Here is a 144179-nt window from a genome sequence, read left to right on the forward strand (position 1 = left end):
CCTTGAACCTAGCCTTCTTTCCCTCTTGTCAAGCCTTCTGTATAAGCGGCCACAGTTTCTCCCTGGCATTCTGATCCTGCGGTATCAGAGCCTTTTGATGCGGAGCTTCTTCTCGTCCAGAAACGTGTTCCCCTTGGCCATTTTCTAGATGTCCCTGTAGTGGTGCATAGTGAAGTGCAGGATGACATTGCAAGGGGGTCCATCATATGTTTGTTTCCTAAGTTGATGTACCATGTCAATCACGTCTCTTAGCTTGTCTTTGATGCACAGAGTCACCTTTCCCATGATATTGATGACTGCTTCCGTAATGTACTCTACCTCTCTTACACCTTGTATTTTCAGATTCCACCTGTGAGAGTATCGTTGAAGTTCAGCTACATTCTCAAACAGCTCATTATTTTGGGATTGCAGTTTCTTCAGCTCGTTTTCCTTGTTCTCGCTCACAACTGTGTGAAGCTGACGGACAGTCTCTGACAAATGATCAATCTTCTTTGATGTTTCTTCGGTCGCCCGCTCTATGATGGACACTTTGGAAAACGTGGCGTCTTGTTTATTAGTCAGGGTCTGGATTGCAGAGAGAAGTTCAAACATGGAAATGTCCTCTCTCACTTTTTTCTCCGGTGGACATTTTATTGGGATCTGAGGTAGAGGTTGCAAGGATCTCGTCCTGGTCTGTCTTGTTCTTTCTCTTGCTTGAGTTTGCTGCATCTTGTGTATCCATGCGGCTCTGGCTCTTGACGTAGCTAGCTAGTATGCCTGCCGTCTTCTGTGAGGCTCGGATATTCTATCTTCTGTTGTCTTCCTGTTGTTCTTCCCTTTCAACTTGACAAAAACAAACTCTAAACTTGCCATATGTAGCTAAAACAAGTTATAGTTAGTTTCTTGCTGTAATATTAGACTGTTAACCACCTAACCTTCAAAGTTTCTCGGACAAGCAAGAAAACACACCCTCTCACAGCGACGCCATCTTGGCCCCCAACAGGCTGCATTGTTGCTCAATGAAAGAGATGTCCAGTGGCGAAATACACATATTCCATATAAAACACAAGGATAAAAAGAGCTCAGTCTACTGGTGACAGTGACAGAAAGCCCTGACTACGGTGTCTTTGGAGATACTTTTTTGTGTAACGAAATGAAGCATAGCCGTTGCCAAGTTTAAGACATATCTACTTTTTGAACTTCTTAGGGATCAGCCCTATTTTTAAAATTTTTTAGTTGCTGTCTATTACATTTTTCTGCAAGAATATCGTCCAAAATCTGTATACTTGGACTTTGATTTAGCTTTTCCAGTATTAGTAGCCATATTGTAAGTTCAACATTTGCAAAACACTCAGTTTTCATAACTTCATAACTTCTCTAGGGTAGGGGGCAGCATTTGGAATTTTGGATGAAAAGCATGCCCAAATTTAACTGCTTTCTACTCAGGCCCAGAAGATATGATATGCATAGAATTAGTAGTTTGGATAGAAAACACTCTAAAGTTTCCAAAACTGTTAAAATAATGTATGTGAGTATAACAGAACTGATTTGGCAGGCAAAAACCTGAGAAAAATCCATTCAAGGAGAAGCATTTTTTTGTGTGTGTAGTTTTCTATTCAATGCCATTACAGTATCCATTGACTTAGGACTCAAATTGTAGTTCCTATGCCTTCCACTAGATGTCAACAGTCTTTAGAAATTGTTTCAGGCTTGTATTCTGAAAAATGAGGGAGTAAGAGCAGTCTGAATGAGTGGACCCTGCCATGTCACAGAGCTTTTTCATGCGCGCGTGACCAGAGAGAGTGCCTTTCTTGTTTACCTTTTATTTTGACAACGTTATTGTCCAGTTGAAATATTATCGATTATTTAGGCTAAAAACAACCTGAGGATTGAATATAAATATCGTTTGACATGTTTCTATGAACTTTACGGATACAATTAGGATTTTTTGTCTGCGTTTGAGCCTGTGGATTACTGAAGAAAAGGTGCGAACAAAACTAAGGTTTTCAGATATAAAGAGAGACTTTATTGAACAAAAGGAACATTTATTGAATAAATTAATGTCTTCTGTGTGCAAACATATGAAGATCATCAAAGGTAAGGGATTAATTTTATCTCTATTTCTGACTTGTGTAACTCTTCTACTTGGCCGGTTACTGTTTGTAATGATTTGTCTGCTGGCTATGTTCTCAAATAATTGTAAGGTATGCTTTCGCCGTAAAGTATTTTCTTAAATCTGACACCGTGGTTGGATTCACAAGAAGTGAATCTTTAAACCAATGTAAAATAGTTGTATCTTTTCTGAATTTTTATAATTAGTATTTCTGTATTTGAATTTGGCGCTCTGCAATCTCACTGGATGTTGGCCAGGTGGGACGCTAGCGTCCCACATACCTTAGAGAGGATAACTCACAGATATGCGTAACGTGCTTCGCCATATTCTTGCATGAATATCCAAAAAGAAGTAGCCTCCTGGCGCACAAGGTTAGCTGGACGATTGTGTGACGGATACGAGGTTTCCCCCACACTACAAAGCCCAGCTCATTGGCTATCTCGCTAGCTTGGTTTGAACACGATTGGCGCTCATTTGACAAAGTTACAGTCAATCAAGTGAACACTGCCCGTGTCATCGGCGTGCCATGATGATGTCGCTCCCTTACTAAAATTGCTGGCCTATAGGATAACCTACATGCCAAACAACATAGTGAAGTCTGGTTACATTCTAGGGTGTCTGATGAATAAATACTAATGTGATTTGAATGGTTGAAACAACGTTTAGCGTTAGATTTGACAGATATCTTTCTTTGCAAGTTGAACGAGTGGAAATACAAAATCAAAGGGATTTTATCTAACAAAACAAAACTACATATTATCTCTGGGACTGTTAGGATGGCGAATCAGAGCAAGATTTCAGAATGTAAGTACACGTTTCACCTTTAGATGGGAATGTATCAAACCTGTCGCGGTGAAAAGTGTTTTGTTGTTTTGTGCTCTCCTCAAACAATAGCATGGCATTTTTTCGCAGTAATAGTGACTGTAAATTGGACAATGCAGTTCGATTAACAATAATTTAAGGTTTCAGCCGATATAAGACACTTATATGTACCAAGATTTTGTTGTTTCGCTACATGATTTACAACTGTCCCGTTGACGGGACACCGATCCTGAAGAAGTTTTTAAACGGTTACCAAAACATTCATGACTGAGTTGACAACGTTTAATATTTTAGTAGCCATTAGATAGCATTAGCAACTCTGAATATGTTACCTCTCTTTTCAGAAGTCAGGCATCACAACATACCCACATTACCAACCTTGCAGATGCCAAATGACTGAGGTACTTTGTTGACTCGTCTAGTATCCGGAATGATTTGAACGTTCAAAATGCTTCTGTGCAAGAAGAAATTATGACCACAATCATTTTCATGTGGCGCAATGTAGGCCAGCCCACCGCCTCAGCTGAGCTGACTGTGGTTCTGGTTCTGTCAGTAAGTGTATGCCTGATGCCCATTACCATTGTATGAGAAAGCATGAGGTAGCCTACTTTGGGTGGCTGGAATCCTGGAAGTTCTTGCACTCCTGTAGATCTGAAATAATTGGATGGTGGAACTTACTATATCTCCAATCTTAATTGCCGATAGCGATGCATTTCCGTAAGTGGATGAATTGGTCCAATATAATAATAATAGATTACAATTCTAGAGCACAGTCTCAAACTGCTTCAAAGTCTAAAAACAAACAAGGAATACATAATCCTGAGTAGCCTAACTATAGTTAGTTCAACTAATAGAGGCCAAGTCTTTGCGTGCATTCATCCTCCAAAGATGAAAGGGACAGGTTCATGGCTTGATCTGAGGAAGGTGGTCAGGGAGATGGTTGATGAAGAGTCTGGTGACGATCATGTAGAGGGCTACTCTGTTAAACAGCCTGAGTCGTGTAGCTACTGGACTTTTCCTCCTTCACAATGTATGACACCCACTTTGGTGATGCTTCAAAAGCTCTGGGTGCCAGAAAACTCACCACACACGGGGCTCAGAGTAGTAGCCAGTTGTCCTCACTACTAGGCTTGCATTTTTACTGCCTCTCACAGTTTTAGGTGACTCTTCAATTGATGTTTTCAAAAGACCAGGAACCAGCAGCCAGGTGAAACAAAAATACTGGTACAGTGTCCAATCGCATCATTCCAACAAAAACAATTTGCCAGATAGCAAACCAATCCAAAAAGATTTGCCAGGCCATCTGCAAATCGGGACAAAACCACCAGAAATATGTAGTATGGCAAAGCCTGAACACTCGGGAAAAAAGTGAACAATGACCAGTGGCAATTTTAGCATGTAAATCTTGGTAGGGCTAACTCCACCAACATTTTTGTTGATGCCAGCAAAGCCAGTACACAACACAACACTAAACAATACATAAATTGCACTAAAACAGTGACAAACAGTGCTCACAAATTGTTAATGCTTACATAAAGCTGTCCCAGCAGCAGAGCTTTCCTTCACCACCACGGAGTGAATCCTTACCACTGCTACACCTGGCTATCAGCAGAGCCTTGTCTGGCAGTGATAACAGTTCATTCAGCCTCATCTACTGCCTTTTTAAAAAACATGGCTGATATGGCTGACTTGCTTAAACAAATGTTACTTCTACTGACAATTGAGATGTACAAGCTATGGAATAAGGGAAGGACTAGCGGATAAGAGGCAATCCGTAATTTTGATTGAGACATTAATGAGCGAGCTAGGGTGGATGAAGTCAATATAACTATTTGTTCAGCACTTTTGAAATGCACAGCAACAGAATTCAGAACATGGGCCGTTCTTACAGTGTTCTCCTTGTACACCAAGTCAGATCTGTAGGATAAATAAAGGGGGCATATGAGCAGACAATGAAAGCTCTTACAATATTCGAAGATTACATTTCTCTAAAGCAGGACATAGGCCACATGTGCACCACCAAGTCAGAATAGTAGGCTAAATTATGAGGAGGAAAGGGACCAAATTATTAAGGTGAGGCACATGGGCTGCTAACAGCTTACTACGCAACATACACTTAGTATTACTTTCTTAACTACTCTCTCCCTGGCATTTTACATAATTTATGCAGCAGCATACAATACATTTTTGGACTCACCTTGTTGTGATGGGGCCACTTGAACAGGAAGGTGCCGCTGCGATCTTTGTCATGAAAATTTGTCATCAAAGTCTGGCATTCTCTGGATTTATGGTGCTTTCAAGACAACTGGGAACAGAGAAAAACAAGGTTGAATCATGACATCAGTGACCTTCAGATCGGAGCTCTAGAAAGAGGCCAGAGTTCCCGACTTGGAATTCCGAGTTGGATGACCATTCAAAACTTATTTTCCCAGTCGGAGCTCGTTTTTTTCAGAGTTCCCTGTTGCCTTGAACTCACTGAAGTCTGAGATTTCCCAGTTTCCAGTTTCCAGTTGTTTTGAACGCAGCAGAAGTCATGCTGAACTGATAGCATGGCCATGTATTCAACCTTTTCTGGCCCATGGTGTGTTGCGAGTGAATGTTTATCCTTTTAATATTGGAAAATAGACCCTGAAACCCAGACTTGGACCTCTGCTGAATAGCAGGCTAATGGTTGCTTTGCAAAGTTTGCAGTTAGCCACTGATTCCTTCTGAACCACTCATTGTTACATTTGCGATTTCCAACATGCTGTGTAATGTTTATGTCCAATGGCCGTTGAGCACCAGTACATGTTATCTATAACTTCTCTTCATATGACAAGGATTGAAAAGGATTTGCCAGTAGATTGACAACTTGATTCATGATGATGACTGCTCGTCTGACTTGCTAGCTAAGATTTTGAAAGTATGATGTTGACATGATCAGTTCAATCAAAACTACGGTAGATATAACGTGATTTGACATCATTTTATCTGTGACCAATGACCTTGAGCCTTCTTGGATGGGCACCTCAAATGTAAATCTATGGCAGTTGACCAACTGACAAGGCATCCTCTTCTCAAAAGCAGTCAACCTGTCTTCAGTTGTGTCATTATAATTCAAAGCAAAGCATTCAGAAAGAAATCACACGCTTGCCTTCGGTGAGTTTAGGCAAAGCAGCCACTAGAGAATTTGGTCAATATAATGGATCATCTGTGCGTTAGGTTAGGGGTTTAAAAACAGACTGCTGCAACCTGATTGGCTGAATGCAATACGCAACATCCGGGACTAGCATTTAGCCCTTCTAGCATGGTGGTGGAAATTGGTATTTCATAAAGAAAGAATGCTATATTTCCATTGTTTTGCCTTGTATCCATTATATCGAGTTAAGGAAGAAATCGAAGCCTTTGTAACCAGAATGGAGAACGTTTTGATTACAAACCAGTTGCCAGTGGACAGGAGTGTATTACCGGCTGGACATATTAAATGAAAACTCCATCCATCCTTTGGGACAATGTCAATAATTAAACAAATACCAAAAGATAGTTTTTGGGTGGAATTTTCCTTCAAGCCCAGACATTCGGAGATCCATAGCACACACTAGTGGCTGCCCAGGCTAAGTACAGACTATAGTTTTTTTTTTTAAATTAAGCTCCACTGCTTTCGAGTAGCTAGCAGTCGATACTCAATTGAAAAATGTTTTTAAACCTTTACCGTGTACCTATGTTTGTCCTCTGTTGTGGCTAACCTTTCTTTGTTTGCTGAAATCCATACTTTTTATGACCAAATGTCATACTTTTTAATATAAACATTAATCAAATACAACCACTGACTGTTTCCTCATTACTAACCTAATATAGACTCAGCAAAAAAAGAAACGACCTCTCACTATCAACTCCGTTTATTTTCAGCAAACTTAACATGTGTAAATATTTGTATAAACATAACAAAATTCAACAACTGAGACATAAACTTAACAAGTTCCACAGACCTGTGACTAACAAAAATTAAACAATGTGTCCCTGAACAAAGGGGGAGTCAAAATCAAAGGTAACAGTCCGTATCTGGTGTGGCCACCAGCTGCATTAAGTACTGCAGTGCATCTCCTCCTCATGGATTGCACCAGATTTGCCAGTTTTTGCTGTGAGATGTTACCCCACTCTTCCACCAAGGCACCTGCAAGTTCCCGGACATTTCTGGGGGGAATGGCCCTAGCCTTCACCCTCCGATCCAACCGGTCCCAGACGGGCTCATTGGGATTGAGATCCGGGCTCTTCGCTGGCCATGACAGAACACTGACATTCCTGACTTATAGGAAATTACGCACAGAATGAGCAGTATAATTGGTAGCATTGTCATGCTGGAGGGTCATGTCAGCATGAGCCTGCAGGAAGGGTACCATATGAGGGAGGAGGATGTCTTCCCTGTAACGCACAGCGTTGAGATTGCCTGCAATGACAACAAGCTCAGTCTGATGATGCTGTGACACACCGCCCCAGACCATGACGGACCCTCCACCTCTAAATCGTTCCCGCTCCAGAGTACAGGCCTCGGTGTAACGCTCATTCTTTCGACGATAAACATGAATCCGACCATCACCCCTGGTGAGACAAAACCGCAACTCGTCAGTGAAGAGCACTTTTTGCCAGTCCATCCTGGTCCAGCGATGGTGGGTTTGTGCCCATAGGCAATGTTGTTGCCGGCGATGTCTGGTGAGGACCTGTCTTACAACAGGCCTACAAGCCCTCAGTCCAGCCTCTCTCAGCCTATTGCGGACAGTCTGAGCACTGATGGAGGGATTGTGCGTTCCTGGTGTAACTCGGGCAGTTGTTGTTGCCATCCTGTACCTGTCCCGCAGGTGTGATGTTCGGATGTACCAATCATGTGCAGGTGTTGTTACACGTGGATTGCCACTGCGAGGACAATCAGCTGTCCGTCCTGTCTCCCTGTAGCGCTGTCTTAGGTGTCTCACAGTACGGACATTGCAATTTATTGCCCTGGTCACATCTGCAGTCCTCCAGTGCCTCCTTGCAGCATGCCTAAGGCACGTTCATACAGATGAACAGGGACCCTGGGCATCTTTCTTTTGGTGTTTTTCAGAGTCAGTAGAAAGGCCTCTTTAGTGTCCTAAGGTTTCATAACTGTGACCTTAATTGCCTACCGTCTGTAAACTGTTAGTGTTTTAACGCCCGTTCCACAGGTGCATGGTCATTAATTGTTTATGGTTCATTGAACAAGCATGGGAAACAGTGTTTAAACCCTTTACAATGAAGATCTGTGAATTATTTGGATTTTTACTAATTATCTTTGAAAGACAGGGTCCTGAAAAAGGGAAGTTTCTTTTTTTGCTGAGTTTAGCAGGCGTAAAAAGACGTCTGAGGAGGGAGCACGGGATGCCGCGGAGCTGAGCAGATGTTAACAAACCGAGCTCTTCAAAGTTATCCTGTTGTTACCTAAATAACAACGTTGAAACAATATTCTAACATCGGCTGATAAACTCTTAAGTACTTAGCTTCCCAAAGAGCCATGGACCTCCAGCCGAGAGGCAAGAAGGATGACCAGAACTTTGTTGAATCCCAAGATAATGATACAACACAGCTAGCAAGATTAGCATTAGCCCTTAAATCTCAGACAGTTCCAGACTGTTGCTTTCAGCAGCCTCTTTTGAGTCTTCCGGCATGCTTGCTACTCTCCTCCGGGAAATTCAAGATAGTAACAAAGGTCTTACACTGGAAATTGACAAGAAATTGTCTGAACTCCATTCTTCCATTGACGACCTAAAATCCTCCCTGAGTGATCTCTTTTTGAGAACGACTGAGGCTGAGTTGCGCATTAGCACAGTTGAAGATACCATCACTCGACATGACCAGGTTATGAAACAGCTGCAGAATGACAATGCCTACCTCAAAAACAAGGTAGCTCAGATGGAGAACCAGAGCAGACGTAGCAATATCCGTGTGGTGGGATTGAAAGAGGACAGCGAGGGCCGTGACCCGGTCCGTTTCTTCACTCAATGGATCCCTGAGGTCCTAGGCATAACCAACTTCACCAAGCCGCTGGAAATCGAACACACCCACAGAACCTCAACAACGAAACAGTTGCCAGATGAGCCCCCACGGGCCGTGCTGATCAGGTTCTTCCATTTCCAGGACAGGGAGAAGATACTGCAAATCACAAGAGGCTAAGGGGACACCACCATCAATGGAAAGAGGGTCAGCCTTTTCCTGAATCTGAGCGTGGATCTCGCCAGACATCGCAAGCAGTTCAAACCAGTCGTCAAAACACTGAAGGAGAAGAACATCACCGGCTACTTCATTCAGCCTGAGCGGATGAAAGTTCAGTACAAAGGCCAAATTCATCTCTTCGACACACCAGGAAAAGTGTTCACTTGTCTAAATGAACTGAACCGTGTTTGATTCACAAAGGTCTATCCATGAGATATGACTCAGTTTATTGTTGTTTTTTTCTTTGTGCTGTCCTGGGACTGTTATGCTGATGTCTACTTGGAATTTTGATCAGTTTACCCCACGATTTGGTTGCTACAGATGATTTGGACATTTTCAACTAGCAGTTTTTTTTACATTTACAGGAGAGTATATCTTGGTTTGGTCAATATAAACTGGGCGAAGTAAATTAGTAGGCTTATATCCATTGCTTTTTCCCCATTTATGTCTCTTCTCCTCTCCTGAAAAGAGACTCAAGCAGCCCACATCCCTGGGTCGCTCCTCTTTTCAGTTCGCTGCAGCTAGTGACTGGAACGAGCTGCAACAAACACTAACTGGACAGTTTTATCTCAATCTCTTCATTCAAAGACTCAATCATGGACACTCTTACTGACAGTTGTGGCTGCTTTGTGTGATGTATTGTTGTCTCTACCTTCTTGCCCTTTGTGCTGTTGTCTATGCCCAATAATGTTTGTACCATATTGTGCTGCTACCAAGTTGTGTTGCTACCATGCTGTGTTGTCGTGTGTTGATGCCTTGCTATGTTGTTGTCTTAGGTGTCTCTTTATGTAGTGTTGTGTTGTCTCTCTTGTTGTGATGTGTGTTTTGTCCTATATTTATATTGTATTTATTTTTAATCCCAGGCCCCGTGTCCGCAGGAGGCCTTTTGCCTTCTGTTTGGCTGTCATTGTAAATAAGAATTTGTTCTTAACTGACTTGCCTAGTTAAATACATGTTAAATAAAAAGCCCTTCTTGTTGCCAGTAATTATTCAGCAATAAGTGTCTATTCACAATGTTTTCAACATAGAGAGCAAGTAGGTTTTAACTTACGCAAAGGTTTAGCTAGTAAGAGCAAGATTGAAATTGAGCAACAATGTATCTCTACAAGTGTGTTCATTGTTGGGATTGTGGTTTTAGTCCGACAATCAGGGTGGGTGGGTTTTTTCTTCTTCTTTGTTTTCTATGTTTAATGTTGTTTCCTTCCTAAAGAGACACATAGGTCACTTCAGTGTTCAAACTAAAGTTGAAACATTTCCTGACTATTTACATATGAGCGATTACCATTCGGTTACATATTTGAAACCCAACCCATGCTTAATCCACTAAAATATGTCACATTCAACCTAAAATAACTTAATAACAGCCCGATTAAGAGGAAAATAGTCTATACATACCTTAAGAAATTAAAGGCTGACATTGTGTTTTTACAAGAAACATCTAACAGCCAGTGAACACAAATTAAAGAGGGAATGGGAAGGACAAGTTTTTGCGTCCTCTTTTAACTCCAAAGCAAGAGGAACTGCAATTTTGATAAGTAGACACATCCCTTTCTGTGTCAGCAACACCATCTCTGATCCCTCAGGTAGGTTTGTTTTGGTGCAGGGGCATATGTTTTCAGAGTCAACAACACCATCTCTGATCCCTCGGCAGGTTTGTTTTGGTGCAGGGGCATATGTTTTCAGAGTCAACAACACCATCTCTGATCCCTCAGGCAGGTTTGTTTTGGTGCAGGGGCATATGTTTTCAGAGTCAACAACACCATCTCTGATCCCTCGGGCAGGTTTGTTTTGGTGCAGGGGCATATGTTTTCAGTCAACAACACCATCTCTGATCCCTCGGGCAGGTTTGTTTTGGTGCCGGGGCATATGTTTTCAGAGTCAACAACACCATCTCTGATCCCTCAGGCAGGTTTGTTTTGGTGCAGGGGCATATGTTTTCAGTCTTGGACCCTATTGAATATTTATGCTTCTAACTTCGATGACCATATGTTTACTCAGAATGTCTTCCTTCGGGTTGCTCACGCACCACCAGGATCTCTAACTGGCTGGAGGAGATTTACATTTTTGTTTAGATACAGTTCTTGATAAACCTCTGATAAACCCTCCCTTCTTACCAAAGCCACCAAGCTCACCATGTCATTCATGAAGGATCTCAATTTACTAGACATCTGGATGGGACTACTCATTTTATTCACACCCACAGAACACACACATGCATATATCACTTTTTGCTAGCAACCAAACTGTTTCATAGAGTGTTAGACACCGATTATCTCCCCAGATTGCTTAGTTACCATTCTCCTCTGGTATTATCAATCTCCATTCCTACCAAGGTAAATGTAGATGGAGACTAAATTCTACACTCCTGAAGCAACCTGATTTTTATGCATTCATCAAAGAGCAGATCAATATTTTTTACTTTGACAAACAAATCCTCCACTCCAGCAACAGCTGGTGCACGAAATCTAAGGAAGTCTCTAGATTTTGCTCACCTGAAGTAGAGTATATTGTGATAATTTGCAGGATACTACTTGCCTAGAGAGTTCTCAGCTATACTTTTCGTGGCTGTTTATTTACCACCACAAATAGATTATGGCACTAAGACTGCACTCAGTAAGCTGTATAAGGAAATAAGCAAATAGGAAACCACTCACCCAGAGGTGGCGCTCCTAGTGGCCGGAGACTTTAATGCAGGGAAATTTAAATCAGTTCTACCAAATCTCTATCAACATGTTAAATTTGCAACCAGAGGGAAAAACTTTCTAGATCACCTGTACTCCACACACAGAGACGCGTACAAAGCTCTCCCTCGCCCTCCATTTGGTAAATCCGAACACAACCCTATCCTCCTGATTCCTGCTTAAAAGCTCAAATTAAATCAGGAAGCACCAGTGACTCGGTCTATAACAAAGTGGTCAGATGAAGCAGATGCTAAACTACAGGACTGTTTTGCTATCACAGACTGGAACATGTCCTGGGATTCTTACGATGACATTGAGGAATACACCACATCAGTCACTGGCTTTATCAGTAAGTGCATCGAGGACGTCGTCCCCACAGTGACTATACATACATACCCCAACCAGAAGCCATGGATTACAGGCAACATTCGCCCTGAGCTAAAGGGTAGAGCTGTTGCTTTCAAGGTGCGGGACTCAAACCCGGAAGCTTACAAGAAATGCATGAGAGCATCAGCTGTTCCGGACGACTGTATGATCACGCTCTCCGTAGCCGACGTGAGTAAAACCTTTAAACAGGTCAACATACACAAGGCTGCGGGGCCAGACGGATAACCAGGACGTGTGCTCCGGGCATGTGTTGACCAACTGCCAGGTGTCTTCACTGACATTTTCAACATGTCCCTGATTGAGTCTGTAACACCAACATGCTTCAAGCAGACCACCATAGTCCCAGTGCCCAAAAACACAAAGGCAACCTGCCTAAATGACTACAGACCCTTAGCACTCATGTCCATAGCTATGATGTGCTTTGAAAGGCTGGTCATGGCTCACATCAACAGCATTATCCCAGACACCCTAGACCCACTCCAATTTGCATACCGCCCAAACAGATCCACAGATGATACAATCTCTATTGCACTCCACACTGCCCTTTCCCACCTGGACAAAAGGAACACCTATGTGAGAATGCTATTCATTGACTACAGCTCAGCGTTCAACACCATAGTGCCCACAAAGCTCATCACTAAGGTAAGGATCCTGGGACTAAACACCTTCCTCTGCAACTGGATCCTGGACTTGCTGACGGGCCGCTCCCAGGTGATCCTCAACACTGGAGCTCCCCAGGGGTGCGTGCTCAGTCCCCTCCTGTACTCCCTGTTCACCCACGACTGCATCGCCAGGCACGACTCCAACACCATCATTATGTTTGCAGACAACACAACAGTGGTAGGCCTGATCACCGACAACGACGTGACAGCCTATAGGGAGGAGGTCAGAGACCTGGCCGGGTGGTGCCAGAATAACAACCTATCCCTCAATGTAACCAAGACTAAGGAGATGATTGTGGACTACAGGAAAAGGAGCACCGAGCACACCCCCATTCTCATCGACGGGGCTGTAGTGGAGCAGGTTGAGAGCTTCAAGTTCCTTGGTGTCCACATCAACAACAAACTAGAATTGTCCAAACACACCAAGACAGTCATGAAGAGGGCACGACAAAGCCTATTCCCCCTCAGGAAACTAAAAAGATTTTGCATGGGTCCTGAGATCCTCAAAAGGTTCTACAGCTGCAACATTAAGAGCATCCTGACCGGTTGCATCACTGCCTGGTATGGCAATTGCTCGGCCTCCAACCGCAAGGCACTTCAGAGGGTAGTGCGTATGGCCCAGTACATCACTGGGGCAAAGCTGCCTGCCATCCAGGACCTCTACACCAGGCGGTGTCAGAGGAAGGCCCTAAAAATTGTCAATGACCCCAGCCACCCCAGTCATAGACTGTTCTCTCTACTACCGCATGGCAAGCGGTACCGGAGTGCCAAATCTAGGACAAAAATGCTTCTCAACAGTTTTTACCCCCAAGCCATAAGGCTCCTGAACAAGTAACCAAATGGTTACCCGGACTATTTGCATTGTGTGCCACCCCAACCCCTCTTTTACTCTGCTGCTACTCTCTGTTTATCATATATACATAGTCACGTTAACTATACATTCATGTACATACTACATCAATTGGCCCGACCAACCAGTGATCCCGCACTTTGGCTAACCGGGCTATCTGCACTGTGTCCCACCACCCGCCAACCCCTCTTTTTACGCTACTGCTACTCTCTGTTCATCATTTATGCATAGTCACTTTAACCATACCGACATGTACATACTACCTCAATAAGCCTGATTAACCGGTGTCTGTATATAGCCTTGCTACTGTTATTTTCAAATGTCTTTTTACAGGACCCCAGGACCCCAGGACCCCCCCCCCCCCCCCTGAATCTGAAATCTCTGAGCTTGAGAAAACCTACCAAAGAGGCCCAACTAAAGACCTATACAGGATTTTGGTGAATAAAAAACGGAAATATAATACTCTGAACTCGTATCAAGCTGAGAGGGCCATGACTAAATCAAAACAGCGTTACTACGAGCTTGTAGAGAAAGCACACAAAGTATTGGCATGGCAACTGAAAGCAGAGGAAAGTAAAAGGACAATTAACGCTACAGAAACTCTTACTAATGCGAACTCTTTTGACCCCACTGAAATGAATGATACTTTTAAGAAATATTACGAGGCCTTATACTTCTCAATCAAGCGATGATCTATCAGAGATCGACTCTTTTATCTCCTCCCTCAACGTCCCATGCCTTTCAGAGGAAGACAGAGAAGCGCCTCAGTGAACAGTTCTCAATCTCTGAATTGTTGGAGTCCATTAAATCCTTACCATCTAATAAATCTTCTGGGGAGGATGGCTGCCCTCCAGATTTCTGAAAATAATCTAAGGAGCTGTTCGTCCCCTACCTTATGGAGGTACTTAAAAAAGCCCTGGGAGGACAACTGCTTTCCAGAGTCTTTCTCACAAACTGTGAATACAGTAATTCACAGGAAAGGGAAAAATGTTAAAGTGCGCCTCCTATAGACCAATCTCTCTCCTTAATACAGATTGTAAACTGGTCACCGAGATGCTATCTAAGAGACTGGAGTCATGTCCCCCTGTTGGTCTAACCAGATCAGACTGGCTTCATAATTAATAGACTGTCCCCCAATAATCTCAGAAAGTTCTTTGATATAATTCACCTTGCTAACAAAAACAAAATACCTAGTGTCGCAGTCTCCCTCAACGCTGAAAAGGCCTTTGATAGGGTTGAATGGCCATACCTCTTTCGCATCTTGGAAAAGTTTGGTTTAGGCACTGTGTTTGTACATTTGATAAAAATCACTCTACAAATCTCCTAAAGCTAGGATTGCTACCAATGGGATTACTTCCTCCTCTTTTCCAACTCTATAGGGGAACAGAAAAGGTTTCCCAATTAGCCCCCACCTCTTCGTCCTCGCCATCGAACCGCTGGCTGAGACCATTAGAACGTGCCCTGACATACATGGCTTTGAGGTGGGCCCCCATACCCATAAATTATCACTTTTTGCGGACGACCTTCTCTTATTTCTAATGAACCCAGAACATTCCCTCTCTCACTTACATAACCTATTAGAGTAGTATAGTTATTTCTCTGAATATATTGTTGAAGTCGGAAGATCACATACACCACATACACAGTTTTAAACTCAGTTTTTCACAATTCCTTACATTTAATCCAGGTAAAAAATAATCTGTTTTATGTCAGTTAGGATCATCACTTTGTGTGAAATGTCAGAATAATAGTAGAGTGAATGATTTATTTCAGCTTCTATTTCTTTCATCACATTCCCAGTGGGTCAGAAGTTTACATACACTCAATTAGTATTTGGTAGCATTGCCTTTAAATTGTTTCACTTGGGTCAAACATTTCGGGTAGCCTTCCACAGCTTCCCACAATAGGTTGGGTGAATTTTGGCCCAGTCCTCCTGGCAGAGCTGGTGTAACTGAGTCAGGTTTGTAGTCCTCCTTGCTCGCACACGCTTTTTCAGTTCTGCCCACACATTTTTTATAGAAGTGAGGTCAGAGCTTTGTGAAGGCCACTCCAATACCTTGATTTTGATGTCCTTAAGCCAATTTGCCACAACTTTGGAAGTATGCTTGGGGTCATTGTCCATTTGGAAGACCCATTTGCGACCAAGCTTTAACTTCCTTACTGATGTCTTGAGATGTTGCTTCAATATATCCACATAATTTTCCTGCCTCATGATGCCATCTATTTTGTGAAGTGCACCAGTCCCTCCTGCAGCAAAGCACCCCACAACATGATGCTGCCACTGCCGTGCTTCACGGTTGGGATTGTGTTCTTCGGCTTGCAAGCATCCCCCTTTTCCTCTAAACATAACGATGGTCATTATGGTTAAAAAGCTCAATTTTTGTTTCATCAGCCCAGAGGACATTTCTCAGGAAAGTAGAATCTTTGTCCCCATGTGCAAACCTAGTCTGTCTTTTTTATGGCAGTTATGGAGCAGTGACTTCTTCTTTGCTGAGTGGCCTTTCAGGTTATGTTGATATAGGACTCATTTTACTGTGGATATAGATACTTTTGTACCTGTTTCCTCCAGCATCTTCATAAGGTCCTTTGCTGTTGTTCTGGAATTGATTTGCACTTTTCGCACCAAAGTACGTTCATGTCTAGGAGACAGAACGTGTCTCCTTCCTGAGCGGTATGACGTCTGCGTGGTCCCATGGTGTTTATACTTGCGTACTATTGTTTGTACAGTTGAACATGGTACCTTCAGGCATTTGGAAGAAAAATAAACACACACCTATTTAGGCGAGGTGCTGGCTAGCGGAGTAGAAAACTTGAAAATAAAAGAGAGCAGCACACTCTAGGAGCTCAGATGCAAAAATGTAATTACCAACGTCTTGACAGCCAAGCTGTCTTCATCGGGGTAGAATCACAAACACTGCGGAATAACTCATTTATATAGTGTCAAAAGACACAGGTGTCTGTAATCATGGCCAAGAGTGGCCTAATATCATTGGTTAATTCTCAAATATTAAAATGGCATTCAAAGAACAGCATACAAACAACAATTGGATAGCATACGATCATAGATTCATTTTAGACTACACAAGCTTACAAACAATTACAATGGCAAAGTAACAATAATCACAAGAATGGCTTCAGATCTAAGTCTACGTTGAGACCGATGGGAGCAAGGGTCTTTAAGTTAAAGATCCAGACAGCCTCTCATTTTAACAATAAATTATCAAGGTCACCCACCTCTCTTAGGGAGTGTGACATGTTCGATGCCAATATAACGCAGACACTAAATCGAGTGGCCTGCCTCCAAAAAGTGGGCCGCAACTGGGTAAGTCAAGTTTTTGCACCTAATGGTACTACGATGCTCTGAGATACGTACTTTTAATTCGCGCTTTGTTTTACCCACATCATTTTTACCACAAGGACAAGTTATAAGATAAATAACTGCCTTAGTGGAGCACGTGATAACACCTTTTATTGGGATCGATTTCCCTGTTTGTGGGTGTTTGAAGGATCTACATTTATAAGTGCCATTGCATTGAGCACAGCCATTACACTTGTAATTTAAATCCAGTAGGGGGCGCAAATAGACGTGCGAGAATATGACCACATTACCGAGACTATCATCGGATTTTAGAATGTGCCAATGTTTGTGAACGATTCCCTTAATTTGTTCAGAACGCTTTGAATAGCGGGTAGTTAGAACACAAGAATGCGTCTTTTTTTGCGAGACTGACCTTGAAAAAGGCCATGTCTCGTTTTGTTTTGAATTTTCTCAATGGCAATATTAATCGGATCATTCTTGTAGCCCCTCTCCTTAAACTTTCTTTGCGTCTCAGCCATATTTCTGTCAAAATCTGACTGTTTTTTGCTAATTCTTTTGATTCGACAGAATTGGCTGTAGGGCAAACTATTTTTCAAGGGAAGTGGGTGACAACTATCAGCCCTCAACAAACTGTTACGATCAGTAGGTTTCCTGTAAAGATCAGTGTATAGAACATTATCTTCACACAAGATCAGAAGATCAAGAAAGAGTGTGCGGCTGTCTTTTATTTTCAAACCTTCAGGCGTTTGGAAATTGCTCCCAGGGATGAACCAGACTTGTGGAGGTCTACAATTGTTTTTATGAGGTCTTGGCTGATTTCTTTTGATTTTCCCATGATGTCAATTATAGAGGCACTGAGTTTGAAGGTAGGCCTTGAAATACATTCACAGGTACACCTCCAATTGATTCAAATTATGTCAATTAGCCTATCAGAAGCTTCTAAAGCCTTGACATTTCTGGAATTTTCCAAGCTGTTTAAAGGCACAGTCAATTTAGTGTATGTAAACTTCTGTCCCACTGGAATTGTGATACAATTACTGTTCAGCTGTATTCATTGACCTGCACAAGGCTTTTGACTCTGTCAATCACCACTGTTGAGTCGGCAAAAATCTCAAATTATTGCCTCGCCTGGTTCGCCAACTACTTCTCTGATAGAGTTCAGTGTGTCAAATCGGAGGGCCTGTTGTTCGGACCTCTGACCGTCTCTATGGGGGTGCCACAGGGTTCAATTCTCGGGCCGACTCTCTTCTCTGTATACATCAATGATGTCGCTCTTGCTGCTGGTGATTCTCTGATCCACATCTACGCAGATGACACCATTCTGTATACCTCTGGCCCTTCTTTGGACACTGTGTTAACTAACCTCCAGACGAGCTTCAATGTCATACAACTCTCCTTTGGTGGCCTCCAATTGCTCTTAAATGCAAGTAAAACTAAATGCATGCTATTCAACCGATCGCTGCCTGTACCTGCCCGCCCATCCAGCATCACTACTCTGGACGGTTCTGACTTAGAATATGTGGACAACTACAAATACCTAGGTGTCTGGTTAGACTGTAAACTCTCCTTCCAGACTCAAATTAAGCATCTAAAATCGGCTTCCTATTTCGCAACAAAGCATCCTTCACTCATGCTGCCAAACATACCGACCATCCTACCGATCCTCGACTTCGGCGATGTAATTTACAAAATAGCCTCCAACACTCTACTCAAGAAACAGTGCCATCCGTTTTGTCACCAAAGCCCCATATACTACCCACCACTGCGACCTGTACGCTCTCGTTGGCTGGCCCTCGCTTCACACTCGCCACCAAACCCACGGGCTCCAGGTCATCTACAAGTCCTTGCTAGGTAAAGCTCCGCCTTATCGCAGCTCACTGGTCACCATAGCAGCACCCACCCATAGCACGCACTCCAGCAGGTATATCTCACTGGTCACCCCTAAAGCCAATTCTTCCTTTGGCCGCCTTTCCTTCCAGTCCTTTGCTGCCAATGACTGGAACGAACTGCAAAAATTACGGAAGCTGGAGACTCACCTCTCCCTCACTAGCTTTAAGCTGTCAGAGCAGCTCGCAGATCACTGCACCTGTACATAGCCCCTCTGTAAATAGCCCATCAAACTACCTCATCCCCATACTGTATTTATTTATCTTGCTCCTTTGTACCCCAGTATCTCTACTTAAACGTTCATCTTCTGCACATCTACCATTCCAGTGTTTAATTGCTATATTGTAATTACTTCGCCACCATGGCCTATTTATTTGCACACACTGTATATAGACTTGTTCTACTGTATTATCGACTGTATGTGTGTTTATTCCATGTGTAACTCTGTGTTGTTGTATGTGTCAAACAGCTTTGCCTTATCTTGGCCAGGTCGTAGTTGTAAATGAGAACTTGTTCTCAGCTAGCCTACCTGGTTAAATAAAGGTGAAATAAACTAAAAAATAAAAGGGGGCTTAAACCTCCCCAATTTCAGAATGTATTACTGGGCTGCACAGTCTAGATTTCTGGCTCAGAGGTTTGATAATGGTCCTTATCCCTTATTGTTGAACATTGAAAAGTTTGAGATACATGAGGACACTGGGTTAGAATTGTTTTACAAATGGGACCCGAAATCTAGATAAAACTACCACAGACAGCCCTTTAATTATACATTCTGTCCTGGCATGGTGCAGACTGCACAAGCTGTTCAGACAAGAGGGATTTCTAAAAACCCCTCTATGGAACAATAGATTGATTCCTATGTTTTTCCAGAATAGTCACTTTAGAGCATGGTTTGATAAGGGTATCACTCTTCTGGAACATTGTTATGAGGAGGGGATTCTCATGTCTTTCAACAGCTGAAACAGTACCATTTGTCTAACAACTACAAAGTTTTATTAGGATGAATCTCAAGGGACAATGGAACCTACCTAAGATGTCACCTATTGAACAACTCCATGCAGACCAACCGCTGTTCAAGACCATTTCCTGTGTTTACGATGCTCTTATGTCAGGACTACCACTGCCTGAGCTAGATAAACCCTGACTTAGATGGGGAAAATATCTGGGTATTAATCTTGATAAGGGACTATGATCCAGTTTAATTTCTTCCATCAGCATTATATCACCCCTTCTAGATTGCACAAGTTCAACCCTGACATCTCCTCCCTATGTTTTAGATGTGGCTCAGATGAAGGAACATTCCACTTGGCAGTGTTCAAAACTACAAAGTTTCTGGCAAGGGGTAAGCGATACCATATGCTCAGTTCATGGGGCTGCATTCCCTTTAAACCTGTAGGTCTGTCTACTGGGTAACTTTACTAATTCCAATCTTAGGCAAAGCCATACTATAAAGCTAACAGAAATATTGCTAGCGATTGCTAAGAAATGTATTGCCTTGAAATGGAAATCGGATTCCCCCTGCCAGTTGCAGTGTGGCTGTCGGAAGTTAATAGTTGCATCCCACTGGAGAAAATCACTTACTGCTTGAGGAATAAGTTAAAGACATTTTACAGAATTTGGCAACCTTTTATTGATTATATGGAGAATCTCCCCTCACATCACATTGATTGCATCTCTATATAATCCTCACGTAATGTTTCACACTTAATGTATAATATGTAGCCTACCATGTGACCATGTGATCCAATGTCTCATTCATTTTTTATTATTGTAGTTTTTTTTATATACTATATACTGTATTTTTTTTTATTGCATTTACATTATTGTCTGTTGTCTTGTAAGGTTATTTTCACTTTATTATATTGCTGTCTAATTTCTTCTCATTTTTATTTTGAATGTTCTTAATTGGAAAATGCAAAAATAAAATATATATATAGATTTTTTTAAAGGCACCTGAGCAGAGTCCCAACATATGTTTTTCAGGGGAAACGGAAGTTAGGTTGAAAACCGGAAACATCTGCTTTCTTCCGTCCCCGCAGAGAGTGCTTCATTGCTGTGTTGCTCTAAGATGGCAACTCAGTGCGAATGCTCATGTGCCAATTGAATCTCATCAAGGAAACTATCAATGATTGTATTTTGACTAACGTTTCATTAGAAAGCATGGGTCTTAACAAACAAAAAAAGGCATTCAACAACAGAAAACAAACATAGGCACACGGTGAGGGTTTAAGAATTTAAATTTTTGATGTATCGACTGCTAGCGACTTGAAAGAGTCGGTGCTTAAATTCTTGGAGTTGAGATCTTGGCTATATATTCCCCATGATGCATGACAAACACATTGCAACACAATCATTATAAGTGAGTAAAATCTAAAGTCTTTATTGAAATACCAGCCATTTGCGATGCTGTACAGTGGAATTGAGAGAAATGATCAAGTTTGTCATATAGCATAGGCTTTCAACATAGGGACGGCTGGTGGGGTGTAAGAGGTCAAAATATGTGAGATAATTAAAATATTTGAGGAATGTCACAGTTTATTGTAACTGAAAATTCAGAATCCAACTAAATTTTGCAACATAGCCTACTGTAACTCATTCTCTTGGCTTGTTTTCCTGAAAGCAGGGTATCCCAATTCCAACAACGGTCAAATATGCAACTCACACACACTCATAAGAATATCAAGCAAGTCCTACGAACTGAGACAGTGAATGCTTGTGCGAAAGGTGGCAGTTAGCCATGGATGACTAGACTGTAATGAAGGTTTATATAAAACAGGCATTATATTATTAAAGGTCAAATACTCTCATTTTTATCTCAATATCAAATCATTTCTGGGTAACAATTAAGTACCTTTTACTGGGATTATTTTTTACCAAAGAGCAATTTGTCAAGTAAGAATTTTGCTAGGAATGTCTTGGAGTGATCTGAGTGGGGAGGGGAAAACAGAAAACTAGCTGTTATTGGCAGGAAGGTTTGGAACTCTCTTTCTTATTGGTCCATTAACTAATTTACGGCCTGGTGATTTCCCCAGGCAGGCCAAAACTCCATCCCACCAAAACTGGCTGAAATTTCAAATGTTTTTTCCCCCCCAAACAGCTCTTACACTAAGAGGACTATCATCATTTTCACAATTTCACAGTATTATTCCAACCTCATAGTGTGGAATTATATATAAAACACAGGAAGTAACGGTTTTGACTGCACTGGGCCTTTAAAGTCATCCATTGTTAGGTAGAAGTAAAGTTTGAATGTTGCATCTCTGGTTATACTATAAATATATACATTACTGTGGCAGTGGAGACAGGTTTAGGACTATGTTTGAGGATAATATTACCTCTTTAATCTATTACCCAAACTAAACTTGACAATGCTGCATACATACAGTACATCATGTAGGACGTGAACAGTTAATTGATTAGAGTTGATTAGAGAAACCAAAAACTAAATAATTAGGAGAATCATCCATTTTAGAGAAAGGTACATTTTTCAGACAGTATAAAAACAAGTGAATAGCCTAATAATGTACAGATTTGTTTTTCATACATTGTTATCAGGTAAAATAAGTCATATTTATTTTTCTAGTTCTCAAAACTGTAACTAAACCGTAGATGAGAGTGAAAGATAGTCGGAAGAAAAGTGAATAGTTCCGTTCAGTTGAGGAAATTTAATCAACACTTGACTACAATACTGATTCATTCTGTCTTTAAAACCAGACACACTCCAGTGCAACAGTAGAATGTCCTCTGGCTATGCCAAGGCTAAATGATGTGTAAACATTCTCTGTTTTTGGTTGTTCCTGCAGGTCAGTCCTTTGAATAGTCTGTGTGCCCTCATCAGTACTACCCTACTGTACATAAGAGATGCTTGTAGATGTTTGGAGTCCTACTTGCTGAGGTAAAACATTTATGTTTGTTCGATGTCTCTTCTCTGGTCCCATCATGACTTCAACAGAGAAAAGTGATATATTCCAGTTTTTCCAAGCAGCAATTTATGGTATTGATATATAAACTGGATGTTGGACCCACGTGGTACAGTACAATAGCTTTGCACAGAACAGGGTGGGGGCCTTGAGGGTGAGACCTATCGCTCTGACTTGACCTTGTAGCGCAGCACTAGGTAGGTGGCAAATCGGAGAATCACGAAGAAGATCCCCAGAACGATGAAGTCCATGTAGAGCTTGGCGTCCTCCACGTCCAACAGTTGGAGGACCTCCTCAGGCTTCTGGAATTTACACACTTTCCCCGGACAATACAGATAGGTACGGTTCATCCCGTATATGGACAGGATCACCCCCTCAAAGCCGTACCTGGGAGGCAACACAGACTAATTGGTCTAAAATCTAGATTAAACCAGATGACAGGTACCTGCATTGTTATTATTTACAGGTCAATTCAATGCAAAGATGGAAACAACCACAGTGTTCCTGTGCATTGCGACATTTTACCCCCTCTCTCTTTTCATATTTTATTGAGATAAGCAGGCATGAAGTGAGTAGTGGAGACACATAGGTACAGTGGCAAGAAAAAGTATGTGAACCCTTAGGCATTACATGGATATCTGCATAAATTTGACATAACATTTGATCTGATCTTCATCTAAATCACAACAATAGACAAACATAGTGTGATTAAACTAATAACACACAAATTATTGTATTTTTCTTTTCTATATTGAATACATAATTTAAACATTCACAGTTTAGGTTGGGAAAAGCATGTGAACCCCCTAGGCTAATAAGTCAGCTAACCAGGAGTCCAATCAATGATGAGATTGGAGATGTTGGTTAGAGCTGCCTTGCCCTATAAAAAAAAAAGCATTCACACAATTTGAGTTTGCTATTCACAAGAGGCATTGCCTGATGTGAACCATGCCTTGAACAAAATAGATCTCAGAAGACCTAAGATTAAGATTTGTTTGACTTACAGTATATAAAGCTGGAAAGGGTTAGAAAAGTATCTCTAAAGGCCTTGATGTTCATCAGTCCACAGTAAGACAAATTGTCTATAAACGGAGAAAGTTCAGCACTGTTGCTACTCTCCCTAGGAGTGGCTGTCCTGCAAAGATGACTGCAAGAGCACAGCGCAGAATTCTCAAAGGTTAAGAAGAATCGTAGAGTGTCAGTTAAAAACTTACAGACATTTCTGGAAGATGCTAACATCTCTGTTGATGAGTCTACAATACGTAAAACACTAAACAATAATGGTATTCATGGGAGGACACCATGGAAGAAGCCACTGCTGTCCAAAAAAAACATTGCTGCACGTCTGAAGTTCGCAAAAGAGCACCTGGATGTTCCACAGCGCTAAAAATATTCTGTTGACAGATGAAACTAAAGTTGTGTTGTTTGGAAGGAAAACACAACACTATGTGTGGAGAAAAAAAAGGCACAACACACCAACATCAAAACCTCCTCTGTAAACTATGGTGGAGGGAGCATCATGGTTTGGGACTGCTTTGCTGCCTCAGCTTGCTATCATTGACGGAAAAATTAATTCCCAAGTTTATCAAGACAGAGAATGTAAGGCAAGAGAATGTAAGGCTATCTGTCTGCCAATTGAAGCTAAACAGAAGGTAGATAATGCAACAGGACACCAACCCATTAGACAGAAGTCCTGACCTCAACCCGATTGAGATGCTGTGGCACGACCTCAAGAGAGCGGTTCACACCAGACATCCCAAGAATATTGTGGAACTGAAACAGTTTTGTAAAGAGGAATGGTCCAAAATTCCTCCTGACCATTATGCAGGTCTGATCTGCAACTATAGAAAACGTTTGTTTGAGGTTATTGCTGCCAAAGGAGGGTCAACCTGTTATTAAATCCAAGGGTTCACATACTTTTCCCACCCTGCACTGTGGATTTTTACACGGTGTGTTCAATAAAGACATGAAAAATTATAATTCTTTGTGTGTTATTAGTTTAAACAAACTGTGTTTGTCTATTGTTGTGACTTAGACGATGATCAGATCAAATTTGATGATGACCAATTTATGCAGAAATCCAGGTAATTCCAAAAGGGTTCACATACTTTTCCTTCCCACTGTAGAAGACGTAAAGCGTTGGACTCTGGGGGTCAAACCTCCACCGCTAGTGATCATGTTATGTGTAGTTCAAGGTCAGCAGGGTTACCACTAGACCCGGCTACAGCACGAGTGGGACATACCTGACATAGGACACATAGGAGCTCCATTGCAGGTACTTGGGAATGGTGTCAAAGTTGACAAAGAAGCCCGAGAAGAGAAGAACAGGAATGGCAGTGACGGGGCCGACAAAAGTGGCCACCTGTGGAAAGACAGACAGGTAGAGGGGCTAATGGTCTGCACACGTTGCAAGTGACAAGACATTTAAATGGTGCTCCTGGACAAAAGTAGATCTGGTTGTTCATGCAGAGGTTGCGCTAGGGTAGTACAGACTAGGAGACACATACCCATGAAGGCTACATGTGTCAGTGCAAAGTGTTAAGAAAATTAGCTAGATGGTGAAACATTAGCATTAGTTAGCATTTAGTTAGTTCCAGCAGGTACACCTACCTGGAGGTTGGTGGAGGCAGCACCAACCAGGAGCCCTAGTGACTGGGCTACCAGGGCCGTGCAGATGGACAGGGCCAGGAAGAGCAGGAAGCGGGTGGCCTCCGGAGGCTGATCTGTCATCCAGTACACTATACTGCAGTACATGACTGGGCAGAGGACCTGGGGAAGAGCGGGCCGTACTGTACATAAACACTGGGTGGCACTGCTGTATCTATGTTGTATTATGCTGTTGGGGTTCTCTGAGACACAAACGCACACACTTTCTCTTTCCCACTTGCACGCACACACACATTTTGCTGTGTGCCTGCTTTGTTTGGATGACCAACTCACCTGGAATGGAATGTCAGCCATAGTCTTAGCCAGATAGTAAGCCTTCAGGCTGTACCAGTAGTTTAGATGTTCCCTCAGGAAAATTGACATCTCCAGAGGAACTGCAGGTCAGACATTACGAAATGGCAAACAAGAATTAAAACAGCCTGCCTTCTTTAACATACTTACCAATGTCATGGATCCTAGGGGGTCCCTGGGAAACAATGACGTTTGTTGCTGAATGGACTATCCAATGGACTACGCTGACTAAATAAATCAAGGTGAATTGACATTGGTTTTAGTTAGCCTAGCAGAGTTAACAAATGCTTATGTGACCCTTCAGAGTAAGCTAGCTTGTTTAAACCCAGGGTTAACGATATCCCTCGGGCCTAGGCTAAGAACATGCATTGTGAAAAGACTTACAGAGACAGAAAACTTTGGTTGCATCCCAAATGGCTTTATTATATTCTATTCTCTATTTAGTGCACTACTTTTGACCAGGGAATAGGGTGCCATTTAAGGACGAAACCATTGACTGCAAAGTTCCTCCTGGTGAACGAACAAGTCCCCCTCACAATTCGGTCAACTCACATGTGAGCACGGTGGGCATCAGAGCTCCGAACATGAGGAAGAGCATGGAGAAGAAGAGGAAGCCGGTGTTGTTGAAGACCTTGCTGGCGTCGTTGCCAATGTTCAAGTAGAGCAAGCCGATCAGTACTCCTATAGAGATGTGTGACATCAGCCTTAGGTGTGTCAACACCTGAAACAGAAACGCTCACAATGACTCACGGCATGCATGCCCCCCTCTCTTATACAATTCACTCATCCTCATGTCACTGATGGATGTATGGGGCGGGTTTATAAGCATGCTCAATGGAGGATCTCACTTAAAAAGTGACTTGTCCACTAATCCATGGCTTGGCTTAAGACTAGCCCAAAAAAGTTGATGTATACATGCGTGCTATTGCTACCTGTTAACGACCCAGCTACCCGAGGAACGCCTTGTAACTCTACTCACATACCTGGTCTCGACATATTGTCATCAACGTTCTATTGAAGAGAATGCAAAACTGTGTCCAAGTGCTTGTAGCAAATGAATGGCTCTCAATGGCTCCTGAGTCCTGTGAAAAGAGGCAGACAGGGGGCATGTCAAGTCAAAACAGAGTGCGCGCGAGTGGGCGTGCGCATGCGTGTCAGTGAACGGGGCTTTATTCCTTAGCGATTCTCAGTTGTATGTAGCATTAGTACTCACCTTGAGGCACTTTGTTGGACAAACAGCGGATGTGTCATTTTTGTCACATGACTTCTCCTTCTCCTCAATGGCACACATTCCACCCTGGGCCGCCTCAAACAGAACAGGATTCCAGTCTCCATACTCCCCCGATGCCACTTCGATGACTGGGACAGAGAAAATCCTGTTAACACTTTCTATGAATACCCTGTTACGAAAACACATTATGCATAGCTAGTAGGGCAATATAACTGTATTTTTAAGGCATTATGAAGAGGGTATTAACGCAACCCGGCAGAGGTCTGCAATGTGGGGCAAAAGATAAAGATATTTAACGGATATTAAGTGTGTGTGCTCTGTTCTGCTCTGTTCATTGAACTCACTGAAATCTGCCGGGTTGTGGTAGGTGGGGCAGTGGAGCCCCAGGTTCTTCAGATAGGGGATGAGGTATGGGACGGTGCCTTTGTATATGCACTGGCCCTGACTCAGGATGTACAGCTGTGGAAGGACGAGACAACACATCAGGTGGAGAGAAAGACACAGCTGGACCGTGAGTGGGGACCTGGGTTTTTCCTGATCACGTGATGTAAGTCAGGCGCAGGAGAGCAAAACTGGGTAATCAACGGAGCAGTTTTATTCATAAAACCATCGGAAACCAAAACAAACAAATGGGTACAAAACCCGTCGCGCACCAGAGAAAACGTGCATATGCACTTGCAATAAACAATTCCGCACAAAGACATGGGGGGAACAGAGGGTTAAATACACAACATGTAATGAGGGAATTGAGACCAGGTGTGTGGGAAGACAAGACAAAACAAAAGGAAAATGAAGTGGATCGATGATGGCTAGAAGACCGGCGACACCGACCGCCGCCCGAACAAGGAGAGGTCGTGACCCTCCCAGAAAGTCGTGACACGTGACCCTACCAGAAAAAAATGCAGGGCTTTTATACAACTAGGGGGGCCTGGAAATGTTGTGGTCTGGTCAGGTTACAGGGTTAGGAAATACTCCTCCCTACAACCAGGGGACAACTGCCACAGCTCTGTATGGTCTCTCAGTGTTCATGTGTTGTCTAATCATTTGATGGAAGTGGACAGAGAGAGGCCTGTTTGTACCTTATCAAACATCTCAAAGAGTTTGGCGCTGGGCTGGTGGATGGTGCAGATGATGGTGCGTCCCCCCAGGGCTAGAGATTTCATAAGAGAAACCACTTGGTAACAGGAGGCACTGTCCAGTCCACTGGACACAACAGACATAGACAGGGAGAGAGTTAAGGAAGCAGAACCAGCAGGATTACGGTAGTTGACAAACAACCTCTATTTCAAATGAATATGGAATGTACAGTATAACACTACGGGGTTATATGTCCAATTTACTCCGGCCCCAAAACTCAGGCTACTGATGGCTAAATAATTCAATTTAATTCAATTCCAGACAACTTTATTAATCCCTGATGGGGCAGATAGAAAGGCACTTTCAGTGCATGGCTACATTTCACATATTCTGAGGGGAAAGGGAGATTTCATCTGTGGTGGAGGTGGAGGTCATGTTACATCATCAGTAGTGTCATAACTACTCCCGCTGCCCCTCTCCATCGCTCGACATCGCCGGTCTACTAACCAGCGGTCCTGGCGCCATCATTACGCACACCTGGACCCCATCATCGTCTTGATTACTCTCCCTTTATTTAGCCCTCAGTAGCCTCAGTCATTAGGCAGTGCTGGTTTTGTTCACGTTCAGTACCCTTCTCCTGTTTTGTTTATCTCCCTTCTCTTATCATTAAAATGTACTTCTGCACCTGCTTCCTGACTCCAAGCGCATACGTTACAAGTAGAACCAGGAGTTTTTCCTCCAGGCCTTAGATCAAGTAACACTGCCACACTACACCAACAACAAGAATGTACAAGGGCTTATCTTGTCCACCTGATCCATCAATTATGGGACATGGTGACATAGTGAGCCTCTTACCTGGTTGGCTCATCAAAGAACATGACTGGGGGATTGTTGACTAGCTCAAGGGCGATTGCCAGCCGTTTACACTGCCCCCCAGATAGGGAGCTGGTGCGAGTGTGAGCACACTCCTGGAGCCCTAGAGCAGTCAGAATCTCATTCACCTACACACACACACACACACACACACACACAGTCTACCATTAGTAGGTAAACACAAATTACAGTCGTACAGTGGGGAGAACAAGTATTTGATACACTGCTGATTTTGCAGGTTTTCCTACTTACAAAGCATGTAGAGGTCTAATTTTTATCATAGGTACACTTCAACTGTGAGAGACAGAATCTAAAACAAAAATCCAGAAAATCACATTGTATGATTTTTAAGTAATTCATTTGCATTTTATTGCATGACATAAGTATTTGATACATCAGAAAAGCAGAACTTAATATTTGGTACAGAAACCTGTTTGCAATTACAGAGATCATACATTTCCTGTAGTTCTTTACCAGGTTTGCACACACTGCAGCAGGGATTTTGGCCCACTCCTCAATACAGACCTTCTCCAGATCCTTCAGGTTTCGGGGCTGTCGCTGGACAATACGGACTTTCAGCTCCCTCCAAAGATTTTCTATTGGGTTCAGGTCTGGGGACTGGCTAGGCCACTCCAGGACCTTGAGATGCTTCTTACGGAGCCACTCCTTAGTTGCCCTGGCTGTGTGTTTCGGGTCGTTGTCATGCTGGAAGACCCAGCCACGACCCATCTTCAATGCTCTTACTGAGGGAAGGAGGTTGTTGGCCAAGATCTCGCGATACATGGTCCCATCCATCCTCCCCTCAATACGGTGCAGTCGTCCTGTCCCCTTTGTAGAAAAGCATCCCCAAAGAATGATGTTTCCACCTCCATGCTTCACGGTTGGGATGGTGTTATTGGGGTTGTACTCATCCTTCTTCTTCCTCCAAACACGGCAAGTGGAGTTTAGACCAAAAAGCTCTATTTTTGTCTCATCAGACCACATGACCTTCTCCCATTCCTCCTCTGGATCATCCAGATGGTCATTGACAAACTTCAGACGGGCCTGGACATGCGCTGGCTTGAGCAGGGGGACCTTGCGTGCGCTGCAGGATTTTAATCCATGACGGCGTAGAGTGTTACTAATGGTTTTCTTTGAGACTGTGGTCCCAGCTCTCTTCAGGTCATTGACCAGGTCCTGCCGTGTAGTTCTGGGCTGATCCCTCACCTTCCTCATGATCATTGATGCCCCACGAGGTGAGATCTTGCATGGAGCCCCAGACCGAGGGTGATTGACCGTCATCTTGAACTTCTTCGATTTTATAATAATTGCGCCAACAGTTGTTGCCTTCTCACCAAGCTGCTTGCCTATTGTCCTGTAGCCCATCCCAGCCTTGTGCAAGTCTACAATTTATCCCTGATGTCCTTACACAGCTCTCTGGTCTTGGCCATTGTGGAGAGGTTGGAGTCTGTTTGACTGAGTGTGTGGACAGGTGTCTTTTATACAGGTAACGAGTTCAAACAGGTGCAGTTAATACAGGTAATGAGTGGAGAACAGGAGGGCTTCTTAAAGAAAAATGCAAATTAATTACTTAAAAATCATACAATGTGATGTTCTGGATTTTTGTTTTAGATTCCGTCTCTCACAGTTGAAATGTACCTATGATAAAAATTACAGACCTCTACATACTTTGTAAGTAGGAGAACCTGCAAAATCGGCAGTGTATCAAATACTTGTTCTCCCCACTGTATGTATAATTTCACACATCTGCAAGTTGTTCATTTCTGTCCAACTCACCAGTTCCTTTTTCACTTCCATAGTTTCACTGAGCTTCAAGTTGGCCGAAACCTGAAACAACATCAAATCCATAGAATACAGTAATTTAGCTAAGTTTTAGCCATGAAAATGTACGATATCCACCGAAAATGTACGATATCCACTATTCACCCTGCAGTACATCAAGTGGATGGCAACAGTTATCTACACCTCACATTAGTCCATCATTTCTGCATAATAACAAACCACAAACATACAACCTATTCTCCCAATAAGAACATGTGTCTGGGTCATGGTCATTAGGCACCAAACAGAAGAAAACTGACTGAAACAGGGAGATTTGTCCAATAATAATTTTTTTGTTTTAAGGTGCAACACATTTAAAAATCTTTTCAACTGTGTGCCCTAATGAACACGACTCTGTGCTCTCACCATCATGGCTTCCCGGACAGTGAGGTGCAGCAGCAGCATGTCATCCTGCATGATATAACAGGACATCTTACGAAACGTGCGGAGATCTCTGGGTTTCTCATTCACCAAGATCTTCCCTTTCATGCCTGTTTCCCTAAGGAGGAGACACAGGAGTGGAGAATGGACGAATACAAATGTATTAATTTGACTACTCCTGGTGCAGTGACATGATGATTGATAATAAACACACATGGGTTCATTTCCATCAAACCCACATTATCTGTGGCTCTTTTCCCATGGTCAAAACACATCCCACAATTGTTTAAAACACCCCTAAATGGTTTTGGGTACTGTGAAAACCTAATAATAGGTACTAGACCTTCCTCACAGTTACTTTAGATGCTTCCAGTTTTTACAATAATAATGTTATGTGTGCAGGCAGACGTTTGTAAACAAAGACAATGGGTTAACATTCCAATCACAGTGGAATGAAACAGAGCGGGAAGACTTTTGGGGAAATTGAAGTCAGACAAGAGGTGTTCGTTGAAAATGGGGATGAATACTTGAATAAGCAAAAATAAGTGCTTGCAGGTAGTGTAAGCTATGCAAAAGCAGTGCAGAGTCGTTGCTGAGCGGTAACGTTACCCGCTCATATGCACATGTAGGACCCCTAGAGACCAGGATTAAATTCCTGCCTCAACCCTTTACCCTGTTACACCTATCTCCCTCTCGTGTTCTGATATATCTGAATAAAACATACAAATATATATGTATGGTAGACTGGTGTTCCAATCTCCTTTAAAACAAAAAACTATGCAAAAGAATGATAACAGCCCTCTCACCTGTAGCCAGCCAGGATGTTCATCAGAGTGGACTTGCCGGCCCCAGAGGGCCCCATGATTCCGATCAGCTCTCGGCTGCAGAACCTCCCCGACAGGCACTTAAGTAAGGCTTTAAAACCTGGAAAAAGACCAGACACTTAGAAAATCCCTCAGAGAGATTAGTGAGATTGTATTGTGTAAGGAATAGGTCCATCTATGCAGTGGTGTAAAGTACTTAAGTAAAAAATACTTTCAAGTACTACTTAAGTAGTTTTTTGTGGTATCTGTACTTTACTATTTATATTTTTGACAACTTTTACTTTATTACATTCCTAAAGAAAGTTATGTACTTTTTACTCCATACATTTTCCCTTAACACCCAAAAGTACTCATCACATTTTGAATGCTTAGCAGGACATGAAAATGGTGACATTCACACAAGAGAACATCCCTGGCCATCCCTACTGCCTCTGATCTGGTAGACTCACGGACTCACAAAACACAAATGCTTAATTTGTAAATGATGTCTGTGTGTTGGAGTGTGACCCTGGCTATCTGTAAATGAAAAAGATTTGCTTAATATTAAGAATTTGAAATGATTTATAATTTTATTTTTACTTTTGATACTTAAGTATATTTTAGCAATTACATTTACTTTTGATACTTTTTTTCCCAATTTATTGGTATCCAATTGTTGTAGTATACTTTTGATACTTAAGTATATTTCAAACCAAATACTTTTAGACTTTTACTCAAGTAGTATTTTACTGGGTGACTCACTTTTACTTGAGTTATTTTCTATTAATGTATCTTTACTTTGACTCATGTATGACAATTGGGTACTTTTTCCACCACTGTATATATGTCACAAATGGTATGAGTGATTGCACTGACAAGCTGATTAATTTCAGTAATAACTCAAATCAAATTATATTAGTCACATGTGCCGAATACAACAGGTGTAAAACTTACAGAGAAATGCTTGCTTACGATCCCCTAACCAACAATGCAGTTAAAAAAATATATGGATAAGAATAAGATGTAAAAGTAACAGTAATTAAAGAGCAGCAGTGAAATAACAATAGTGAGACTATATACAGGGGGGTACCGGTACATAGTCAATGTGCAGGGGCACCGGTTAGTTGAGGTAATATGTAGGTAGAGTTATTAAAGTGACTATGCATAGATGATAACAACAGAGAATAGCAGCGGTGTAAAATAGGGGGAGAGGGTAATGCAAATAGTCTGGGTAGCCATTTGATTAGAATATCAGGAGTCTTATGGCTTGGGGGTAGAAGATGTTTAGAAGCCTCTTGGACCTAGACTTGGCGCTCCGGTACCGCTTGCCGTGCGGTAGGAGAGAGAACAGTCTATGAATAGGGTGGCTGGAGTCTTTGACAATTTTTATGACCTTCCTCTGACACCGCCTGGTATAGAGGTCCTGGATGGCAGAAAGCTTGGCCCCAGTGATGTACTGGGCCATTCGCAGTACTCTCTGTCGTGCCTTGCGGTCGGAGGCCGAGCACTTGCCATACCAGGCAGTGATGCAAACCCATCAGGATGCTCTTGATGGTGCAGCTGTAGAACCTTTTGAGGATCTGAGGACCTACAGTTGAAGTCGGAAGTTTACATCTTAGCCAAATACATTTGAACTCAGTTTTTCACAATTCCTGACATTCAATCCTCATAAAAATTCCCTGTCTTAGGTCAGTTAGGATCACCACTTTATTTTAAGAATGTGAAATGTCAGAATAATAGTAAAGAGAATGATTTATTTAATATTTTATTTCTTTCATCACATTCCCAGTGGGTCAGAAGTTTACATATACTCAATTAGTATTTGGTAGCATTGCCTTTAAATTGTTTAACTTAGGTCCATCTTTTTGGGTAGCCGTCCACAAGCTTCCCACAATAAATTGGGTGAATTTTGGCCCATTCCTCCTGGCAGAGCTGGTGTAACTGAGTCAGGTTTGTAGGCCTCCTTGCTCGCACATGCCTTTTCAGTTCTGCCCACAAATTTTCTATAGGAGTGAGGTCAGGGCTTTGGGAAGGCCACTCCAGTACCTTGACTTTGTTGTACCTAAGCCATTTTCCAACAACTTCGGAAGTATGCTTGAGGTCATTGTCCATTTGGAAGACTCATTTGCGACCAAGCTTTAACTGATGTCTTGAGATGTTGCCTCAATATATCCACATAATTTTCCTCCCTCATGATGCCATCTGTTTTGTAAAGTGCACCAGTTCCTCCTGCAGCAAAGCACACCCAAAACATGATGCTGCCACCCCCGTGCTTCACGGTTGGGATGGTGTTCTTTGACTTGCAAGCCCCCCCCCCCCCCCCCCCCCCCCCCTTTCCTCCAAACATAACGATGGTCATTATGGCCAAGCAGTTCTATTTTTCTTCCATCAGACCAGAGGACAAAAAACTACGATCTTTGTCCCCATGTGCAGTTGCAAACCATAGTCTGGCTTTTTTATGGTGGTTTTGGAGCAGTGGCTTCTTCCTTTGTCACGAACCGGCTCGAAGTTTGTAACAAAAAGGGAGACCATGTGGAGATAAGGAATAAAAAAATATATTTGTTAACTGAGGTAAACTAAATACAATTAACAATGGTGTGTGTGGTCAGTAATCAGTAGTGTAAGTGAGTGTTTGCGTGCATAAATGTGATAATGAGGGGTGTTGAAAGGTGCCAAAGCAAACAAACGGCCGCAAAAATGCCACAACCAAAATCTATAAGTGTGTCTGCATGGAGAGAGTCTCCTCAATGAATGGGGAAGAGGTGTATTTATCCCGGGACACACCCAGTATATCCCATGTCACTGACGACCCTCCCGGCTCCGCCAACCGGCATCCTATTAAGGAAAACAAGAACAAAGAGAAAGAATATGGCAGACAAAGTGGGAGGGTCGTCACACTTGCTGAGCGTCCTTTCAGGTTATGTCGATATAGGACTCGTTTTACTCTGGATTTAGATACTTTTGTACCTGTTTCGCACCAAAGTACGTTCATCTCTAGGAGACAGAACGCGTCACCTTCCTGAGTGGTATGACGGCTGCGTTGTCCCATGGTGTTTATACTTGCGTACTATTGCTTGTACAGATGAACGTGGTACTTTCAGGCGTTTGAAATTGCTCCCAAGGATGAACCAGACTTGTGGAGGTCTTGGCTGATATATTTTGATTTTCCCATGATGTCAAGCAAAGAGACACTGATTTTGAAGGTAGGCTTTGAAATACATCCACAGGAACACCTCCAATTGACTCAAATGATGTCAATTAGCCTATCATAAGCTTCTAAAGCCATGACATCATTTTCCAGGATTTTCCAAGCTGTTTAAAGGCACAGTCAACTTCTTATCGGCAAACTCAACAGCTTTTCTCAAATGACTGCCTCGCCTGGTTCACCAACTACTTCTCAGACAGAGTTCAGTGTGTCAAATTGGAGGGCCTGTTGTCCGGACCTCTGGGGGTGCCACGGGGTTCAATTCTCAGGCCGACACTTTTCTTTGCATACATTTTTTTTTCTCACCTTTATTTAACCAGGTAGAACAAGTTCTCATTTACAACTGCGACCTGGCCAAGATAAAGCAAAGCAGTTCGACACATATAACAACACAGAGTTACACATGGAGTAAAACAAATATACAATAGAAAAATAAGTCTATGTACAATGTGAACAAATGAGGTGAGTTAAGGGAGGTAATGGCAATAAATAGGCCATGGTGGCGAAGTAAATACAATATAGCAATTAAAACACTGGAATGGTAGATTTGACAGTAGATGAGTGTACTGGGGTACAAAGGAGCAAAATAAATAAATACAGTAGGGGAAGAGGTAGTTGTTTGGGCTATTTATAGATGGGCTATGTACAGGTGCAGTGATCTGTGAGCTGCTCTGACAGCTGGTGCTTAAAGCTAGTGAGGGAGATAAGTGTTTCCAGTTTCAGAGATTTCATTCCAGTCATTGGCAGCAGAGAACTGGAAGGAGAGGCGGCCAAAGGAAGAACTGGCTTTGGGGATGAAAAGTGAGATATACGTGCTGGAACGCGTGCTACGGGTGAGTGCAGCTATGGTGACCAGCGAGCGGAGATAAGGTGGGACTTTACCTAGCAGGGTCTTGTAGATGACCTGGAGCCAGTGGGTTTGGTGACGAATATGAAGCGAGGGCCAGCCAACGAGAGCGTACAGGTCGCTGTGGTGGGTAGTATATGGGGCTTTGGTGACAAAACGGATGGCACTGTGATAGACTGCATCCAATTTTTTGAGTAGGGTGTTGGAGGCTATTTTGTAAATGACATCGCCAAAGTTGAGGATCGGTAAGATGGTCAGTTTTACGAGGGTATGCTTGGCAGCATGAGTGAAGGATGCTTTGTTTGAAAATAGGAAGCCAATTCTACATTTAACTCTGGATTGGAGATGTTTTATGTGAGTCTGAAAGGAAAGTTTACAGACACCTAGGTATTTGTAGTTGTCCACATATTCTAAGTCAGAACCGTCCAGAGTAGTGATGCTGGATGGGCGGGCAGGTGCAGGCAGCGATCGGTTGAAGAGCATGCATTTAGTTTTACTTGTATTTAAGAGCAGTTGGAGGCCAAGGAAGGAGAGTTGTATGGCATTGAAGCTCGTCTGGAGGGTTGTTAACACAGTGTCCAAAGTAGGGCCAGAAGTATACAGAATGGTGTCGTCTGCGTAGTGGTGGATCAGAGACTCACCAGCAGCAAGAGCGACATCATTGATATATACAGAGAAGAGAGTCGGCCCAAGAATTGAACTCTGTGGCACCCTCATAGAGACTGCCAGAGGCCCGGACAACAGGCCCTCAGATTTGACACACTGAGAAATAGTTGGTGAACCAGGCGATCATTTGAGAAAACAAGGCTGTTGAGTCTGCCGATGAGGATGTGGTGATTGACAGAGTCGAAAGCCTTGGCCAGATCAATGAATACGGCTGCACAGTATTTTTTCTTATCGATGGCGGTTAAGATATCGTTTAAAACCTTGAGCGTGGCTGAGGTGCACCGATGACCAGCTCTGAAACCAGATTGCATAGCGGAGAAGGTACGGTGGGATTCGAAATGGTCGGTGATCTGTTTGTTAACTTGGCTTTCGAAGACCTTAGAAAGGCAGGGTAGGATAGATATAGGTCTGTAGCAGTTTGGGTCAAGAGTGTCCTCCCTTTGAAGAGGGGGATGACCACAGCTGCTTTCCAATCTTTGGGAATCTCAGACGACACGAAAGAGAAGTTGAACAGGCGAGTAATAGGGGTTGCAACAATTTTGGCAGATCATTTTAGAAAAAAAGGGTCCAGATTGTCTAGCCCAGGTGATTTGTGGGGGTCCAGATTTTGCAGCACTTTCAGAACATCAGCTGACTGGATTTGGGAGAAGGAGAAATGGGGAAGGCTTGGGCGAGTTGCTGTGGGGGGTGCAGTGCTGTTTGCCGGGGAAAGTGTGGCCAGGTGGAAAGCATGGCCAGTCGTAGGAAAATGCTTATTGAAATTCTCAATTATAGTGGATTTATCTGTGGTGACAGAGTTTCCTATCCTCAGTGCAGTGGGCAGCTGAGAGGAGGTGCTCTTATTCTCCATGGACTTTACAATGTCCCAAAACTTTTTGAGTTTGTGTTGCAGGAAGCAAATTTCTGGTTGAAAAAGCTAGCCTTGGCTTTTCTAACTGCCTGTGTATATTGGTTTCTATCTCCCCTAAAAAGTTGCATTTCACGGGGGCTGTTCAATGCTAATGCAGAATGCCACAGGATGTTTTTGTGTTGGTTAAGGGCAGTCAGGTCTGGAGAGAACCAAGGGATATATCTGTTCCTGGTTCTACATTTCTTGAATGGGGCATGCTTATTTAAGATGGTGAGGAATGTCACGCCCTGACCTTAGAGAGCCGTTTTATTTCTCTATTTGGTTAGGTCAGGGTGTGATGTGGGGTGGGCCTTCTATGTTCCATTTTCTATGTTTTGTATTTCTTTGTTTTGGCCGGGTATGGTTCTCAATCAGGGACAGCTGTCTATCGTTGTCTCTGATTGGGAACCATACTTAGACAGCCCTTTTTCCCACCTGTCTTTGTGGGTTGTTCACTTTGTTTGTGGCACTATAGCCCTTAAGCTTCACGGCCGTTTCGTATGGTTTATTGTTTTGTTGGCGTCAAGGAAAATAAAGGAGAAATGTACGATCACCACGCTGCGCTTTGGTCCAGTTCTTTCGAAGGCCATGACAAGGAAGGCATTTAAAAAAATAACCAGGCATCCTCTACTGACGGGATTAGGTCGATATCCTTCCAGGATACCCGGGCCAAGTCGATTAGAAAGGCCTGCTCGCTGAAGTGTTTCAGGGAGCGTTTGATAGTGATGAGTGGAGGTCGTTTGACCGCTGACCCATTACGGATGCAGGAAATCAAGCTTAGATTGTAGGATGGCCGGGGTGTTAAGCTTGTCACAGTTTAGGTCACCTAGCAGCACGAGCTCTGAAGATAGATGGGAGGCAATCAGTTCACATATGGTATCCAGAGCACAGCTGGGGGCAGAGGGTGGTTTATAGCAGGCGGCAACGGTAAGAGACTTTTTAGAGAGGTGGATTTTTAAAAGTAGAAGTTCAAATTGTTTGGGTACAGACCTGGATAGTAGGACAGAACTCTGCAGGCTAACACCACCCCCTTTGGCCATTCTATCTTGTCTGAAAATGTTGGAGTTAGGGATGGAGATTTCAGAGTTATTGGTGGTCTTCCTAAGCCAGGATTCAGACACGGCTAAGACATCGGGTTGGCAGAGTGTGCTAAAGCAGGGAATAAAAAAAACTTAGGGAGGAGGCTTCTAATGTTAACATGCATGAAATCAAGGCTTTTACGGTTACAGAAGTCATCAAAAGAGAGCGCCTGGGGAATAGGAGTGGAGCCAGGCACTGCAGGGCCTGGATTCACCTCTACATCGCCAGAGGAACAGAGGAGGAGTAGGATAAGGGTACGGCTAAAAGCCATGAGAATTGAACGTCTAGGACATACATACGTGAATATGATCCACCTCTACGCATACGACACCATTCTGTGTACTTCTGGCCCTTCTGTGGACACTGTGTTAACTAACCTCCAGACGAGCTTCAATGCCATACAACTCTCCTTCCGTGTCCTCCAACTGCTCTTAAATGCAAGTAAAACTAAATGCATGCTATTCAACCGATCGCTGCTCGCACCTGCCCGCCCATCCAGCATCACTACTCTGAACGGTTCTGACTTAGAATACGTGGACAACTACAAATACCTAGGTGTCTGGTTAGACTGTAAACCCTCCTTCTAGACTCACATTAAGCATCTCCAATCCAAAATGAAATCTAGAATTGGCTTCCTATTTCGCAACAAAGCATCCTTCACTCATGATGCCACACATGCCCTTGTAAAACTGACTATCCTGCCAATCCTTGACTTCGGCGATGTCATTTACAAAATAGCCTCCAACACTTGTCACGAACCGGCTCAAAGCCCGTAACAAAGGGAGACAACGTGGAGATAAGGCTTAACAAAATATATATTTATTAACTAAAGCAACTAAGGAAAATATACAATGGTGTGTGTAATCAGTAATCAGTAGTGTAAGTGAGTGTTTTGCATGCATGAATGTGATAATGCAGGGTGTTGAAAGGTGCCAAAGCAAACAAACGGCCACCAAGAACCACAACACAATCTAAAAAGGTGTCTGCATGGAGAGAGTCTCCTCCATGAATGTGGAAGAGGTCCATTTATCCTGGGAGACACCTGGCCCAGGTGTTTCCCATGTAGCTGACGACCCTCACAACTCCGCCCACTGGCATCCTAATAAGGAAACAAGAACAAAGACAGAATACGGCAGACAGAGTGGGAGGGTCGTCACACACTCTACTCAGCAAATTGGATGCAGTCTATCACAATGCCATCCATTTTGTCACCAAAGCCCCATATACTACCCACCACTGAGACCTGTATGCTCTCGTTGGCTGGCTCCCGTTGGCTGGCCCTCGCGTCATACTCGTCGCCAAACCCACTGGCTCCAGGTCATCTACAAGTCTTTGCTAGGTAAAGCCCGCCTTATCTCAGCTCACTGGTCACCATAGCAGCACCCACCCGTAGCACGTGCTCCAGCAGGTATATTTCACTGGTCACCACCAAAGCCAATTCCTCCTTTGGCCGCCTTTCCTTCCAGTTCTCTGCTGCCAATGACTGAAACGAATTGCAAAAATCACTGAAGCTGGAGACCCATATCTCACTAACTTTAAACACCAGCTGTCAGAGCAGCTCACAGATCACTGCACCTGTACATAGCCCATCTGTAACAGCCCATCCAACTACCTCATCCCCATACTGTTATTTATTTTTTTGCTCCATTGCACCCCAGTATCTCTACTTGCACGTTCATCTTCTGCACATCTATCACTCCAGTGTTTAATTGCTAAATTGTTATTATTTAACCACAATGGCTTATTTATTGCCTTACCTCCCTTATCTTACCTAATTTGCACACACTGTATATATGCTTTTCTATTGTGTTATTGACTGTATGTTTGTTTATTCCATGTTTAACTCTGTGTTGTTTGTGTCGCACTGCTTTGCTTTATCGCAGTTGTAAATGAGAACTTGTTCTCAACTAGCCTACCTGGTTTTATAAAGGTGAAATCAAAAAAAATCTAAAATAAATGTTTGGCCTGTCATGGCAAGCATTTAGACATGCAAGTAAGTGTCTCTTCATCTTGTACGATTTCTGTATCGTATTAATGTGGTTTCTGAGACTCTAAACACGTTTTCAGACATGTAGTACACACCTTCTTATGTGTTCAGACTTTCAAATTCAGGCGAAAGAGCACGACCTGGGCTATGGGTTCAGCTAAAAGCCCTACGGTACTAGGGGCTCAATTACAGAGCAGCACTGCAAACTCTTAGTGATCTCTCCAAGAGCTTGGACAAAATGTCAAAGGGCTCGGAGCAGCAACCACCAATCACGGGGCGACGTTTCCTTTTCGTTCTGGTCACAGCAAGTGATTCCAGTCCACATCATCATCACCATCAGAATCACCTAGATTTGGTTTTTCTCAGCTTGGAAAGCTGATCCAGAACACAGAGAAGGATTCCCTAGCCTAGAGAAGTATTGCATTTTATTAATGACCAGGAAAAAAATGGTATAAAGGGCTATAGGCACATTGTTTGGAAGTTGATGCGTGGTCAATAATGGTCTTTAAACACGGCTGACATAGCATCCCAAAGCTATCCCAAAGGATAAGGGGAAATTCAAAGGATAAAGTTATTGTTGATGAATTGTGAGGGTAAAATGTGAGTGTTGAGTTGAGCTCATCCTGCAGCGACCAAAGTATTTACTTTCTACATTCAGCTTTCGAGCTGGACGTTTTTTGCCGTTGTTGTTGTTGCATCCAGTCAACTCCCGTACAGACTCGGGAGAGACGAAGGTCGAAAGCCATGCATCCTCCAAAACACAACCCAACCAAGCCGCACTGCTTCTTAACACAGCACGCATCCAGCCCGGAAGCCAGCCGCACCAATGTGTCGGAGGAAATACCGTGCGCCTGGCGACCTGGTTAGCGTGCACTTCGCCCGGCCCGCCACAGGAGTCGCTAGTGCGCGATGAGACAAGGATATCCCTACCGGCCAAACCCTCCCTAACCCGGACGACGCTAGGCCAATTGTGCATCGTCCCATGGACCTCCCGGTCGAGGCCGGCTGTGACAGAGCCTGGGCTCGAACCCAGAGTCTCTGGTGGCACAGCTAGCATTGCGATGCAGTGCCCTAGACCACTGCGCCACCCAAGAGGCTAATAAATCCTTCTACTTAATGAAAAAAATAACACTTGTAAAACAAACTACAGCCCCCAGGAGAAAAACGGTTGTGATCTCAGCAGGCAACTATGGCGGGAATATTTATTCTCCTCCTGTGCAGCAGCCCCACTAGTGACCTCATCAGGTTAATACTCCTTACAGTTGCCATAAGGTGTTCTTAAGGTGTTCATACGGTGTGCGTAAAGGTGTTCTTCTATCCTCAGTGTTAAGAGAAACTCACTCTACATGCCTTAATAGATTGGATGTGGAGGGGAAGTACACTACCTGACCAAAAGTATCCTCGTCGAACATCTCATTCCAAAGTCATGGGCATCTTTGCTGTTATAACAGCCTCCACTCTTCTGGGAAGGCTTTGGAACATTGCTATGAATGACTGGCTTCCATTCAGCCACAAGAGCATTAGTGAGGTTGGGCACTGATGTTGGGCAATTAGGACTGGCTCGTAGTCGGCATTCCAATTCATCCCAAAGGTGTTTGATGGAGTTGAGGTCAGGGCTCTGTGCAGTTCAGTCAAGTTCTTCCACACCGATCTCGAAAAACCATTTCTGTATGGACTTCGCTTTGTGCACGGGGGCATTGTCATGCTGAAACAGGAAAGTGCCTTCCCCAAACTGTTCACACAAAGTTGGAAGCACAGAATCATCTAGAATGTCATTGTATGCTGTAGCGTTAAGATTTCCCTTTACTGGAACTAATGGGCCTAGCCCAAACTATGAAAAACAGCCCCAGACCATTATTTCTCCTCCGCCAAACTTTACAGTTGGCACTATGCATTAGTGCAGGTAGCGTTTTCCTGGCACCCGCCAAACCCAGATTTGTCCGTAGGACTGCCAGGTAATGAAGCCGTTATTCATCACTCCATAGAACGTGTTTCCACTGCTCCAGAGTCCAATGGCGGCAAGCTTTACACCACTCCAGCCGACGCTTGGCATTGCACATCGAGATCTTAGGCTTGTGTGCTGCTGCTCGGCCATGGAAACCCATTTCATAAAGCTCCCGATTAACAGTTTTTGTGCTGACATTGCTTCCAGAGGCACTTTGGAACTCGGTAGTGAGTGTTGCAACCTAAGACAGACGATTTTTACGCGCTGCAATGTACGTGCTTCAGCACTCTTCGGTTCCGTTCTGTAAGCTTGCGTGGCCTACTACTTTGCGGCCCAGCTGTTGTTGCTCCTAGACGTTTCCACTTCACAATAACAGCACTTACAGTTGACAGGACAGCTCTAGCAGGGCAGAAATTTGCCGAACTGACTTGTTGGAAAGGTGGCATCCTATGACAGTGCCACGTTGAAAGTCACTGAGCTCTTTGGTAAGGCCATTCTACTGCCAATGTTTGTCTATGGCAATTGCATGGCTGTGTGCTCGATTTTATACACCCGTCAGCAACGGGTGTGGCTGAAATAGCTGAATCCACTCATTTTAAGGGGTGTCCACATACTTTTGTATATATAGCGTATGTATATTTATAGTGTATTTTCAATTAGCTAGTTCCACCTTGACCTTGATCTCTGTCATGTGAGGTGATGACAGCATGTGATGTCATGTGAAGTGATCACAATACTAGGGCAGGGTCAAAATTAATGAAACACATGCACGCACACACACAGCTATGTTTACGTTACTTGTCAAGACTTTTTTGGTTGAGTAAAAATGTATTCTCATTCAAAATCCTATTTTCCCAAATCCCTAAACATAACCCTAACCGTAAACCTAACCTTAACCCTAAAACTAACCCCTAACCCTAAACCTTAAACCTAACCCTTAAACCTAAAGTAGCATTTTCACTTTTCAGGACATGCAAAATGTCCAGATATTTCATAAATGTTCTTGTTTTCCTATCATGTCAGGACATTCTGGTCCTGACAAGAAAGGACAACAAGTCCACACACACACACACACACACACACACACACACACACACACACACACACACACACACACACACACACACACACACACACACACACACACACACACACACACACACACACACACACACACACACACACACAGAGAGAGAGAGAGAGAAAGAGGCTGGAGGTCTACATCTTAGTATTTGCTTTGGAGAACAGTTTAAAGGAAACTGGAACACTAGCAGTGTAAGACATTGTCGCATGCCAAAATATAATGTTGCTATTATGCAGGAAAACAGGTACTTTTCCTGTCTCAGTTAGCTCCCCACGGCTTAAGACCTCTTTAAATTCCAGGAAGCACACTGTTCTATTAACCCTCCACGTTATATCCTCACACAGCACAGCAGCTTAGCTGTCTATTTTAAGGAACACCTTTGAGGCAGGATTTCAGCTAGATTTCAGTATGCTACTTATTCACATGTCTTTGTTTAGAAAAGGGCTTATCAGCAGCTAGCTGCACCACATCAATCAGTGTCTCACTGAGAGTGCAGTGGATGGATGGATGGATGGATGGTGTGCGTGCGTGTGTGTGTGCACGCGTGCATGCGTGGGTGGGTGTGTGTGCATGTGTGTGCATGTGTCTGTGTGCATGTGAACCAGACTGAAATATGCATTATGTGCTCCGTGGATTTGATCGAATTGGAATCTGCCACTTACTCTCGAGTGCTCTCTCCAAAGTCTGATTCAGACTGCAATGCTAAATAAGGCAATGACATTTTCAAACAACCTTCAACGCAGCTGACATTCCATTATGTGATATCAGACAGCCTGTGTAGAATGAGAGAACCAGCCTATATGACACAGACTGGTCCGGCACTGCATTTATCTAGGCAGTGATGCTGCTGGACCGAGGGTAAATGACAAAACACTGACAATGGAAAGTGTTTTATTCAAGGTTTGCTCGTGGCTTTTGGGAAGGTGCCCAGTTAGTAAGGGGAGTGGAAGAGTATTTTTTTGTGTCAAAGATCAGGGCTTTGCCAGCTCTGAGCTACAGGTCTACTAGTCCCGGAGAGCTAGCGTGAGATTTGATCATGGCTTTGAAATTTCAGATCTTCAGGTCTGCCGTTCATTGTTGTGCAACTAGGGCCAGGTCATCTGGTTAGGTAAAACTCCTGGTAAAACTCCTGGGCCTAATTGTGACTGGGTGATGATGGTCAATCCATGGGTTTCATAACAGATGACTAGTATGTCTGTGTGCTAGCTGGCGTACCTCTGTGTCAGTCATCTGTGTTTACCTTGAACCTAATGCTCCACTAAACCTTCACCGTGTACAGCGGTGCATGCAGTACATAAACACAGTACAACATCTACACTCAGTCAATTAGTGTAATTCTCTGACCCAGGTATCTATTATCAAACGATTAGCTGTACTTAAATTCCGTGGCTGTCACACAGCCAAATTCATGTGACTTGTTGGCCAAGAATCAACTGATTTGTTGCTTTTTCCTTGATGATGGGGGACACAAAACAGTTACTATATTGATCTATCCCTGTCTGCCAGCAATGTACATGCAGCCCCAGAGTGAGATGTGGATTAGGGGGGACATAGCCATTCAAAGCAACTGACAACTGTTTGCAAACCTGTCAAACTCCTAGGCTAGGCCAGGGGATACTTACACACTCAGTGTGTGGCACCATGGCACTCTTAATCACTATGTCGGATTCCCAAATGGCACCCTAATCCCTATATAGTGCACTACTTTTGACCAGAGCCCTGGTCAAAAGTAGTGCACTATATAGGGAATAGGGTGCCATTTGGGATGCAGACCTGTGTATATGGGTGTGTAAAGCCACAAGTCCCTTCCCCCGGTAATGATGATGTCCCCCAAAATTAAACATATAGGAGCTGTGATCTGTGTTCCTGGATTTCAGAGACATCAAAGGCTGAATGAGACAGCTGTGTGTATTAGCATGGGGGCTGGCTGTGCTGGCTGAAGGGGATAGTTTCTCTACCACTATACTGCATGGCTTGTGAATGTGAGGAACAGTGAGAAGGTAGAGAGAGAGAGAGCGATAATGAAAAAGAGAGAGAGAGCCCACTGGGCACAGACTTCAATTGAATGTCTATTCCATGTTGGTTCAACGTAACTTCATTGAAAAAAACGTGGAAATAACGTTGATTCAACCAGTGTGTGCCCAGTGGCGGGGAGAGAGAGAAAGAGAGGGAGAGAGAGAAAGAGAGAGAGAGCGTGCAAGGGAGATAGAGAATAAAAAAAAAGAGGTAAAGAGAGAGTGTGCAGACAGTTCATTTTTAGCTTATCTTGCACACCTGAGATAATGAAGATGTTACCCGCTTTGGATGTGGATTTCTTGCCATGTGAGAGATTTATAGAGAAAATGTCACGTGACTTTTCTAAATCCGAAATCCTGAGTCAATAGTCAATAGTCAATGGTTCATTTTGGCATGACACTTGTGATGGAATATCATTTTCTTGACCATAAAGCATAAACCGCTCAAACACAGCCCATTTCCTGCAGAGCATTCTGAGGGCCCACAGCTTAGTGTAATTGTGGTGAATTATTTACTGCAATTGCTTCGACAGAAGAGCACAGGCAGAACAGGAAAATTCTGCCACTTTTCAACTTCCTATTCATCATCTCCAGCACCACACCAGTGTCTACATGTTTTTAAAGATAAGAAGAAAGTTCCTAAAAAGAAATGATTCTCTGTGACATCACAGGGTAGGATTAAAAGAAGGGAGGAAAAATGCAACAAGTTTCTAGCCAGAGGGAGTGTAATTGGTTTCTCCCCATGTCACCACATATCTCAAAGTGTTTGAAAATCACTGTTTTTGGGTAGAACGTTTGTTCTTTTCTACAAAACATAGAAATGTGCAGTTTTCACCTATGTAGGTGGTATTGTGGAGATATTGAAAATGAGGTAGAAAAGTGGTGGAGTTGCCCTTTTAAGGTCACAGCCCTAGCGCATGAGTTATCCTCTCATTAGTGTCCTCAGAAGGACCACTCCCACTAGTACAGCACACTGGTAAGTGGAGAGCTCATCTGCTCACAGTCATTGCTTTTGTCAACATACATCTATTTAATCATGCAATGCAAATCTAGACACTGAGGTATCTCTAATTCGCACCTATTCTTTTTTTTTTTTTTGAATTTTACTCCTTTTCTCCCCAATTTCGTAGTATCCAATTGTTGTAGTAGCTACTATCTTGTCTCATCGCTACAACTCCCGTACGGGCTCGGGAGAGACGAAGGTTGAAAGTCATGCGTCCTCCGATACACAACCAACCAAGCCGCTGCTTCTTTAACACAGCGCACATCCAACCCGGAAGCCAGCCGCACCAATGCGCCGGAGGAAACACCGTGCACCTGGCCACCTTGGCTAGCGTACACTGCGCCCAGCCCGCCACAGGAGTCGCTGGTGCGCGATGAGACAAGGACACCCCTACCGACCAAGCCCTCCCTAACCCGGGCGACGCTAGGCCAATTTTGCGTCGCCCCACGGACCTCCCGGTCGTTCGTTTGAGGATCGTCGACAGACAATGTGGTGTATGTTACTGTACCTCTCTTTCTCCAGCACGGCCCTTCCCGGATGGTGTAGGAGAGCTCTGTGAATTCCAAGTCCACCGCCGAACGCTTGGGGAGATGGGAGAAACGCTGGGCCTCTGTGATGTGGTTCTCCACCTTCTTCAGATTTGTCAACAGAGAAGGCTCCTGCGTTCCCCCATTACAGATGGTTTCCTCCATCGGGATGCTGACTGATTCAGGTTCAGGAGGCTTGACGGCCGTTCCACTATCAGCCATACCACCGTTCTGCAACGGGGGTGTAGGGGTGTGTTTGAGGCACTACAGGAGGGAGGAAAAAAAAAATCCCATTTTTTCCCATATATCTTTATATATATTTTTATTTGCATTGCCTCTGTTTTGTATTGTGTGTCGTGTATTCATCCTGCCTGCAAACCAAATCTCCATATGGAATAATAAAGATTACCTTTAACCACATGGCGGTGCAATTCCGATAGGATATGGTGATCCAAATGTGCCACTCACACACACTCCGGCAATTGTGCAGCTGGTAAGAACATCATCCGACAAAATGTATTCTTCCTTCCTTCCTATCCATAAAGTACAGGTCTGTAAGGTGGAGCTGGTCTAGATGTTGGTGCTCTGGCAAGAAGCACATACTGTATCTGGTTGCAGTCTAAAGGGGCTGTGCTGATGCATAGACATCACTGAGTAGCAGCAAGTCCCAGGAGGTTGTTTTGAGGAGAGGAAACACCACTGGCTAACTGCAGAGGCAATGAACAAACATGTTTGTCTGTCTGTCTGTCTACCCAATCCTCAGAGTCAAACACCATGGATTCGGTTCTGCTCAAGCTGTCAGGGGGATATGTGCTTGTGATAAGAGCTAGCTGTAGTTTCACTTTGATAAGAATTGTAGGATTGTATAACGTTCCCTGGGAACTTCGGGAATTACATGTAGGGGTAACTGTATTCCTAGGACTTCCACTGTCTCGGGAGATGATGAGCGCCTGAGAAATGCAATATTCTCTGTGATCATAACGTGATGAATCGGTTATTATAAAGATGATGGAAATAGAGATATGTAATCTGGATTTTGTTCCGAGTAGAGTCCACTGTAAAGTTCCCAGACGAAGGTGGTATAGTAATTTGTCCTTTTTTTCTGAAGACAGAAGTCACATTTAATCACTCATGGGTTCCTAATCCGTCGAGGATTAACATTAACTTTCTTTTACCCTTGATCTGGGAGGGCTGGGAGCTGATGCTGGGAGCTAAGGTCTGGAGCCTTGGGAAAGTTGCAGCCGTTACAGGTACGCTGCCAAGCACGGGCATTCCAATAATGTATGGGAATGGTGTGATCCTCGACTTGCCCTTATTACAAATCTCGGCGCACACATTCTACTGACGGAGGGGAGAGAGGAAACCCTATTGGCCTCAAGGGACCCAGATTTGACAAAAGATACAGCCATGTTACGTGGGCCTAATATGTCACGAGTCATGACAGCCAAACTAGAAACTACGATACTCTAGGCTAATCCATGCCTGTCCTCTTCTGAACTGACCTCACTTACCAGGCCTTAGATCATTCAACCCAAACATCCCATAGCAGGCCTACAGTACAGTACATACCTTATGATACCGACATATGGATTACATAACATCTATATCTATTAACGTTCATACATTTTTGTTCAGGAAGATATTAACATTTTACCTGTTATATTTGAATGCCAGGATAATTGTGTCTCATTTCACAAATATTTAAATCAGGACCGTTTTTTTGGGGTCAGATGTGCATTTCCATCTACACTTTAAAAAAAGGTTCTAAATGGTTCTTCAGCTTGTCTCTGTAGAAGACCATGTAATGGTCCCAGGTAGAACCCCTAGAACCTTCTCGGGTGACAAAGGTTTCATGTAGAACCCTTGTCCCTGTGTAGAGAGGAACTGTTGGAGCCTTTTTTTCTAATAGTGCCAGACTGTGTGTAAACGTTGGTTAGTTCAGGAAATCAAGAAGGGTTCAATTAAGTTACTACTTTTACAACATATCCTAAAGACAGAGCTGGCGAACACAATGGGGTGGAGAAATGGATCTACGGGTCTAACCTCTACTGTTATCATATGAACCATATCCTATCACATATCCTTTCACATCACATCAATCTGACTACATTTATGCATTTGTTTGATCACTATGTTATGACAGGAAGGAGAGCAAAAGATGACCATATTTCAACTAAGAGCTGAGGAAGGCAAGCTTTTTGATAAGTAATGTAGAACCTCTGCCTGAAGAATAATGAGATCAACAGGGAAGTGGGCTTGGTCTCTTATGACTTACTGTGTAGTCTTCTAGTAAGACCTAAATTCGTAGAAGAGTCTTTGGAGAAAGGCTCAAATTCTAACTGTCTGTACAGCACAGTCCCCCCCCCCCCCCCCCCCCCCACCACCACCACCACATATAGAACACGCTGATTTGCCACGTTAAAACAGTGGAGTTGAAAGGAGTCGGTTAACCCATGTCATCATGTCCAAATCCATGGAAGTAAAACAAATAATGGCATGACACACCAGGCTAATCAATGCATCCCACTGATGTTATGATATCTTATAAACAGGTCCCTGATTGGCTCCATTTCTCACAATTAGACCCTATCTATATGAATTAACCAGTCAAAATAGCTATATCTACACCGTAAAGGGGTTAGCATGAATCTGACAGTATTTTACAGGCAGCTCGGGGCAAGTAAAAATCTGTATTTAATATTACAGTACACCTACTGTGATATAAAAACAGTATCAAAGCAAGTACTGTGTCATGACACATAGTACAATACCGTAGAATGTACTGTATTTTACTGTAAAAAGTAAACGCTACTGTAATTGGAATTAATTCATGGATGAATGAATGAATGAATGGATAAATTAACTAAATTCAGTGAGGGGAGAGGTTTGTATTTCACAGTATTTTACTTTTTACTGTAATTACAAGGGATTGATGCAAGCAGGTTGGCTGCTAGATAAAGTGTTTACACATTACAGCATATTAATGACTTCTAGACGTCTTAACAAAGGCTTCCAAACTGGCAGCGACTACAGGGCAAAATAGGCCAAAAGGACCAAAATGCTCAACCATTTAAGGTTTAAGACTAGCTGCCACTCCAACCTGTCCCCTATAGATAGATAAAGCTCTGTTTTGTAGGAATGTTCATACTATCATCCCGTGCCCAAGAAAGGGACAGTAACTGAACTGAATGACTACCGACCAGCAGCATTCACATCCGTCATCCTGAAGTGCTTCGAGAGGCTAGTCAAAGACCACATAACCTCCTCCCTCCGCGACACACTCGACCGTCTCCAAATCGCCTACCATCCCGACAGATCCACGAATGACGTAATCGCCATTGCACTGCACACTGCCCTCACCCAACTGGACAAAACCAATGCATATGTGAGGATGCTGTTCGTCGACTACAGCTCGGCCTTAAATACCATAGTGCCTTCTAAGCTCACCACAAAAGCACAAGGCCCTGGGACTGAGCTATCTCCCTATGCAACTGGGTCCTAGACTTTGTGATGGACCGCCCCCAGGTGGGGAAAGTAGGCAACTACCTCTTCCACACGGATCCTCAACACGGGGGGCCCCGCAAGGGTGCGTCCTCAGTCCCCTTCTGTACTCTCTGTATACCCACCACTGCATCTAACTCCATCATAAAGTTTGCTGATGACACGACAGTAGTAGGCCTGATTACCAACAACGACGCTACGGCCTACAGGGAGGAGGTAGGCACTCTGACGTTGTGGAGCAAGGTAAACAACCTCTCCCTCAACATCAGCAAAACAAAGGAACTGATTGTGGACTTCAGGAGGCCATCCTCATCAACGGGGCCGCCGTGGAGACGGTCAAAAACTTTAAGTTCCTCGGTGTACACATCTCCGGAGGAGCTGAAATGGTCAAACTACACAGACACGGTGGTGAAAAAGGCACAACAGTGACTTTTCAACCTCAGGAAGCTGAAAAAATGTGACCTGTCCCTGAGGGACCTCGCAGTGTTCTACAGGGGCACCATAGAGAGCATACTGTTGGGCTGCATCACAGCTTGGTACGGCAACTTGGTATCACTGCCGACCATAAGGCGCTACAGAGGGTGGTACGCTCAGTCGAATGCAACATTGGGTGCACACTGCCTGCCCTCCAGGACACCTACAACACCAGGTGTCGCAGGAAGGCCAGGAAGATCATCAGGGACCCCAGCCATCCGAGCCACGGACTGTTCTCTCTGCTTCCATCACTCAGACGCAGGCAGTATAGGATCATCATGGAAAAAAACCTGAAAGAATGGCCAATAGCTTCTACACCCAGACCATCAGGCTGCCTAATAGCCACCACTAATCAGATACCTGCTCTGCCTGTCCCCCTACTGCACCCCTGGGCTCCTCCTCCCCTGTTGCTCCCCCTGTGGAGATCTCCCCCCAACAGACATTTACCCTGCCCTCACCCCAATGATAATTTACCATGTTACAATTGTAAATATGTATATATTATTTTTTTTATTTTTTTATTGTTAATTTACTTCCCTTTGATCTGCACTGTTGCAGATCAGAGTTTAAGATTTTCTCTGTACCCTGCATTTACATCTGCAACCTTGTGATTGTGATTAATAAACTCTCTAAATCTTTACATTTTAAATTGATGGGGCACTATAATCAGATAGGGTGTTAAATTGGTACACTATTCCTCCCCTCATGGATGCAACAAATATAGCCTTATACAAGGCACACCTCAAAATAAATTAATGAGCCAGAAACAACAATACCATGCAACCACTAGAGGTCAAAATGTTTTTGGTGCTCCAAAGATATGGTACACTACTGTATTCTGTGGAGTGGAATTACAGTACCATTTTAAAAAGAGCAATTTTCTCACAATGCACCATAATATACCATAACTTTTCCCACAAAGCACCATAACGTTTCAGAGTTTTTTTTATTTATTTACTGTTGATAATACCTAAAATTACCATTTCAATGACCGTTTTCTGTTAGTGTATATGTAGTAAATCCATCTGATTAACTTTGATACAATGACAAATGTCATAATACTTCATAATAATAATTGTTTTAAATCGTTATAAAATAACTCACCTGAAGTTAACTCAGGATAAGAGGAATGTATTCTGTTCCTCTATCATGTGAATTAAGACAAGACAGGATTAATTTAACAGCTCTTGTATATATAAAAAAAAAGAAGATTGAATCATACAAAATAACAGAAATGACAGGTGACGTTCGATGTCAAGTAGCACATGCGGATCACAATAACGTCTGGTCCATGTTGATGCGTCTTTACGATTAGGATGTGAAGGTGGCAGTTCGCTCTCTTCTTCTAAATCCTTAGGTGCACTAGAACTGGCAGATCTGTCCTGAAATAGAAAGATCCGCTCTCATTTCCCGAGATGTGACGACTATCCGTCATTCAGAGTCCCATTTCGGAAAGATAGCCCAACCTGGGGTTCTGTGACTAAATGCAACGTTCAACTAAATAAAAAAATGACAACTGATACAATGACAGACCTTACATTCGCGGCTTCCCAATAAGTTTGCTTTTTCTGGCGGTATTCAGCCTATCTTCACACTGCGTACCGCAACATAGGCTGCTAGGCTACACGGTCGGCGGTATTGCCAGCTTCTAGCATTCAGCGCTCTCTGCCTGTGTCGCTAAGGCGTTCCTAGCGGGCGTTCTGGGTGTGGATCAGGGGTCCGTTTTGAGGCGAGATGTTAAAGCGTCAATCAGTAGTTGTAACAATATCAAAGCATCCCCGCCACTGTTTAGCTAAAAAGTTGAGGGATGGGACTGGAGAAATGTAACCACTCTCAAATTCAATTACAGAGATATGGATGCTAGGACTATTTTCACATGGGGAAAAAAAAATCGGGGCCATGCTGCCTGCTACATTGTTCTTGGGAATACAGATCCATTCATCTTAATTCAGGATGACAGGGGAAGTGATGTAAACTGTATACTACATCAATGGATTATCTACAGAATAGTCTTATAGTAATAGTTTCTAATATCTTAGAAATTGATATTTAATGTAGCTATGCAGGGCCTATTTATATATATTTTTTGCCATTTTATAATCTATGTTATGTAGGCCTATGTATAGCCTACATCAGTTGTATCAGACCAGTCTTGTCCCCCAGCTTGCCCCCCTTTCTCTGAAACGTAGGCCCACTGTCTGTTAGCCTACATCTCAAAACTATTGCAAACTATGAGGGCTGACAAGTGCGTGTGTGTATGTGTTTTATATCTTCAAGCAATGTTCATAATATTGTTGTTCCTTTAGGTTGTTGGAGACAACATCGAATTCCACGGATAAATGCAGGGATGTGATGATAATGGCAACGTGCCACAGCTAGTTGACTGGGGGCTGCATTTCTAAGAGACAGTCTCAGCACTCTGAACACTGCATGGCAAGTTGAGGCTTGAACACCTGAAAATGCACAAACGTCCACTGTTGCATTGTTTCGTTGTCATTTCGTGTCCCTCCACAGCTACAGGGCAGGAATTTGTCTGCATTGACTCCTGGCGTGTGGGGTGTGGGGTGTGGGGAAGATGTACGCTATAATTCAATCAATTGCAGATGAAGAAAAACCACACTCCGGGTTCCCTCAGAACATACATGCTTTATTCTGAGGACTTGTTGGTTTATGTCCACATCCAATGCCCCTTTAAGCCGGCACCTGTTCCATTGATGCTGATGCTGCAGAGTCTAGGTTACTTTGGGTGAGGCTTGAGGTTACTAGAGTTCAGATGACTTCTCAAGTGTATACACCAACACACTATCTAACAATAAAGCATGATCAGATCTACTATAGCTTCATAAGTGTGTACATAATGTACTGTAGGTTCATATTGAGATAAGATACAGTGTATTCGGAAAGTATTCAGACCCCTTGACTTTTTCTACATTTTGTTACGTTACAGCCTTATTCTAAAATGGATGAAATCCTTTTTTTACTCATCAATCCACAGTACCCCATGATGACAAAGCAAAAATAGGTTTAACATTTAAAAAAAAAATACTAATAATAAAATTACTGAAATATATTTACATAAGTATTAAGAACCTTTACTCAGTACTTTGTTGATGCACCTTTGGCAGCGATTACAGCCTTGGGTCTTCTTGAGTATGACGCTACAAGCTTGGAACACCTGCATTTGGAGAGTTTCTCCCATTCTTCTCTGCAGATCTCCTCAAGCTCAGTCAGGTTGGATGGGGAGGCGTCGCTGCACAGCTATTTTCAGGTCTTACCAGAGATGTTTGATCGGGTTCAAGTCCGGGCTCTGGCTGGGCCACTCAAGGACATTCAGAGACTTGTCCTGACACCACGCCTGCGTTGTCTTGGCTGTGTGCCAAACTTCTTCCATTTAACAATGATGGAGGCCAATGTGTTCTTGGGGACCTTCAATGCTGCATAAATGTTTTGGTACCCTTCCCCAGATTGGTGCCTCAACACAATCCTGTATCGGAGCTATACAGACAATTCTTTCAACCTTTTCTCTGACATGCACTGTCAGCTGTGGGACCTCATAAAGACAGCTGTGTGCCTTTCCAAATCATGTCCAATCAATTGAATTTACCGCAGGTTGTAGAAACATTTCAAGGATGGTCAATGGAAACAGGATGCGCCTGAGCTCAATTTCGAGTCTCATAGCAAAGGGTCTGAATACTTATGTTAAGGTATTTCTTTTTTCTATTTTTAATAGATTTTCAAACATTTCTAAAAACCTGTTTTTGCTTTGTCATTGTATGGTATGATTGATGAGGGGGAAAAAATATTTTATGAATTTTCGATTAAGGCTGTAACATAACAAAATGTTATGCTTTCAGAATGCACTGTATATTGAAAAAGGCTGTATGGTTGGAAATGATTATTATATCTAACAAATCAACATGCTCAATTTCATCATAAAAAAAATCTTTATTGAGCTAACTTTGAATGATTTGGAAGCATGCCTTTATTCTTTATCGAAATGGTTGTGGCCCTCCATTTAAGTTGTTACATACTGGAATGGTGACCCCTGGTGGAGAAGCAAAGGTAACTTAAAGAGCCCACTATAGATTTATTTACAATAATATTTGATGTAGGTTCATACTTGTAGACGCAATGGTACATTGGGGATTAGGCGCAGGACCAAAACCATTGAATTAGGAATTAGAACTCTGGGGTCCTCATTCTGGAGCATCATAAGATATATTCAAAGGCAGAGCAGAGAGAGAGCAGGATAAAGATTTGCGAGCTGCGGGATGGGGGGGGGGGGGGGGGGGGATTGATCCGCAGAAGAATCAAGAACAATAAACAGCCTGGATAACTTCACATAACAGATAGTTCACGCAAATGAACCTTCTGTATATGAACTCTGTTTCCTTAACCAGAATATTCTGTGTGAGACTTAGATCCCTATACTCCACATAGCCAGAGCTCTAGGAATATAGTAATAGTAAAGTACAATACAATACAGGTACCTCTATGGCCATAGCCAGTAATCACTAACATTAGCTTGTGTACATAACCAGAGACACTATTCAGTTTACATAAAAATGGACCTAAGGTACCATGCTCTTGTTTGGATGGATCAACCACCTCAAAGTATTGATGCTGTTCGATAGAAATGAATTGACTGATTACAGCCCTTACCTCATTAAAAGGAAGTATGCTGGAAGGAGGAGCACTGACACACACGCACGCACACACACACACAGACACGCACAAGGCATGCAAAGGCAAAGTGGTTATTTATTGGTAATTTGTTTAATACGGTCTTAGATTTAGCACTCCTACCACCAGGTCATACATGGTTGGTGGTAGGAGTGCTCCTCTGCTTCCAATGTCAGAATGGAAGGTGTTCTTTGGATGAAAGGCTCTTCTGGGCGTAATGAAGTAAACAAGTTAAATGCCACTGTGTAATTCTAAAAAGCCCTCATTAAATTGGTTCATCTTTATTGAAAAAAGATGCGTGTAGATTCAAGAATTCTGTCACGCCCTGATCTGTTTCACCTGTCCTTGTGCTTGTCTCCAACCCCTCCAGGTGTCGCCCATCTTCCCCATTATCCCCTGTGTATTTGTACCTGTGATTTCTGTCTGTCTGTTGCCAGTTCGTCTTGTTTGTTCAAGCCTACCGGCGGTTTGTCTCAACTCCTGATTTTTCCTTTGCCAAGATAATCCATCCACAGGTGTGGCATATCAAGAAGCTGATTAAACAGCATGATCATTACACAGGTGCACCTAGCTGTATTCCCACTCATGTGAAATCCATAGATTAGGTCCTAATGAATTTATTTGAATTGACTGATTTCCTTACATGAACTAAAAATGTTGCATGTTGAGTTTATATATATTTTTTCAATATGCTTGACCTTAATTGTTGTGGCCCTCATTCTAAGTAATTGCTGAATGGTGACCCCCAGTGGAGAAAGGGAAGCTAAAGCGCCTAGTCTATTGGCATCTAAAAATTGAATATTTGGCATGGTAATGTGTGACAAGGAGTTGGCATGATAGCACTTGTAAACAGATTGGCACTCACGCCACATGCCAGTTCAAAACATACATTACACATACATTGCACGATAGCATCAGACAAAGGGAAGAGGAAGTACATCTTATTATTTTCTGTCCTTGGCATTCTACAGATAAGGAGTGGTTCAACAGAAAAATGTAGTACTGTACACTTCCAACCGGACCTGAATACATGATGAGTATGAGGACCGTTGCACCTGTTCTCTCCACAGCTCTGCTGTTGCTGGTTCCTGGGATCCTGACTGAAAGTAATGTCAAATATACTTACTTACTACTGCTTAGTAAAGTAATCTCTATAACCTATACACTACAGTATAGTTGACTTTGTAAATGACAATTTCAACAGTCTTCCGTTAAACTGGTCGTAGTCAACAGCATCTTAAACACACCCAATGGGACCTACAGTACTGATGTCGCATTCAGAGGGATCCTTAGCGGTGCCATGAGAAGACTAACAGGAGACCAATGCAGGATTCAAGTTAGTAGATTACTAGGTTAGATTGTCTCATTGTTAGATGCTGTATTGTTAGATTCTTAGCAGTTGATGTGTCAGTGATTGCATTGTATGTCAGATGTCATTGGTGAACACAGTTGTTTTTGCAGTTTCACCTACACAGAGGACTGCAACTATGGTCCCTTCTTTTGGGGGGTGGGAGGGGGGGGGGTTGCTTAGGGACAAGTCACCTGATGTAAATAATGGAAAAAGCATGCATGTTATTTACAATGACGGTCATAAAATATAACAACACCTCTGTCACACAAATGCTGCACATACTGGATAACTACTCACACATTGACCTATTTGGACATTATTTCTGCAGGTATTGGCTGTTATATCCCAGAACCAAGTGACCTCATCATCCTGAGATTTACAGTGGTCATCTCGGGCTCTCGCTCTGTGAGTGGCAACCGTTAGAATCCTGGATACCTGGCAGCAAGAAGTCATGTAGAAAATGTAATGTTCTGTAGTGCAAGGTGACATTCGTTGCATTGCATGGCATGGAGTGATACTGCGTTTTGCACGTGTCTTCAATGTCAAAGATAGTTGTGGTATTCTGGCATTTCACAACGTCTCAAATAAAAATGAAACGCGTTGTTTTTGCCGTTTCACTCACACAGAGGACACCAAACTACGGTCCCTTCCTGGTGAGTGTGAATGGTGTGGCTGGGAACAAAACTGAGAAATCTTTCTGGGAGCTCCTTGTTCAGACTTGGGGGGGCTACACTCAGATCTAATGTGGGTGAGTAATGGTGGAATGTTTTTTCGGTCGGTTAATACAATCGGTTGGACCATCTGTCTGTTTGCATCTTTCTCTCTCTGTAAAGCTATACATATACAGTAAGGAAAATACAGTAAGGAAAATACAGTAAGGAAAAAAGCATGGATGACTTATTTTCCAGTCATTCCTCAATCATTCATTAAATATATCAGCTGTCATAAACATTTTGTACATGCTGTATAACTACTCACACCATGACCTTTTGGACATTATTTCTGCAAGTATTGGTTGTTATATCCCAGAACAAAATTACTGCATTGTCCAGAAAATTACAATGTACACCCCGAGCTTGCAATCCGCGAGTGGCAGAAGTACGAATCCGGGCGTGTTGTTGTTTCTGATGTGTTCGTTTTTTTGTTTTCTAATCTAAGCCAAGCCTCAGTCCCTACCATGCATAACACTAAAACACTAACCCCATGCCGGAACCTTAGTCACTACCATACCACACCCTAAGTCACTAACTAACCCCATACTCAACCCTAAGTCACTTACTAACCCCATACTCAACCCTAAGTCACTAACTAACCCCATACTCAACCCTAAGTCACTAACTAACCCCATACTCAACCCTAAGTCACTAACTAACCCCATACTCAACCCTAAGTCACTAACTAACCCCATACTCAACCCTAAGTCACTTACTAACCCCATACTCAACCCTAAGTCACTAACTAACCCCATACTCAACCCTAAGTCACTTACTAACCCCATACTCAACCCTAAGTCACTAACTAACCCCATACTCAACCCTAAGTCACTAACTAACCCCATACTCACCCCTAAGTCACTAACTAACCCCATACTCAACCCTAAGTCACTTACTAACCCCATACTCAACCCTAAGTCACTAACTAACCCCATACTCAACCCTAAGTCACTTACTAACCCCATACTCAACCCTAAGTCACTAACTAACCCCATACTCAACCCTAAGTCACTAACTAACCCCATACTCACCCCTAAGTCACTAACTAACCCTATACTCAACCCTAAGTCACTAACTAACCCCAAGTCACTAACTAACCCCATACTCAACCCTAAGTCACTAACTAACCCCATACTCAACCCTAAGTCACTGACTAACCCCATACTCAACCCTAAGTCACTAACTAACCCCATACTCAACCCTAAGTCACTAACTAACCCCATACTCAACCCTAAGTCACTAACTAACACCTAAATCATTAGCAGGGAGGTTCACTCGCTTAACACATCTTAATCGGCAGATAAATATTGGCTGGTTTCTGTGACAGTGATTTTCAACCCGTGTAAAAGTTATTTTGTGTGATCATGTTGGAACAGACAGTAGCTTCTGATCAATACTGTATTGTGATTTGAAAACGTGCCACAGTTTGTGCTACAATTGATGTAATTTTAAAAAAAAAACATGGTTATGAAATAATTCTCTAATTGTTTGAATTCCATTTAATTTTACGATGAACATTTACCCTGACATCATAGTAAATACGGAGCCAAGGCATGGGTTCCTTGTTCTTTCTTGGTAAAGACCAAGAAGAATGAAGATAGAAGATGAGGACGAAGAAAATGAAAATACCTCTTTGAAGACTGTTAAACAAACGATGAATGAAGAACTATGAATAAAATAAAATATATTTAATTAGACACACAATTAATGAATGTAGATAGCAAAAGCTAAGGTTGCCCAGCTCGGCGGAGATACGATCTTCGGCAAAAATATTATTTGAAGGTGACGTCTGTGTCCGTCAAGGAGTCTCCTTTTCTTTTGGGGATTGGTTCTCCATGCTTACGCTCTGACATGTTTTGGTGTTGTTTGTATTGGTGATATTGGTCGATACATTTCTCTAGCCTCATAATGTGTTTTGTGTTGTTATCCAGATTGAAGGTTATTGCCCACGAGTATGTGGAGTGAAGTGCTAATATTTAGTCAAACTTACAGATATTGAATATTACATTTTTATCTTGAGGCGTTCTGCACCGCTGTCTTCAGTCTGCCATGGGGGTGATGGTGTTGAGTTAGTGTGTTCTTGTGTTGCAGGGGACGTCTTGCAGTCATGCAGCTGCAATACCATGGAAGGTAGCGAGCTAGCTAGCTTTTTGTTTATCATCACTTGCCCTTTCTATAACTGCTAAATTTGTTGTTAGCTAGTTACTTCGCTAATTGTGATGATATCATATCACTGACCAGAACTGACAACGTCAACAATGGCTGGCAAGCAAATAACTAGCTTGCTAGCTAGCTAGCTGCAACTTTTGGCTATTGATTAATGTATCAAGCTGGAAAAAAAAGATGTGGGCCTCAGAGGTGGAATCACAAAAGTTGCAAACACTGGTGCAAAATCTGATCATGGAAATGTGAGAGCGCTTTGATGACCTTTGGTGGCACTCATATCCACATTCCTGCTGGTACTGCTGCCTGGTAAGGCTACAATATAGTCACTATTTTAACATGAATTCCCATTTGAATGTCATCACGATGCTTCAGTATGGTTGGCTACTTGTAGCCCTGTGTGGATCAGTCGGAGCACAGCGCATAATTGCACCGCCATGGATCATGGGCTAGATTCATACTGGGTCCAACAACATGAAAAATGTACCTGTTGCGCACAGATATTGTCTATCGTCGTTGGCAACACTCACTACAGAGTTCCAAAACTGCATCTGGAAGCAACATCGGTACAATAACTATTTGTCGCGAGCTTCATGAAATGGGTATACATGGCCGCACACACGCCTAAGATCACCATGTGCAATGCCAAGCGTCGGCTGGAGTGGTGTAAAGCTCGCTGCCATTGGACTCTGGAGCAGTGGAATCACGTTCTCTGGAGTGATGAATCATGCTTCACCATCTGGCAGTCCGACGGACAAATCTGGGCTTGGAGGATGCCAGGAGAATGCTACCTTCCCCAATGCATAGTGCCAACTGGGGCTGTTGTGTCCGACCTCACTAATGCTCTTTGTAGCTGAATGGAAGCAAGTCCTCGGGGCAATGTTTCAACATCTAGTGGAAAGCCTTCCCAGAAGAGTGGAGGATGTTATATCAGCAAAGGGGGGGGGGGGGGGGGGGGGCTCTGATATAGCTGATTTAGATGTCCCATCAAGCTGATGGTGAGGAACTGCATGTCATATGACCGACATTGCCGCCAGCCTATACGACCGGAAAAAGGGATCTGACAAGGAGCCATGTGGAAACTGCAGGGAGTAACTTAAAGTCAGTAGACAATTAAGCCTTGTTCATACTGCAGGCCCTTAATGCTCAAATCAGTTTTGTTTCTCAAATCCATTTTGGAATACTGACTGTCCAAATAGCAAGTTTCAAGTGACAATATCGGATTTGTGTGTGTTCAGACAGCAGGCAATTGCTTACTTGGCTATGCTAGTTGTTATAGCAACTAAGGGTGTGTGCTCAGTGGTGTAGGCTGATTGGTGGTGGCGCTCGTGCTTCCTATCACTCAGAAGTTATGTTGCAAGCTAATGTGATAACAATGCCTGCCATGGACGTTTACCAGTTGCTTTGAATGTTGAAAAGCATAGTGTAAGAACACTTTGAAAGCCTCAAAGGATAAGATTATCCAAGTTTCAAAACGAGTACTTTTTTGGCTATCCACAGCAGTGAACTAGCTAGCCACAGCAGTCAACTAGCTAGCTGGTTAGCGGTTTAGCTTTCTAGCACATTCACTAATTTGTTTGTAAACAATTAACAAGCTAGTTAGCTACCACATGTTCTTGTCAAACTGTCAACAGATTTGAATCGGACATGCAAGAAAATATGATTTGAGTCACTTCAAACTGCCAATGTGAACAAGGCGTTTCCATTGTCTGATGAACCTGCTGTGGTAGCCCCCACCACTTCTGTTGATTTTTAGCTTCGGTGGCCAAAGTTATCTTAAGTTTGTAGTGGCTATTTAAAGAAAACCTAAACATGGATTAGCTTCTCCTAGGCCAGATCACTTTCAGGGTGAGGAAATTTGTAAAATAGTGAACTTTCCCTTTAAAGCTACAATCAGCAGTTGAAACAATAAAAATGTGTTTTCCCATGCCTGTTTTGGTAAAAAGCTGAGGGATAGGGTTGTAAACCACTCTCAAATTCACAGACAGCGCTATGGATGCAAAGACTGACCATCCATGATATTACAATTATGGTTTTACCCATATTTTGAGGCATATTTGTTTATATTTACTTTGTTAACACAGTTGAACTAAGCTTGTGAGACATTTCTAAGTTATATTCTTCAAGAATCAATGGGTACATTTAATTAACTCAGAAGTCCCAAAATGGTTGAAGCGCTTGCAGATTGCTCCTTTAAGACCCGAGAAGAACGAAGAGGATTAAGAAAATTAAAACGCTTATTTGAAAACTCTGCTGCTCTACCAAACATTGGTTGAATAATAAACTACGAATCAAATGAAATACTTTCAATGTACAAGCTAGAGAGTAACACGTGGCTTTAATTGAGGCTGCCTCCTTTTAATGACACAGAATTAACGAAGGTGGCAAAGCAAAAACATCACCCTTTCAGATTGCAATACATTTCCACATTCTGTCATATCATGATGAATGCTGCATTATTGAATGACTAGATGGTATGGCAAGTATCATTTGACCAGCGTCTCCTTAAAATGTCTGAGCACTACAGCGGAAAGCAGAAAGCTGCAAAAACAGAAATATGGCACAACCACCCTCTCTACGCCTTCCGAGTATCGATAGTCAGACAACATAACGCCACTTAATATAACATGATGCAACATAATTGAATTCTGCAAAAATATAAGTTAGAGGGCTCACAATGGGGCGACACCCAGGAAAACCTGTGCAGGCTCAAGGGGTACAAGGGAAAAGGCCTATTTGTAGTTCGAGGTAATAATGTTGTAAGCAAAGCTGTACACACAGCAGCCATATAGACAGAAACTAAAGTAAGGCACAAAACTATGCTATCTGACAGCATAAGGTTTGTTAACAAATGCCACAACATATGTAAAAGGTAGCCTACAACTATAGTATGTTCAATTAATTTCTCGATGTTCTTCATAACACACACACACACATAGTTACCATATGAGCAATATCTAGTGGGATGGTTATGGAATTCTTGATCAATTCTGAAGTTGTGGAGTGGTAGGCTGGATCAAGTACACACAGTGAACATACCACACCTGATCTAGGATCAGATTTGAACATCATGAATAAGACCACATGGCCGGGGAGTACCTGGTCAGCTCTCCTACTCTGAGACGCTTCATGAATACAGGCCCTGTTTTGAAGAATGCAGAGGACGTTTGTTGGGTGTCCTTTTACGCTGCTTTTACGTTCTTCAAATTGGTATAGCAAATCAAGTAAGCAATAAAAATCCTCCCAGGATCAAAACACATGAAACTTATGTGAACACGCTGAAAGGAAAATGCCACAGGTATCCAACATTTAGTTTTTGTACGGCATCCAGTGTTTAGCGTTTGTTTATAGGCAGCGCTTTCCTAATTGTCTTGACATAGTATTCCATCGATCAAGGGAAATAAAATAAAATATATATATATACACGTAATAATACTAGTGGCGCTGGTGTTGTAGACAGGTGGCCTTGGGCTTGGTCTGATAGTACTCATAAGCTAGAGTTTGTCACTGTAGCTTGCATGTTCTGGGTCTGGTAAACAGACATCACTAATATGTCACACACGTCATTCACCAAACAAGATTATCAGAGCTCTGTTGATGAAAGAGGTAGCATGATCCCAACAACAGTTAGAAATGGAGTCCCTCAACGTGTGTACAGGTAACTGCCAAAATAAAGGAAACACAAAGTGTTTCGAGAGGGCGTTGGGCCACCACGAGCCAGAACAGCTTCAATGCACCTCTATTAGCAGAAGGCGACAACCTTCTTCCACGATAAATTCCATCATTTGGGGTTTTGTTGATGGTGGTGGAAAACACTCTCAGGCGCTGCTTCAGAACCTCCCATGTGTTCAATTGGGTTGAGATCTGGTGACTGAGATAGCCATGGCATACGGCTTACATTGTTTTCATGCTCATCAAACCATTCAGCAACCATTCGTGCCCTGTGGATGAGGGCATTGTGATCCTATGGCCTGCCCAGTATTTTTATACATGACCCCTAAGCATGATGGGATCCTAATTACTTAATTAACTCAGGACACAAACATCTGTGGAAGCACCTGTTTTTAATACTAATATACTTTGTAGCCGTCATTTACTCAAGTGTTCCCATTATTTTGGCAGTCACCTGTACATTCATGTTCTGGCGCAGAAAGCAGGCTAAATCAAACTCTAAATGAAAACACATACTATTCGAACCCAGGTCTAGTGGTGCGATTCTATATCATGAGTCCTCAGTCAGCCATGTGTGAGCTTTAATATTAGTATTGACTACCGGTAAGTGCAGGTTACACCTCCAGACCCAGCTGGGGGCACAGAGTGAGTTTATCGTGCATCGTTGAGCTCCCTGGCCACGGTGAGGATCTCCTTAGCCCCTTTACTCAGCAGTAGATTGGCCAGGTCTAGACCTAGCTTCTCAGAAGCATCCTGTGCCGGGCCTGGCATGTTGTTCGCTGTGACGCCAACTCGCTGGACCCACTCATCCCCTCGCTCTTCCACCTACCACAGAGGAAAGACGGCTTAAATAAACCAAATAAATATGCCCTGAGAAGGGAGCCCCTTGGTGAGGTGACACGTTTAATGAGAAGAGGTTCATTTGTGTTCTGACTGGGAGTGAGAAATCAGTAGTCGGACCTTATTGTCTGAAGCAATGCTGGTCTGCATGGTCTCCTTGAGACTGTCTGAGCCATCCAGGCTGTACACTGCACCCGTCAGGTAGAGCTGGGGTAAATAGAAAACAACAGTTGCAAAAGGCACACACGCAAGAACGCAACCATGGATATGCGATGACACACGCGTACACGTTAGCAAATGTCATAAGCCCTCACCTGAGAGCCCTTGACTTCAGTGTGGACAGCAACTGGTACACTGCAACCCCCCTCCTACAACAAGCGAAAGTGATTACACTGGAGTGTAGACAGTCAAATATAATGGGACATACAAGAAAATATTGACATTTGGTTATAGGGGGTAATCTGCAGTTGCTGCATACATTTTTTTAAATGAAGAAATTAATGAAATAAAATGAAATTGTATTTGTAACATGCTTCGTAAACAATAGGTGTAGACTAACAGTGAAATGCTTGATTATGACCCCTTCCCAGCAACGCAGAGACAAATAAAATAGAGAAATAATAGAAAAGTTACAACAAGTAATAATAAAAGTAATAATAAATACACAATGAGTAATGATAACTTTGCTATCTATATACAACGGGTTACCAGTACCGAGTCGATGTGCAGGGGTATGAGGTAATTGAGCTAGATATGTACATACGGTATAACTAGGAATAAAGTGATTATTCAACGGGACAGATAATAAACAGTAGCATCGGTGTATGTGATTAAACAAAAGAATTGTCAGATCGTTAACCTGGACTAACTATACTGAACATAAATATAAACGTAACATGCAACAATTGCAAAGATTTTACTGAGTTATTATATAAGGAAATCAGTCAATTGAAATAAACTCGTTAGGCCCTAATGTGTGAATTTTACATAACTTGCCCACTGGGGAGCCAGGCCCAGCCAATCAGAAAGAGTTTTCCCCCACAAAAGGGCTTTATATTACAGACAGAAATACACCTCAGTATTTTTGTTCAGTTTATTGAGCAGTCTTATGGCTTGGGGGTAGAAGCTGTTCAGGGTCCTGTTGGTTCCAGACTTGGTGCATCGGTACCATTTGCAGTGTGGTAGCAATGAGAACAGTTTATGACTTGGGTGGCTGGATGCATGAAGTTTTAGGGCCTTCCTCTGACACCGCCTGAATGGCAGGGTGTTCGGCCCAGTGATGTACTGGTATACTGATGCACTGTAATGATTTATACCCATTTATTCTTGAGGAAAATAATTTAGAAATGCCTCATGAGCTTAGTTCAACTGTCGTACCCAATCAGAACACAAAATGTAACCTTGTTCTGCTCCAATGTTTGGAAACATTGTAAATATATATATTTTTTAAAACACTGTATTGCCTCCAAACATGTTTAAAACTATAATTTTTTAAATCTTAGATGGTTAGTCATAGCTCTGTCTAAGAATTTGTGAGTGGTTACATTTCTCCAGACCCCTCAATCAGCTTTTTACCAAAATAGAGGTGGGGTGTACGCGTTGTGATTGTTTCAACTCCGGATTGCCCTTTTAAGTACTGTTTATGTGACATGATTTTAAAGCCTACCATTACTTTATTTTTTTTTTAATGTAAAGACTTCTACTTTCACTTGCAATTGTACCTCAAATGCCGGTTTCCTAAGCAAATATTAAGCCTCGTCCTAGACTAAAAAGCCCTTTCAATGATGATTCTCCGTTGAGCATGCTTTTTAGTCCAGGATTAGGCCGAGGCAAGTCTGAGTCTGGGAAACTGGTCCTATACGAGTATGTACATTAAGTAGCATCAACAATCCACTAGCAGCCAACAATTCACAGATACACTGGACAAACACTATAATAAAACATCAAGGAGACAGAGTGAGACTTGCCAGTCGTCTGAGGAAGGCTCGCTCTGCTATACAGCGCAGAACCGTGTTGGGGTCGTGCAGAACAGACACCATCTCCAAGATGTCCTTGTCTTTGGCCCGCACCTCAATGGCAATAGCCCCCTGGAACACAGCCAAGCAATCAACCCTCAGTCAGTTAAGACCACGCTGAAAATTCTTACAGTTGAAGTCGGAAGTTTACATACACTTTAGCCAAATACATTTAAATTCAGTTTTTCACAATTCCTGACATTTAATCCCAGTAAAAGTTCCCTGTCTGAGGTCAGTTAGGATCACCACTTTATTTTAAGAATGTGAAATGTCAGAATTTCTTTCATCAAATTCCCAGTGGGTCAGAAGTTTACATACACTCAATTAGTATTAGGTAGCATTGCCTTTAAATTGTTTAACTTGGGTCAAACATTTCGCGTAGCCTTCCACAAGCTTCCCACAATAAGTTGGGTGAATATTGGCCCATTCCTCCTGATAGAGCTGGTGTAACTGAGTCAGGTTTGTAGGCCTCCTTGCTCGCACACGCTTTTTTAGTTCTGCCCACACATTTTCTATAGGATTGAGGTCAGAGCTTTGTGATGGCCACTCCAAAACCTTGACTTTGTTGTCCTTAAGCCATTTTGTCACAACTTTGGAAGTATGCTTGGGGTCATTGTCCATTTGGAAGACCCATTTGCAACCAAGCTTTAAATTCCTGACTGATTTCTTGGGATGTTGCTTCAATGTATCTACATAATTTTCTTTCCTCATGATGCCATCTATTTTGTGACATGCACCAATCCCTCCTGCAGCAAAGTACCCCCACAACATGATGCTGCCACCCCCATGCTTCACGGTTGGGATGGTGTTCTTCGACTTGCAAGCCTCCCCCTTTTTCCTCCAAACATAACGATGGCCAAACAGTTCTATTTTTGTTTCATCAGACCAGAGAACATTTCTCCAAAAAGTATGATCTTTATCCCCATGTACATTTGCAAACCGTAGTCTGTCTTTTTTATGGCGGTTTTGGAGCAGTGGCTTTTTTCTGAGCGGGCTTTCAGGTTATGTCGATATTGGACTCGTTTTACTGTGGATAGAGATACTTTTGTACCTGTTTCCTCCAGCATCTTCACAAGGTCCTTTGCTGTTGTTCTGGGATTGATTTGCACTTTTCGTACCAAAGTACGTTCATCTCTATGAGACAGAACGCGTCTCCTTCCTGAGCGGTATGACGGCTGCGTGGTCCCATGGTGTTTATACTTGAGTACTATTGTTTGTACAGATCCCATGATGTCAAGCAAAGATGCACTGAGTTTGAAGGTCGGCCTTGAAATACATCCACAGGTACACCTCCAATTGAGTCAAATTATGTCAATTAGCTTATCAGAAGCTCCTAAAGCCATGACATCATTTTCAAGCTGTTTAAAGGCATAGTCAACTTAGTGTATGTAAACTTCTGACCCCCTGGAATTGTGAGACAGTGAATTATAAGTGAAATCTGTCTGTAAACAATTGTTGGAAAATTGACTTGTGTCATGCACAAAGTAGATGTCCTAACTGACTTGCCAAAACTATAGTTAGTTAAGAAAGACATTTGTGGAGTGGTAGAAAAACGAGTTTTAATGACTCCAACCTAAGTGTATGTAAACTTCCGACTTCAACTGTATACAGTGCCAAAAGGGGTCTCGGACGAAGGCCTGGAGATAATGGGTTAGCAACTATGATATACCCTTTCAAGGTAAAATGTTTAGTTTTAATAACAGTTTAGCGTTTTTTTGTTATTACACAATGGAATAAGGACCACAGGTATAAGAGTTAAAGTTGTACATTTCTCCTTCATAAAATAAATCTACCCACCTGTCCAACAGCGTACATACAGTCCTCAGGGCCCAGGATCTTCAAATGCAAAGACACAAATTAAAGATACAATGAATTCGTAAAGTTTTCAGACCCCTTGACTTTTTCCACATTTTGTTACGTTACAGCCTTATTCTAAAATGGTTTCAATCATTTTTCCCCCCCTCATCAAATCTACAGTGCCTTGCGAAAGTACTCGGCCCCCTTGAACTTTGCGACCTTTTGCCACATTTCAGGCTTCAAACATAAAGATATAAAACTGTATTTTTTTGTGAAGAATCAACAACAAGTGGGACACAATCATGAAGTGGAACGACATTTATTGGATATTTAAAACTTTTTTAACAAATCAAAAACTGAAAAATTGGGCGTGCAAAATTATTCAGCCCCTTTACTTTCAGTGCAGCAAACTCTCTCCAGAAGTTCAGTGAGGATCTCTGAATGATCCAATGTTGACCTAAATGACTAATGATGATAAATACAATCCACCTGTGTGTAATCAAGTCTCCGTATAAATGCACCTGCACTGTGATAGTCTCAGAGGTCCGTTAAAAGCGCAGAGAGCATCATGAAGAACAAGGAACACACCAGGCAGGTCCGAGATACTGTTGTGAAGAAGTTTAAAGCCGGATTTGGATGCAAAAAGATTTCCCAAGCTTTAAACATCCCAAGGAGCACTGTGCAAGCGATAATATTGAAATGGAAGGAGTATCAGACCACTGCAAATCTACCAAGACCTGGCCGTCCCTCTAAACTTTCAGCTCATACAAGGAGAAGACTAATCAGAGATGCAGCCAAGAGGCCCATGATCACTCTGGATGAACTGCAGAGATCTACAGCTGAGGTGGGAGACTCTGTCCATAGGACAACAATCAGTCGTATATTGCACAAATCTGGCCTTTATGGAAGAGTGGCAAGAAGAAAGCCATTTCTTAAAGATATCCATAAAAAGTGTTGTTTAAAGTTTGCCACAAGCCACCTGGGAGACACACCAAACATGTGGAAGAAGGTGCTCTGGTCAGATGAAACCAAAATTGAACTTTTTGGCAACAATGCAAAACGTTATGTTTGGCGTAAAAGCAACACAGCTGAACACACCATCCCCACTGTCAAACATGGTAGTGGCAGCATCATGGTTTGGGCCTGCTTTTCTTCAGCAGGGACAGGGGAGATGGTTAAAATTGATGGGAAGATGGATGGAGCCAAATACAGGACCATTCTGGAAGAAAACCTGATGGAGTCTGCAAAAGACCTGAGACTGGGACGGAGATTTGTCTTCCAACAAGACAATGATCCAAAACATAAAGCAAAATCTACAATGGAATGGTTCAAAAATAAACATATCCAGGTGTTAGAATGGCCAAGTCAAAGTCCAGACCTGAATCCAATCGAGAATCTGTGGAAAGAACTGAAAACTGCTGTTCACAAATGCTCTCCATCCAACCTCACTGAGCTCGAGCTGTTTTGCAAGGAGGAATGGGAAATAATTTCAGTCTCTCGATGTGCAAAACTGATAGAGACATACCCCAAGCGACTTACAGCTGTAATCGCAGCAAAAGGTGGCGCTACAAAGTATTAACTTAAGGGGGCTGAATAATTTTGCACGCCCAATTTTTCAGTTTTTGATTTGTTAAAAAAGTTTGAAATATCCAATAAATGTCGTTCCACTTCATGATCGTGTCCCACTTGTTGTTGATTCTTCACAAAAAAATACAGTTTTATATCTTTATGTTTGAAGCCTGAAATGTGGCAAAAGGTCGCAAAGTTCAAGGGGGCCGAATACTTTCGCAAGGCACTGTACACACAATAACCAAAAATGATGAAGTAAAAACGGTTTTTTATTTTATTTCTGCAAATGTATTAAAACTAAAAAACGGACATATCACATTTACATAAGTATTCAGACCCTTTACTCAGTACTTTGTTAAAGCAGCTTTGGCAGCGAATATAGTCTTGAGTCTTCTTGGGTATGACGCTACAAGCTTGGCACACCTGTATTTGGGGAGTTTCTCCCATTCTTCTCTGCAAATCCTCTCAAGCTCTGTCAGGTTGGATGGGGAGCGTTGCTGCACAGCTATTTTCAGGTCTCTCCAGACATGTTTGATCAGGTTCAAGTCCGGGCTCTGGCGGGGCCACTCAAGGACATTCAGAGACTTGCCCCGAAGCCACTCCTGCATTGTCTTGGCTGTGTGCTTAGGGTTGTTGTCCGGTTGGAAGGCGAACCTTTGCCCTAGTTTGAGGTCCTGAGCACTCTGGGTTAGGTTTTCTTCAAGGATCTCACTGTACTTGGCTCCGTTCATCTTTGCCACGATCCTGACTAGTCTCCCAGTCGCTGCCGCTGAAAAACATCCCCATAGCATGATGCTGCCACCACCACCATGCTTCGAAGTAGGGATGGTGCCAGGTTTCCACCACACATGACGCTTGGCATTCTGGCCAAAGAGATCAATCTTGGTTTCATCAGACAAGATAATCTTTTTTCTCATGGTCTGAGTGTTTAGGTGCCTTTTAGCAAACTCCAAGCAGGCTGTCCGGTGTCTTTTACTGAGGAGTGGCTTACATCTGGTAACTCTACCATAAAGGCCTGATTGGAGTGCTGCAGAGATGGTTGTCCATCTGGAAGGTTCTCCTATCTCCACAGAGGAACTCTCTCTGACTCTGTCAGAGTCACCATCGGGTTCTTGGTCACCTCCCTGACCAAGGCCCTTCTACCCCGGTTACTCAGTTTGGCTGGGTGGCCAGCTCTAGGAAAAATGTTGGTTAATTACAAACTTCTTCCATTTAAGAATGATGGAGGCCACTGTGTTCTTGAGGACCTTCAATGCTTCAGAAATGTTTTGGTACCCTTCCCCAGATCTGTACCTCGACACAATCCTGTCTCGGAGCTCTACGGACAATTCCTTCAACCTCATGGCTTGGTTTTTGCTTTGACATGCACTGTCAACTGTGGAACATTATATAGACAGATGTATGCTTTTCCAAATCATGTTCAATCAATTGAATTTACCACAGGTGGACTCCAACCAAGTTGTAGAAACATCTCAAGGATGATCAATTAAAACAGGATGCACCTGGCCTCCATTTCTGGCCTCATAGCAAAGGGTCTGAATACTTATGTAAATAAGGTTTTTCTGTTTTTATTTTTAATACATTTGCAAACATTTCTGAAAACCAGTTTGCATTTTGTCATTATGGGGTAGTATGTAGATTGGTGAGAAAAAAAATATTTAATCAATAAGGCTGTAACATAACAAAATGTGGAAAAAGTCAAGGGGTCTGAATGCTTTCCGAAGGCACCATATACAGTAGGGCTTACATATTGACTATAAACCACATACAATTGAATCTTTATTAATTAAGATTAATCTTGGTATGGACAAGGTGTTGTGAAGTGGAATGTTGGAAGTAGCTACCTGGCTGACTCGGCTCTCCCAGCCCATGCGACGGAGTCCAGCTGCAGCCAGAATAATGGCAGAGAAGTCGTCCTTTTCATCCAGCTTCTTCAACCTCGTGTTAAGGTTTCCTCGCTGGAAAAAAAACCCACTAAGGAAACAAACTCACAACTATAGATATAGTCATCACTGATATGTGCATCAGATTTGAAATGAAGATCCTGTTTTGACATTTCGCTATACTGTGAGTGGCGATGAGTGAAAGGATACAATATCTTTAAACTCAAGGTGGGGGAATCTTTTCTTTAGCTGAGCAGCCCGTCGCAGGGAACTTGTGCCGATCACACTATAAAAATAAAAATAAATCAAGATCAATGTCAAGCCACTCCTTTAAAACAGATAGGAAAAGAATCTTCAAACAGTGTCCTGAGTAAAATGCAACTGTGTTTCGTACCTCTTGTCGGGCAGGGTGTCGAGGGATTTGCCCGTGTTTTTGGGATGCAAGACCACTGCATCATGGGGGTTCTCCCGCCTTAAAAGAACAGGAAGCAAAACAAATATATGTATTTCAAATATCTTTATTTAACTAGGCAAGTCAGTTAAGAGCAAATTCTTATTTTCAATGACGGCCTAGGAACAGTGGGTTAACTGCCTTTTCAGGGGGCAGAACGACAGATTTATACCTTGTCAGCTCGGGGATTTGATCTTGCAATCTTTCGGTTATTAGTCCAATGCTCTAACCACTGGGCTACGCTGCCACCCCTCAAAACAAATATTTACCATTAAAATATCGGAGGCTACTTCATTCCACAGTTGTGGTGAAGACAATCCTACTTCAATAGTAGATATTCAGAAAGTGATACACTCTAGTGCGCTCGGAGTATTCAAAATAAATGTCTACACACGTAGCTAGGCTAGCTAGATCATGATTTCAAATCTACATTGTCAATGAAATCTATGTGTAGGAACCTGTATACACTTTGAAAGAAAGATCTTTAAATATATTACAATATGTGAGTTAAACTGATAGTGTTTCACACCAAATCAGTGTAAGGTCTGAACACAAACAAAAGAAGCCCAGATGAATTAGGACAGTGTGTTTGATTTCTCTGTGGATCCTTACAGAGGCACTATTGTGTCGACTTACTTTAGCACAGCTCCTATGGTAAAGCCAGGAGGCAGAGCCGTGGGCAAGTCCTTCAAAGAGTGGACCACCAGGTCTACCCTATAGGAGACATAGTACAACAGAGTCATTTATTTTGCAACACTTCAGAGCGAAGTACTTCAACAGTAGTAGCTTTCCAGATTCGGGCTAATAGTAATGTGGCCTACAGTTTGAATGTACAGTGCGTAGTGAATGTCTACACACCCCTTGCACAGTCTCCACATTTTGCTGCCTTTAAATTATATATGAAAATGTATTAAATTATATATTTTTTCCTACAGATGTGCACAACCTACTCCACATTTCCGAAGTGAAAGAAAAATATAGAATATTTTCAAAATGTATGAAAAAAAAAAAAACTAAGATGTCTTGATGGCGTATGTCTTTACACCCCAGAGTTAATACTTGGTGGAAGTACCTTTGGTAGTAATTACAGCTGTGAAAGAATTTAAATCAGATTCTACAAACTTTACACAACTCTTAGGGCAACATGTATCCACAGTTAAAATTGCTCAAGCTCAGTAAATTTGGTTGGGAGTCATTGATGGACAGCAATATTCCAATCTTGTCTCAGATTTTCAAGCAGATTTACGACAGGACTGAGACTGGACCATTCAGGATCACTCAACAACTATTGTAAAGCCATTTTGATGTGTCTTTGGCATGACAATTGATGTAACTGTCCCGCTGAAAAATAAAACTCTATCCCAGGTTTAGGTATTCAGAAGACTAAGGCAAGGTTTCGTGTAACTTTTTATCTGGGCTTTTCTCCTGTTCATATTATATATATATATATATATATATATATATATATATATATATATATATATTTTACCCCCTTTTTTCTCCCCAATTTTAATCTTGTCCCATTGTTTCAACTCCCCAATGAGCTCGGGAGGCGAAGGTTGAGTCATGCGTCCTCCGAAACATGATCCGCCAAACCGTGCTTCTTAACACCCGCCCGTTTAACCCGGAAGCCAGCCGCACCAATGTGTCGGAGAAAACACTATTCACCTGAAGACCGAGGTCAGCCTGTAGGCTCCCGGCCCGCCACAAGGAGTCAGTAGAGCGCGATGAACCAAGTAAAGCCCCCGGCCAAACTCTCCCCTAACCCGGACGACGCTCGGCCAATTGTGCACCGCCCAATCACGGCCGGTTGTGAAGCAGCCCGGGTTCGAACCCAGATCTGTAGTGGCGCCTTAGACCACTGCACCACTCGGGAGGCACCTTTCATATTTTTTTCTCCTGAAAAACTCCCCTGTCCCTGCCGGTGACAAGCATACCCATAACCTGATGCTGCCACCACAATACTCAAACGCATATGATCAACAATATTGTATTCACTCCACATTACTGACCTGTATGACAAAGTGAAAAAAATGAAGCCAATATTAGAAAAGCCACTTCAAATCATCCATTCTGTTTGCAACAAGGATGTGAAGTAATACTGCAAGACAACACTGCAAAGAAATTGACTTTTTGGCCTAAATTAAAAACTACAGGCTTAGGTCAAATCCAATACAAACACAACACAGAGTCAAGCATTGTGGTGGCAGTATCATGTTGTGGGTATGCTTGTCACCGGCAGGGACTGGGGAGTTTGTCAGGATAAAACAAAATATGAAAAGAGCAAAGAGTTAAACCTAACCCTAACCCAGGTAAAACGTTAGAGGAAAACCCCCCTCAGTCTTCTAAAAAGCTAACCCTGTGATAGAGTTTATTTTTCAGTGGGAAAATCACAGAATTTTTGGTCAGACACACCAGACTGGCTTTTCAAAAGGTGTCAAGTGTTCATGAGTGGTCCAGCCTCAGCCCTGACTTGAATTTGCTTGAAAATCAGAGACACGGTTGGAATATTGCTCCATCAATGACTCCCACTCAAATTTACTGAGCTTGAGTCATTTTGACAAAAACAATGAATAAATGTTTCCCTACAAGAGTCATGCAAAGTTGGTAGAATCTTATTCAAAATGATTCACCGCTGTAATGGCTGCCAAAGGTGCTTCGACCAAGTATTAACCCTGGGGTGTGAAGACATACGTTATCAACACATCAACAATTTTCTTATTAATTTTGATTTAACTTTGAAAATGTGGAGTAGGTTGTGTAGCTCGATAGGAAAGAAATCAAATATATTCCCATTTGAGATGAGATTTTAAGGCAGCAAAATGTGAAGACTGTGCAAGAAGTGTGTGGACTTTCCCTAGCGACTGTGTATTACAAGGCTTATTCACACACGCCATTCTTGACAACACCCAAGCCTGACAAGTGGATCCAACTGAAATGCCAGTTCCAAATGACAAAATTAGACTTACTCGTTCCTCTCCAGAGCAGTCTCCAGTTCTTTGGTGAAAAGGCTCTTCTCTCCGATCTGCATTTAGAAAGCAAATAGGTTACTAACTGTTAACCCCATAACATTTTCAGTTCAGACCATAAGTTTATATGTACACGATGGAGAAAACACTGTATATTTTAATGGCAGTGTTTTTTTGCACACTACTGAGTCAAGTAAAATGAACTATTTAGTTCTCATGAGGCACGCTTTAGTATATTAATAGATTTACCTTTGATAACGCTGTGTCAAGGATTTTGTCCCCTGTTGTTGTCATGCCAACTGAAACAGAAAGACAATGACGTCATCAAAGTGATATATTGTACATATCTTATTGGTGATGAATCTCTATAGTCAAATGAAAAGTACCTATTTCTATGTGGACATCGGGGTACAGTCCCTTCAGCTTTTCTGCAACGCTGTCCGTCTGAATACAAGCCAGCTGAGGTCAACAAACGAACAGAAATCAATTCAATTTGGATTACATCATTTGTGTGTCTGCATTTTGGATGGTTGGTTTCTAGCTAGTTCACTTCTTGGATAATATTGAATATCATAGGCTATTCAAGAAGCAAATGTTCAGCCGTGAGTTACCAAATCAGTGGGACATGAGCATAAGAAGCTGTAGTAAAAGGCTAGAAATTACTGGAGCCGTGAACGTTCTATCTCTGATGCAGGAGGTGCAGACGTCCCTGACTGCTGTATCAGAGGGAACAGAGAGGGGAACCTTATCTGATAAGGAGTTGCCATGCTCTCTGCCCCCTCATTCAAAAGCTGTTTCGCCATTCCAAAGTGTAACTCTACAGTAGTTTCACTGACACTGGGAAAATAGTTAAAGTGAGAAATGATATTACCTGAAATCAACAACAACAAAAAATGCAATTTGGTTCCACTCAACCAACAAAGTTATCATACCTGGCTCTTTCGGGTTCCAATTCGTATGACCCGGCTAACTTTCCCATTCCCATCCTGTTGGGAGAACATGAAAGCAATACATTTACAACAGCCATTTTTCCAATAATGGAGTTTTTAAACTTCTACTTGTAGTTGCAGTTCATGGAAGTTATTCCCTTCGTATTGTGTCAACTCCATTCACTATAAACCACATATAACTGCTCCATACAATAACATTTATATAAACTCTGCTTGAATTGCTTTCCTCTTACCCTGATGTACTTATAAGGTCCCTCCATAGTTCTCAGTAAACCTTAGCTACTACAAGCAGAGCAGCACGTTGTGTTGTCTGTAGAGCTGTGAAAGCCTGCTGTGTCTATGTGGGGAACAGTGGCAAGTCATGTAGCCTAGCCCGAGAGATACGGAACAACTATGCATCTTAACTTCCTACACCCCCATTTCCCTGGTCCTAGCTGATAAGTCAAGAGTGCCGATTCATTGTGTCAGTTATTATGAGCAGGGAGGGGTAGTGATGGACTTTAAAAAGATAATTTGTTTTAGGCATTTTCCAAATGGTTATGAAATTGGCATGTACTGTATGTATGTGGAAAGCAACAATATGAAAAGGATAGAGTTTTCTGTTTAAATCTGATCCCGTTCAAAGCTGGCAACCTTTAGGTTTTATAGTAGAAGACAGAAGTTGACACACTGGATATTGCAGGCCTGTAATACAGCAGCTGTAGAAACTCTGACAGGCAGCAACATCATATTATGCTGTTATTTAGAGTTAGTTTAATGAATGAACGCACATAATTTGTACTGCAGGAACTGTCAATCTGCCATTTAGAAAGGGACATTAGCTTCTAATCTACAGGTTGGTGAGGCAGATATTATTTGTAATGAAACCCTTTGATATATGAGATGTATTGTCCAATGGTAGAGCTCCGAGGTGCAGAAAGGCGCGTGAGTGAACCAATCAGAGCGTTCCGGCTTGGTTGTAAAACGGCGCATGCCTCACTGCGCGGAATATTATCAGTGAGGTATGACTGTTATGCAGAGTGCTAGCTAACTAGCCAAGTCTCTCACCTGGGAATTCTCCTCTCTTGACATCTCAGTGTAGCAATAACGATCCGCGAGTATTGTCTTTGTCAGTGACAATTGTTCGCGACATGCAATCCATGAGAATATAGCTAATTCCTTGTAAACAGGGATGAAAATGGCATTTGTAACTAGGGTGATTTATTTTTAAATGTTTGTATTATTCATAATACAAAAATCAATTTACATTGCTACATCAAACATGTCTAACAAATTAAAACACAGGTATTAACAAGAAAACACTAAAACATACATACTAAAAAATATCAATAAAATATTTCATTTTAATGAACAATTCTAGTGCAATTGTATTCATTCTGAAAAAAATCGAATTATAATGATTCAGGAAGATGTTATTATTGTTGTTATTAACTAGGGATAATGTCTTAACAAGATGATTAAATTCAATCAAAAACATGTGTAATTTTGGTATAGAATTCTGTACTTTTTGTTTGTGTATAAAGTATTTGGCAACAAGAATAAGAAAAATCACTATTATTTCAATGGTCTTGTTATCATTGCAAAAGTAACATACTGTATCCTTCGTGTTAAAAACATTGGTAGTGTTCAAAATGATAAATAAGTATTCTGCAAGGTTTTCCCAAAATTCTGACACAAATTTACATTCAAAGAACGAGTCAGATTCTCACCTTTTTCACAGAAAATGCAGATATCAATAGGCACAAATATGGACAACATAGAATTCAATGGATATATCTTATATACAATTTGAAAGTGTACTTCCTTAAATTTGTTTGGTATACAATATTTGCAAGGCCTTAACCAAGCTTTTTTTCCAGACAATGTCAGGAATAAGCATGTTCCAGAAATATTTTCCTCTAGGTGTAAGTTGGTTCTGTCACGTCCTGATCATAGAGTCCTTATTTTCTATGGTAGAGTAGGTCAGGGCGAGACTGGGGGTTAGTCTAGTTTATTATTTCTATGTGGGGTTCTAGGTTTGTTTTTCTATGTTGGTGATTGCGTATGATTCTCAATTAGAGGCAGCTGGTAATCGTTGTCTCTAATTGGGGATCATATTTAAGTAGCTGTTTTTCCCACCTGGGTTTATGGGGATTGTTTTGAGTTAGTGCACGTAGCATCTCTGTCGTCACGGTTCGTTGTTAGTTTATTGTTTATTTGTTTATTTGAACTCAACATCGCTGCGCCTTGGTCCGATATTCATTCCAATGAACGTGACAAGTTCTGTACACCCCATCAATGTGAGGTTTTGTTTGTTTTATTACAAGGTCTACTTGGAGCGCTGTTCATTTCCGTATTAGTCCTCCTGTGTATCGTCGTTTTTGGCCGTCCTCACCAACGACGCCCTTTTGCTTATTCCCTGCCTGTCAGATTTCCTGTCGTATACCTCTTGCCTGCTCTCCAGGACTTCATTAGCCTTTTCCCTGCATGTACTGTTTCCGTTTTGGAGTCCCTGTGTATGATCTTATGTCTGTCCCTGGACCCAGCTACCTGCCTCTTCCTGGAGTCCTTTGCTAATAAACACCTGCTGCGCCTTGCTCTTGAAACCAGCACTCTCTCTCCCATCGTATTCATTACACCCTGTTGTCAAAAACATCAAGAACAACGTCAACATTCCTCTTCCTTACAGTTATGTCCGAATTATTTCACAAAAGAGCTTTATGCTGGGAAAAATTGTGCAGGAAACATATTTTCAAGGCCATTAAAGCTTATTGGTGAAACCTAGCCAATTTAGTGGGTAATCTTTCAGGAATATAATTGCATTTCAGTACAAATTGAAGACCTCCCAATTTATTAAACACATTATTTGGAACTAAATACCATATTGAATCAATATTGATCAAACATCTTTTCAACCAGTTGATCTTGAAAATGTTATTTATGTCAACAAAACCCAACACTTCCAAACTGCCTTCAGCTCTTTTATTAGAGAGGACTGACTTTTTCAGTTTGTGAGACATTTTCCCAGATGAAGTCAAGAAAGGTCTTGTAAAGAGATCAACAAGTAGAGGGATTTACAAATAAAGATGAGGGGTACACAAGGCGAGACAGTCCCTCTGCCTTGGACGGAAGCATTCTCCCATGTACAAAAAGATCCCTTTTGTAGCCAATTCTTAAATATATTAAAGGTTTTCTTAATTTTAGGAGAGAAATTCATATGTTGTCTAAGTGTTTTTTTTTGACAGATGTATTCCTAAATATTTAATACAGTCCTTTACAGGAATATTTTCTATTTCTCATCAGAGTCATATAAACATGTGATTTCCCATTTAGAAACATTCAGTTTTAATCGTGATGCAATAGAGAATGCAGTGATAGCATTAAGGGCATGGGCAACCTGGTCTTGGTCTCTTAACAGTATCATCAGCCAGTTGGGAAATGTTGATTTCTTTTGTTAAAAATGGTTAAGCCATACAGATTTGCAATATTCAGAATATCTAGAGATAGAAGTTCCACAACCAAAATGAATAAAAAATGGCGAAATTGGTCATCCCTGTCAAACACTTCTGTTGATACTGAATCTTTTGGATGTATTAAGGTTAAGTAACGCAGAACTATTTATGTCTTTGTAAAACGTGCAAATGACTTTAATAAAATTTTCACCGAAGCCAAAATGTTTAAGTGACCTGAAGAGAAATGAATGTTCAATTGTGTCAAAGGCTTTACAGAAGTTCAAAAATAAGACAACCGCATCTGAGTCAATTGCATCTGAATAATCTAGAAGGTCCAAGACTAAATGAATGTTAGAGCATATGTGACGGCCCTTCATAAATCCTGTTTGAGTCTCATTTATAATGGTACATATTCCTTTCTTAAATCCTTTGGCATAAACCAGAGCAATTTGTAATCAATATTTAATCATGTAATTGGTCTCCTTGCCATGGCTAGCTAGCATGCCTGCCGTCTTCTGTTGAGGCTTGGATATTCCATCTGCTGCCTACTGTGTTCTAGGGTACTGTGTAACTAGAGTAAATTCTGCCGACTGCCGGTGCCCTTCTGACGTCACACCATGGAACGTCATTTAACTTCTTTGTACTTTGGCTGCGTTCACGAACATCTAAAAATGGTACTTGCTAATGTGTTCTTGGTCACACACTGTAACCATTTGGAAACAGCCCTAAACTCAGCAAAAAAAGAAACCTCCCCTTTTCAGGATCCTGTCTTTCAAAGATAATTCGTAAAAATCCAAATAACTTCACAGATCTTCATTGTAAACGGTTTAAACACGGTTTCCCATGCTTGTTCAATGAACCATAAACAATTAATGAACATGCACCTGTGGAACGGTCGTTAAGACACTAACAGCTTACAGACGGTAGGCATTTAAGGTCAGAGTTATGAAACCTTAGGACACTAAAGATGCCTTTCTACTGACTCTGAAAAACACCAAAAGAAAGATGCCCAGGGTCCCTGCGTGAACGTGCCTTAGGCATGCTGCAAGGAGGCATGAGGACTGCTGATGTGGCCAGGGCAATAAATTGCAATGTCCGTACTGTGAGACGTCTAAGACAACGCTACATGGAGACAGGATGGACAGCTGATCATCCTTACAGTGGCAGACCACGTGTAATAACACCTGCACAGGATCGGTACATCCAAACATCACACCTGTGGTACCGGATGGCAACAACAACAGCCCGAGTTACACCAGGAATGCACAATCCCTCCATCAGTGCTCAGACTGTCCGCAATAGGCTGAGAGAGGCTGGACTGAGGGCTTGTAGGCCTGTTGTAAGGCAGGTCCTCACCAGACATCACCGGCAACAACGTCGCCTATGGGCATAAACCCACCGTCGCTGGACCTGACAGGACTGGCAAAAACTGCTCTTCACTGATGAGTCGCGGTTTTGTCTCAACGGGGGTGATGGTCGGATTCGTGTTTATCGTCGAAGGAATGAGCGTTACACCGAGGCCTGTACTCTGGAGCGGGATCGATTTGGAGGTGGAGGGTCCATCATGGTCTGGGGCGGTGTGTCACAGCATCATTGGCCTGAGCTTGTTGTCATTGCAGGCAATCTCAACGCTGTGTGTTACAGGGAAGACATCCTCCTCCCTCATGTGGTACTCTTCCTGCAGGCTCATCTTGACATGACCCTCCAGCATGACAATTCCACCAGCCATACTGCTTGTTCTGTGCGTGATTTCCTGCAAGACAGGAATGTCAGTGTTCTGCCATGGCCAGCAAAGAGCCCGGATCTCAATCCCATTGAGCATGTCTGGGACCTGTTGGATCAGAGGGTAAGGGCTAGGGCCATTCCCCCCAGAAATGTCAGGGAACTTGCAGGTGCCCTTTGGTGGAAGAGTGGGGTAACATCTCATCTCACAGCAAGAACCGGCAAATCTGGCGCAGTCCATGAGGAGGAGATGCACTGCATAACTTAATGCAGCTGGTGGCCACACCAGATACTGACTCTTACTTTTGATTTTGACCCCCCCCCCCCCCCTTTGTTCAGGGACACATTATTCAATTTCTGTTAGTCACATGTCTGTGGAACTTGTTCAGTTTATGTCTCAGTTGTTGAATCTTGTTGTGTTCATACAAATATTTACACATGTTAAGTTTGCTGAAAATTAACTTCTTTCTTCTACTTGAGACGCAGATGTCTCAAGTAGACACCTGGAAATGCAAATGCGCTACGCTAAATGCTAAATGTACTCGTTAAAACTCAAACGTGCATCAAAATTCACAAGCAGGGTATTGAATTAAAGCTACACTCGTTGTGAACCTAGCCAACAAGTCAGATTTTTAAAATGCTTTTCGGCGAAAGCATGAGAAGCTATTATCTGATAGCATGCAACACCCCAAAATGCCTGAATGCGTAAATGTAAACAAAGATATACACAGATATAGATATAAAAGATATAGCTTAGCCGGCGCTACACAAAACGCAGAAATAAAATATAAAACATTCATTACCTTTGACGAGCTTCTTTCTTGGCACTCCTATATGCCCCATAAACATCACTATTGGGTCTTTTTTTCGTTTAAATCGGTCCATATATACCCAAAAGAGCTTTCTATGGAAGCTGTGTCATTCAGAAAAAAACATCGTTTTTAAACGCTGCGTCATTTTTTAAAATTAAAAAAGTCGACGATAAACTTTCACAAAACACTTCGAAATCCTTTTGTAATCCAACTTTAGGTATTAGTAAACGTTTATAATCTATCAAAATGATTACAGGGCGATGTATATTCAATAGCTCCTCGTCTGCAAATCAATGGCTGCCAATGTCCACATTAAAAACATCCTGGTGGAGGCCGGAAGAAACGGAATCCAGATAGTTGGATTTTCCAACAAAAAATTCCATTGAAAATGACGACAATGGCGACATCGTGTGGAATTTGTATGAATTGCATGCAGGTCGATATTAAATTTTGTCCCCTTTTAACAACCCATGAAAGTGACTTATGGAAATTATTTTTAGCTTTCAGAGAGCAGTTTTTCTTGCGTTTTTCAATGAAACACACGATCTGTTCAAATCAAATCAAATCAAATTTTATTTGTCACATACACATGGTTAGCAGATGTTAATGCGAGTGTAGCGAAATGCTTGTGCTTCTAGTTCCGACAATGCAGTAATAACCAACAAGTAATCTAACTAACAATTCCAAAACTACTGTCTTGTACACAGTGTAAGGGGATAAAGAATATGTACATAAGGATATATGAATGAGTGATGGTACAAAGCAGCATAGGCAAGATACAGTAGATGGTATCGGGTACAGTATGTACAAATGAGATGAGTATGTAAACAAAGTGGCATAGTATAGTATAAAGTGGCTAGTGATACATGTATTACATAAGGATACCGTCGATGATATAGAGTACAGTATATACGTATGCGTATGAGATGAATAATGTAGGGTAAGTAACATTTATATAAGGTAGCATTGTTTAAAGTGGCTAGTGATATATTTACATCATTTCCCATCAATTCCCATTATTAAAGTGGCTGAAAGTGGCTGAAACACACGATCTGTTATAGTCACAGCCGTGATTTAACCAGTTTTAGAAACTTCAGAGTGTTTTCTATCCACACATACTAATCATATGCATATACTATATTCCTGGCATGAGTAGCAGGACGCTGAAAAGTTGCGCGATTTTTAACAGAATGTTCGAAAAAGGAGGGGGTAGAAGTAAGAGGTTTTAACACAGTTGACTGTGAGAGGACGTTTTTTTTTGTTGCTGAGTTCATTTGCTGGTTTTCTTATTAAGGTGTTTTATCGATTTAAAGTACATTTCACTAGCAAAATGAGCCAATTCAGTAAGAATGGACTTTTTTGTGCATTGACAATTTATGATTAAAATGTGTGCAATTGGGGCCTCCCGCGTGGCGCAGTGGTTAAGGGCGCTGTACTGCAGCGCCAGCTGTGCCATCAGAGTCCTGGGTTCGCGCCCAGGCTCTGTCGTAACCGGCCGCGACCGGGAGGTCCGTGGGGCGACGCACAATTGGCCTAGCGTCGCCCGGGTTAGGGAGGGCTTGGTTGGTAGGGGTTTCCTTGTCTCATCGCGCACCAGCGACTCCTGTGGCAGGCTGGGCGCAGTGTACGCTAGCCAAGGTGGCCAGGTGCACGGTGTTTCCTCCGGCGCATTGGTGCGGCTGGCTTCCGGGTTGGATGTGCGCTGTGTTAAAGAAGCAGCGGCTTGGTTGGTTGTGTATCGGAGGACGCATGACTTTCAACCTTCGTCTCTCCCGAGCCCGTACGGGAGTTGTAGCGATGAGACAAGATAGTAGCTACTACAACAATTGGATACTACGAAATTGGGGAGAAAAAGGGGTAAAATTCAAAAAAAAAAAAAAAAAAAATGTGTGCAGTTGACCACTGTCTTCTTCAAGACCAATGTCATTGAGCTATAAAAGAAAGGGACTGGAGAGCTAGCTACTTTCCAAGCCCAATCCTCTTTTCTGAAATGTTGGATTATCTATCTAGCCTATTTCTAGTTTTTTTCTCTGTTCAAAAACGTGTTCAAGCCATAGAGATAGTATTATAAACTGTTTAAGCATGGACATTACCAATGAGGGCTTCCACCATTTAAAGTCATCATGATTCGACCTTGTTTTTTTCCGAGTTCCAAGTTGTCTTGAAAGCACCATAAATCCAGAGCATTCCTGACTTTGATGACAAAATTTGCCCACGATGGACCGCCTCGGCACCTTTCTGATCAAGTAAGCACAGCACAACAACGTGAGTCCAAAAATGTCTTGTATGCAGCTGCATACATTATGTAATACACCAGAGAGATATTTATACTGTAGCTAAGAAAGTAATACTAAGGGTATGTTCTGTAGTAAGCTGTTAGTTGCCCGTGTGCTTCACCCTAGTAATTTTGTGTATTTTCACCTCTTCATTTCACCTACTGTTCTGACTTGGTGGTGCACATGTAGCCTATAACCTGTTTTAGAGAAATGTAATCATCGAATATTGTTAGAGCTTTCATTGTCTGCTTTATGTCCCCTTTATTTATCATACGGTTCTGACTTGGTGTACACGGAGAACACTGTAAGAATGGCCCATGTTCTGAATTCTGTCGCTGTACATTTCAAAAGTGCTGAACAAATAGTTATATTGATTATGTCATCCTAGCTCGCTCATTAGTGTCTTAATCGAAATTATGGATCACCTCTTATCTGCTTGTCATCCCCTTATGCCATAGTTTGTACATCTCAATTGTCAGTAGAAACCACATTTGTTTAAGCAAGTCAGCCATATCAGCCATGTTTCTTTTAAAGGCAGTAAATTAGACTGAATGAACTGTTTCGCTGCCAGACAAGGCTCCGCTGATAGCGAGGTGTATCAGTGGTAAGGTGTTGAGACTGCTGTTTGGACATCTTTATGTACAGTAGGCCCTAACAGTTTGTGGGCATCGTTTGTCACTGTTTTCGTGCAATTAATGTATTGTTTAGTGTTGTGTAGTGGCTTTGCTGGCATGCATCCCACATTTTTGTTTTTGTTTGCCACTGGCGTCATGTGCAAAAAGAGGGATACGTGCCCCAGTTGTTCAGAGACGGAACCTGGCGAAAGTGAGGATGAAGTACCTGCGGTGAGGACTGCCGAGTTCAGTCCTCATCCTGGGGAGAATAAGGATGATTTTGGCTGAGTGCGAGTGAGATTTATAGAGAGAATGAATCCTTGCATTTTGGCTGATCCATATGTGGTGTCAGATTGGGTGGAGAAGAGGTTGGTGAAGGTGACTCGGAGTGGACTCGTGATGATTTATCGTGTTTCCTCCGCCCAGAAGGAGCAGACACTCTGGATTACACGATTTGGGACAATATTTGCAACTTGCTTTGCTCTTCGGAGCAGGGCGCCGTTGAAAGGAGTGATAACGGGGTTGCATTAAGTGTTGAGGAGGAGCAGTTGAAATGGAAAATTCCCGGTGTCTGTAACGCCCGCCGTTTAGTGAGCCGTAGATCCGGTGGAGAGCATGGGGAAACGGAGAAGACATTATCTGTCATGTTGAGTCTATACTAGATTACGTCAAGGTAGGAGGTGTCAATTTCCTGTGAGAGTTTTTGTTTCCGACAACACTACAGTGTTTTAGGTGTCAAGTTGCATGTTGCAGCAGTGTGGAGGGAGATGCCTCGATGTGAGAAGTGTGCCGGTGGGCATGAGATGAAGGATGTGTGGCATCGGTGGAGAAAGTTATATGTCTCAGTTTTGGGGGTGCCCATGGGGCTGGCGTTCGGAGGTGTCCGGTGAGAGAAAGGCAGATTGAGGTAGCCAGAGTTAAAGTAGTACAGAAAGAGTTGTATGCCGAAGCAGTGAAGAAAGTGGTAGAGAAAGATGGGTACAAGGTGAGGGATCCTGAGAGGATTCGTGTGTGTAGGCAAAGACCAAGAGAGAGTGATGGGAAGAATATGTGCCTCAGTAAGGTGGACTTTGTAGCATTTATAGCCATGGCTGTCAATTGTATTGCAGAAGTGGATCGAAAGTCACAGAAAATAGAGTTTGCGGTGGCGAAGAAGTACTTGGGATTGGGGGATTTACTGCAGAACAGTTGTAGGGGGTGTTAGTGTCATGTACTCTCAGACCATCGGTCTGGAGTAAGACTAGATATGGTTAAATAGTGGAATGGGGTGGTGGATTTTTTTAGAGTGCTAATAGTTGGCAGGGCAGCTTTCCTTTTCCCCAACTTGTATTACCACATCAAATAATTGAATGTTGGTAGTTCATGAATTACCTCACGGACCAGTACAGTAGGTGGCAGTGTATGCACCTACAAGTTGGATGCGATCCAAAGAGATTTATAACTAAACCAAGGTAGTCATTTCCAATGGGAACAAGTGCGTCATCGTGGGAAGAACAAGTAAGGAGTTGGGCGGAAACAAGCATGAGCTAGCGAGATCCTATTGGCGGGTTCTAGCATGTATCTGCATATTTCCGTTAGGGAACGCTTACTCTGTGAAGTGCATACGTGCAATAACTCAATTCGTCTTTGCACTCCTTCTAAATAACGCAATTTTAAAAATACATGTTGTAAAGGGTCAAGTATACAAAACTTACTCCACTCTGTTCATAACAGATTTTAGTGTTGGGAACAGAAAACTGTGTTGAGCTCAAATGTTTAATCGATGAGAAAATGTGCAGAATCTCGGCCAAAATCCACCTGGTTCCATCTTCTCCCACTGTTGGCCAGTGGGCTTCCTCTCACTACCATATAAGGCAGTGAGATGAAACACCAAGCGGATGCTTCACAGTTCTACATCCGGTGACATATCTGTCTCGTTGTTCTATCTGTGCTCGATCTCTTTGGTTCAAGCACACATCGCGCAACTTTTGACGTTCTGAAGTTTTCTACGACAAAGCGAACGAGTGGTTTATCAAGGAAGCAACTCCGCTGGTTGGAGACGTGGCTCTGCTTGGCTGCCATATTGAAGTAACTCACAGTGAAGCACTACAAGCAACAAGCAGTTTAGCTAGCTATCCAACTATATTTTCTTTCTAAAGGCGCTTTAGATTTACTGGATCTTGACTGAGCAAACACCATCGGAGATTGAAGATCGTTTTCCTAACCATCTGAGATTAGATATCGTTTTCCTAAAGAGAGACCAACAATGGTGAGCACAGTCACATTTCAAGTCTTTATCTTTTCCGCTTAGCTTAATCATAACAACAAACGTTAGCTTGCTATCATTAGCTAGCCCCTTGGCACAATGAATTGAGAAGCAAACCAAACTTCACTTGACAAACAACCACAAAGGTAGCCACTCAAGGTTATTTGCTAATTTATTAACTATATAATGCTACGATTACTTAGCAGCGTTGTAATGTAACGTATCGATGTTAGTAAGCTAGCTAAGTTAACTAGCTAACGTTACCACAAATGTCAGCTACTAGTGCTTGGTGACAGTTCAGTTAGCTAACGCTAACTGGCTAAGTTTACTAGCTAACTAGGTAACTACCTAGTTACAATTTAACTAAGTTAACTAGATTGATCTTTACATTTCACCGGTCTGCTAACTGTGTTAAGCTATGTTGGCTGGTAACGTTAAATACTTGGCAGGCTAGTTAACTAACTAGCTAACATTAGTTACCATGATATGTCAACCAATGGATCTTGGCTGTATGACATTGTGATTGATTTGCATTGCGTAATCTAGTAAATTAAGTCGTTTGGATCAATGCGTTATCGTGCCTTGGTCCTGGTATTCTGTGATGGTAAGTGATTTTTCACATATAGCAAATTGTAGCCAGCATAGGGTGGGAATATCTTTACACTTGTTTACACACTGAACTTCACTGGGGTCAGAACGCAATCATGGTTACATTAAGACACCATGAAGCTTGTGTGAGATATGGGTCAGAAAACGTACCTCAATGCAGGGATGGGATATGCCACTACTCCAAATTGGACCTTTCCACACTGATAGATCAAGAAAATTGAAATACTTCTTTTTTTCCTCCTGGGAAACTACCCTTTTGTCCTCATGCTACCTAGCCGTAGCATATCCCGTCCCTGTATTGAGGTATGTTTTCCGACCCATATCATACGCTGGCTTCACGGCGTCTTAATGTAACTATGATTGCTTTCTGACTCCAGTGCAGCTCAGTGTGTAAACAAGCTTAACGATAGGGTCGGAATCTGCTTTCTAAGTAAATTGGCACATTTCTTGGCCAACATATTTGTACCACATATGGTTACCCTGTCTATCACTCTGTCATCCGTTAATGGAGACAACCCACTTATGAACGGATGTTTGTGATTCTCTCTGCTGGCTGCAGGTGCTTTTGGCAGCGGCGGTGTGCACCAAGGCAGGCAAAGCCATCGTGTCACGGCAGTTTGTGGAGATGACCCGGACGCGTGTCGAGGGCCTGCTGGCCGCCTTCCCCAAGCTCATGGGCATGGGCAAGCAGCACACGTTTGTGGAGACGGAGAGTGTGCGTTACGTCTACCAGCCGTTGGACAAGCTCTACATGGTGCTGGTCACCACCAAGAACAGCAACATCCTGGAAGACCTGGAGACGCTGCGGCTCTTCTCACGCGTGGTATGATACGATCCGACATATCTTTATTGGTCCATTACACCGAGATTTTGCAGCCATAGTATCCAGGACCCACACACACACAACAGAATGGGAGCAGCACAGGGGATAACCCTACGCTATAGCAGCCCATTGCTGCTTACGAGTTCAGAGTTTATCCATCCCACCAATAACTTCAAATGGGATCATATCCCACTAGAAACTAGAATGGTATTATGACTTTTGGTTTGATATGGACGCATTCAATTGTGTTTTTCTGTTTTCAGATCCCAGAGTACTGCCGTGTGCTGGAGGAAGGGGAAATCTCAGACCACTGTTTTGACCTGATATTCGCCTTCGACGAGATCGTGGCCCTCGGCTACAGGGAGAACGTCAACCTGGCCCAGATCCGCACCTTCACCGAGATGGACTCTCATGAGGAGAAGGTGTTCCGGGCAGTCAGAGAGGTGAGACACTTGTTGCTAAAATGCCCATGTGGCATTAGCTTATAGCAACCCCGATTTAAACGTTCTTCCTCATCTGCTCGGCCCCACAGACCCAGGAGCGAGAGGCCAAAGCAGAGATGCGACGAAAGGCTAAAGAGCTGCAGCAGATCAGGCGAGACGCCGAGCGCTCGGGGAAGAAGGTGCCGGGCTTCGGCGGCTTCGGCAATGCCGGGATGAGCAGCATGTCCTCAGGGTCCATCATCACAGACACCATCATCGAACCCGAGAAACCCAAGATGGCTACTGTCCCAGTCAGGTACGGAAATGATGGAATTTCGGTGTTGAATTTGATTGTGTGTATAATTGTCTTAGACTGTGCTCCAATACACAGTGATTGGCAGTTAGGGCCCAGTTTGTCCTGATAATGTGACCAGGGTGGGAAATTGTATTTTTGGTCCAACAGCCACTGTGGCAGTTAGATGAGAAAATCGATCAGCCAACTCTTTTGTAGTGTTTCTAAAACAAGAAATGTATTAGTAGTAAGAAGTAATGTGGTATATTGCTCCATTCAATTTCATTTTTGTGACCGAAGTCTTTTAACTGATGTATGTTAAAAGCAATCATTTAGTTAAAATAGTGAAACAAACTGTTCTACAACTGAGCATTAAGAATCAACAGTGTCTTCCCTGCCACAAAATGCTGAGTGAAACGGCTTATTTATTGTTATTAGTTCAGAGTTCTGACACTGCCATTTTTTACAAAGAGTACATATGTTGATATTTATGAGAACACAAATAAATTGAGCACAATTAAAATATGTGAGTGTTTTGATAAGACATGACATAAAATGTCTGAATAAAATATTTTTGGAGTGTGTAACCCAGAAAAATGTGAGTCATTAGGTGAGACAAATGTTCAGCTGCCTCTTCAAGGGGGGCCAGTACCATGGTAACGGTTATTGAGAACCTCTGCATCTGCGTTAGCAACAGACAGTTGCAGCAAAATAATGTTGGAAAAACAACTTGGCGTTTGAACAAAAATGATGTAACTAGACAAGAAACACTTTAGTAGCCTTTCGTCAATTCGACCAACTTCTACCAGCCACCAATGTGGCTGGTGAAAGACAATCTTTCCCGCCAATGCCCCAAATTCTGCCCGCATATGGCGGGTGTTCATTTCTCACCCTGAACGTGACCTGACTAGGGCTGTTGCGGTGACCATGTTACAGCCACACCGGAGGTCAACATGTCATGAAGGCAGTCAAATTCCACATGACCATTTAGTCACGGTAATTAGGCTTCTCCAAGCTCTGATGCTGCTGCTGGTCATCAGCGGCCTACCAAACTTGCTAACAGCCTGGTACTCAGCACTCTTTTGTCCCTCTAATCACTCTAACATCAATGCAAATGTATTCAAAAATCTAATCAAACAGTTAATGAAAGCCCATCAGCTCATGTTGTGCAACATTTCTATTTGCATAGCCAATAGGGAGAAAACAGTGTGATGGCTGCTAATAAAAAGAAGAGGATCCCATCAGCTTTCTATAAGCTAGGCCTATTATTGATTTCTCAACTTTCCTAATATTAAGCATATTGCTTATATTTAGATCAGGAGTATGGCCTAGCCATGAAAATAAACCACTGGGAAATGCGTCGTCCATTCGCTATTTAAGCGCAAAGATGACATGTATTTATTCCCCACTGCCCCTGTTTCGATACAGGTGCATGTTAATGGTCCATTCTAAATTCTAACAAATGTCACACACACATTATTATTTAGTATATGTAAAGACGAGATTAAACCAAGAATAGTCTGATTGGTGACAATATTAGCCTATCACTTGTGAATGATATATTATCACTTGTGAATGATGCGCAGCATAAGAAACTATGCCTTTGCCTTTTTTTGAACCATAGACGCACACTTTATGTAGCCTAGCCTAATGTCCTATATGTTTTAATAAGGTTTGTATCACAACTAAAGTGGCCAAATAATGTCTTAAAAATGAAGCACATTAATCCGCTTTACAAGGGGTGTAGAGCCTAACTGGCATATAAGCAGCGCATGAGTTTCAAGTTTGGTGAAGTTAATTTTCACCATAAAAATGCACCTTTATAATAAAAGCATTACATGCATAATTACATTTTTCGGTCACTTTTGATAATGGTGTTTTCCCGGGAAACATTTGCGCTTTTAGCCTACTACCATGTGCACATTGCTGTGCTTATAATGTGAAGAAATAGCCTAATAGTTTATCAACATTTTAAGCTAAACGTTCTGATCTGTTGTGTCAGCCACATTGCTTAAATGTATTTTGAAGCTAGTGGTTGTATTCATTTGGGATCTATCGCATTCCATAACTGTCCCAGACGGTTTGGAATATTTATTTCTCGCACAAAATAGGTTGACGTTTGTACTATGGGGGATAGTAGATTGACTTTGGCTAGTGCTTTTGCTGTTCGTTAGGCCTACTCATCTTGTTAGCTGACGAAAAGTAAATGTGGACAGTTCATCCAATATCTTCTATGCATCTCGGAATTGGATAAAAGTGTGTGCAGTTGTGTCCCCGATGTCTGTCTTCACTTGTAACCTGTGAGAAATACCCGATCACATGACAGCGAGCCATGTGAGTGAGAGACACTTTGGATTGCGCCACACACTCTGGGAGCAGGGCACAACGCACTAGTCCGGGCATTTAAAAGGAATGGATTTTTTGGGGTGCGTTACTGCCATAAAGGGGATGCCTCCGTGAAATTTGGGGCATTATCAAGTGCTGGTGAAATTGTGAATTCGACTTTTGCGCAAAAAAAACAGCAGAGCTCATGCCTTTCAAGCAACTTTTTCAAATCATCATTAGTCTCATCCTGCAGCCTTACAATGTATTCAAAATAAAAACATATAGCCCAACGTTTGTAGAACAACTAAAGTTACATGAATAACTCTAAATTAAGCATAGTACCTATTTCTTTGTTAACCGCTCAACACAGAATAGTCTGCTCGCTCCCTCAAATCGTTTTGGAGAAAATATCATATATTTTATTCAGCTTTGTTCAATTGTATTCTTCATACTATAAAATAATGCCATGGAATTCTAAGCAAATCTTGCCTGCTAAATGAACTAGTGTAGCCCACAGCCATTTGGCTTAGCCACATAAGGACCTTTTCTTCTGAAGTAGACCACATTTTCTTCATATCATGCTTCTTTAGACCTGTCTAATATAATAATGGATTTATTGGGAAAGTGTAGTAGGCAATATTACATGGATTTATTAGACTTTTTTAAAAATGGCTTATTAATAGGTGGAAGCCAGGAGATGTGAAATGTGTTTGTTAATTAACGGTCAATTACTGTGAGACCGATGGTTAATTGCTTGACAATCACCGGCTGACCATTTCGGGAAAGCCCTAGACCTGACCAGCCCTAGACCTGACCTTGAAAAACTCTGAGCCACAGATGCTGGTACAAACAATCGTGTGTCTCCCACAGGCCGACCGGATCCAGCAAAGCCCTCAAGCTGGGCGCCAGGGGGAAAGAGGTGGACAACTTTGTGGACAAGCTCAGGGGGGAGGGGGAAACCATCACATCCAACACAGGGAAAAGGCCTTCGCTTGCGTCCAATGTCCTACCGCCACCAGTTAATGTGGAGAGGTACATTATTCCTCTTAAGTTTTCATCTTTGATAGTAAGCCAAGGTTTATCTTGCATTCAATGTCTGTGCATGTGCTTTACTATTGCCATAATTCCCGTGTGTGATTGCAATGTGTGTGATGATAAAACCTCAATCTTGACACCTGTGTATGTTTTCCTCAGTGTCCACATGAGAGTTGAGGAGAAGATCAGCCTGACCTGTGGACGTGACGGAGGTCTACAGAACATGGAGCTCCTTGGCATGATCACGCTGAGAGTGACCGACGACAAGGTCAGCCGCATCCGCCTGATGGTCAACAACTACGACAAGAAGGGAGTACAACTGCAGGTGAGTTGTTCAGATCCATGACCTTTTGTAAAGACTCCTGGATGGTGTCCAGTAGGGCACAACGTTGTAGAAAAATCCAGTGTTCTTATTTGACTAGTAACCCCAGCACGATTACAAAATGTTTCTCCCCGTGTGCTCCTTCTGAACACGGCCCAATGTATTCAAAGATTTCTGTAACAATTCATCCCATATCAGAGATATGTTCTCTACCGGTCAAGAGTTTTAACACCTACTCATTCAAGGGTTTTTCTACGTTGTTGAATAATAGTGAAGTCGTCAAAACTATGAAATGAAATAACACATGTAATCATGTAATAACCAAAAAGGTGTTAAACAAATCAAGTTAATTTGTGGAATTTATTGCCTTAATGTGTTTAAGCCAATCAGTTGTGTTCTGACAAGGTAGGGGTGGTATACAGAAGATAGCCCTATTTGGTAAAAGACCAAGTCCATGTTATGGCAACTGCTCAAATAATGCTTGGCTATGAAAAGCCAACTGACATTTACTCCTGAGGTGCTGACCTGTTGCACCCTCCACAACCACTGGGATTATTATTATTTGACACTGCTGGTCATCTATGAACGTTTGAACATCTTGGCCATGTACTGTTATAATCTCAATCCGGCACAGCCAGAAGAGGACTGGCCCTATCCTCTCTAGGTTTCTTCCTAGGTTCCGGCCTTTCTAGGGAGTTTTTCCTAGCCACCGTGCTTCTACGTCTGCATTGCTTGCTGTTTGGGGTTTTAGGCTGGGTTTCTGCTGACGTAAGAAGGGCTTTATAAATACATTTGATTGAATAAGCAAAGAGAAATGACAGTCCAGTACTTTAAGATGTGGAACATTTCCAGAACTTTGAAAGTTTCTTCAAGTGCAGTCGCAAAAACCACCAAGCGCTATGATGAAACTGGCTCTCATAAGGACCGCCACAGGACAGGAAGACCCAGAGTTACCTCTGCTGCTGAGGATACATTCATTAGAGTTACCAGCCTCATATTTCAGCCCAAATAAATGCTTCAGAGTTCAAGTAACAGGCACACGTCAACATGAACTGTTCAGAGGAGACTGCATGAATCAGACCTTCATGGTTGAATTGGTTTCTTTGCAGCAAAACGCAAAGGGTGGCTTCTTTATTGTCATTTTTTATTTCACCTTTATTTAACCAGGGAGGCTAGTTGAGAACAAGTTCTCATTTACAACTGTGACCTGGCCAAGATAAAACAAAGCAGTGAGACACAAACAACACAGAGTTACACATGGAATAAACAAACAGTCAATAATACAATAGAAAAAAGTCTATATACAGTATGTGCAAATGAGGTAGGATAAGGGAGGTGAAGAAGAAATCTCAAACACATTTTTTTGTTACTACATGATTCCATATGTGTTGTTTCATAGTTTTGATGTCTTCACTATTCTACAATTTGGAAAATAGTTTTAAAAAATAAAGTAGGTGTTCTAAAACTTTTGCCCTGGTAGTGTATGTCCACTGTGTTGGAATTGATTTTTATCTCCCCTGGTTGTGTATGTCCACTGTGTTGGAATTGATTTTATCTCCCCTGGTTGTGTATGTCCACTGTGTTGGAATTGATTTTATCTCCCCTGGTTGTGTATGTCCACTGTGTTGGAATTGATTTTATCTCCCCTGGTTGTGTATGTCCACTGTGTTGGAATTGATTTTATCTCCCCTGGTAGTGTATGTCCACTGTGTTGGAATTGATTTTATCTCCCCTGGTTGTGTATGTCCACTGTGTTGGAATTTATTTTATCTCCCCTGGTTGTGTATGTCCACTGTGTTGGAATCGATTGCATCTCCCCTGGTATTTAGACACATCCCAACGTAGATAAGAAGCTCTTCACTTCAGACTCTGTGATTGGTCTGAAGAACCCCGAGAAGTCTTTCCCCCTCGACAACGACGTGGGGGTGCTGAAGTGGAGGCTCCAAAGCACAGACGATGCCCTCATACCTCTAACCAGTGAGTCTCATTCCAATGCCTTTCTCCACCTGTCGTCCTGCCGGCACCATCTTCGATCTGCAATTACTGTGGTAGGATTTATTCAGTGTTAACAACAGTCTATTTTTAAATGTCATTGTGCCTCGTTTTGCCTGTAGTAAACTGCTGGCCTTCAGAGAGCGCTACTGGCTGTGACGTGAACATAGAATATGAACTGCAGGAGGAGAGCCTTGAACTGAACGACGTAGTTATTGCTATCCCAATACCGTGAGTACATGGGTGATATAAAAATGACTTTTCTTGTAATGTGTTGACTGTATAACAACCTTGCTGGGTTTTCTTTTGGCCGGTTTCCCAGAGACCGGTTTTTAAGCACAGCCCCGAACTAAGAAGCGTGGGTAATGGAGTTCCTCCATTGAGCTGGTTTTTAGTATAAGACTATGGTTCATTTGTGACCAGGTAAACCAGCCTAAAGTTTGATGGTTGTGTTGTTTACAGTAAATGGTTGTATTTCCTGGTGCAGATCTGGAGTTGGGGCACCCGTGGTTGGAGACGTGGACGGAGAGTATAAGCACGACAACAGACGGAACGTTCTAGAGTGGAGCCTACCCGTCATAGATGCCAAAAACAAAAGCGGCAGCCTGGAGTTCAGTGTCGCCGGGCAACCCAACGACTTTTTCCCTGTCAACGTGTCCTTTGTGTCCAAACGCAATTACTGCGACATACAGGCAAGTTTCATATTTTTTTTTCGTCGAAGCTTACTAACTATGGACATTTAGGCCTACGGTCAATGATGGAACACAATGCTCTTGCGGTCCCTGCATTTCACTCGTCACATTGCTTTTCCCCCCTCCTATTCCCTCAGGTTGCCAAAGTGACTCACGTAGACGGAGACGCACCAGTGAAATTCTCTTTAGAAACTTCGTTCCTCGTCGACAAATACGAGATCCTGTAAAAACAAAATATATAAAGCTCCAGAGAAGACAAAATAAATACTCGCCTGCCTGCCCGCCTGTGGAACATTTTGAGACTGTACACATCAACAGGATCCAGCCCTTCAAAAGCCCTTCCCGCGGTGGAGCGCAGTATTGGTGTATTTATGTTTGTATGATAGCGAAAAAGATCTACAGTGTGTGTAAATATAGAGTTCAATTTAACGGGCAGCAAAACATGCTGTTATTCGCCGAGGAGAGGCGGGAAGTCAAAACACGATGACTAAAGGGTCAGCAGGGAAGGGAGATGGGTGGTGCTCTCGGTTAAGTGGTGGGGTAGGAACCGTACTAGCTACAGACAGGCATCGGGGACGTGTTCACTAGAACACAAAACGGAAAAAGAAAACAAAAAAATATATTTTCTCATTTTGAGGAAAAATAAAATTAGCCTTTCTAATTATATAAGTCCAGGTAGTCCCTCCCTGATTCAGTCAGTTTTCTTCCATTTGGGGCCTAATGAACATGACCCTGTTGTGTTGGCTGAGGAGCTAGTCGGTATTCAGCTGGTTCATCTTCCCTGCTATTGCGGTTGAGTAATTAAAATCATCCCCACCTCCAAAAGAGTCATGCATCCTCTACCAGAGACATTTTGTATTTTATACATTGGACCAGATTTTGAAGAAAGCGGGACTGCCTAGGTGGTCTTTCATGTTTTTGTTTCATAACTGCAGGTTCACCGCAAATCCATTTTAATGGCACCTGTTTACCCACTAAAGGCATTTTTTTTTCATTAGATTGATTAATCTCAATATGTAGCTTTAGGTGTTGGCTGTGGTATTGAGAAACTGTTAAGATGGAAAAGAGTAAGCAGCCAATTCACAAGGCAAACCACTGCGTTTGTTGGCTATAGAAGTTCTCGAAAAGTAATCATTTAAAAGCTCCATAGCAAGCTCACCGTTTACTATTTACAAATGTATCAGTTGTTGAAAAGGAAGAGCCGATCAATATACTGTGGTTCATATCAAACAACCATCAATAGAGGGAATACTTTGGTCCTACTGCGAGGAGGACTCTCCTGCCAGTGACACCACCTCCCTCTGATGACTCCAGTCATTTACTCCCATAATGAACGGATGCTCTTTAAAATCCACTTAATCAAAAGGACAACATGTAGTGGTTTCATATGTTTTGGTTTTGATGTTTTGTTTGTATTCCCAGAATTTCAATGCGGTTGGTTGGATAATGGGGTTTGAAGATGGCTAGATGGGACATTTTATCTGTGAAGAAATACAGATGGGGAATCGTAACATTCCAGTATAAAATGTGAAGCAAAAAATCTTTCATTGATTAAAGTGTATTATTCAACTTTGCGGTCTTGATTTATTTTGGTAGTTAATGCATTGCAATGACGTTAAAGACCGGTTGGTTGTTCAGCAACAAAACTGATGCTTGCGCAACTATGGGGCAAAACGAAGGTTATGTACGTAACCACGGTTATGTGAGCTACATGGATCACTCCAATATATTGGTATCACTCCACAGCTGAGGGATACATCCGAGGTGAGGATTTACAGAGTTACTCCCATCTACCTGTGTCGCGGCTGGGGTCCACCCCTATATATAGACCCCATGGCCGCGACACGTGTTCTCTACATCAATTTTGAGGTGCCTCTAGCACCGTAGAGGATTAGAGTGATCCATATAGCTCACATAATCGTGGTTACATACGTAACCTCCGTTATGTTTCCCTACATTGGAATACCCGTACCAGATTTCATCGGTGCTAGAGGGATCTGGCCAGCCAGCGGCGAAGTCCCAGCGTGGGGCTGTCAGTGTAAGGGGTGTCCAGGCACAGTCCCTGGAAGGGGAGGCAATACCCAGGACCGCTGAACCAACCGCAGAGGGAGGTGCCACATTTACCCGATTAGTACCTAGCAAAGGTGCAAGAGGAAGCGCAGCACAGATATCAGCGAGGGCACTCCTCTCAGTAGAGTCCAGGACGCAGCCACACCTCGTGTTGTGTGCCACCACAGACCCCATCACTGGCCTGCTGTCGTAATTGTGTCATGACCCCGTGAGAGAGCCTCTGCTTTGATAACCAGGCCCCAGGAGACTCACCATAGTAGACAAAGAGCTGGTCTGTTGTTCTCATTGACCGTGTCCGCTCCACATAGGCAGCCAGTGCCCCGCACAGCATGCAGGCGCGAGGCGCTACTGCCCGGGGGTCGTAAGCAGACAGGATAAAAGGGATGTTCACATGCCTGTCTGACAGAACCTTCGAGGGGAATGAACGGTTAATGCTTCAGTATTTTATCCTAAGAAGCTGGCCAGACACAAGAAAGAGTATGCCCATGCTGGTGAGGGACTACTGGACATATAGAGACAAACTCACAATGAAGGAAGAGGTCGACAACAAAGGCGACAGGGTGGTAGTGCTAGAAACTCAACGCCTAATGATTCTCGTATCCATGCAGGACACTCTGGGGGCGAAGCCAGTCTCAGGAAAGCCAGAGACTCAGTATTCTGGCCCAACATGCACCCAAGAAATTAAACATTTTGTGGCTGTGTGCAGTATATGTAAAGCTAATCTACCTAAGCAGCAATAGGAAACGCTGCAGCCACATGACGTACAGTTGAAGTCGGAAGTTTACATACTACTTTGGCTGGAGTCATTATAATTCATTTTTCAACCAATCCACAAATTTCTTCTTAAACTATAGTTTTGGCAAGTCGGTTAGGACATCTACTTTGTGCATGACACAAGTAAGTTTTTCAACAATTGTTTACAGACAGATTATTTCACTTATAATTCACTGTATCACAATTCAAGTGGGTCAGAAGTTTACATACACTAAATTGAGTGTGCCTTTAAACAGCTTGGAAAATTCCAGAAAATTATGTCATGGCTTTAGAAGCCTCTGATAGGCTAATTGACAACATTTGAGTCAATTGGAGGTGTACCTGTGGATGTATTTCAAGGCCTACCTTCAAACTCAGGGCCTCTATAATTGACATCATGGGAAAATCAAAAGAAATCAGCCAAGAAATCAAAAAAATTGTCGACCTCCACAAGTCTGGTTCATCCTTGGGAGCAGTTTCCAAACGCCTGAATGTATCACGTTCATCTGTACAAACAATAGTACGCAAGTATTAACACCATGGGACTACGCAGCCATCATACCGCTCAGGAAGGAGACACGTTCTGTCTCATAGAGATGAATGTACTTTGGTGCGAAAAGTGCAAATCAATCCCAGAACAACAGCAAAGGACCTTGTGAAGATGCTGGAGGAAACAGGTACAAAAGTATCTATATCCACAGTAAAACGAGTCCTATATCGACATAACCTGAAAGGCCGCTCAGCAAGGAAAAAGCCACTGCTCCAAAACCGCCATAAAAAAGCCAGACTGTGTTTTGCAACTGCACATGGGGACAAAGATCATACATTTTGGAGAAATGTCCCCTGGTCTGATGAAACAAAAATAGAACTGTTTGGCCATAATGACCATCGTTATGTTTGGAGGAAAAAGTGGGATGCTTGCAAGCTGAAGAACACCATCCCAACCGTGAAGCACGGTGGTGGCAGCATCATGTTGTGGGGATGCTTTGCTGCAGGAGGGACTGGTGCACTTCACAAAATAGATGGTATCATGAGGCAGGAAAATTATGTAGATATATTGAAGCAACATCTCAAGACATCAGTCAGGAAGTTAAAGCTTGGTCGCAAATGGGTCTTCCAAATGGACAATGACCCCAAGCATACTTCCAAAGTTGTGGCAAAATGGCTTAAGGACAACAAAGTCAAGGTATTGGAGTGGCCATCACAAAGCCCTGATCTCAATCCTATAGAAAATTTGAGGGCAGAACTGAAAAAGCGTGTGCGAGCAAGGAGGCCTACAAACCTGACTCAGTTACACCAGCTCTATCAGGAGGAATGGGCCAATATTCACCCAACTTATTGTGGGAAGCTTGTGGAAGGCTACCCAAAACGTTAAACAATTTAAAGGCAATGCTACCAAATACTAACTGAGTGTATGTAAACTTCTGACACATTGGGAATGTGATGAAAGAAATTAAATCTGAAATAAATCGTTCTCTCTACTATTATTCTGACATCTCACATTCTTAAAATAAACTGGTGATCCTAACTGACCTAAGAGAGGGAATTTTTACTAAGATTAGATATTAGCAACTGTGAAAAACTGAGTTTAAATGTATTCGGCTAAGGTGTATGTAAACTTCCGACATCAACAGTATCAACATGTCCTTGGTCTAAAGTGGGAATGGTTCTGTTCATAGTCGTTCCTTTTCGGGGCCTCCCCAGTGGCGCAGCACTGCATTGCAGTGCTTGAGGCGTCACTACAGACCCGGGTTCGATCCCGGGCTGTGTCGTAGCCGGCCGCGACCGGGAGACCAATGAGGTGGCGCACAATTGGCCCAGCGTTGTCTGGGTTAGGAGAGGTTTTCACCGGCCGGGATGTCCTTGTCCCATCGTGCTCTAGTGATTCCTCTGGCGGGCCGGGCGCATGCACGCTGACACGGTTGCCAGTTGTACAGTGTTTCCTCCGACACATTGGTGCGGCTGGCTTCTGGAAGAAGCAGTGCGGCTTGGTAGGGTCGTGTTTCGGAGGACGCATGGGTCTCGACCTTCACCTCTCCCGAGTCTGTACCGGAGTTGCAGCGACGGGACAAGACTGTAAGTACCAATTGGGGAGAAAAGTGTATGTAAGCTTCTGACACATTGGGAATGTGATGGGTAGCCTTACAACATTTTATTGAACGTTCCTTTTCAGATTATAGTGGACTACTATTCAGATTTTTAGGAGGTGGAGAAAATGATTGACACAACAGCCACTTGCATCATCAACTGTTGTAAACAGAAGTTTAGCAGATATGGCATACCTGACGGTGGTGTAGTTATGGATAATGAATGAGAGTCTGCTATTTTCACTGCTGACTCGCCTAACCATTACTCTGACTGTGATAGGGTGAAGAGGTCACATGATGGAACTCCCAGGCTTTTGAAAAAAAAGCAAAGTCTTGACTCGGATAATGAGCCCCAGTTCAGTCAAGTCAAAACATTGCTTTTTCTTTTGCAAATGCCCATCCATCATGTGACCTCGTCACCCTACCACAGTCAGAGTAATGGTTAGGCCGAGTCAGCAGTGAAACAGCAAAGACTCTCATCACAAAGACTATGCAGGAAGGCACAGATGTGTGGAAAGCCATTTTGCCGTGTATAAACACTCCCACAGAGGGCAGCAGTCCTGTACAGCGCTGACTGTCTCTGTTGCCAAAAACTGCCAAGCTCTTCGCACCAAAGGTCATTAGGGAGGTTCAGGCACACCAACTTGCATGTCAGGACAAGTCAAAACATTACCATGACGATAATGCAAAAAAATCTGCCTGTAATTAAACAAGGCCAAGCTGTCAGAGTGCTTCTGGCACCTCAAGCCAAGTATGTCACATGGATTCTTGGCACATCAGCACAAGGTCATGTGAAGTGGAAGTAAAAGGCCGAAAGTATCGAAGGAACCATGGGAAGAATATCCTCTGGACTGTGTGGGCAGGACACATGAGGAGACGGGGAAGACCCCACCAGGTCAGTTATCTCTGCCGACCGTGCCTCCACAATTTCAGGAGGATGTGGAAGAGGAAGGAGAGGCCCAGAGGCTCCCAGAGGTGCCAGGAGAAGCCCTGAGGATCCAAGAGGTGCCCAACGTACCAGTGCGCCACACCAGGACAAGGGCTAACATAAGACTCTTAAGAGATTTATTTTTATTTTTAATTTCACCTTTATTTATTAACCAGGTAGGCAGGTTTAGAACAAGTTCTCATTTACAATTGCGACCTGGCCAAGATAAAGCAAAGCAGTTCGACACACAACAACACAGAGTTACACATGGAGTAAAACAAACATAAAGTCAATAATACAGTAGAAAAATAAGTCTATATACAATGTGAGCAAGTGAGGTGAGATAAGGGAGGTAAAGGCAAAAAAAGGCCATGGTGGCGAAGTAAATACAATATAGCAAAGTAAAACACTGGAATGGTAGATTTGCAGTGGAAGAATGTGCAAAGTAGAGATAGAAATAATGGGGTGCAAAGGAGCAAAGTAAATATATAAATACAGTAGGGAAAGAGGTAGTTGTTTGGGCTAAATTATAGATGGGCTATGTACAGGTGCAGTAATCTGTGAGCTGCTCTTGACAGCTGGTGCTTAAAGTTAGTGAGGGAGATATGTGTTTCCAGTTTCAAAGGGGGGACTTTACCTAGCAGGGTCTTATAGATGACCTAGAGCCAGTGGGTTTGGCGACGAGTATGAAGCGAGGGCCAGCCAACGAGAGCGTACAGGTCGCAGTGGTGGGTAGTAAATGTGGCTTTGGTGACAAAACGGATGGCACTGTGATAGACTGCATCCAATTTGTTGATTAGGGTATTGAGTAGGTGGGGGGGAAAAGAAAGGAAAAGGGTGTTGATGTAAATAGGTATTTTCAATGTGGTATTAAAATGGTATGAGGTGCTCGAGAATTCTATATGAAAAGGAAGATGTTTAGATAATGGGCATAATGTCAACCCAGAGATGGCGCTAGTGGGGCACCTATCTAGGATAAACAGGTGCATTATGAGTGACTGATTAGTATCTCATTACCTGACTAAATGATTACGTTTGCAGTTTATCTAACTCTCTGACGTGAGCTATTCACGCACATCTTAACACCAATGTTATTGGATTTTTTTGTAAGCCTTAAAAAGCCAAACACATACCATTCTGGTGCATATCCAAATGCTACCCACCCTCGGGTGTTTTTCAAAGCGAGTTTGCTAATCGGCATCTCACAGCCCTGGATGAGCCAATGTTTTAGATGCAGTCATCAGCAAAACAGTGACGCATACACCATCGCACAACAGGTTGAAGTCAAGCGGGGTTCCCAAATACGAATGGGGCAATACAAGGCATCCATATTGTCATAATATCACCATCCCAAAACGAAATCAATTATGTGAACATAAAAGGCTAGGTGGAACGCGCAACAGGTGGCTTATTGGTGAGTGTTGCCTAATCATTTTAAGTAAATTTGCCATGTTGCCTACTCATGTTAACTATATTTGCCATTGCTAAAGCAACTTAAGTTGTCCTAATGGTCCTCTCTTTGTAGATATCTCTGACACTAGCATCTCTTTGTCTTTTTTCGTAGCTTTTTTTGTTTGCGCCTTTGTATGCCATGGTATGGCGTTGTGTATATATGAAATACAAACAGCCAAGGTCGTGCATGAGCACTGAGGCTGAGAAGAATTTGTATGTATCAATGGTTATCTCCTACTGGCGTGCTTATGACGCTCGTAGAATTGTTTGATAAATCACACTTTTTCTATCCGTGCGAACATTGGAAATTCCGTTTAAGTAGTGTTTTAGAGTGGTTTCTATGCTATATTAATAAATGAGGCCCCTTTTCTTTAAAAAGCTTTCGCATTAAAAGGGCATTATCATTTTCACAATTTCATATTGTTATTGAGACCTAATAGTGCGAAATATCACGTTTGACTGCACTCCTTTTTAAATAAATCACTTTTCTGGGGGACTGCTCTACTCAGTGTTACATGTGTAGGCCTAGATGAGACCAGAAGTGCAGTTTGTTTAGATAAATGCCAAGAAAACAGAACAGGCAGCGGCGCTGGACAGTGTCAGTTTTCTCTCACTCCCACCCTCTCTTACGTAACCCTGAATTGGATGCCTATTTACACTCAGCTTGCCTTCCTTAGGACTACGCAATCCTCTTTGGCATTAGTTTTCTGTTCTCAGATCTTAGTGTGGAGTATGGGCTGGACGCTGCTTATCCTTCTGGTTGTTCTGACCGTGGTCCACGGGAACCCGACCATGACGGTCAGAACTGGGTCAGGACCAACAGTGGGGTTCGATCAACACCCAAACAGTGTTCCTCTGGGAGAGGACATACAGACCACTACAGAGGTGAGTGAGCTACAAACCCCTAGAATCCTCTATTCCGAGAGGAAGCACATCAGCATAGACTCGGGAGACTTGCTGTATAGGCCTACATAACATGGAGAATGAGTCTCCAGTTTGTTTTGCTTGAAAATACTGGTTTGACTTAACTTTGTCCAGCTTCTTGCTGTGATGCACATTGGATAGTATTTCACAACCCGAGTTGTGCTTTCCAGTCGAATCCGGATTAGATCAAATTCAGGCAACCTAAAATGAACACCTCAATCAACCACATAACCATCTGCTAAGTAAATGAAGGAACAATGACACCCTGGTGAAATTGTAGTATTAGGTCAATCTTATTTAATCATCATTACAACATATGCTGTACATAGTACAAAACCAGTTAATATACATGCCCAAGTTGAAGTCCAAACTTTGAACTTGCCTCAAGTCTTCATAAAAACTGCTAGGCTGTGGGACAAGGCAGTTTGCTGGAGAGCAAATGCTGAATGGAAATAGTCATAATAAATACTTTAGGACAGTGGGGGGGGAAACAAGGGGGTGAATCAAGGGAATTCACTTGGTCATCTCTGATCATTTGTAGCATTTTGAATGCACATACGATATAATAAATCCACCTTATTTTAATTTCACGTTTATTTAAGTAGGCAAGTTAAGAACAAATTCTTATTTACGATGATGGCCAAACCCTAAACCGGATGACGCTGGGCCAATTGTGCGCCGCCCTATTGGACTCCCAATCGTGGCCGGGTTGTGATACAGCCTGGAATCGAACCAGGGTCTGTAGTGATGCCTTAGACCGCTGCGCCACTCAGGAGCCCTTGGCGAGGCAGAGTATGTTTACAGTTGATTGAGCACTGTGTAGGTTTGTGTGCATCTGTCAAGCATTCCATTGCAGTACTGTAATGTTATTTTTTTTAAGGGGGTAGATGAGCTTTAATACTGCAGATAGATTGTAGCTTTCATCAATGTAATTGTCTGCATCATTTCCAATTCCCCATTTTCTTTATACACACACACATACATACCAGTCAAAAGTATGGACACACCTACTCATTCAATGGTTTCTCTTTATTTTTACTATTTTCTACATTGTAGATAGTGAATAGTGAAGACAAAACTATGAAATAACACATGGAATCATGTAGTAACCAAAAAAAGTGTTAAACAAATACATGTATTTGTTTATCAGATCATTTAAAGTAAGCCACCCTTTGCCTTGATGACTGCTTTGCACACACTAAGCATTCTCTCAACCAGCTTCACCTGGAATGCTTCTCCACCAGTCTTGAAGGAGTTCCCCCATATGCTGAGCACTTGAAGGCTGCTTTTCGTTTACTCTGTGGTCCAACTCATCCCAAACCATCTCAATTGGGTTGAGGTCGGGTGATTGTGGAGGCCAGGTGGATCAGGTGGATCTGATGCAGCACTCCATCACTCTCCTTCTTGGTCAAATAGCCCTTACACTGCCTGGAGGTGTGTTGGGTCATTGTCCTGTTGAAAAACAAATGATAGTCCCACTAAGCGCAAACCAGATGGGATGGCGTATCGCTGCAGAATGCTGTTTTTTTCCTTCATTACTTTCTAACCCTACCACCCCTATCCTAATTGGAGTAAACAACAACGCTTAGGCTTCTACTTCCAGCTTATACATACTATATACATTTTATGGACACAGTCTATTTTTACAATAGTTCTATTTAGTTTGATTTTACTCCTGTCCTTCCTCTACCCTCAACCTCTCCCATCTATTTCTGATGTCCATCCGGTTAGATTTTTATTTGCCATTTCTTTCAAACTGTGGTCTTTCACAAAAGTTCTTAACCTATATATGTTTTATGCACACCGTATGTTTTACATGAGTTATATTGTTATTGGTCCCAACCTTCAGCTCCATTCAAACCCTCTGTAATGTGTTTACAATTCATTGATTGTGTGTGTTGTCCAGCCTCAGTTCTTCCACTTCACCTTCTTGGCAGGCAGCTGTCCTGTTGATGAGCTCCTCCTGAGTGCCAGGCAGACATGGCTGGTATCTGCTATACTCCATGGTGTACTCTCCTTTCCCCTGGACACACCCCACATCAGTTCTCCAGAAAGGATCATAGACTGAGCAATAACTTTAGTCCAAATAAATTAACAGAAAAAATTAGCAAATACAAACTCAATTCAATATCACTGAAAGTGCATGGCTTGATATCTTGGACATTTTTGGACTAATTGACGTCTTGACATCCGACTAGAGGGTCCAGCGCCTTACAGGACTGGAGCTCTGTGGCGTAACCAAACATGTCATTCAGTGGAATCTGGGGAGAGGAAATGGCGATTGACCATCAAATACACAGTGACTGGACAGACGTTTAACCTATCCTGTCTTAGCAGAAAGAAAAGGGCATAGGAAGTATGAGTAGGGCAGAGCTGCACTCACATCAGCATACAAAGTAAAGTAGCCCTCCGCCCCATCCTGCCCACTGATGACGCCATGGCGACGGTTGACCCCGGCGATGACTGTCCCTTGGAACTCATCGGGCGCCACAATTTCTACTGACATGATTGGCTCCAGCACGGCAACGTTGGCCTTCTCCATGGCTACCAAGAGGGGGACATGGATGGAAGGAGAGAGGAGACATTCAGTAGGTTTGTCAAAAAGCTGAGAAGCATGGAAAAGGTATAGAGGGAAAAATATGCGAGAACATAGTATTCTGGTTAGTTGACACCCACCTTGTTTAAGAGCGATCTCATTCGAGTCCACCATGTGATGCGCTCCGTCTTCCAATAGGAACTTGACGCCTGAGATCTTGTGACCAGTCAGAGGGCCTTTCTCATAGGCATCTCTGAATCCCTGCAGGAGAGAAGGGATGTGATGGAGAAAGGGTGACAGTGGTGGGCAAACTACGACCCGCAGGCCCTTTCTATCGGGCCCACGGGAGGTTTGAGTAAATAAACTAGAAATTATAATGGACCTATATATTCAAATGAATGCCCTTTCTGTAGCCCACAAATAGATTTTTGACAATAAATCGGTCAAAATAAAATGTGGCCCTCTTGAATTTTTCAATCCCGATGTGGCCCTCAAGTCAAAAAGTTTGCCCACTCTTGGTGTATGAGATTAGAGGTCTACTAGAATTTCTATCTGAATAAGATACAGGATTTTTACAATCCTAATTACACTTACTGGAGGGCCTATGTGATTCAGACTACAGCCAGGCATGCACAACTTCTCAACAGCCGGCACAAACTGTTTGGGGATGTTGGTTCCAACAGTCTGGTCTTCAAACTCTACTTTTGTGTAGTTTTCTTGGTCCAGAGGTTCAAGAACTCCTATCACTTTACCGTACTGCCCAGAACCACCAGACTGCTTCTAATGGGTGAAGTCAAACCTGCAGAGACAAGCACATAGCCAAAATCAGTAACTAATTTAGAGGATTTTCATTAAAGCATTGGTAGGTAAAGAACTGCCATAGTTGCCAAAACGATCAACTCACATTAACATAGACAAACAAAGTAGCTGTATGGTCATTTGCCATGCTTTTATGTTAGTGAGGAGAAGGGAAATGTGTGGCCTGTCTCTTTTAAAGGGCGTTACTAACTGAATTATTGGCTTGGGAGGAAGCAGGAAATTCTCCCCCTGCATGTGGCTGTTTCTCCAGCTGTCTAACCGCAACAGCCTCAACGGGCAGGGAGTTACAGCCTTTCCAGGCACTCTCTGACACTTCTACCCTCCCCTTACTCACTATAGTTCTCTGTATTCTCCCTCTTTCTCCTTATCTAGAACTAGGGCAGGACACGACTCTCTGCACCAGCACACACAGAGGTCAAAGTCCCATCGTGGCAGACTGACTCTCCCTACCTGTCCTCACCCACCCTCTTTGCTCTCATTCCCCTTCTCTCCGGTGCGGATTAGGGGGAAAGCGAGGTGGTGGAGGAAGTGATGGCGACTGGCGTGCTGAACCCGAGTCACTACCCTGCCCGCCGGGCAGCCACGGTGGTCCAACACTACCTGAACACCCACTACGGCTCACCCTACAGGTGGATCTTTCTCAGCACAGTACACAGCGGCAGCGCAGAGGTAGGAGTGGAGGTGAAGGATCAGCATACCTTGGGGAGTGTGTTGGGCAAGGGGCAGTTAATATTGCAAGGCAAGGCAGGATCCTTGAAGGGGATGGATACGGGAGGTTTGTGCGCATAAAAAGTCAATTCTCAATACCGCATACAGTGGGGGATTTTTATTTATTTTTCTTTTACATTTTGTAACTAGGCAAGTCAGTTAAGAACATGTTCTTATTTTCAATGACGACCTAGGAACAGTGAGGTTAACTGCCTTGTTCAGGTGCAGGATGACAGATTTTTACCTTGTCGGTTCGATCTTCTAACCTTTCGGTTATTAGTCCAACGCTCTAACCACTAGGCTACCTGCCGCCCCACTTGAGGGGGCGACGGCTTTATGGAACATAATTCTGTTTGCTTTCATTTTGTCTTAAGTGGTTAATTTCTGCTCTCTCTCTCCCCGGCTGTCAGGATGTGGCAGAGATGGGGAGGAAGTATCAACTGGAGCTTACCATGCAGGAGATGATCAGTAACGTAAGATCCGATTCACATTCTCAGTGACACACTATTGCACAGAACAGGCGTGTGAATAAATACACGGTGTGTTAAGTAACCTTGTCTACACTGCCATGGTGATAAACACCTGTGTTAGATCAACTTCCCCCCCCCCCCCCTCTCCCATATCTTCCCCCTAAACATGCCGCAACATCATTCCTTTCCCCAACTCTCCTTTCATATTCTCACATTCTCCTCAATTACCTCACCCTTTCCTCTCCCTATAAAAGGTTTCGGGGCAGTGCTCTGCGGAGCTCTTCTTTCCAGGGGCAGAGGGGCAGAGTGCTCCCCAGGTCCAGGCCTCCTGTGAGGGACTGCATCAAAGCAACACCACGGCTCAGGAAGAGGCCTTCTACCAGCAACACAGAGCCAGCAATAACCTAGTGTCAGGAAGCAATATACCAGGTAGATATAGAGCCACAAACACACACAACTGACCCCCCCCATCTCTCTTCTGACTGTGACGTTTGTGGTTTCTTTGACAGACAGCTACGGTCACTTGGAGCACAGCATGAAGCCCTTCTGGCAACTGGGGGGCGTGGCCTCCAGTTTCATCATGCTGAGGGAGTCCAATGAGAGCACGCTTTACAACATGGCCCAGGTGGCCAACTTCACACAGCTGGTGAGCAGCCAAGAGGTCGGTTCGACCGTACGTTACTGTGCAGTCGGGCATCAGATTGCTATATCATATATGGTTAGCTGATATGTTAAACACCTATCCGGGCATGGTATGATCAGGCATGCGTCTGATGTAGTCTTGAGAAGAACCTCAGTGTAACCATGGAGATATCTGCCCAAATTCCAAATGGACACTTAACCCCCCACCCATTCCTTTCCAACCGTCCTTCTCACACACTTGGTTCCCTGGTTCTGTCTGTCCCTCAACAGGAGACTGAGAAGGACCAGCTGAGGTTCAACTACCATGTCCTGCTGCACGAAATGATTTCCCAGGTAACTAAAACGTTCTGCCGTCGGTCTTAACAGAACTCAGACGTCATGTTTGTTAATACAAAAGGTGCATTCGTTGTATGTGTGTGGTTACGCGCAGGAGATCATCCACTGGAAGCTGCTAGTCACCTGGTCCCCAGAACAGGGAGTTCAAGTCCTGCAGACTGAGCTGCAGCCAAAGTGCCACCACTGCGAGGCTCCTCCAAACACCACCAACTGAGATACACGGGAAAAACACTCCAGAGCCTTACTCAAGTACTGCAGGGAAGAGTACAGCACATCTCTTTCTTAGGACTCGGATGAAGGGTAAAAAAGCCACTTTCTACCTGCTTTGAAAAGCTGAGCTTTACACTTCACACTTGTCTTGGCTTCAGTAATTATGTTTACCTTCACCACTACTGCTTCAGAGGAGGTGAGAGGGCACACGTCAATGGCCTTACTGCAGCTATATGCCGAATGCACTGCTTTTACTGGTCAGCTTGTAAGACTCTTGGTAAGCTATAACAATGTGTTTCAACTTGTTGTTAATATACTCCATTGGCCCTCTTTGCTTCGTCAATAAAGCCGTCGCTGTACACAATGTAATGCTTCTGAGAGTGGCTCATTTGGACATTTGTTTGCCGTGTGTTACGAGTGGTACTTACGGTTCCGCACTGGTCACGCTCTCCCTGAAGGCTACCTTGGGCTTTCCCATCGCACAGGGGCAGTTATACAGTGAGAGAAAGTAAGGTCAGCTTGATTTACCGCACCGAAATGCCATTGAAGGTTCGAGATGTGTGGAACTCGTAATGCATTCTATTATCCTTCAGGACAACTTAGGACACTGTGGAAGAAAAAAAATAAGATGAAGCCAAAACGCAAACGTTGCGGACAGAAGGATCTTCAGATCGCCGGAGAGTGGAGCATTAGACTAGTACCTGTGAGTCGATCTCCAGGTGCAGCTCTCCCGTACCAGAGATGATAGTCTCCTTTCTTTCTGTGTCAAAGTGGACCCTGACCCTGGTCTTCTCTGGTGAAGCGGTTGATGCCTTTAGAGAACTTATCCGTGTCATTCTGATCCACAGGAAGAGGGAGGATGAGGTCATACAAGGTCGTATTCGTACTCTACTGAAATAGTATCGAGCCTTAGTGTGGTCATTTTGACTCCTTATACTACATCGAATGTGAGAGGGCCTTGTTGGACGGCTTCATAGACATGGAGATGACAGCCTCTGGTATGTGGATGGACTCCTGTGGGAGAAACGTGTTGAATGAAGCTCAAAGTCATAACATTATGCACACACAGGCAGTGCACAACAGATTGCATGTTTAAATACATGTTAGTGAGTGCTGACTGGTTGTTTATCTAGTTTGGACAATGGCCATAGGGATGTACCATGGAGAGGTTGGCGCTGGTCCGGGAGGTGAAGGTGTCTCCGCTGGCACAGTTGATCCCAAATAGGGCACAGATGTCCCCTACATACTACACCTCCACATCCTGACCAACCAGAGAGGAGGGGGGGTACACAATTTATGACACAAAATTAAGATTGTTTCAGTTAAACAAATGTATAGATAACATCTCATGATTAAACAACTTTATCACTAGGGTACGTCAGGTTGGGGAATCAGGGTCATTGGGCTTCATAGTACAGAAACTGTCAGTTTACTCCATTTACTTCTGGTTTACATTCACTTCCTGGTTCTCACCTCCATCTGGTCGGCATGGAGACGCACTAGCCTCTGCACGTGGACCTTCTTGCCTGTGTATGTATGGACGATGTACTCCGTCTTCTTCAGACAGCCCTGGTGCACACGCACGCACGTCAGCTGACCAAACCGACCTGCCTAGAACAGAGTCAGGGGGAGAGATCCGTCTACAATCCCTATACAGTTTATCACTCAAAAAAGTTTACACAGTAAATGTGCCAGATTACTTGAAGAGAAGATGGTTTGCTAGCTACATAGTGTTTGTGTGCTGTGATGTGCTCACTTCCAGTTTGAAGGCCAGGCCAACAAAGGGCTTTGAGGCATCTCTGGTGGGATCCATCAGGATCTTAGTGCTGTCACTGACACAAAGGAAACAACACAAGGACAGTGGTGAGATCGGCCACTGGCATTTTTCAAAGTTTGTCCCTGAGCCCATACTGTCTTGATTTTGGCATATCAATTAATTCAAAGACGGCTGTGTCATATTGAATAGTGTTCACTGTCTAGGCACAGAGGTCAGACTCATCGTTGAAGAGGGTATAGTTGTTGACCTATGTGGGGTTGGGCAGATAATCCAGCACTGCATTCAATAGAGGCTGAACCCCCTTGTTCTTCAGGGCAGTTCCCACCAGCACGGGGCTGAAGAGGCGCTGCACTGTGGCCCTGCGTATGGCTGCCTGTGGGAGGAGAGACGGGAGAGGTCAGGGCCCTGGGGGGCAGCGTTTGGAGGTCATAGCAGGAAAGATGACTGAGGTGTAAAATGACATCATGTGTTGCGATATCCCAAAACACAATGAACAGTCACACACACCTTAAGTTCTGGCACAGTGGGGATCCTCTCTTCCAGAAACATCTCGCCCAGGGTCACGTCAGCGTTAGCCACACACTCCACCGTCTCCTGTCTGCAGCCTCCACACGGAACTCCGCCGGGATCTCATCCAACCGGATATTCTGTTTGCAGGAAGCACAGAGGACGGAATGTATTTTTTTTTTCCAGTAAAGGGTTTCCATATTTTAAAATATATCAGATATGAGATAGTAATGTAAGTCTTCTCTAAATCCCTGCCACGATCATAATCTCCATTCTCTTACCCGAATGGGCCCTTGAAGTACATGCTACGCTCCTATAGGAGGTCTATGATGTCCTTCGCATCCCCCCCTCCCCCCCAGACTGATGGGGATGTTCACAAAGGCTGCATTTTGGTTCAGCTTGGTCCTGAAAGTGGGAACAGAGGAGTCGTAACACGGAGCTAATGGAAAACCAGACTCGTCTTGTCTACTCCACAGTATCTGTATATCTGCTGACCTCATGGCCTGCAGGGCGTGGCTGGGGTTGCCTCCCATGCGGTCCAGCTTGTTGATGAAGGTGAGGAAGGGAACGTTGTAGCGTTTCATCTGTCTGTTCACGGTCAGGGTCTGCCACTGGACCCCTCCAACCGCACATAGGACCAGGATTGCCCCGTTCAAAACACGCAGGGCTCGCTCCACCTCGATGGTGAAGTCCACATGGCCTGGACAGGACAGAGCAGCAAACTGGGGTTAAAGTTAAAAGCAAAAATACATCCTAACAGCTGTTGGGTACACTGGCATTGATCTGTTACTGTGACTTATGGTATATCTGTCAAAAAGGGAACCTGGTCATAAGATCTGTGTTGCCACTAACACATCGTTCTGCCAGGTACCTCCATACCTGGGATGTTGATGTTGTAATCCCAGCTGACTGGATGGTGATGCCTCTCTGCAACTCCAGCTCCATCGAGTCCATGGTGGCTCCGACTCCATCTTTTCCCTTGACCTGTAGAGTTAGAGGACCAAACATAATAGTTTGTCTGTCTGCCTCCCTCTAAAAAACACACACACACTTCAACTAGCTACTTCAATAAATCAGAGCCAGATCATGATTAACTCACCTCGTGGATCTCTGCTATCCTGCCCGTGTAGAAAAGGACGCGCTCGGTGAGTGTGGTCTTCCCCCGAGACGATGTGCGCCGAGATTCCGATGTTGCGGATTCTTTCATTGGGAACGATGCCAGAGCATGACCGACAACTGTTAATCAACACCTATAAAATTTAAAAAGATACTGCATTCAGATAAGTTTCTCTCCATTTCCATCACTTCTCGTCTGTCCTATTAACATATTGGGGTATTTTTTCGTACCTTTTTTAATGTTAGTGTTCCCGGTTCCTTAAATGTATTTGACCTTTGGTTAGTCCTGCTTTTAAAAGTCACATTTTGTTGGTGGACGGAACCGGTTAAACTCCATTTACACGCTGGTTAAGTGTGCCTTATATTCTATATAAATCAGTGTCACCAGCAAAGCACCCCCACACCATCACACCTCCTCCATGCTTCAAGGTGGGAACCACACATGCGGAGATCATCCGTTCACCTACTCTGTATCTCACAAAGACACAGCAGTTGGAACTAAAAATCTCGAATTTGGACACAGACCAAGGGACAGATTTCCACCGGACTAAGCAAGTCTCTTCTTATTGGTGTATTGGTGTAGGGGTTTCTTTGCAGCATTTCGACCATGAAGGCCTGATTCACACAGTCTCCTCTGAACAGTTGATGTTGACATGTCTGTTACTTGAACTCTGTGAAGCATTTATTTGGATAGCAATTTCTGAGGCTGGTAACTCTAATGAACTTATCCTCTGCAGCAGAGGTAACTCTGGGTCTTCTTTTCCTGTGGGAGTCCTCATGAGAGCCAGTTTCATCATAGCGCTTGATGGTTTTTGCGACTGCACTTGAATACACTTTCAAAGTTCTTGAACTTTTCCGGATTGACTCACCTTCATGTCTTAAAGTAATTATGGACTGTTGTTTCTCTTTGCTTATTTGAGCTGTTCTTACCATAATATGGGCGTGGCCATTTACCAAATAGGGCTATCTTCTGTATACCATCCCTACCTTGTCACAGCACAACTGATTGGCTCAAATGCATTAAGAAGGAAAGAAATTCCACAAATTAGCTTTTATCAAGGCACACCTGTTAATTGAAATGCATTCCAGGTGACTACCTCATGAAGCTGGTTGAGAGAATTCCAAGATTGTGCAAAGCTGTCATCAAGGCAAAGGGTGGCTACTTTGAAGAATCTGAAATATAAAATATATTTAGATTTGTTTACCAATTATTTGGTCACTACATGATTCCATCTGTGTTATTTCATAGTTTTGATTTCTTCACTATGATTCTACAATGAAGAAAATAGTACAAATAAAGAAAAACCCTTGAATGAGTAGGTGTTCCAAACTTTTGACTGGTACTGTACACTGAACAAAAATATAAAAGCAATATGTAAAGTGTTGGTCCCATGTTTCCTGAGCTGAAATAAAAGATCCCAGAAATTCTCCGTACGCGCGAAATGCTTATTTCTCACAGATTGTGGGCACAAATGTGTTTACATCCCTGTTAGTGAGCATTTCCCCCTTGCCTTGATCATCCGTGGACCTGACAGGTGTGGCATGTCAAGAAGCTGATTAAACAGCATGCTCATTACCCAGGTGCACCTGTTTTTGTCACACAACACAATGCCACAGATGTCCAAAGTATGCTGACTGCAGGAATGTCCACCAGAGCTGTTGCCAGAGAATTTAATGTTCACTACTTGGCAGTACGGTGTTGCAATTGTGCTGGAAATCACATTCCCAATTCCCCGGAGTGCCCGGTTAGGGTAAAGGAGTTTAAAGTGGCAAGGATCAGGGCTGTACAACAGGTCTCCTACATGGAGGCACGTTAAATAGTTGAAGGAGCGAGTGGAGCTGAAGATATGGCAGTGGAGACCCTGCAGCCTTTGGAGATTCAGAGTGTCGTTCAAACAGTTGAGGGAAGCTGATATGCTGATCGTAAAGAAGGTGGATTTTGTGGCGTTTATTGCGCATGTGATTAATTGTACCGCCCAACTGAACAAGAAGTCCACGAAACTGGCCATAATTGTATCTGCTGCTGAAAAGTTATTGGGTCTCCAGTACATTGCAAGGAATACTGTCCGAAAATGCTCTTCCTTCTCAGGTCCCATAGCCTGTGTGGATCAGAGTTGACATTTTAACCTGACTAAAGAAGTACATTGATTTTGTTTCTTTGTCTTTTGTTAATTATTTGGAATCAATATTAGTGTCGTCTAAAATCTCGTACACTACCCTGTACAGTGACGGCATGCACCTCTAACGTATGTTTGCGGACCACCATAATACCATAGAAGAGGAAGAACAAGAAAAGCAACTTAAAACACTTCATGCTCAGTGAGCAAGTATTTTGACATGTTCTTCCTCTATCAGTTGAACACACACACACATCAAACCGATAAGCTGCATTCACATCCCCTCCACACCCAGATACAGATAGATATCTCACTAAGACTCTTCTTCCCAGCCTAACAAAAAAGGATAAACAACAGGTTATTTGGCAGACACCTGACTGATGGTAAGTTTTCATTTCAGTTTATGGAGACAAATCTGATACTCTTTGGAGAAGTAGTTGTTTTTTGTGGTGCTTTATAACCCATTTGACATCTTATTGATATCAGGGGTGATAACATCAAATCTAAACTTTGGCTCTCTAATCATCAGTATACTATTTGACCATGGATTTCATGTGTTTCAATTTCTGTAGCCTATATGTATCTAATAACATTTACTGTGATCATCATAGTGTGTATATCTTAGTGTGACATGCGTCACTTAATTGCAATTAGTTCCAGGTGCTGCCTGTGAGTGTGGGGCGGTATTTTGTGTATAAATGCCCGGAGTTAAAGCGTTTTGAGTTTATGCGACATGGCGGCAAATGCAACATACAAGAAACATTTGAACAGTTTGCTACTACAGCAGGTGAAGGAGTTTAAAGAGCATGGAGATATGGACATTATTGGAAAGAGAGGAAGAAGGAAAATATCTCAGGGTAGAGAGAAGCGGTGTGGTGGGGAAGATTGGTGTCTAGTACAAAAGAACATACTCGGTAGCGCAAAAGTTTAACCCGGCGAGAGCGAGGAGGAATTACCAGCAGATGGCAGGTGCGGTGAAGACCAGAGTTCGAGCCTCATCCCAATGATGATAAAGATGATTCTGGCACAGTCGGAGTGAGATTTTTGGAAAATCTGATCCGTATGTGGTATCAGGTTGGGTGATGAAGAGGTTGGGGACTGTTGACTCGGTGAAAGTAACTCAAAGTGGACTCGCGGTGATTCTTTGCATTTATTCACTCCAGAGGGAGCGGGTGCTCCACATCACATGCCTCGGGACAAAAACTGTGACTTGCTTTTCTCTTCGGAGCAGGGCGCAGTTGAAAGGAGGGATAACTGGGGTGGCGTTAAGTGTTAAGGAAGATCAACTGAAATGTAAGATTCCCGGTGTCTGTGATGCCCGCCGCTTGGTGTGATGCAGACCTGGTGGAGAGCGTGGTAAAACAGAGAAGACTGTCTGTCCTGCTGAGTTTTGATGCAGAGTCTACCCGACAAGGTCAAGTTAGGATGTGTCAGTTATCCCATGAGAGCTTTTGTACTGAACCCATTATGGTGTTTTAGGTGCCACGCTTATGGTCCTGTTGTAGCAGTGTGTAAGAGGGAGATTTCTAGATGTGAGAAGTGTGCAAGAGGGCATGAGACAAAAGAAATGTGTAGTATCAATTGAATAAGTTGTGTGTGTTAACCAATGGTGCTGGACATCAGGAGTGTTTGGTGAGAGAAAAGCAGGTTGATGTGGCCATTATCAGAGTATTACAGAAGGTGTCATATGCTGAGGCAGTGAAGAAAGTAGTTAAAGGAGATGGGTGAGGGATTCTATGAGGCTCCCTGTGTGTTCGCTAAGACCAGTAGAGAGTGATAGGAATAACATGTTCTTCAGTAAGGTTGGTTTGTTAGCGTTCATAGCCATGGTTATCAACTGTACCGTAGAAATGGAACATAAATGGCAGAAAATAGATATTGTGGTGGCAGCTGCAGAGAAGACTTGGGTGTAGGAGATTTTACTGAAGAAGAGTTACAATGTGTGTTGAACGATAGTGTCCCGTCCTCCAAGGCTGCTAGGCCTGGTGAAGGATCAGATAGGGCCGAATAGTGATGAGGTTTTAATGGGTGTAGGGTTAGTTGGTAGTGCAATTTTTCTTCACTTTTTACCATACCTTTTCCTTTCCCTTTTTGTGTCACAAAGTGTAGTGAATTCACACTCCAGAACATTAGGCGGAAACCAGTAGCGGTTGCTAAGGGCAGGACGGCTCATAATAATGGCTGGAACGGAGCGAATGGAATGGCATCCAACACATGGAAACCATGTGTTTTCTGTATTTGATACCATTCCACCTACTCCGCTCCAGCCATTACCACGAGCCCATCCTCCCCAATTAAGGTGCCACCAACCTCCTGTGGCAGAAACACATGGCTAGATAAGAGAAATAGATGAATAGGGGGGCTTGTGACCGGCCTCACACCCCAGTTCAGTAGGTGTCGGTATATGCACCTTTCAGTTGGTTGCGATCCGCCAATTTAAATAAAGAAGAATTCAGCTGACCTGTCTACCAGCTACAGGTTTGTGTGCTCTTGGAGGACAAGAGTGGGGACAAGTGTGGCCTAATCCATATCCGGTGTAAGTGCTCTTGCGCCGTGAGTCCCCATATCCCTCCAGATCCGCTCTCCGTCGTCCTGAGAACGCCTTCCTCAACTATGCTCTTTTCTAATTGTTGTTGAAATCTGATATTGAATCTAACTATTGCAAAAGTTATTGCTCAAGCGGTAGCGCAGAGCGCTGCGATTATTGCTTGTTGATTATTAATGGGGATATTGAGAGCATTCTTGCTACTACAGAACAAAAAAAGCTTTCTATTGCAATATGTCTTATCATTTCCATGCCCCACCCCTGATGCGAAGAACCTGTGTTTTGTTCATGTTTAGTAGTATTTAGTATTTATCCGAGGACCTCACCTTGTTAAAAAGGTGGCGTAGCGGCTGCAACCTTCAACCTGTTACATTAGGCTAACTTGTTAATGTGTTCATCATTAATCTTTTTGTATGACCATACTAGGTAGGTTGTTCTGTGGTGTCTGCTTGGTTGCTAAATGTATCTTACCATCAGTAATCTCTGCAATTTCCTCCATGCGCAGCTATATGGATTGACCAGTTTCCCTAAAAGGACATTGTATGTGACCTAACATCCCTATCCGTAAGGGGTGTGTCAACGCAGCACAGTGTTGTCATCATCCTTATCAAATCAAATCTAACTGTATTTGTCACATGCACCAAATACAACAGGTGTAGGTAGACCTTACTGTGAAACACTTACTTTACAAGCCCTTAACCAACAATGCAGTTTTAAGAAAATAAAGTTAAGAAAATATTTACTAAATAAACAAATATAAAAACATATGCAATCTTTCCATTATCTTCCCATCTAATTTCCTGTGCCTAAGCACTCCTTCCTGACTTGACAGGAAGGAGTTTCTACTGTCATGCTGCTCTCGTTCTGTCTGGATATTATAGTCAGACTGCATGATTATGAGTCAGTTTATTGCATTGGCATGATGCATAGATCATGCATAGAGACTATTCAAATCCACATGTGGAAAAACTCAAGCCTCTTGTCTATTGTGGGACCCAGGTTAGCAGGTCACATTGCAACACACAGTTGATCCATTTCTCAAACACCAGCCTGAGAGGCTTGTAGGAAGTCATCAAAAAAGGCAGTGACTTTGTCATCTGCCATAGAATCACAGTGTTCACAAAATGTCATCAACAGTGGAAAATGAGTGTGTCCTTGTACCTCCAGTCTGGTGTCAATCACTATCAACAGATATGAGAATAATCCATAACATTTTAGCATCAAGTCTAGCGACCATCAATCCACACCTTGAGTGTCACAAACAGAACACTGGAAATGGTACATTACAGAAACTCAAAACGTCCTAAACATTGTGTTGATCAATTTCAAATATATACGAACTTTAGTCATATTACATTTCCCCATTACAATGTGTGGTGAAAGACTAAATATCATTAGTCCTGCCTTTTTCTGTTCTGTTCATTTTTCTTGGTGATTGCAACACTGGTGAGTCGTAATGTCAGAGTCATAAACTAGAAACTGAGCTAACCCCAATCCAATGTCTAGATTCTCTCTATTCTGTAGGGCAGGGAGGGACAACTGGCGGCTCGCGGACCAATAAAAAATGGGGGGGGGGGACTCAGTCGGGGTCTCAACTTACTGTTGAGAGTTAGAGTAACAGAATACACAAGGTGCAATTTAGAACATTTGGTTATGCATCAGCAGTCACTTAATTTGCCCATGTCGTCTAAATATTTTTAGATTGGTAAGTTTGCCTAGCAGCCAGCTATCGAAACTCGTAGTAAGCATGGTCGATTTACCGACTGGGGTGGGGCCCATTGATCACCAGTTATCATATTGAAAACGGCGCCACCCTATTGCAAAATGTGTAGAATTGCAGGAAAGTAGCTGTAAAACGGCATGTTTCACTCTGCCCAATGGCAAAACTAACTGCAGATTCGCCCGGACAGCTGATGAAACTGTGAATTTGCACAACCAAAGAATTTCTACACCAACTGTCAGAAACCGTCTCAGGGAATCTCATCTGTGAGCTCGTAGTTCTCACCAGGGTCTTGACCTGACTGCAGTTCGGCATCATAACCCACTTCAGTGGGAAAATGCTTGCCTTCGATGGCCACTGGTACGCTGGAGAAGTGCGCTCTTCACAGATGAATCCCAGTTTCAACAGCACCGGGCAGATGGCAGACAGCGTGTATGGCGTCGTGTGGTCGAGTGTTTTCATTTATATATTTATTTTATTTCACCTTTAATTAACCAGCTAGGCTAGTTGAGAACAAGTTCTCGTTTGCAACTGTGACCTGGCCAAGATAAAGCGTAGCAATTCGACACATACAACAACACAGAGTTACACATGGAATTAACAAAACATACAGTCAATCTTACAGTAGAACAAAAGAAAACAAAAAGTCTATATACAGTGAGTGCAAATAAGGTAAGTTAAGGAAATAAATAGGCCATGGTGGCAAAGTAATTACAATATAGCAATTAAAACATTGGAATGGTAGATCGGCAGAAGATGAATGTGCAGGTAGAGATACTGGGGTGCAAAGGAGCAAGATAAATAAATAAATACCAGTATGGGGATGAGGTAGGTAGATGGGCTGTTTACAGATGGGCTATGTACAGGTGCAGTGATCTGTAAGCTGCTCTGACAGTTGGTGCTTTAAGCTAGTGAGGGAGATGTGAGATGTGAAGTCAACGTTGTGAACAAGTGCCCCATGGTGGCGGTGGGGTTATGGTATGGGCAGGCATAAACTACGGACAATGAACACAATTGCATTTTATTTATGCCAATTTGAATGCACATAGATAATGTGATGAGATCCTGAGGCTCGTTGTCGTGCCCTTCATCCGCCGACATCACCTCATGTTTTCTCATAATAATGCACAGCTCCATGTTGCAATTCCTGGAAGCTGAAAATGTCCCAGTTCTTTCATGGCCTGCATACTCTCCAGACATGTCACCCATTGAGCATGTTTGGGATGCTCTGGATGGACGTGTACGACAGCGCGTTCCAGTTTCTGCCAATATCCAGCAACTTCACACAGCCATTGAAGAGTAGTGGGACAACATTCCACAGGCCACAATCAACAGCCTGATCAACTCTATGTGAAGGAAGTGTGTCACACTACATGAGGCAAATGATGGTCACATCAGATACTAACTGGTTTTCTGATCCACGCCCCTACTTTGTGACCAACAGATTCATATCTGTATTCCCACTCGTGAAATCCATTGATAAGGCCCTAATACATTTATTTAAATTGACTGATTTCCTTATATGAACTATAACTCAGTAAAATCTTTGACATTGTTGCATGTTGCGTTCATATTTTTGTTCAGTGTAGATATAATGACGAGATGCTTGTGCCACCGCCCTAACAATGGGATCCGTTGCCCACAGAGCGGAACGGCAGACTGTCAAGATCCCGCCTATTCCTCTCTTTAGATTGGTAGATACATCTTATTTTAATACTTAAAAAAAATATTTGATGAGGAGTGTTGACGTCAACCACCTGTATTCAGTGGAGAGTGAGATGCATAGATCGTCTAACATTTCAACAGGAACAACTCCGGTATAAAGTTCCCGGGATATGTGTCACACACATCACACTTATATCAGTACACTCGTAACAACCTAAGCATTACAAAACTTCTAATAGATCAAATAAGCCTTAGGTATCAAAATAGCAATATATTTTGTATCTTGACTAAATTCGACACTCATTGCCCCCCCCCATACAAAAACTCCTCACTTGCTTAATAAATAATGATCTGCTTAATGTGGACAGATTTTTGGCGGCGTAAACTCTCTCGCTTCGACTCTTCCTCTCTGCTTTAGGTAGGCCTAGACCAGAGTTGTATACTATGAAGCAAGCTAGATCTACTCAGCGTTTTCTAGTTAGTCAGCTTAAACTAGCTTTACATTTCAGCTCAGGCTTCATCTGTCCTATGATGGAGGATATTGCTCATCCGCCTGGCGCTTACTCTAGCCTCTACAGAATCGGTGAATAAGGTGATTAGCATGACGTTGTAAGTAACAAGAACATTTCCCAGGACATAGACATATCTGATATGGGCAAAACACTTAAATTCTTGTTAATCTAACTGCACTGTCCAATTTACAGTAGCTATTACAGTGAAAGAATACCATGCTATTGTTTGAGAGTGCACAGTTATGAACTTGAAAATGTATCAATAAACCAATTAGGCACATTTGGGCAGACTTGATACAACATTTTTAACAATAATGCAATGGATCATTGAATCAGTCTAAAACGTTGCACGTACACTGCTGCCATCGAGTGGAAAATATTTAAATTGCGCCTAGAGTCCTAAGTCATTTAATGGCTTTGTCTTGCATTTCAATGATGGAACAAAACAAAACACAATTGTCTTTGCATTATCTTTTACCAGATCTAATGTGTTATATTATCCTCCATTAATTTCACATTTCCACAAATTTCAAAGTGTTTCCTTTCAAACAGTATCAAGAAAAAATGCATATCCTTGCTTCAGGTCCTGAGGTACTGGCAGTTAGATTTGGGTATGTCATTTTAGGCGAAAATTGAAAAAAAAGTTTTGTAGGCTTGTAACTGCGCATGCTGAGACAATTCTGAAACATCAATCCATGTGCGAGTCAGTGCCACATTTTCATTTGTGCCCAGATCAAAATGAAAGACAAGTTTAGGTTTTAATTCAGCAATGGTATGAAATTGGCTTTTTGAAGTGCAGTCTTTATTTAATTACTGATAGTCAATGCCGTCTTCGGTGTGCTTATCCCCCACTCCTATCAATAAAATAATATAATTTCCATACAAAAGTGTTACTGTGTGTGGAGGTTCAAATGCATTCTGTCGTATTTAAATGTGTGATAGGTATTTTAACATAAAACAAAGGTTTTACAAACAAAACAACATTTAATTAATAAACTATTGAATCAGTCATCTTCCGCAAACGATGTCGATGACTATGCAATCTTTGCGAGATGGAGGGAATCTGATTTCATTGGTCCTCAACTTGTGGCTCAGACTCTTCATTCAGGATAAATGGAGTTAGCCCGCCCTGAGTCAGGTTAGTTCTGAAGGATTCGTTGCCATCGAAATGTACCTGACTGAAAGGTGAGCCACTTTCGTGGTACTGGTTATCCCGAGTTGAACTCGAGAGTGGACCAAAGTTATCTCGGTCAAATTCTTTGCATGATCAATCAGCCAGCCATCTGCAGTGGCAGTACAGCAGTTACTGCGATGCGGCCTCCACAGATGTCAGAGCAAACATACTTTTTATGCTTCGCAGAGCTGCTGTGAAGGAAGTTGCCAAGGAAGTGAGTTTGTGTTTATACAGGACCTCACGCCCCCACATACCGTCAAAACAATTATGTCAACGCGGAGCTATACAGAGCACTTCGCATTGTTACAACATTTGAGGCACACAGCAATGTTGTATGGGTTGTATGGAGGTAGATTTGGCCTCCGCATGCCGCCAGGGGCTCAGCGAATTGCGTCACGCCCGCCATACGAATCCTCAGACCAAATGTTCAGATCATGCATACATTGGCTTTAACTCTTCAACCCTGATTTGTAGAATAGGGCTCTGAGCTCTGGCATAAACCATCTATCTCAAGCCAAACCAAACAGACTTGAGGCAACAATCCCAAGGCAAGAAACATGAGCAAAGCATTCGCCTCAAAAGGCACAGAAAAACAAAAAAAGCGTTCCTGTTTTACAGCCACATTAATTTTTGTTCACCCTCCACACAGACACAAATGTCACTTATCTCTTTAATGAAAGCAACATTGTGTACCTTATGACATTGTTTGGAGTTGTTTATTGAAATATCACATAGACCAGACCAAATGGAAAGCAGTAGACTAGCCTATGTTGTGTTTTTGCAAAATATTCTAAAACTGTTTTCATCTTTTTTTTCTTGCAGATATGGGACATTCAAACATGTGCCTATAATTGTCATTCATCATTGGCAACAATGAGTGGAGCACGTGACTCATGTGTTACTTTGCTGCACAGTGCGAATTGTTTCAAATTTGATACATCTTGGAAGGTGTGACTTGTGCGCTACTACTACCGTGTACAGAATGGGTCAAACGTGCTGTGGTCTCTCGTACTCCACCGCCGCTCCAGGCAAAGCGAAATGGAAACCAACAGAAACACCCAAACTACTCCCTATCCGCAGATTTACCCGTGAGGAGCGAAGGTGTGACCGGTTTTACAGGAATCGGATGAAAACGAAGCAGTTGCCTTCGCCAGGCACAGGTCAATCAGAGGTAGGGCTGGTAATAGGATCTAGAAATTCGGAAACCCTTCGTGGTAACGGGCGAGGGAAGTTGTTGAGAGGCCAGACTGAGTCGGAGGTAGTGGACCACACCGCCGAATACCCATCTGGAATTCATTATGAAAATATTCAGGCTCTCGACTGTGACGCTGTGAGCAAGGGAGCGGCCGACTCGTCCTTCGATGCGACGGGCTTGGAAACACGGTCCAGAGGATTCGACAGAACTCGCTGCGCAGTTACGCAGCGCAGCGGCCCAGAAACAACGGGAGAAGACCATGTCTGGAATGCCCCGGCTTGGGCCATGGAAAACAAACCATTCGGATTTGATAAACAGGGTGGGGTTGCCTCGGAGGTCAGCGGGGTATCGGGGGCTGTACAACCGGATGGTTCAGTCCATTGGCGCACATCTGGCAATGAGAATTTAAGACGGACCCTGGCATCACTGAGCTTGCGTTTGGACGAACCTCTGACAAACGGCGTGTCAGAACCGATAGGGTATGATTTACCCCACACAGAGGTAGAAATGACCAAATCTAACTCTCTCACTGCTTCCCGTGAGCCCGAAGCTGTCAGGAAAAATGATCAAAACAGTTGTTCAGTTGAGTCGGGGAACCAGGAGGACCCCTCGATCAACTCTCCAATACAGCCACACGGACAGGTCCAAAGTCCACTATGCAGCCAAAGTTTCCCCGGTACTATCCCAAAGCTTATTATAACCAGAGATCTAAGCCCCAGTCGGACCCAGGAAACACTAGATCCAAGGACCATGGGACTCGGAGTCGGTGGATCATCGCTGGGCCCACACGCCGATGATGAGTCCCCATGCTCGGACAGTGGCTGCGGAGGCTCCCCGGCGCTAATGCGCTTTCACAGAAAGCTCTCCAACTCGTCCTCCGCCGGCTGCTTGTCCTCCGCCTCGTCCTTTGAGGAGTCCGAGGATGACTTCAACGGCAGCGACATCGAGCCCAGCCTGTCCCCAGTCATATGCAACACGCTGGGCAGCCCAGACGAAAGCACGGGGGTAAGTGTGCCATATATATATATATATATATAATTATTGTGCGATAAATGCGGTGGAAAACTCTAGTCAGTAGACCATCTTATATTTAGTTGCATACAAAAACACACAGTAGGATTATGTTAAACTCCTTTGCTATAATCGGTCCTGAATGTTGGCTGGAAGTGCCAAAGATGGGCACATGCATATATATATATATATATATATATATATATATATATATATATATACACACAGGCCTATTTACTCTCTGTACACAAATAAATAAAGACTCCCGGGGATTTATTGGCTAAACTCTCTTTATTTGTGTAGCTTGCAGTGTATTCACAGTTAGTCAGCACCTCTACACAAGATAATTTCTCTGGGTGTATGCCAGCTCGTGCTTTTTATTAGGCTACTTTCTGTACACACACACACACACACACACACACACACGGTACAGTTGTATGCTCTCATGCTATTGATATAAGGCCAAGTCTTTTTTTTTCTTCTTTCATTTATGAGATGCACTATGATTAAAATGAGGTCCTAATGCGCAGAGCAGACCTTCACTGGTAATGTGTGTTCCAGCACCTCACTCCCATTTTGTTGACTTACAGACTGCATGTCAATAAAACAAACGCACTCAGTGTTAATTCCTCAATGTCAGTGTTTGTGTCAGACCTACTGACGTCTCACTCGGGTCACAAACACAAAGCCACCCAGGCCATGTGCTCCTACCGCAGGGGGTGTGGTGAATATTAGGTCAATGGCTGCGTCACGGGTATAATTTGTATTTTATTTTAAATGACCCTTGGAACACTTATGTATTTTTAGCCTGAAGGAGTTTGGCGTGCATATTGTATTTATGCATAGATCAGAAAGGATCAGTTAGGTGTAAACAATATGATGGAAATCGGCTGGCCTATCAGAGGGCCAGGTTAACTTTTGGTGTCTCTTACATAATACTCCTAAGCCAATGACTAGGGGGTTTTATTGGTGATCGGTGAACCTTTGACTCCTGAGTGACTCTTTACCCATGACCCCCAACCACTATGACCCTTGACTGTGATTATCACTAATGAGCTCGGCTCGATTAACACAGGGTCGTTTTCTGAACCTCGAGCTGTTCTTGTTTTGTCCCATGTATGATGCAGCTCTAACCTTCTTACAGTGGTACATTTATGGCGTTTCCCTCCCCAGTCGGAGGCCTTTGATGCGCCCTGACCAGAAATGCTTGGAATGACATGAGCTCAAAAACAGGATGTCTTTCCTGGAAATGGACCAATTGAAAATCAGGCAAGCTCTCTTCCTGAACAGGAATGGTGTGAATCCTGGAAGTCACCACCGAGAAAGACTGTGTGGAAGTACTAGAATTTCCACATGTTACATATCACCAACACACACACACACACGTTCTCTCTCTCCCTTTTACTTTCTGTCTCTCTCTGAGTGCATAATCAATGTGCCTTTGTTTGTGAGAGAAACTACTTCAGGAGGACATCTGTTCAGTCCTTGTTTGTTCATGTCTCTGAGAGGGAGATGGCCTTCCAAGTAACACATAATGACTGATCTATTTAGATGGCATTGATGTGTGATTCCAGTGAGTTTCTATGCTGTGTGTGAGTCAATGTGTGGTGAGAGTGAGCCTCCAGAAAATGTACCCAAACACCCTGAATTCAGCACTTAGCCATAGCTCTATCCCTTTGCTCAAATCAAATGTTATTGGTCACATACACATGGTTAGCAGATGTTAATGCGAGTGTAGCGAAATGTGCTTCTAGTTCCGACCATGCAGTAATATCTAACAAGTAATCTAACAATATCACAACAACTACCTTATACACACTAGTGTAAAGGAATGAATAAGAATATGTACATATGGATGAGCGATGACCAAACGGCATAGGCAAGATGCTGTAGATGGTATAGAGTACAGTTTATACATATGAGATGAGTAATGTAGGGTATGTAAACATTTATATAAAGTGGCATTGTTTAAAGTGACCAGTGATACATTTATTACATCCAATTTGTAATTATTAAAGTGGCTAGAGATTTGAGTCCGTATGTTGGCCGCGGCCACTCAATGTTAGTGATGGCTGTTTAACTGTCTGATGGCCTTACGATAGAAGCTGTTTTTCAACGTTTCCTACCTACGTTGTCTCGCTCTCTCTCTTTTCCTCACTACATTTGCTTTATCTCCGATTCGCTTTATCTTCTGCGAGTTCAGATATTTCCATATTTGCGCGTGTGTGTCATCCTTGTTAATGCATGAGTGTCGTCTGGGTGAAAGGGGGTTGGTCAGCAGTTCCCATCTTGTAGATCCCACACTACTGTTATGGTTGAATATCTGGAACAGAGGGAAGTACCGAGGAGTGAGTGACTGTACTAGGGCATCCATTTTGGATCTAGCTGGTGTGATACGGCATCACCGAGGAGTGTTGTCGGTGGTGGTAGTATTAGGGCCTTTGTTGTTATTGGCTTACTGTAGGCTTTCAAAGTGTGGCCAAACCAGTTGTTAAACCTTGTGCTCAATGATGTACCAAGTAGACACTTGCCTGCTCACACAAATACATATTCAGAGTTTAAGGCACACACTCACACACACTACACACACTGCCGTCACGCGTTCACAGCTCAGTGTGTCATGGAAAATTGGGCTGAAGGCAGTTGCGTTGCTAGGCGACATCATTGCCATATATGGCGCTGTTTCTCTTTTTTTTCATTTTCTCTCTCTCTCGGTCTGTATTTTGAATGTAACGTCTTGCATTATTCACATTACTTTTAACCTATTTCATAGTCTAATTTCTGCCTGCATCATCCCTTCATTTCTCTGACACTATCTTCCCCCCCGTCTAGCCTTGCACCACGGCATAAGGTTTTCCGCTGATTCACAGGCAGTGGAACAGAATGCAGAGGAAAATATAGATGAGTGGAGGAGTGATAAAGTACCCTCTCTAAACACACACACACACACACACACACACACACACACACACACACTACAATATACCCCACAACACATACCAGCTCATACAGGGCATGCTCCATGTGCACACACAAGAACCAACTCGTACACAAACTCCCGTTATGCAACTCACAATTGCCAACTTGCAGCACTCTCACACATATTTGTAAGTGTTCACAAAAGCATTAAAACACACATTTGTGTCAGACTTCTGTTTTTTTGTGTGTTGACTGGGCTGTGGTTGAGCTGTGCTCATGCCAAAGAGAGCAGAAGGGAGCAGATTTGATTTACATGTAAACAAGGCCTGAAAAAGAGCAGCATCACACCTAAAAGTAAGACCTCATCCAGCGATTTTAATTTACAATAAATAAAATTAAAAATTAAAAACTTTTCCTGTTGAAAAGTGATATCCCAAGATTTACTTAACAAAAGGTACATCTCAATAGGTGGTCCAGGTAAGTCATGCCATTGTGTGTGTGTGTGGGGGGGGGGGGCTTTCCTCTTTTGTTCTCTGTTGCGCCTCTATTGTTCCTCAAGCAAGGGGGAAGGCCATCAATCTGACATCACATATACCCATCTAGACTAACTCCTCGAATGGCCTACTCCTTGAAGTTTGCGGTTGTCTTTAAAAAAACACTATTTTACTCAATGTTTTTTATTTTTGTTTATTTTTTTACCATTTAGTACTTTACTGTATTTATACTTGGGATATCACTTTTCAACCAAATGTTTTTGTTTGTTGGAGGACGTCTTTAAAGACTACAGCACACTGGTGTTGTGAGCACTAAAACAGGGAGTACCCCCTTTGTAAATCAAACGCTTCATACCTCTCTCTCGCTGAGGGACAAAGAGGGACAGGACTGCGGGGGAAGGGTTTAGAGGGAGCTATAGGGGGAGTACTCTAGTGGATTTAAATTTTCTTTATTTAGTCCGGATAGTCCAATCAGTAACAATTGCCACTGTTTTCCAAGGAGTCCTGGGTTTGAGAGAGAAAGAGGGAAAGAAAACAGGGTTAGTGGTATTTGGAAATGTTGTTTTCCTCTGAATATCCAATCCAGTAATTCACTTTGGCTCCAGCATGATGACAAAGCAGAATTGGCTAAGTTAGGTAGATAGATGTCTTTTGCATTATACTCACACACTTCAAGGATTTTTGCCTTTTCCCCACTATTGCTCTCTCTCTCTTTCTCTCTCTCACTTGTCTCTCTGGATTTACATGAGTAAAATATGTGTGGATATTTTGAAAACCTTTTTATTTTCAATTTAGCTAACAGAGCAAAAAATGCTGTCTGCTGGTATTGAGGTAATTCCTGCAGGAACATGAAGTGTGGGAGAGCCATTGTCTTTACGCTATACTACTCAGCTATACTACCCCCGGAGCTAGTGTGGGAGACATCTCTCATAGAAGGTCCTTACACTACAGAAGTATATTTCCTGTGACTAGTATGTGTCGTCAAAAGCAGTGTAGACTAAAGAGGTATTACAGTCATGTATGTCACTAGGGACTCTGGGTTTCTGAGGACACCGGCTCAGTACAGGCTGATGGAGGGATTAGAGAAAGGGAGAGACTACTATAAACAGATTGTGAGAGGATGTCAGAAAGGCAGTTGGTGTGAGAGAGGACAGAAACTTGGAGAGGGAAAATTGAAAACCGGGGGGGGGCAGAGGTCATAATGAATTTGGAGGGAAAATTGAGCGTTAAGTTACAGATTAGTGAGAGAGCGGGAGGGAGAACAACGAGTTAAAGAGCGAGCCCGAGATGGGGAGAGAGAAGAGAATGTCATGTAGGGAGACAGTGGTACAGTAAGAGGGTGACAAAATGCGTCTGAGAAGACCGAGACGAGTTGGTGTTAAAGATAAGGCAGTGAGAGAGGGGGAGGGCTCAGTGGGAGAGGGATTATAGTGTAACCTCATATGAGAGGGGAGGTTCACCAGAACACAAGTTAACAAAGCCAGGCAATTCCATTGGTTGACTGCTAATGCTGCAGGGCTAACTGGGGGACAGACAGCTTCTATCAGTCAGAGGTAAGGCTAAATGCTCGTGCTAGGCTAACAGTGACATACAGAGAGAGGGGCAAGGCTAAATGCTAACCCCGCTAGGCTAACTGAGGGACAGTCTGATGGAGCGCCGGACGCTCGTGGAGGTCACGTTTGGAGACCCTGTGCGGAGTGTGTGGGACTGGCTACGCTCTCACTTCCTCTCTGTGTCTGTGTGTGCCTGTGTCAGCGCCGGGCTGCTGCTCCACTACTGCGCCGTCTGCCAGGTAAGAGATGAGACACAGATTAGATTTACTATTGGGAAGAGCTGAGATGGGAGATGAATGTCAACAGGTGAGGGCAGGCTTAGATCCAGTACATTAGACACTGGGTGGTTTTGATTGGCTGAAAGCCGTGGTATTTCAGACTGTATACCACAGGTATGACAAAACAGATTTTTTAAAACTATTTTAATTACTACATTGGTAACCAGTTTAAAATAGCAATAAGGCACCACAGGGTTTGTGGTATATGGCCAATATACAACGGCTAAGGGCTGTATCCAGGCACTCCGCGTTGCCGTGGTATATTGGCCATATACCCCCCGCCCCCCCGGGCCTTTTAACATAAGTATGGTATAGCTAGGAGGTGAAGTCAGATGACCCTGGCCTTCTAAAGTCATAGATATAATATACTTAGGTGTGGACAGGGGAAGACTGTCTCTGTCCATGTGGGAATGGACGTGGTCAGGACCACATTGTCGAGCGTCGCCAATACAAATGCCACAAGTAGAGCCGACGTGATTCCTTACTCGACTTGTCAGAGAGGCATGTTTGTTCCACATAGCGTATTTATACCTGAACATTCCACAGCGGGCCCCTGTTGTAAATCCAGTATATAAGGCTGCCTTTCTCTCTAGGAGTAGCCATGAGGTGGGCAGGTACACAGTATCTCCTCTCTCTGGTATGCGTGTAGTCGCTGCTACAGACCCTGTCCTATCTAGTTGAGGCAGGTATCTACAGGCGAGTTAGATCATCCTCCTTCAGAGAGAAATACATCTACTCTGGCATGAGCTAATATGGACGGGTCTGTAGGCCGGGTCAGGTGTGTATTGGCTCTATTAGGTCCAACACCATCAGACTTGGTCTTTTATTTGACCGGGTTTGTGACACCTAGGAGTTGTCTTTTTATTAGGAAAAGCTGTAGTCATGTCATGGGTGTTTTTTTTAATAAGGTGCTCTGCTCTCTGGGCTAAGGCGGTGGGAAGCCAGGGGGGATTTATGATGATGGCTGCTGGCCGAATAGACATCGGGGCTGTAGGCCAGAGCTTCACAGCCGTTTTTTTTTTTTTTTTTTTTGCCTCATTGCCAGAACAGAGCTTTTCTGTTCCTCTTGCAGACAACACTGATGTCGAGAATGTCACTACTGACGTGTGTGTGTGTGTTTCATGGCTGCTATCTTCGTGACAGGGGCCAGACACATTCCAAGAGTGTGGTGTAGGATGAAGGGAAGAAAAGGAGGAGGAAGGGGCCAAAGGGACAGAGCCCTGCTGTTAATAGTGGAGTAGAGCCCTGCTGTTAATAGTGGAGTAGAGCCCTGCTGTTAATAGTGGAGTAGAGCCCTGCTGTTAATAGTGGAGTAGAGGGGGATTAGGATGACAGTGGGAAGCAGTGAGTGAAGGCAGGAGAATGAGAGAGAGAGAGAGACTTTGAGAAAGGGAAAAGTATGGGGATTACGAAAAGGAGAAGTGAGGGCAGAGTTTGGGCAAGAATGGGGGAATGAGAAAGAAGATAAAGTGAGAGGTTCCATGTCACCAGTCCCCTCTCCAGGGTCAGTCAGGTCAGGTAATAATGAAGGAGATGGGAGGATGGGGGGTGAAATCTAATAGAGGGGACTGAGTTACATCTGCCCCCCCCACCCCCCCGGCCTTTCATTAAGCTGTCTGGCCTGAACTGCAGGTGGGAGATAAACAAGTGGATGAGAGGGAGGAGTGAAAGAGGAGAAGATAGCCGTTTTAGAAGGGGTATAGACCCCCTGGAGTGGCACCCAATGCTCAGCTCAGAGAGAGAGGATGATAGATGAAGTGATTGGCTTAGCTGAACGCACAGGTAGATATCTATAGCTGTAAGGTGACTCGGCAACAGGATCTAAGATAGGATAAACAGAGTAGCAGCAGCTTGCATGTGAGTGGGGGTGTAGAGTCAGTATATTATGTACGAGTGAGCAAATGGAGTGACCATGTATGTGAGTGTGTGTTGGAGTGACCGTGTGTGAGTGTGCATAGAGACAGTGCAAATACAGTCCGTGTAGCTATTTTGTTAGCGATTTATCAATCGTATTGCTTGGGGATAGAAGCTGTTCAAGAGCCTGTTGTCTGACTTGATGCACTGGGACCTCTTGCCGTGCGGTAGCAGAGAAAACGGTCTATGGGTTGGGCGGTTGGAGTCTTTGACTGTTTCCTGTAGTCCACGATCAGCTCCTTGGTCTTGCTGACGTTGAGGGAGAGGTTGTTGCTCCGGCACCACACTGTCAGGTCCTCCTCCCCGTAGGCTGACTCATCGTCGCCGGTGATCAGGCCTACCACTGTTGTCGCTAGCGAACTCGGTAATGGTATTGGATTCGTGTGTGTGTGGCCACCTACTCGTGGGTGAACAGGAAGTACAGGAAGGGACTAAGAACACGCCCCTGTGTTAAGGGTCAGCGTGGTGGACGTGATGTTGCCTACCCTCACCACCTGGGGTCGGCCTGTCAGGAAGCCCAGGATCCAGTTGCAGAGGGACGTGTTCAGACCCAGAGTCCTAAGCTTGGTGACAAGCTTGGAGGTGGATAATGGTGTTGAACGCTGAGCTGTAGTCGGTGAACAGCATTCTCACACGGTTATTCCTCTGATCCAGGTGGGCGAGGGCAGTGTGAAGAGCAATTGAGATTGTGTCATCTATGAATCTGTTGGGGGCGGTATGCAAATTGGAGTGAGTGGGATGGTGGAGGTGGTGTGAGCCTTAACCAGCCTTTCAAAGAACTTGATGATTACAGAAGTGAGTGCTACATGGCGGTAGTCATTGTGGCAGGAAGCCTTAGAGTTCGTCGAAACAGGGATGATGGTGGTCACCTTAAAACATGTCTGTCGGGATTACAGACTGGGACAAGGAGAGGTTGAAAATTGTGAGTGTGTATGTGTCGTCTGCGCCGAGGCAAGGGTTATGTTTGGGTTAAGCTGGTAAAGAGCTTTGGAGCTCGGAAGTCTCTGTTGGCATTGACTAGCCACGGGACTCTGACGACTAGGTTTACAGGCCTCCTCTGTCTCTGTTCTTTACCATGCATTCAGTATCCACAAAGTGTCTCACAGTAGGAGTGTTGATTTAGGATCAGTTTGCCTTTTTAGATAATAATGAATAAGATTTATATATTTTTTATTTAACCTCAATTTAACTAGGAAAGTCAGTTAAGAACAAATTCTTATTTACAATGATGGCCTACCCCGGCCAAACCCGGACCATACTGGGCCAATTTTGCGTCGCCCTATTGGACTCCCAATCACGGCCGGATGTGATTCAGCTTGGATTCGAACCAGGGACTGCAGTGTGACGCCTCTTGCACTGAGATGCACTGCCTTAGACCGCTGCGCCACTCGGGAGCCCTGGACAGATCCTAGATCAGCACTCCTATTCTGAGATACATTTTATGAATAGTCTTTTTTTGAAATTAATACTCTCTTTCCTCACTCTGTATACAGCACAAAGTCACAGCAGTCCAGTAGAAAGAATGTGTGAGTCGGGCAGACAGACAAACATGGTCTGGGTTTGTTTGGTTGTGCTGGGCTGTAGTGGGGCGTGCATTCTTTCGCAGACTGGGGATTGTTAATGATCATTAAAGACTGGTTTATGATGCACTGTCCTTCCACTGAATTACTTCTTTGATGAGGACCTCTGCCTTCCCTCTTCTTTCTCTTGTCTCTTTTCTCAAACATGTTGTCTTCCCTACCTTTTGCGCTCTCCTTCTGCCTCTCTATCTGTGTCTCTGTCCCTATCTCTCTCGCTGTCTCTCTTTCCCTTTCTCTCTCTCCCTCGTGTGAATTCCCACACACATACAGTATCATGTCCTAGTCAGTGACGTGTGTGTATAATCAATGCTGTGTATGTTCTCCTCTGCTTGCTTGCGTCAAAGGCCCTTGCATAGTGACCTTGCTGTATTTTTCCAATAAAGATAAATAAAGAACTCTACACACACACTCACTGCACGTACACACATTCACAAATACCCAAGCAGACTCGCAGCAAACCCACACACTCCCACACCTACTCAATCAAACTCACACAGTGTTCCTTGTGTAGGCCAGGGGCGGTGTGTTTTGTTATTATTATATATATTTTTTTTACTGTGGAACCAGTGTGACGGTTCTGGTCAATGTTTTGCGAATGGGGGCTGTGAGGAACGTTGTGTACCTGGCCTTGGCTCAAGCGGGCTGGGACTTCTTTCTCTCTCTCTCTCTCTCTCTCTCTGATTCTGCAGAAATGTCTCTCTCTCTCTGATTCTGCAGAAATGTCTCTGTGTGGTATGTGTCTTTTTTAGATCCTTTTGTTTTCAAACTATTTTGACCAACCTCTCAAATGGTCTTATGACCCACTGATAAGCGAGACGACATGTTCTATCCAGGTGTCTGCTGTGGCCCGAGTAGGAATGAGTCTGGACGACCACATGTTTAAACCACTAGTTTAGCTGACTGGTGGTGTGTGTAACCCATTTTGTTGCTGCTCTCCTTCCAGACCAAGCAGTGGCAGAAGCTGAAAACTATGGTGCACTGGTCTCCCTTCGTTGTGTCCTTTAAGAAGCGCTATCCCTGGGTGCAGCTCGCCGGGCATGCAGGTATACACCTCTCTCTCTTTCTCTCTTTCTCTCTCCTTCTCCCTCTCTCCCTCTCCCTCTCTTTCTCCTTCTCCTTCTCTCTTCTCTTCTCTTCTCTCTTTCTCTCTTCTCTCTTCTCTCTTTCTCTCTTTCTCTCTTTCTTCTTCTCTCTTCTTCTCTCTTTCTTTCTCTCTCTGTGTGTTTCTCTGTCCCCGCTGACCTCTTTCTTTCACACATTCTCTCTGGTCTCTCTCTCTCCTCTGTCTCGTAGGTAACTTCCAGGCGGGGGAGTATGGGCGTTTGTTGAAGCGCTACTGTGAGTGTGAGCAGCTGTGCCTGTCGAAGCTGATGGGGGACACTCTGCGGCCGTATGTCCCTGGCTACTACGGCGTGGTGCAGAGGAACGAACAGGACTACAACCTAATGGACGACCTCCTGGCTGACTTTGACTCTCCCTCCATCATGGACTGCAAGATGGGCAGCAGGTGAGAGACGGGGGGAAGAGTTTGTATTTTTTAAATGTATTATTATTTATTTTTTACCCCACTTTTCTCCCCAATTTAAATCTTGTCTCATCGCTGCAACTCCCCAACGGGCTCGGGAGGCGAAGGTCTAGTCACGTGTCCTCCGAAACATGACCCTCCTAACCGCGCTCCTTAACACCCGCCCTCTTAATCCGGAAGCCAGCCGCACCAACGTGTCGGAGGAAACACCGTTCAACTGACTACCGATGTCAGCCTGCAGGTGCCCGGCCCACCACAAGGAGTCGCTAGAGCACCCCTGGCCAAACCCTCCCCTAACCCGGGCGACGCTGGGCCAATTGTACGCTGAACTTTGGGACTCCCGATCACGACCAATTGTGATACAGCCCGGGATTGAACATGGGTCTGTAGTGATGCCTCTAGCACTGCGATGATGTGCCTTAGCCCGCTGCGGCACTTGGGAGGCCCCGAGTTAGGTGTTTCCAGTACTGAGCTGGAAAATAATAGGCAGAATCTACCACACACTCAAAACCGATTTAGTGAAGGTCCAGGAGGCAAGAAAGTAGCTGAGCTTTCAGTCATCACTATTGTTGGATAACTTCGCTGTTAGATAACGAGCTGGCCCTCTAACCCTGTCTTCCCTGTCCTATCAGGACTTACCTGGAGGAGGAGCTACTGAAGGCCAGGGAGCATCCGCGGCTCCGCAGGGACATGTATGAGAAGATGGTGGCCGTGGACCCCGGGGCCCCTACGGATCAGGAGAGAGCCCAACAAGGCATCCTGAAGCCCAGATACATGCAGTGGAGAGAAACCCTCAGCTCCACTGCCACCCTGGGCTTCCGCATCGAGGGCATCAAGGTCAGGGGGAACACTGGGTTCAACTGGGGGTCAAAATAGTAGTTTTAAGAAAAAAAAGTTGTTTTTCAAATGTATGTGCACAGTAACTTGTTCCAGGTCACAATAATGAGACAAGGAAATGGGTATGATGGATCCGCACTCAAAAAGATGTCACATAAAGCTTACTTCATATTTTATTTAAAATGTTTATTTTCACTGCATCAATAACGAGACTAAATACTGTTGTTTGTCATTTGTGCTGTGCAGAGAGCAGACGGGACGTGTAACACCAACTTTAAGACGACCAAACACAGAGAGCAGGTCATGCAGGCCCTGGGAGACTTTGTGGATGGGAACATTCAGATCCTGGTATGTGTTTCTAGAGGGACATTTAGTCGGGTGGCACATAAGGGAACTTGAGTTCTAGGGGAGCTACTCAGACCCTTCAGATTGACTGTCTGTTTGACTGTTTGTCTCCCCTTTCTCCTCTCTCTGGTAGAAACTCTACCTGCAACGTCTGAAAGAGCTGCGATCCGTGCTGGAGAAATCCCAGTTCTTCAGAACACATGAGGTAACACACACACAAACGCCATTGTACTCTGCTTTACTTACAGGCAATAAATTAAGGCAATATTTACAGTAACGTTTGGTATGATTACTTTCCCTCAACAAACCTCTTTGCTGGGTTATGATTCAATGTAATTGATATGAACATGATCCAAATTCCTTATTAAAGCTGCAATATGCAACTTTTTGGGCTACCTGACCAAATTCACATAGAAATGTGAGTTAAAGATCTGTCATCCTCATTGAAAGCAAGTCTAAGAAGCAGAAGATCTGTTCTATGTGCCCTAATCATTTTTACATTTAAAAAAAAATGTAACCTTTAACTAGGCACCTCAGTTAAGAACAAATTCTTATTTACAATGACGGCCTAGCACGGCCAAACCCTAAACCTCTTTTACTTTCAGTTTTGTACACCAGCTTCAAACAGCTTTAAATACAATATTTTTGGTTATGGAAAATATATTTGAAAGTGGTTTAGATGGTACAATGATTCTGTACACTATACATGCTTGTTTTGTCACAATCTGAAATTAGGCGAACTATTAGAATTTTAGCAACCAGGAAATGGTGGAGCGATTTCTGCGTAGTGCATCTTTAAAACACTCGCACTGAACTCGACTGTCCTGTTTTCTCCCAGGTGGTGGGCAGCTCCCTGCTGTTTGTGCATGATGCGTCGGGGCAGGCCCGTGTGTGGATGATAGACTTTGGGAAGACGGTGCCCCTGCCTGCCCTCCTCACCCTGGACCACCGGACCCCCTGGATGGAGGGCAACCACGAGGATGGCTACCTGTGGGGTCTGGACAATCTCATAGACATTCTCAGTACCATGCTCCCCCCCAGCCCTTGAGAGAGGGAGAGGGCCGTGTGAGAGAGAACAAAGGGATGGCCTGGAAGAGGGAGAAAAAGAGGATGGAGAGAACACTCTCATCTTTGTCAGAGCAGAGGATGTAGTTGGGGACGAACAGATGGAACTGGTCATTACCCAAACTAGATGTGACACTGGAGAGATGAAGGGAAAGGACGATGACCGCGAAAGAGAGCGAGGGAGCACACGGAGCATGGTGGACAGAGTGAGGAAACCTGTCCACACAACCAGTGGTGTGTCATCCCTCATCAACTTCTCTCATTATAAGAGCTATGACGTCAACTATCACTGACACACACACACACACACACACACACACACACACTACCTTCATATTATCACAAGTATGATGATAATGTACTGGACGTTTCCAATGGGATATATCCTCCTCAAGTGACCTTAGAGGAGCAATGTTTTATTTTCACTATGGACCACTTGACTTTATGCTTTTAAAACTATTTTATATATATATATGTCAACACTAGAAACACTGGAAAAACATGTATATTTTTCAACTTTATCCGGTGCTCAGCCTTTTAATGTAAATACATTGTATTTTGTATTTAATTTGTTTGCCTTCACAAATAGCCTCTTTACTCTTTGTACTTTTTTTCTGTGCCTAGATAGTTTTTTGTTGTTTTTTTGAATCATTCCAAAGTTTGCTGGAGAGTTAACCCAAAGTATGAACTGATGTCTGTAACATATATTTTTTTTTTCTATGGTGAAAACTGGAGGTTGTTGTTGATTAGTCTGACCCGCGTGGTGTCTGATTGGCGGAGTTGACCCAGCAGATAAACTAACAGTGATTCCCAACCAGGGGTACTAGGACCCCTGGGTGTACTTGGTCTATACACAGGGGGTACTTGAGAAGACTCCGGAGACCATAGGACTACTGGTAAAATGCACACGAGGGGGTACTTCAGGGGTACTCTGGGCAGAGCAACGTTCAGTTGGTGGTACGGTAACCTGAAAAAGGTTGGGAACCACTGAACTAACAGATGGGATAAACGTTTTTTCTTCTTTAATTTCCCTCCTAGTGGGCACATGCCTTGGTGGTCACGATAACTAGACTGTATTGCACAAATGGGTACCTCACAAAAGCCATTGAACAAAACTAGTCCTGCCTGTGTGTCCCTGAATATGGATTCACTCTGGTGTCCCGGGTTCTTTATAAGCAAACTATTTTCTGGTGAGTGGCAGTTGACTCATCTGTATAATTGTGATCATTATTCCTTTAGTTCAATGATACTTACTTTTTCTGAGATGGGTAACGATTGGCCTGACAACTGACATTACTAGTTGAACAAGTCACCTGAAACTGGAATGAATGAGCTACTGATTCTTATGACACGTTCATCCACACGTCAGACTTTAATGTGAATCTGATTTAATATAGAATCATTGCTATCAAAGACGACATTGTGGTGACTTTTTTTTTCTTCTAATTGAAGGCGGGTTCTGCATCTGCCCTTGTTTTGGTACACTTTTTTTCTTTTGAGATAATGTTGGTTTAACACTGCCATTCCTCTGTAAGTTTAGATATAAATATGCAAACACAAACTCACATAATGACAGTCGTCAGTTTTTTTTATTTTTTAATGCGTTTCTGCCAGTGACTGTATTTGACACCTTTTCTGAACGGTGTCAGGTCTTGTGTCTCTGGATTTGTAGATCTGTCAGGCAACATTCCCATCCAAGTCTCACTCCATATTCTTCAACAGAGTCCGACAACACAGTTTGTGTGTTTGTGGTGTGAGCAGATTTCTCTAGCTGGGAAATAGAGGGGTTCTGTATGTGACCGATTATGTGACTGTCAGCATTGACATCGCCGAACTGGAATCCTGTTTCTACTGTTGACATCTCGCAAATATTCCACACCATAAAAAGCACACATTCTGGAAGTATATATATATATTCTGGAACAATGTATTGTTTACAAAGTATGTCTTTACGTACCATGTATCCTCTTCTTGATCTTAACCTGACTGTTACCAGCTTTCGGACTGCTTGGGTTGTTGTGTGTGGCTGAGAGCTGGACTGTGTATTAAGGGTAGGCCTAAGATGTATATTTTATAGTTTGGGTAAGCCCTTCCGCTGTGCTGTACTTCATGAGACCGTGCATTACAAGATGCTGGGGCACAACAAATATGAATGTTAAGAGGATTGAGACGGGTCCTTGCTCTCTTTGTCTAGAATACCATTGATTGCAATAAACTGGAACTAAGCTCAAGTCTTTCTAATCTGAAACCCCTCGTCTCCACATTACTCAACACAACTTATCGGAAGTATGAATCGTATTGGTGGAAAGGGTTTTTACATTCCCCTACGCATGTATTTGGATAGTGAAGCAAATGTACTTTTAAATGTGTCTCTATACTCCTGCATTTAAAAAATACATTGACATGCTGTTTCATGTTAGGCGATAGTACAGAATATCAGCTTTATTTGATGGTATTTCCATACATATGTTTTACCATTTGGAAATGGAAGCACTAAGTATCAAGTCCCCCCCCCCCCCCCATTTCAAGAAGTAATAAGTATTGAGAAATTCACTGTGTAATCGAGTAGGCAAAACAACCCAAAACAAACTGTTTCCGAGTGTGTAGACTCTTTAATACACTAAGTGAGTTGTCCAAATACTTAAGGCTTCTTAACATATTGGGGGGGGGGGGTTGGATACAAAGCGCTTTCATTTCTAAACAGTAAAATAGATATGTATGAAAACTCTCAAATAGAAGGTGACATTCTGTACTGTCACATCATGATACATTTGATCTCTAATACAAAATGGTGAAGTATAATAAAATGTTAGCTTCACTGTCCAAATACATATGGAGGGGACAGTATATTATATGATTCCTGTGAGCGTTACATTGTGGAAAAACCATGTCTAACTCTTACGCATCTTACCCAGAAACGCTCGTAAAGACATGGTCACATTTCAACAATAGGAACTATTGACAACAGTAAATAGTACATATGTTTATTCTGTGTGCACTTGGGTTGCTTAACAATCAGTATAAATACAGGCAGGTACGGGGTTCTCATCGTATGCAATATTACAGCTTGTTCGACCATGTGAAGTGAAGGAAACATTTCAGTAAGGCACAGGATCTGTTCAGGTACTGGAAAACAGGCTCCATAAGAGGAGCCACAGATTTGGCAAAAGTCCACTTTACATTCAAACGTTTCATACTGATAAGTAGTAGATAAGAACTGCCTTATGATCATCCTCCGGTGTCCTATAGAAGAAATTAATGCCAACCTAGGAAAGCATCCTTAGACCCTTTCAACATGTCATCTACTTCCAGCATTACAGACTGTCATGCTTTCCTGTGTCCAGGCCAATGAGTCTCAATTTGTACCATAGCAGTGCACCAGGAGAGAAGGCCCATGATCACTTGGTCTGTCTCCCAGTGTGGACCAACACGACCTGGCCTGCCAGCCCAACTTCCACCCCTCCCTTGGGTACCACGTACTGGGTACTGTCCCCAGCCCTCTGGGGATCTATCTCCCTCAGCTGAGCATTGCTTTGGGCCACCTTGTCCAGGCCCCACAGCTGATAGCGCAGGCTCTTGCCCTGCTTGGCCAGGATGTATGCTTCTCTTGCCCCCACAGTGAGACAGGGGCATGGGCGTGAGGGGCTGTCCTGGGGCAGGAGTAGCCAGGGCAGGGTGGGGTCCGGTTGGGTGTGCTCTCTGCTCACACTGTCCTGGTCCAGACCCAACAAGACACCTGGGAGAGATAGAGAGGTTATAGGAAGGGTCAAATGTCAAGACATGGGAATTGCGTGTGTGTGTTGCAGTCAAGGAGCTCCGGTCTAACCTGAGGCCACTGCCCAGTGTGCTCTGTGTCCGGTGCGTTGGCATGGCTCATGGTTGAAATCCTCATCATATCTGTGTTTATGCAGTCAAAGACCTCAAATACACATACAGTACACATCACTTTACTCATATACTGTATAATAAATATTGCACATAACAGTCAGCTATTAACATGGTATTTACTTCAAAATGTCATTGTAAAATTGTCAAATACATGATAACAACCTAATAACTGCCACTGGGTTACCTTAAGAACACCATCTATCAGTACCTAACGACCACTACCTGAGACAGACTGACTAGGGCAGATGGGTCCTTCCAAACAGCCTGAATGTGAGAGAGCATAAAGGATCCGGGATGAGGACGGGTTGTCCGTCAGCCAGGTGTTTCAGGACGGCTGTAGAGTTGTCTCCACTCATCCCTCCTGACAGGAGCTCAGCCCTGCACCCACACACCTCCTCTGCAAGCATGGCCATGTCACTAGCTGAATCAGACACAGACACACACACACAAGTCTCACTAATAAAGTATAGCTCTGCTGGTGTCGTTGAGAGTATGCAGCGTAGAAGACTAAAGCATTACCGGAGAACATCTCCCCCTGTGCTGTGTAGCCCCTGTCCATCGCTGTCTGGACCACGGCCTCCATGGAAACACTCAGAGGGGGCTGTAGTAGGTGACCAGCCATCCATAGAGCCACCAGACCACATCTACAGGTAAAAACACACACACCTCAGGCGGGGGCATGTACCTTAGGAAGTATAACATCACGTTTAACGACAAAACGACAAACAAGTGACATCAGCTCCGGGAAGAAAGAGGAATGCACATGTATTAGATCAGTGATTACTTCAACGGAGGACGGCTCCATTTTGAAAAGCCTAAATAAAGCTTTATACGTGACTTACTGTGGGCCGTCTTGGATGAGGGAAGGCACATACTTGTTAAACAGCATCCACTGCAGGTCCTTCCTGAAACTATGTCAACCAGTAAACAGTCAGCCACACCACAAAACAGACTTTCCTACCGCCACCTGGTAACAAATGAGTTATTGAATAGTGCATATATCACAGTAGTATGTACAGTAGCTTGGTCTTGGTGGGATAGCTCAGAGCGTCATCTATCTTCTTGCATTTGTGTTCTATATGTGTTGAAACTCCCACAGGGTCACTACAGTGCTGCTTTCATGGACAGAAACTGTTCGAAACTGAATGCCCAGGTGCAGAACACCCCCACCCCAGTACACTGATTATAAAGGTGGAGAGTGTTACCCAATGTGTGACTGATGACCCCATTCCATAACCTGTAAGCCATATAAAAAAGAAAAACTGTGTAGACATTTTACATTTTGAGTAATTTAGCAGACGCTCTTATCCAGAGTGACTTACAGGCGCAATTACAGGTTAAGCGCCTTGCTCAGATTTTTCACTTAGTCAGCTTTGAAATTCGAACCAGCAACCTTTCGGTTACGGTTAACAGCTACGCTACCTGCAGAGTTATTTCAGTGATTTTCCAACCACCATGTTGGAGATCCTAAATAGGCTTTAGCTGCTACGCTTGTCTGATAACTTCTGTTTCTCTGTAGGCAGTTCGCCTCACCTGCTCTCCCTCTGACTGAGCAGCAACCGGGCCTCTGCATGATCCCCCTCGACAGGGGTCTTTCCTGCCGCTATGGCCTGGTACAGCTTCTTCTTGCTTGGCCCCGAGGCAGCTGCCGGTGGGGGTGGTCCTGGTGGTGGTGGAGGAGGTGGATGTCCCATTGAACTACCCTCTGTCACTGCTGTGCAATTCTGTGTGATAAGAGACTGAGAGAAGGGAATATATATCATTATTTTGTTAGCCTTTATTTAACTACATGACAGGAAGCTATTGAAATGACACATATGACCCACTGATGGAATAAAGTTGCATTAATGATTTAGTGAAACATAAAACATTTAAATACACATTATGGTGTGTAGACCTATGAATTGATCTCCTTATTGCTTAACTTACGGCCAGAGCTTCTCCATCTGATGCCATGTCGAGGTAGATATGTTACACCATGACATACGTTGCGAAATATGTTTCTGAAATACGTTCATATGACATGCAGTTTGATTAACACTCTACTGCATGGCTGGTTTAGTTGTAACGAGACGACTTCAAGCGCAGACCTGGGAGCTATTTGGAAGTTTTTACACGTTAGGACTAGCAGGTAGCTAGCTTGCAGAATAAAGCCATATTTGGTAACACACTCGGCGATCATTTAAAGTGGCAGCTGCGGCTACAATGTGGCATTTGCTACAGCAATGTTACAGAACAGAAGACCTACTTTGCTAGCTATCTATCAATAACAAAATAATTGAAAATCAGTTCATCTTTTGAACCAAATAATAGCTGTTTGAAACATAATGATGGGCTCTCAAACTCAATAGATTGCGCGATGATAATATCATAAGGGTATGTTAAAACCTATTTCTTTAGAGCCGTAAAAGCAAACCCATTTGATCATCTGCGCAGCATCTTGCTCAGGCTGACTGACTCTCGTGAATGAGCGGCAATGTTAAAAGGGGCGGGTGCGTCTGAAATGTAGCACTGCATATCCAATGATGTTAAGAGGGTGGCTAAAACAATCCAATGAAAAGCTGTTCTGGACAGGATCCGGAAATTACACCAGCCAATTAAAAATAGTTGGCGTTGTTAGCTATCAAGGGTGTCTGTTAGGTAAGCTAGCA

General features: G+C 43.2%; 7 protein-coding genes and 1 pseudogene across 11 annotated transcripts in view; 4 read left to right on the plus strand and 4 right to left on the minus strand.

Annotated features, from left to right (window-relative positions):
• Positions 1 to 22949: 22949 nt before the first annotated feature.
• LOC139385941 (ATP-binding cassette subfamily G member 4-like) lies at positions 22950 to 52593 on the minus strand. The gene is made up of 16 exons (XM_071131244.1): positions 52498 to 52593; positions 52293 to 52332; positions 47195 to 47477; positions 31969 to 32086; positions 31148 to 31280; positions 30737 to 30787; positions 28943 to 29088; positions 28090 to 28213; positions 27355 to 27469; positions 26993 to 27138; positions 26763 to 26861; positions 26332 to 26500; positions 25762 to 25862; positions 25432 to 25590; positions 25065 to 25183; positions 22950 to 23208 (listed from the first exon to the last, which is right to left on the minus strand). The coding sequence occupies exons 3-16, from the start codon at positions 47433 to 47435 to the stop codon at positions 22983 to 22985; spliced, it is 1947 nt and encodes a 648-aa protein (XP_070987345.1). The 5' UTR covers positions 47436 to 47477; positions 52293 to 52332; positions 52498 to 52593; the 3' UTR covers positions 22950 to 22982.
• A 9824-nt stretch (positions 52594 to 62417) lies between these two features.
• Positions 62418 to 76605, minus strand: LOC139386102 (porphobilinogen deaminase-like). The gene is made up of 14 exons (XM_071131527.1): positions 76478 to 76605; positions 76227 to 76280; positions 75681 to 75753; positions 75544 to 75593; positions 75295 to 75350; positions 72962 to 73039; positions 72269 to 72346; positions 72085 to 72160; positions 71836 to 71949; positions 68423 to 68461; positions 66578 to 66697; positions 64925 to 64978; positions 64731 to 64817; positions 62418 to 64595 (listed from the first exon to the last, which is right to left on the minus strand). The coding sequence occupies exons 1-14, from the start codon at positions 76502 to 76504 to the stop codon at positions 64422 to 64424; spliced, it is 1080 nt and encodes a 359-aa protein (XP_070987628.1). The 5' UTR covers positions 76505 to 76605; the 3' UTR covers positions 62418 to 64421.
• A 10421-nt stretch (positions 76606 to 87026) lies between these two features.
• LOC139385460 (coatomer subunit delta-like) lies at positions 87027 to 97425 on the plus strand. Its single transcript, XM_071130516.1, has 10 exons — positions 87027 to 87347; positions 88513 to 88776; positions 89040 to 89219; positions 89309 to 89514; positions 92686 to 92847; positions 93010 to 93175; positions 95002 to 95149; positions 95287 to 95395; positions 95652 to 95856; positions 95994 to 97425. Exons 1-10 carry the CDS (start codon positions 87345 to 87347, stop codon positions 96081 to 96083), a joined length of 1533 nt encoding a protein of 510 aa, XP_070986617.1. The 5' UTR covers positions 87027 to 87344; the 3' UTR covers positions 96084 to 97425.
• Positions 97426 to 103702: 6277 nt separating this feature from the next.
• LOC139385463 (latexin-like) lies at positions 103703 to 110155 on the plus strand. Of its 2 annotated transcripts, none has more exons than XM_071130518.1 (7): positions 103703 to 104031; positions 107930 to 108094; positions 108544 to 108606; positions 108858 to 109032; positions 109113 to 109249; positions 109516 to 109578; positions 109676 to 110155. In XM_071130518.1, the coding sequence occupies exons 1-7, from the start codon at positions 103792 to 103794 to the stop codon at positions 109793 to 109795; spliced, it is 963 nt and encodes a 320-aa protein (XP_070986619.1). In that variant the 5' UTR covers positions 103703 to 103791; the 3' UTR covers positions 109796 to 110155. The 2 variants fall into 2 exon arrangements, with proteins under 2 accessions (XP_070986619.1, XP_070986618.1); XM_071130517.1 differs by having other exon boundaries at positions 103763 to 104031; positions 109113 to 109264.
• LOC139385461 (elongation factor G, mitochondrial-like) lies at positions 105979 to 113496 on the minus strand (annotated as a pseudogene).
• A 10286-nt stretch (positions 113497 to 123782) lies between these two features.
• LOC139386156 (inositol-trisphosphate 3-kinase C-like) lies at positions 123783 to 139878 on the plus strand. 2 transcript variants are annotated; one of them, XM_071131613.1, is made up of 7 exons: positions 123783 to 125124; positions 134812 to 134911; positions 135162 to 135375; positions 136026 to 136230; positions 136477 to 136578; positions 136709 to 136780; positions 137414 to 139878. In XM_071131613.1, exons 1-7 carry the CDS (start codon positions 123907 to 123909, stop codon positions 137621 to 137623), a joined length of 2121 nt encoding a protein of 706 aa, XP_070987714.1. In that variant the 5' UTR covers positions 123783 to 123906; the 3' UTR covers positions 137624 to 139878. The 2 variants fall into 2 exon arrangements, with proteins under 2 accessions (XP_070987714.1, XP_070987715.1); XM_071131614.1 differs by lacking the exon at positions 123783 to 125124 and adding an exon at positions 129669 to 130335.
• A 732-nt stretch (positions 139879 to 140610) lies between these two features.
• LOC139386309 (actin maturation protease) lies at positions 140611 to 143959 on the minus strand. Of its 3 annotated transcripts, none has more exons than XM_071131826.1 (7): positions 143458 to 143959; positions 143062 to 143267; positions 142404 to 142439; positions 142048 to 142172; positions 141820 to 141949; positions 141467 to 141537; positions 140611 to 141376 (listed from the first exon to the last, which is right to left on the minus strand). In XM_071131826.1, exons 1-7 carry the CDS (start codon positions 143482 to 143484, stop codon positions 141039 to 141041), a joined length of 933 nt encoding a protein of 310 aa, XP_070987927.1. In that variant the 5' UTR covers positions 143485 to 143959; the 3' UTR covers positions 140611 to 141038. The 3 variants fall into 3 exon arrangements, with proteins under 3 accessions (XP_070987927.1, XP_070987926.1, XP_070987928.1); XM_071131825.1 differs by having other exon boundaries at positions 142371 to 142439; XM_071131827.1 differs by lacking the exon at positions 142404 to 142439.
• A 181-nt stretch (positions 143960 to 144140) lies between these two features.
• The window catches only part of LOC139385953 (small nuclear ribonucleoprotein polypeptide A), a 2892-nt gene continuing 2853 nt past the window's right edge, over positions 144141 to 144179 (plus strand). The window contains exon 1 of the mRNA XM_071131267.1: positions 144141 to 144179. This exon is cut by the window's right edge and continues 83 nt beyond it. The gene's annotated coding sequence lies outside the window, so the exon portion shown is untranslated.

This window comes from Oncorhynchus clarkii, chromosome 27, assembly GCF_045791955.1.
Source record: "Oncorhynchus clarkii lewisi isolate Uvic-CL-2024 chromosome 27, UVic_Ocla_1.0, whole genome shotgun sequence".
Lineage (NCBI taxonomy): Eukaryota > Metazoa > Chordata > Actinopteri > Salmoniformes > Salmonidae > Oncorhynchus > Oncorhynchus clarkii.

Bases quoted from the DNA above. Each gene is read 5' to 3' on its own strand.
- LOC139385463 (XM_071130517.1), top strand. From the start codon at position 103,792: ATGCCTATTTACACTCAGCTTGCCTTCCTTAGGACTACGCAATCCTCT. The intron at 109,033-109,112 runs GTAGATATAGAG...TTTCTTTGACAG, and splicing joins GTCAGGAAGCAATATACCAG to ACAGCTACGGTCACTTGGAG. The intron at 109,579-109,675 runs GTAACTAAAACG...GGTTACGCGCAG, and splicing joins TGCACGAAATGATTTCCCAG to GAGATCATCCACTGGAAGCT.
- LOC139385941 (XM_071131244.1), bottom strand. From the start codon at position 47,435: ATGGCTGATAGTGGAACGGCCGTCAAGCCTCCTGAACCTGAATCAGTC. The intron at 27,470-28,089 runs GTACAAACAGGC...GTCCTTCCACAG, and splicing joins TCTTTGAGATGTTTGATAAG to CTGTACATCCTGAGTCAGGG. The intron at 26,862-26,992 runs GTGAGTACTAAT...CTCTTTTCACAG, and splicing joins GTCCAACAAAGTGCCTCAAG to GACTCAGGAGCCATTGAGAG.
- LOC139386309 (XM_071131825.1), bottom strand. From the start codon at position 143,484: ATGGCATCAGATGGAGAAGCTCTGGCC. The intron at 142,440-143,061 runs GTGAGGCGAACT...TGGTTGACATAG, and splicing joins CTCAGTCAGAGGGAGAGCAG to TTTCAGGAAGGACCTGCAGT. The intron at 142,173-142,370 runs GTAAGTCACGTA...TTTTACCTGTAG, and splicing joins CTCATCCAAGACGGCCCACA to ATGTGGTCTGGTGGCTCTAT.
- LOC139386156 (XM_071131613.1), top strand. From the start codon at position 123,907: ATGGGTCAAACGTGCTGTGGTCTCTCGTACTCCACCGCCGCTCCAGGC. The intron at 135,376-136,025 runs GTGAGAGACGGG...CTGTCCTATCAG, and splicing joins GACTGCAAGATGGGCAGCAG to GACTTACCTGGAGGAGGAGC. The intron at 136,231-136,476 runs GTCAGGGGGAAC...TGTGCTGTGCAG, and splicing joins TCCGCATCGAGGGCATCAAG to AGAGCAGACGGGACGTGTAA.
- LOC139385460 (XM_071130516.1), top strand. The intron at 88,777-89,039 runs GTATGATACGAT...TTCTGTTTTCAG, and splicing joins TGCGGCTCTTCTCACGCGTG to ATCCCAGAGTACTGCCGTGT. The intron at 93,176-95,001 runs GTGAGTTGTTCA...CCTGGTATTTAG, and splicing joins AGAAGGGAGTACAACTGCAG to ACACATCCCAACGTAGATAA.
- LOC139386102 (XM_071131527.1), bottom strand. From the start codon at position 76,504: ATGGAGGGACCTTATAAGTACATCAGG. The intron at 76,281-76,477 runs GTAAGAGGAAAG...TTCTCCCAACAG, and splicing joins GACCTTATAAGTACATCAGG to GATGGGAATGGGAAAGTTAG. The intron at 66,698-68,422 runs GTGGGTAGATTT...GCTGTGTTCCAG, and splicing joins GTATGTACGCTGTTGGACAG to GGGGCTATTGCCATTGAGGT.